Genomic DNA, 121896 nt, shown 5'->3' with positions numbered 1-121896 from the left:
ATCTTCACAACAGACCTATGATGTCGCTATTATTATTTACCTTTTTAAAGGTGAAGAAGTTGATGTCCAGATTGGTTGTGTAACTATCTGAAGAGTGCACTGCTGTATGAGGCAGAGGAGGACTTTATGGCCAGCTCCAGCTAATAGAATCTGTGTCCTCTCCATTGACCTTCTATACTAAACAGTGTTAGAACTGATATTCAAACACATGATTACTCCACACACAAATAAAAACACCCATAATGCCACGTGATTTAAATAATTAAATAGTTGGTATTATTGAGACAGTTGGTTGTAAAAATATGAACATATATATAAGAAATATGACTTTATATATACTTATAAAGAATTATGAACACATGGCCATTGAAAACTCATATAAGCCCTGTTTTGTTTTATTTGCTTGTTTGTTTTTTTAAATAAATCTTTATTGATTTCAGAGAGGAAAGGAGAGGGAAAGAGATAGAAATATCAATGATAAGAGAGAATCATCAATTGGATGCCTCCTTCATGCCCCACACTGAGTATCAAGCCTGAAACCTGGGTATATACCCTGACATGGAATCAAGCCATGACCTTCTGGTTCATAGGTCCACACTCAACCACAGAGCTATGTCAGCCAGGCATAAGCCCTATTTTGTATAAACATGGCCTAACTGCCATTGTAATTGTTACTAGTGACAGTGCCCAGTGTGTAGGGTCTGCTCAGGGCACAGAAGTGTGGAGCCGAAGGTGAGAAAGCCAAGTCAAGACCTGCTTTCCCTTTTGAGAACCAATGTGAGCTGGAGCCAGTGTATTTGGCTCACAAAGGGTCCAATTTCAAACTCTTTTAAATCTTCCTCCTTCTTCCCTCCTCCCCTCCCTAGCTTGAAGAGTGGATCATCTGGAATATGATTTCTCATTCCTTTTTAAAAGAAAGACAAAAATGTAAACTGTGGGCTCCTCACTGCTTATGTCAGAGCAATACATGTGTGCTTTATATAAACTAACCATTTATCTATTAATGTTTGTAAAGAGCTTTGTAGATGCGAAGCATTTGGGACACACTCTCTAGAGAAATGTGGTGCCTTTGGAAAGAGGATCAGAGAAGGGAGAAATCAATGGTGGGAGAAATGCCTTTGTACTCAATGGTGAGAGAATGTGGAGAGAAATCCCCAAGACGAGCACGAGCTGCATGTTCTCCTGTGATGAAGGCTGTGGCAGGAGGAGGGAAACATTGCCAAGGAGACTTGGCAGCCTGGCCTGCACTGTTTGTTTCTATATGCTTTCACTTGTCTGTGTAACAAGAGAGAGAAAATAAAGAGGACATATTTTCGACTGGACATGGCAGCGTGTCCCCACACACTGGCTTCCAGATGGTGTCCCGTGTGTCTCCCAGAGGCAGCAGGGTTCCCTGGACTGGCCAGCCTGAGGGTGAGGGTCTCTCAGGACCTCCCAGGGCATATGTCTACCTGCCACCATGTTGTACAGAAATGCAGGGCTGAGGGAGGGATGGGCTCCCAAAGGCTGGAAATTGTGGTTCTTGGCCACAGGGACATTGAGCCAAAGAAGGGATCCTTTCTCAGAAGAAATCATCATGATTCCTGAAGCAGCTACTCCGCTGGTCAGAGCAATCCATGGACATCCCTGAACAGATTAGGGTGTACTGTCCCTAGACAAAGCTCTGTGGCCACCTCGCACACCAGCATCCCCAAAAGCCTGCTTATTTCCACTTCAGTCTTCAGTTTTATTCCATCACCCGTAGGAGCTGTGTCAGAACTACTATTGTAAGAAACATCCAAAAGTAGAGAGAATTTTTTAGTTTATTAGAGCCAAACTGATGACAATTTTCAGGAAGCAAAATATCAAAGGACTGAGAAAATGTTCTGGAGAATGGTGGTTTTACAGTTTATCATATTTATAAGAATCAAAGGAGGAGGTGTAAGAAGGGTTACATGAGATCCACTGATAGTAGACTAAAAGGGGTGAGAGAAAGCAAAGCAGGAAAACTCTAGGACTGGATGGAAAGTAAAATGAAGAGACACATTTCTTTTACATTGGTGCCTGCAGGATAGTTAACAATGAATAGTCACAGCACATAGAGATGGTACCCAAGAAACAAGATAACTTGAGGGGTTCTGTAGTCTCTGCTCTGGTGTAGTGAGTGTGCCCTGAGGATTCTAGAAAAGGAGATTATTCTGACATTTCAAAGGTGTGTTGTCTTGGATGCACAAAGACAAAAGACAGGCTCCTTTAAGGTAAAGAGTTGCCTTTTTCAAGAAAGCTACAGGCCTAGGATGTGACTACCTGCCATGACTCACTTTTAGTCAGGGATTTTTATGTTCAGACCATCCTATGTGGTTACTTTCAGTCTGAGTTTGCAAGGCCCACCATGCAGGCCTCCCATGAGCCTATTCGGTTTAGTGTGTGGCCCCTTTTGTGTCCATAGTTCCAAGTACTAGAGTTCATCCAAAACCTGGTTGCTGGTGATGGCAGATCAGGTATTGAGCTTGAGTCCATCCCATCTCTTCGCTGCCAGCACCCCAGCTCAGTTCAAGGTCATTTCTCATCTGAAGAGCTGCAGTCGCCCCTTTCATGCTCTCCTCACTTCCACCGATGCTGATACACAGCTGCTGGAGCAAACTTTTGAAATCGCTTACCAGATCAGGTTTTTCCCCTGCCTAAAACCCTTCCCTCCTAGCTCTTACCAGACTTTTAAATTATTCATTTTGTTCATTTGCTTTGTTTTGTCATCTCCTCCACATGCCTGTGAATTCTGTGGGCCCAGTTTCTAGCAAGGTGCTTGGAATCTGTGAGTGCTCCCAAGCATTGGTTGGATGAATAAATAAAAAATGCAGAGTTGTTACCCTTCTCCTTCACATGGTAAGCCTCGCCTCACCTCCCATTTTCCTTGTCCCAGGTTCTGGTTTCTGTTCTTTAGCTGGATCTCCCTGGAGAAATGAGCATGCGTGGCTCCGGATTGAAGCCCTCCAGGGGAGCCTCAATCCGCAGCGTGGTTGTGGAATCAGAGAGCATGTCCCCACCCACTGAGGGACAGCCAGTGCTGCTAGTGCAGCCTTAGGAACTTGCCTTGTGAAACCAATCATGAGACAACAATGCAAAGACCCCAGAGAAGTCAGCTTTATGGCCTGCCAGATAGGATAACAGCCACTCCGCTAAAGAAAATACCATGGTAAAATGTCATGAGAAATTACTATTCACTCTTATCCTTGTGTTTCTGGGAGACCTTAAAGATTTTGTTGTTGGCAGCTATTTTTGTTTTCTTAGTCTGGCGAAATAAGGGCACAAAAGAGGAAAGCCATACTGAATAAGAGAAGGAATATTTGCATATGTGACCAGGAATGGTGCATGTTTTGCCACTGATTTTCTTTTTTCTTTTTTTGAAATAGAGTCAAGTAACTAGCCAAGTATACGTTCAAGGTATCAAAGCCTCTGCCTTCACTACTTATTGATGGAGGCCCAAGTAGCTCATCCTAATTCATCCTGAGGAAACAGGGTGTAGCAACAGAATTTTACCATGATTATTGTGGCTTCTGAAAGCATGATTCCAAACCACAGGAGTATCCGATACTTCTTGGAGGAAGTGGGCTGGTCAGGAAGGTCTGGGGTCTTAGAAATAAATTCTGGTGGCGCCAGTTCTGGTAGAATTTTGTGCGATTATTTGTGTCGTTTTTCAGTCTGCTCACACAGCAGTGGTGTTCTTTTATTCTACCCTTTCTCTCCTGGTCTATTTTCACCCATTCTCATGCCATCTCTGATTGCAACAGTGGGCATTGTTCCCTCCAATTGACTGTGCATCAGGGACATTTTTTTTTAATGTGATTTTCAGAGCTTGCTCCAGAGAACTGAATCAGAATTCCCCAAGCTGGGCTCAAGAATCTGTATTTTTACAAAGCTCACCGATGATTCTGACCAGCAGCCAGGATTGGGAATCACTGGTGTAGTGGAAAGCTCAACCACCTAAGCAACTCAGACAAATTGACTCCTGAACTGTTGGGAAAGCAGAAGAAATGGCATCTACATCTCAGAGCTGCTGCAGCATTCGAGGGAATTTTGCATGCGATCCATCCCTCTGTGTATTTAATAGACCGAGTGAGTTAATATTCTGCTGGTGACCGAGAAGCTTCCCAGAGTCTTTTCTCTGAAATAGTGTTTAGCTTCCTCTTCTGTGTTTAATTCCTTATGAAACTTTATTTCTCCCTTTGTCAGTCACCAAGGATAAGGCCATATGTAGATGAATCACAAGGCCATTATGCCATGTGTTCTAAGAGCCTTCCAAGTTCATTGCTGCAAGAAACGCTCATCGTTTAATGCATATTGTTTCTCGATATCTCTTTCCAAGCTGCCAGTGCAGTTTCCATTTCTGGGAAATTACATAGACATGTCTGGATCCAACTCTTTTATCTTTACGTTTCCAACTGCTCTGTTTTCCTTCTTTCTTCCCATCAAATTCTCATATTTTGACAGTTTTAAGACCAGCTCTTCCTTGATCTTTTCCTTCCTATAATATATTGAATTGAAATGAGCCCATTCTCCTTGGTGTGTCTTCTCTCCAAACACAAAATACTCTGAAGTTCAGATTCTCTTTTTGTGAGTTGGTTGACATCACAAAAGTTTGTGGTTTTATCTATCATAAACAAGAGTGTTTTAAATGAACTCTGTCTCTTTTCTCCCAGGCGTCTCAGAAAGGTTGAAACAATGTGAAATAAATTTTTATTTTAAAAATAAGTTACTAATTGCCCTGGATGCCATGGCTCAGTTGATTGGACACCGTCCTGTGCAGCTAAAGGTGGCTGTTTCTTAATGGGGGCAGGCTGGATCCCCGGTGGGAGTGGGGTGCAGGAGGCAGCCAATGAATGCTTCGCTCTTGCACCAATGTTTCTCTTCCTCTCCCTTCCTCTCTCTCTCAAAAAAAAATCAATACAAAAATTTTAACTTACTTATTAAAAATAGTAATGATAAAATATATAAATTGGTTCAGTAGGAACAATTTTTAAAATGCTTTAACTTAAAAGAAAACACTTGTAGGCATCCAGAGTGAATCAGGAGGAAAACACTCCCACTTCTTGAAAAAGCTGTTTACACTTTTTGGTGTTGACAAAATGTATCCAAAAAAAAGCCCCTTCTCTTATGATGTGAGGCGGGAGGCACACTCCGTGTGAGAGCGTCTGATCATACTTCACTGAGGAATGTGATGGTTTTGCTTGTGTGCCCAGTGGATCTGAGCATATTAACCAATATAGGGTTAGTGGCTGGCAATGTTTTGCATTGAACACATCCATTTGCAAAAACAGAAGAAATACTGCACTCACATTTTCAATCCTCTTTATTAAAAAAATACTGCAATGTGGTTCGAGTTGTGAGTCTATTGAGGACATCTTTGATGCATCAACAGTCAAGGCATATGTAAAAAGTGACTTGGAATAGTTCTCATGGGCTGTTGGCCGGGTGCAGACTAGAATGCCAGGCATCTCTGCGTCTCTTTCTGGCTCTTCCATTGACCCCTTTCACTTTCTAAGTCCATCTGCTTTTACAATAAAAATAAATTCCTCTCTCATACGCCAGCCCCTCTCAGAGTTTTCTGGGGCATGATAAACTAATTGCAAGTAATCTGATTCTTAAAAAATAACTGGTGCCATCTAAACACGATGCATTGTTCCCCACCAGACAGTCTACATAGCAGCATCCTACCAGAAAGCTCCCAAAAGCTGTGGAGGAGAAATTAGCTTAGAATCCAATCCCAAACTCAACAACTACAACAAAAAAGAGCCAAAGTTTAGTGAAAAAGAAAATACCTTCGTCTTCACTGTTTTCATCCAGACCATGTCCCTCTATAGCAAGCATGTCAAACTCACAGCCCGCTGGCCCATGTTAGCCTTTGAGTTTGATATGCTTACTATAGAGGAAAAACAGTTCCCATGTCAGTGCTGATGAGAAAGCTTGAGTTTGATGTACGTCTTTGTTGCAATCACTCACTATCTTTAGAACACACTTTCTTATATTGTCAAACAGGAAGTTTGTTTAAAAAAAAAAAGTCTACAATCCCACTCTCTTTTTTGGAGCTATTATAAAATAGTGAGTGAATGGCTAAACTGAGATCAGAACATTGAGCTCTACTTTTACCCTCGCCAGAGCATTCACCTTACCGGTGCTTTGGCTACTTCTATATTGAAAATATCAATTCCACAATCACATTTTTCGACAAAATGGAGGAGGAAAATATGATGTGGACTCCTTGCACTTCTAAGAATAATTGTTTATGAATGTTGGCTTAAAGAGCATATCTATTAATAATGACAGTTGACCATAGGCACACCAGGTTGTAGAGGGATGGCCAGAAGGAGGTCAGGTCGGCATGCCGCCATAAACCCTCCCAGTCACAGACTTAAATGAGAGCAGCCTAGAAGATGAACTCTTCAGAAGAAAACTCACATTCTAAAAAAAAAAAAAAAAGCAAAAAACAAACAAACAAACAAAAAAAAAAAACAGGCCCTTTTATTACATGGATGACATGGCCCAGCAGCTTTACCCAAGTTTCTGGTATCAAAATTCTGCCTATAATCCATTCTCCATTCCTGAGGCAGCATTCAGAAATAGAAATCTATATTTCTATATTTCTATGTTCAGTTGTGCCCAATGAATATTCAAGCTCCCTCATACTCCACTCCCTTTGCCCACTACACCTAACTGAAGTCCTAAATTCCCTCTGTGTTATAATCCAGCAAAATTCCATCACTACCGCGGCTATGGGGAAAAAATGAGAACCAAGAGGACTCAAACTGAACTTCAGCAGGAGCAACACAATGGATTTCACAGGATTCACGTGAAAGTAAAGATGTGCTCGGTTGAAGATTCTCCCCAGAGAAAGTGTATGAGAAAGAAGTGGGAGAGAAAGACAGCTCTCTCCAAGGGCATGTTTCTTCTGCTACCTGGTTGGCTCAGTCTAATGAAGTCAATGAAGCCATCCAGTATGATGTGAGCTGGTGGTATGATCCAGAGCTAGAGAAGTCTCCTGAGCAAATACCCTTAGTAAATGAAGAGTCATCACCAGACCACACAACAAAGGTATCAAGGAAAAAGTCTAGGAACTGGAAGTTAAATCAAATGAGGAGCGTATTCTTAAATTGAAAGACGGTGTATTTGAACAAAAATGTTATCTTAAACATTGTGCTTCCTGACAATTCAGACAACTGTGAGTTTGAAGATGAGCAGGTGAGGCAGAATGGATATGTGAAGAAGTTAGAGTTCTAAAGAAAGGTTTATCGTGAGGCATGCAGGGCAACCTGGTTGTCAGTGAGCTCTTTGTATCCCGGACTTGTCTGGCCCACCAGCAGTAAGATCAACAACAATGAGTATGCTGAATATGAGAACATCCCTCTTGTTACCCTGTTGATGAGAAAGTAAGACTTTGAAATTATTTATGACCACCCAGGAGGGACTAGAGTCCATGACATGGTCTGAAGAATCATTGGAATGGAATGAAACAAATTACTGAGCTCCAGCTACAAAGAAGAGCTAAATGTTGCACCATCATGATGGGCTAGAACATGTGTTGTCTTGATTTGAAATAATAAAGCTGTTATACCAACAAAGAAGACTTTGGCATGAATTATAAATTGTAAAAGTAAATAAGTTGAACTGCAGGGGGGAGAAAAGATAGTTAACATTGAAGATCTTATCATATCTTAACACCGTGGTAAATACTTTAAATATTGGATATGGTCAACTGGCATACATTATCTATTCCCATCACTCTCTGTGCGCCTTCTTGTATTGAAGAGGCTGGAAAGCTAAAAATTAAATTAGATGACTCTCTGGAAACTGGAAACTAGGATACTGGAAACAAAATAGAACATCAAACAGTGCACTCCCACAAGATTCTGAAGGTGGAAGAGAAAAGAGATTTTTTTTCTGCTGCAGTTTTGCCTATGAAAGGCAGTAGCTGCAGGCACTTAGCATTTCTGTGTCAAATGATGGCTTTGCATCAGTCCTAGCTGTGTGGTGGTAGCAGTGGCACCCACCTCCTGACCTCTGGATCCCAGCTATGAACTGGGTAAGTCTAGCCATGGGTCCCCACCTCCTGCTCCTCCACATCTTCAAATAATTTAATGAGCACCCAACTCCTTGTATTATATCATTTTCATCTAAAAATATCCAGAGCAAAGAACTTGTTTCTTGCACTGTAAACTGTCTAATTCTGACTTCGGCATCAAAGGTTTAATACAAATGCAGTATTGCAAGAAATTTATTCTCACACCAATTAGATGAAGTAGATATTATCTTTCTCATTTGGCAAGTGAAAGAATTAAAATTCAGTGAAATGAAATAACTTGGTCCCATAGCTTGTAAGTAGCACACTCAAGGTCAAATGGAAATCTAATTAGAAAGTTTCTGTGCCTAAATGGTCTCTGTTGAACTGTGATGGTATAGGATCAAATATGTAATAATTGTGCACAAATTGCTTAAAATTCATTTATTTTGCTATAAACGACATGAGGGAAGTCTGTGTCTTGTGCATCTTTGTATAAGACTCCCAGGGCATGGCTCAGACTTTGGCACCTAAAATAGTTCTGTGATAAATTATTACTGAAATAAAAAATGAATAATATTGTGATGAGTCCTAGCAAGGAAAGTGACTCCAGCAGATGAAAATTCATATGTTGGCCTACTTGGGGGTGAGACACAATAGCTTTCAAATTGGTTTTATTAAAATGTTTCTCACTCTGCATGACTTTAATTGTGTCTGCAATAACAAATATATTTTACAAAGCAAGCACAAATAGTTTTCTGTTTCCTGTGAATATATTTTTGGTTTACCAGTATGTTAAGAGAAATAGTTTATTGTTTGGTGAAATTAATTTACTCAAACAATAGAACATTCAGTCTATGAGGATGGCCTTTTGAGTCTGTCTCATCCCATCCTCCAGCAGCTCTTTTCTAAAGGAGTCTTTCTTCACAAATCATAAACCCAAATTCAAGGACACATTTCTTTTCGAATCTTTGCAAATGCCTTGCTTTTGCTTACAGACTCCAGGAGCCAAGGTGTAACATCCATGATTCTCTTGCTAGTTTTCTCCATGGTTTCTTCTGTGGCCATTAGCAATCAAATTTTTTTCACTAACCCTAGCCTGTTTGGTTAGTGGATAAAGCATCAGCCCTTAGGCTGAAATGGTCTGGGTTTGATTCCGATGAAGGGCACGTACCTTGGTTGCAGGTTGGTTCCTGGACTTTGGGCTCGTGCTGAAGGCAATCAATTGATGTGTTACTCTCACAGCCATGTTCCTCTCGTGTGTCTCTCCCCCTCCACTCTCTCTAAAAATCAATGGGAAAATATCCTTGGGTACTTTTAACCAAAAAAAATAAATAAATAATTTTTCCCCCACTAAGTAGTTACGATAATTTTAGTAGCCCCTGCCTTCTCACAGTGCTGGTGGCCACCAAATCTGCACACATTTTCTTTTAATTGCCAAACCCATGTGTATGTAGGAGGAAATTTGATCCATATGTTTCTGATTCATCTACAATGAAGTCACCAAACTGGGGAGAACAGCCTGAAAGTTACAAAGCCTTGGTAGAGTCTCTTTTTCCTTTAGAGGCAGGTTGTGGAGAGCAAGTACCAGAATACTGCTGTGTTCAGGCTGCTGGTAAAAGCCAGTCCCCAGGAGGCTTCAGGGAATGTTACCTTTTCAAGATGTTAGCTTCTTTACATAGATCTGCCTTTTGATGAATCTCATGAATAATGAGCTTGAGCAAGCTTCCCATTGATTGGCCTATGTTTGCCAAGGTCTCTCTGTTCTAATTCCCAGGCTGTTGCCATAGCACTTGATATAGCTAAAGCCTGGCATATGCCGTGTGCCACCCACATACCAACTGGATAGTCCATGGTCAGAGGAGCACTGGCAGATGAAAGCCCGTGGCCTAACCCAATGAGGAGTCTTCCCACTGATCTGCCCTCAGGGTAAGTAGAACCACTGAGTGGCTAGTCTATTTCTCTAATGAATAGGTCATGTGGTGCCATCCTTAGGGTGCAGCAAATTGAAGAATTTGGCTGGAACTCTGTTCCTTGACGCTTCCTGAACTGCCATCGGTTAGGCAGTGCCTCAGGGAAAACAGGAGGAAGAGAGTTTTATTGGCTAGTTTTAAAAGGACCTGGGTATCATACACACAACTTCAAGTCAAACTGTGAACCCTACCGACATAAGAAATAATACCACCCTTTCTTCTTCACACATGGTCTAAGATGATGAGTCTTTCCTGGACTCTTAAAACGTTCCATAATGTTCATTCATTCAGCAAGCAGTTAATTGCCTTTGTCAGACCCTAGGCAAGGTACCAGGATAAAAAGAGAAATGAGACACAGTCCATGGCCTGAAGTAGCATACAACCCAGTAGAGCCAGGGAGACACATAAGTGAGTAAGCTTCGGGTATAGGGTTATCAAGAGAGTTAAGTTCAAGTCCCAATTCTGCCACTTACTAGTTGTGGAGTCTTGGTTAAATCACATAACCTCTCAGCCTCGGTGGCTTTATCTAGTAGGGAGGAGGATTAAATGGACAGGTCTATAGAACCTGTTTTATACACATAGTAACTCTTACTATTATGCCCTGTTCTAGGGACTGTACGGAAGTGTATATGAGGTCCCACAGGAACACAGAAGAGGGTGATAAGAGAATCAGGGATAGCTAATTTGGGGAAAAGAGTGACCTCTGACTGAACTGCATTGCTAGGTGACAGTTGCTGGGAAGAATATCTACCCAGTATGTTGGAGTTCCTTTTCTCCTGGAAATAACCTTAAATACTCCAACATAATGAGCTGGAGATTGTCCATGCACCCAGCACTGAGACCACCTGGCTCTACAAGTAGCTCTCGGGACTCACAGGACCTGGAATGTCTGTGTGCACTGAAATGTCTGCATTTCTCATTTCACCTCCTCTTATTCTTTTTTTTTTTTTTTTTTTGCATAGAATTATTATTCCTGTTATTTTATTTTACTTGTAATGATTTTAGAGAGGAAGGGAGAAGGAGAGAGAGAGATAGAAACATCAATGATGTGAGAGAATCATTGATCAGCTGCCTCCTGTTCAATAGGATCCCCTATCGAGGATTGAGCCCATAACCTAGACACGTGCCCTTGACTGGAATCAAACCTAGAACCCGTCAGTCCCCAGGCTGACACTCTATCCACTGAGCCAAACTGGCTAGGGCTCCTCTTTCTATTCTTTCTCCTTTAGATTATGAACTTGAATAGCCTTTGGCCTGGTCTGCACACTGTCACCAGTGACCTGTCTAAAATATGAACTTGATAATGGTCCTTCCTACATGAAATCCTCTTGGGATTTCCCAGCCTTCAGGATAAAATCCACACACTTTCATGTGGCCCACTCGGCCCTGGCTCTTCTTGACACGGTTTCTGCCTCTTAGTTTTCCAATACGTGTTACCCTCTTGTTAAAACCATCACCAGACTGGGCATTCTCCCTCCTGAGTATGAACATACTTTTTAAGCCTCAGCTTGGTGTGACCTTCTGGCTTCCTTTCCTGACCCACCCACCCTGGGTTAGCTGCTGAGTCCTCACTACACCTGCCCAGATTCTGCCGTGACTCCTGCCTCCCTGTCAGCCTCTCTGCACTGTGGGCTCCTAGGACTCATAAATCATTTGTCTCCCCACCTGGCTCAGTCCTGACTCACTTTGTGAGTGCACCACAGAACCTTAGAGAGAATATTCACTATCCTCCTAATTGTAGGTGCACAAATGCCCTCTGCAGAGGTTTAACTGGGTGCCAGTGAAAGGGCTACTTCAACTGCCACCTCTTCTGTGTGGAGGGGAGAGTGGAAGACCATCTGGAGTGGAGACAAAAATGAGTACTGTTCCTGGCAAAAGGGCCAATGGTTATTCTTGATGATCCAAGTACAGCATGGGAAGGTCCTAGTGTCCTCCCAAAAGGCCTAACTAGAGCTGGTCTGTTTCTGAGTGGTCCTTGGAGGGCAGGGGAGAGGAGAGGAGGGACGTGTTGGAGCAGTTCCACAGGACCTGGGGCTGGGCTATACTCTAGAAAGCAGCTCTAACTGGGAAGTAAGCAAGTTTTAACTTCATAGCCCAATTCTGGAGCCCATGTCAGCTGTTTTGGAGCCTCAGTCTGGCCCCCACTAGGTAAGTGTCCAGGCATTAGACAAGAAATAGCTTCATTGACAAGACTGTGTGGTAGCAAGGAATGCCGAAGGTGGCTGCCCAGGCCCCAGTGGTCCCAGCCCACCCTACCCCCCAATTCAGACTGATGAAGTTCCCTGGGGGCCTTTGATAATTGTTTACAGGGCCCCTAAGTAAGAAGATTCTGGACCACATGCCAGGTTTGTGCTTGAATAATGATTGAAAACGTAAAAATTCATGGCGAGTTCATGTTGATTGCACAGCAGTGAGGAGCCCAGGAGCCCCTTGTGGTTCTATGCTCCAATGGGTAATCTTTTCCCCTTAAGCAGATTTTCACTGACTCTCAGCACTGTCACTGGAAAAGGGCTCCAGGTGAGGTTTAGCTAAGCAGGATGCAGTTCATACTAGTGGGTGTCAGAGGAAGGGCAGGACCTATTTTGTGTTCCCTTGCTTTATTTTTGCAGTGATGAGATAGAGTCTAGAAATGGGAGCTTCCACAGATGTGGAATTAACCAGGCTCTGAACCAGAGCTGCTACAGAATCCAATCCAACCCCACCCCACATCCTAGGCCCCCATCATCTTCATTTCCCATTCCATCTGCCTCCTCAGAAACGTGGGTGTGGGCTTTCTGAGCCCTCACGCACCTGTGCCAAAGCAGGGACACCTTAAGATCACCTGTGAGCCTGTGGCAGGTACAGAAAATTTCAAACAGAAGGAATTTAATATAAAACATTGGTTGCACGTGTGACGAAGGAGGCTATAGGGGCTAGTGAAATAACACAGAGAGGGATAATATGGCAAGAGACACGGCTTCCTTGAGCTGTAGGGACCAGGGAGGAGGCAGCGTGACTGCAGCCTGGTGTCAGGCTCACCTGATAGACAGGAGCCTTAAAGATGCAGCTCCTGGGAATTACCTTGCTTTCTCCCATTCGCTCACCTTCCACTCTGCCCTCTGTGACCTCACACTGAGCCCAGCCAGGAGTCCGCTGATATGGGAGCCTGGGAAGCCCATTCTGCTGTTCAGAGACCGGGGGAGGGCAGGAGCACGTCTGAAAGCAAACAGGACACACACAAACACAGCAACCTCACCTCCTCCTGCTTCACCTTCACCCTTTTCCTCATGGTCACAACATATCGTTCTTTAGCCATTGTCCTTCCTTCTGTCTAATCTTAGAGAAAGAGATATCTTTGGTTTTCCTGAGAGCTGGAACTGGCATGAGATGTAACTGAAATGCCTACAAAACCCAGAACACATAGGGTAGACCCTCGCAACCCCCACATCTCCAGTAAAGGAGCGGGAACTGTCTTTGGAAGCAGGTGGCAAGGGTGCTTCTGACACCAAGCTGTGGGCGGGGGAGACACTGCATGCAGAAACTCCTGGGAAAATGCCTCCTACTATGAAAAAGCTGCCAATACCTTCCTTGATTTTTAAAAAATATATTTTATTGATTTCTTACAGAGAGGAAGAGAGAGGGATAGAAAACTAGAAACATCAATGAGAGAGAAACATCGATCATCTGCCTCCTGCACACCCCCTACTGGGGATGTGCCCGCAACCAAGGTACATGCCCTTGACCAGAATCAACCCTGGGATCTTTCAGTCCACAGGCCGATGCTCTATCCACTGAGCCAAACTGGTTTCAGCCCTTTCTTGATTTTTTATAAGCCCCAATAACAGACTCACATGTTAACTAAATACTGTCAAGCTATTTCTATTAGCCAAGGCCCTGACATAAATGTGCACTTATTAAAATTAAATCAAGGATGATCTTTCTTGGTGAGTTCTTCCTCCCTTTTATAGACAAGGAAATTGAGGCCAATGCTACCAAAGCCTGAAATGGATGTCTGCATTAGAGAGAGGAGCTGTAAAAGGCACAGAAACCATCTCTCCAGTGAACTGATCCCTGCCAGCCATCCACTGAATTGCTTTTCGGACCTGGGAGAGCTCGGCTGGAAGGAAAGCGCACACATCTTCACAATCAGGCTGCACAGGCTCCAGCACCAGAGGGGAGCTGGCCAGCGTACTCAGTGCCCCTGGAGACAATCAAGACCAAGATGGTATGATAGGCTGCCCGAGGGTCTCAGCAGTGTCAGACTGGGTTGCTGATGCACCCCTAGAGCCCAGCCCTGTGCCGGGCACATGACAAAAACCCATTATTTATGTAATAAACAAAATAAGTCAAAATCAGAAGATCTTAATCATTAGATACTGACTGTGCCACTTTCAGCTTTCCGTGGAAACTCTGAGTCTCAGTCCCACCATCTGTAAAATGGGGATAATAGTGCAACCCCATTTGCTTCTCAGTATTATTGTTAAGATCGGAAAAATTCATTTTCGTGAGTTTAGTTTGTCCTAGTAAGCAAAGACATTGTTTTTATAATGCTTTAAATTAAAAAAAAGAAGTCTTATGCCAATGCTTGCACACAACACACATTTATTAAGATGCAGACAAGTGAGATGTGCCTGGCCCTCCTCCGAGTACAACCTTCTTTATTGGTGTGACAATGCCCACGAGCTGGGTGAGCGACATCATCAAAACCAAATGCCAGCCTTTTACAGACTTAGCCCAAACAATGTAGCCAAAGCACCATTCCAAAGGGCAAGAAATCTGACATTCCATTCACAGTCCTGCTATCCATTGTTATTGACATACACACTTGCATTTTAATGCTCATTTCAAATTCTCACTTAAAAAAAAAAAAAAAAGCTTGTATTTGAACTTAGCAGAAAGCGGAGCTATCAGTGAAGGACAATGCAATAGCAAGGTAAAGCTGCTTTTCATCCACACTGGACTAAATTATAAGCATTTCGCCATTCACAGGGGCTCTAATAACATGTGCACATAAGCAATACCAAGGTCGGATGGCTGGTGTGGGTGTCCACCCAGCATCTTCACTTTACTCTGGGTCCTTATCCTCCTCTGAAAAATGGGGGACCGACTTCTTTGCAACAACGTTGTCCAGTCTCTGTCCTTGTAGATATGGGTTGACACTCTGAAAAAAAACAAAAGAAAAAATATATATATATGGCTTGATATTATACCTGAACATCGATACAGACACCTCACAAAATAGGTGAATGAGAGCATCTCTGGTCTATTGGGTTAACGATAAGGTAACAAACAATTACTCCAGTGAACTAACCAACATCTCAGTGGGAGGAGAAACACTGTCTGACAGATGTGTCTAATTGTGTCTTTCACACAGCTATAAAGCTCTTATTGGATGCATTAGGCCCCCCTCCTTTTCTTGGCACAAAGATTTGGAATTAACCAGCGAATAGGCTCTCACTATTAACTTAGATACACAAGCCCATTGTGAAAGAGAATTGTTATTCTATGGCCTTAATAGGGGGAGAGAGAATCTGAAATGCATTAAGTTATTTTACAAGACGAAGGTTCTAAAGATCACCAAGCAGGGCCAAGGTAAAATTCAATTTGCAGACTAGTAACAGGTCATCCTATAATGTTGACTCTTCCATACCAGCATTCTCCTAAAGAGGATCCAGCAGGGACTCTGTAATCATTTTCTCCTTCCCTCAGTCAAATGGAAAAGCTGAAGAAAAAAAGGAGGAAGTCATGCGGAAGGCTCCATTATTTTTGACTCAAGACTCCATGGTCTGAAATCTCTTTTATCTGTTGGTATTCTGAATGAGTCAAGGTTTTTCCATTCCTTCTCTAATACATATTTTTTTGAGGTTTGGATTTGAATTAGTAATTGCAGCTTTACAACATAGCTTTTAGTAAGTAGAAAAATTTTTTAAAAGTTTTAAAATATTGGTTATTCAAGTCACCTTCCAATAACTGAACAAAAATACAGGAAAGAAGCTGTAGTTGCTAATGATCTGCAATCCCAATGCATACAAAGTCCCTAGGGATGAATGGGCAGAGCTCACAAGTTAGCTGTGACTTTTGAAAGGTGAGCAGACATTCTCCAAAGAGAAAGACTGGGACTGAGCTTAGTATTTGTAAATGTCCTTCCATATTCCAATAGGTAATGAAGCATGCAAGTCCCACTCACCCTGAAAAAATGCATCAAAAACCAGCTGATAATTTAAAAATATGTAATGTCCTCAGAGATCTGAAAAGTGACATGTCACAAAAGATGCTAGGAAGGCATCTTTAAAATATTTAAAATGACATCTTTTCTATAACAAGAAGATTGTCGACTAGAATGGGTTAGCCTATCCCAAGGAATTATATCAGGATCTTTGGTAGGTGGAGCAAATGTGAACTGAAAAAGCATATTCGTATCATAAATCTCTTGAGTGATTTTTAGTAATAATATTTATTCTGAAAATTCTATTACCTTAAAAAAGGATAGTAGGTTTATGTGTTTAATCAACAGTGGAATACAAGGTTGATAGCTCTTTATTAGTAAATAAAACAAATAGTAAACTTCAAATATTAACAAGACTAGAGGACTGGTGCATGAAAACTCATGCACTGGAGGGGGGCATCCCTTAGCCCGGCCTGCTCCCTTTCACAGTCCGGATGCCCAAAGGGGCAGGAGGTGACCTGGTGATCAGGGGAAGGCGATGCCCCATCACATCTCTGCTGCTGCCACTGCCAGCAACACAAGCCTCAGTCGGTCCTGGTTACCTGAGCCTTGGGTGGCCCTAAGTGGCTAGGCAGCTGCCATCCGAGGCTTGCCTGCACCTTGGGCTGGCTCTGGGCAGCTGGGGGGCTGAGGAACTCTAGAAGCAGGCGTACAGAGCAGCCGGGCCCACCTGAGAGTGGGCCTGGCCTTGCTGCATGCCTGCCACTCCAGCGGGGCTAAGGGCACTGGGCACCACCATCTTGTGGCTGTGGGCGCCTCCATCTTTGAGGGTGGGGCAATCAAGTAGCATATACCCTCCTTATTGGCTGTGGATGCTGCCATCTTTGAGGACGGGGGAGTCATTTAGCATATCCCCTCTTTACTAGATGGGATACATCTTCAGAGTTTAAAATTTTGCTAAATTATTTAAAGGTGAATTAACCCTTTATTCATGAAGCAAGTAGGAATTCAATTGAAAATTAGCAAATATGGAACCTTTCATAAAACCACCTGGGGCTCCATTGTAACTTTGGGGAGAATCCTCTCGGGGAGGGAGTTTTATGGGAGATAGTCCTTCAGACCAGACCCAGAACATGGCAAAGATTGGAGGGAAGGGGGAGTAAGTTAATGAAGAAGTAAAAGGAGCAATCAGTTGAACTTTGCTGATGAATGCTTAACTATAAGCATTGAATCCTAAACTTAAGAGTAATAATAATAATAATAATAATGACGCTTCGTTTTAATTATCCTCTGGAGAACTTAAGACACTTATGGCTTTATCTTCAGCTTTGGTGGAAGACCAGGCAGGATACAAAGTGAGCATTATTCAGTTACACAATTGAGAACCATTGGGATTGAATCCCTACTTTCCTGTCCTCTGGAAACCCACAGCAAATACTGAGCTTCATTGGAGAAAGACTTAGTTTTTCCCAAAAGGAAACCCCTAAATTCTATGGATTCATGCACTTGAGGTGGTAAAGTCTTCAGTCAAGATGGGAACACCATCTGAGGCATGATGACAGGGGAGGCAAGTTCTATTTTCCAACAGTCCTGAGAGGTTTAGGGTTTATGGCATGAGCTTGGGTCTTTATAGATGCCTGAGAATAGAAAGAACTTGATACCTCTGGGTCACAGTAACCCATATTTTCACAAATTCTAAGCCTTTCCTACGAGGAGGAAGTTGAGGCCAAAACAAAACCTTTATAATACGTGTCCTAGCCAGAATTCTGATTTTGATAATCCTGGTCTCATCGCTGAACCTAAATCGTGACCCACAGTCATTATTCAAGTCAGGGCAGAATTTGGGCCCATGATTCGTCTTATTTAGAAATGTCCTTGCTGTGCCATGGAGAGATATTCAAGCTATTTTGCTGGTAAATTATGTGTTTTCTGAGCTGGAATAGAATTTCTTGAGGATCTCTCAAGCACACATAACACCCTTCAGACCCTTCCTGCCACCATCTGCCACTGGACACTGTAATTATCTGAGAAAAACCCGTAACAACTCTTCACTCTCCCAAAGATCTGTTTCCAGACATCAAAACTGAATCTAGCATAGAAAATTGGCCATGGGATTTCTGTGCTTTGTCAGATGGCATAGAGTTTGGAAATCTCTGTTGCAGGGTCCTGAGAATGAATGCTGAGTTAAGAACCCCATTTTCCCACCCCCTAAGCACTCTGCCTGGACTCGGCAAAACTCTCACTCAGCATAGCCGTCATGACCACTGTCCAGAGTCCCAAATTCCACCAGAACCCCAGCACTTACTATTCTAAATAATCAGCCAGTGGCCTTGGGTGCATGGTTTGCTTTGTGTATTTTAATAAAGTTGGTTACTCTCTGGTAGCACTTTGCTATGTTTAATACTAGGATTTTAACTTTTTCTCCTGCTGATCAGAGAATGGTGGCAGGTGGCTGGGCATTTCTGTGTAGGAAGGTTCCAGTGGATTAGCTGAGTGGACAATGATCACTGATTAAATCACGGTGCCATCAAATGCGTGAGAAGCCCAAAGCAAATTCAACCACTTTACACAAGGCAACACCGCAGTGGCTCGGTATGGCGCAAAGTCCCACCCTGGCAGGCCTGGGTGGTTGGTAGAATCAGAGGTCAGAAAACCAATATAATCAATCTGGGTGGTGTTTACATCAATCTAGATAGGCCAAGAGAAAAGGTATATAGGAAGAATGAGATTTGTTCTTCCCCCCTTTTGTCCCCACATTCCTTCAGCATTGCTGCTGGAGCATGCCTTTCATCACTTCCTTGTCCCTGTCTGGTGTGCTTATGAAATTGATGCAGGTATGTGAACCATCTCCCAGTGGCCTACAGACCCTCTGAGGAAAGACACATCCTCACGTACACCCAGGCAAGAGATGCAATACAAGTTGCCTGTCAATAATGGAGGTGATAGAATCACCACAAAACAGGGCTGTGCACTAAAAGCCATGTACGAATGCTTGAGAAAGTCACCCCAGAAACCAAGACGGGCTTTGTGGGTGTGGCCTGGTCACAGGGACCACTGCTCTGCCCTCCCAGGACTGCTCCATCCCAACAACTGAAAGTTACAGCTTGGTTGTGCATCTCTGGATAAAGGTCTCTGCAATGCCCGGAGGCGCCTCCCTGTCATCAACATCCCATAATCGGGAAAATACAGCACTCTGACACCCAATGCCCCACTCAGAGAGCTCCGGCCATCCCAGCCACCACCAGCCCTCTGTGCATTACCCTCCGCTTTCGTCTCTGTCCTGCCTTCATCTTCTCAAAGAGGATCTTGTTCTAGAGTGGGAAGAAGAGACAACAAATACATGGGTCAGATTTGGTGAGCCTCTGTTTGAGAAGCAATACTTGGTGTGTCCTCTGGATATTTGCATATCATCTTTTGGAAACAAAACTAGATGAAAAAACAAAAAAAAACAAATGAAAGGAATGTCGCATCAGAAAGCTAGACCATGAGGGGGACGCTGGTGGTTGTGTGGCTCTGGATAAAGGTCTCTGCAACGCCCCGAGGCACCTCCCTGTCATCAACATCCCATAAACGGGGAAAATACGGCACTCTGACACCCAAGAGTGTTGGAAACCCATCTCCTCGCTGTGAACAGCCTTTGTTCAAAACAAACAATGTTGTGTCACTTTCCTTTGGGGCCTAACTCCCTTTTTATGAGCTGTACACATAAACTGTTCTCTAGAGCGGTGCCCGCCCACGGATAACAATCCTAGGTAAATAAATGGAACTCTGACTTCGGCAGCCTTCCTTCCCGTGGCTTCAGTCTGCGCACCCAGTCAAGACGATCGGAAAACCATTTGGTCTATAACAATTTTAATAGAGTGAGCCTTTTAAAAACTGCCAAAAAAACTTCTTGGCAGAAGGAAAGTTATGTTGCGGGGGGGGGGGGGGGAGGCGCGAGGGAGGGGAGCGGGATCCGTTACCACAGTTTGTATAAGTGTTTCCACATATTGCTGTATTTCAAACACACAGGGGCTGAAATGAGCTCTAGAATATCGGACACGTGCTCAGCAGATTTCCCTTCTGTCGGGATCACAAAAGACAGACACTTAACCTGGAGGCACAAGGGGAGGAGGGAAGCTGGGGGGTTTACTTGTGGGTTGTTGTGTTTTTTTTGTGTGTGTGTGGTTTTTTTTTTTAAATCAGAAGGGAACTAAAGTATAAAAAAGGTGATTCATCCTACTCTAAATAAAATACCGATATTGATTTTTTTTTTTTAAAGGAGATGACAGAGTTTTGGTAAGGAACAAGTTTATACAGCACTTGTATCCTCTGAACTGTCTGGATAGAAAGAATTTTTTTATGGCGGATTTGGAAATGAAAGTGACACATGCCAAGAATGAGCTTTGTAATTTTCATGTTCATTAAAATCTACCTCATCCGCAATTTACAATGCGTATTTCTTGCCCAACCTCAACTATGCAGGGAGGCCGCACCAGGGAAGGAGGGACCCCTCGCTGCCAAAGGCCATCCTGGCCATGGCCTCCATCTCACGCTCCCTTGGGGACTGAGGAGTTAATCTCAGATGCAGTCTTGCCGTTTGCAACAGCATGGATGGACCTAGAGGGGATTGTGCTGAAGGAAATAAATCAGGCAAAGAAAGACTAATACCATATAATTTCACACATATGTGGAATATGAAGAAAAAAAATCAACAAATCATAAGCAAACTCATAGAGGCAAACAGCTCATTGGTGGTGACCAGAGAGAAAGCAGGGGGTGGAGGGAGGGCAAACAGGTAAAAGGGGTCAGGGGGTAAAATGTATGGTGATGGATGCAAATTAGACTCTTGGTAGTGAGCACACTATAGTGTATACAATATTATTATAATGTCATACACCTGAAACTTATATCATGTTATAAACCAATGTCACCTCAACTTAAAATATACATATACATACACATACATATATACATATACATATACATATAACAAATGTATATATGGAGGAAGGTGGAACATAGTCATTTACTGGCGGAATGAGTAATATCGCTGTAAGGCTGTTGACCAGTGTTGCCTTTCTGGGATGTAACAATTCCTGATGCAGAGAGAATATCCTGGGAGTTTGTGCCCGAGCTGGGGAAGGGGGGTGGGGAAAAGGGGTGAGGATAGGAGCTTCTTCATGTACACTTTCGTGTTCAACTGCCTGAGCAAAGGAGAGACTGTGCAGGGACCTGAGAGCTGGTGCCATCATATAAGCTGGCCCATCAGTGTGGAGGAGCTCCTCAGGGCCATGAGAGCCTTCCTTCAAAAGGAAGTGCAAAAGGCTGGCAAGTCTTCCTCTCAAAGATGGCCCCTGTGTTTCCCTAAGGACCAGGGTTAGGGTTAGCAGGATGGTGCTGTCCCACCTCTGCATGAACGTGCTGGGGCGCTGCGATCAGCCCTGCTTTGTGTGGATTCAAGGGCAAGGACCGGGAGGTGTCGTGTGGGTAGCAGAAGTCTAAGAAGAAACCAGCCCCCTTGCCTGACACCCATTCCTTGCTGGTGGGTGGGGAGGGGCAAGTGGTGAGCCTGCTTCCCATGTGAGTAGCAGGTTCGAGTTCATAAAGAGGGCTTTCCATGGTGCCATCAAGATTTTGGATAACTGCCCAGATGTTGGTTTCAAATTCCATTCCTAAATGGAACCAGGGAGGCTTCTTGAAGGAATGTCTGTTTCCAGGGCTAGGGCAGGGAAAGCACAAGGATGAATGGATCTGGAATATCTAATTGGGCCAGAAAGTTAGGAAATGCTCAAAAAATAAAAACAAAAAAAATGATGGGACATGTCAAAAAAAAAAAAAAAAAAAACCAGCATACAAAGACTCGCACTGGCTAACTGTACACCAAAGTAAATAATGGGCATCAAATATTTAATATTGATATTAAATATACACAATTTTAAGTAAATAAACAAATCAAGGAAAACTCTTGCTTAGAGTTGAATGCCAACCAATAAATGCATAAAAATAATAGAGTAAGAAAATCGCCATTAAAATTACCATAGTTATCACTGATTTTGGTGAGAGTCATTAATGGGTACTACAATTGTTGGTTAAAAGTTTAATGGAGACAGAATATTCACACAACCTCAAAGTATCCTTCCACAGGCTAATTATTAATTTCAAAAGGGAAACTGGTGATTTTACACTGAAGAAAGCTGGCAGACACTACTTTAACCAGGTTAGCACCAATTCTGAAACCAATGGGTGTCACGTATTACTTGGCACAAAACACTAAAATACAAAGGCATAACTCCAGTCTGATCACATGGGAAATGCAACGAACACCAACTGAAGAACATTCGATTCTTCAGACATTGCTGAGATTATGAAAGGCAGAGAGGGTCCTTGCCTCTCATTTCTCCCTCGGCTCACATTCTGGCCATGATCAGCTGCTTCCGTGTAAGGAAGAGCCTCTAGTTGTCCTTGCTGCTGATGAAAAGATGTGATAAGCACTTGGAAAGGAAAAATATTTGCTTTCAAGACAACTTTTTCCTGAGTAACACTTTGGGATTAATGTGTGAAGGAGGGGAGTGACTGGCATTTAGAGCAGCCTGCCTTTGGTCATAGCTACTCAATGTTGTGGGTACACTCACTGTCTGAAAGGCAACCAGTAGATAGGACTTGATAGGATCATGCACAAGACACATTCTGAGTGGTGAGCCATGGAAAAGGTAAGGGACTTATCCAATTTTAAAAGAACTCCTGGAGTCAGTTTGGTTCAAATCCCAGCTCTGCCAATCATCAGCTCTGTGGTATTAGGCAGCCTATTCCAATGCCCTAAGTCTGTATTTTCTCATCTGTAAAATGAGAGTAATAGGAATGAGCAGCTTTGAATGATATAATTCAGTAAAATATTTAATATAGTGTTTGATATATAATATGTGCTCAATAAATATTACTATCTATTTGTGTATTACAAAAGACAATTACCATTCATCTTTGTATTCCAATCACCTAACACATGCCTGGAAGGCATATGATGTACATTCCATAAATGTGTCTTGATGTATTAACAAAGATAAAAATGCAGGAAACAAGACAGACACTGATATTTATATGTGAATCGCTGCTAAAGACCCAGCTCGGCTCCAGCTAATGTCAAAAACAGAGAAACAGTATTAGCAAACAAGGAATCAGGGTCTTGCATGCAGTTTCATGTAAAAGATAATTATTTTGTTAACTTGAAGGATTGTCGACACGCTTGAGGCCATCATTCTATATATACACTAGGAAGCTTGTAACCCCAGTTTAGCAGAGCAAGGCATACTCAATTCACACTTTCATTTACTGCTAGGTGGTAATGAGAAATTAAATGAAGAAAACTTAAGTTTAAACAAACACATAATTATAGCTGATAAAAGATTTGTAAACATTGCTCCATGGTCACTGATCGGTAATAGTACTTCCCTTTTTATTTAGTACTAACTTGTTGGCTTGAGCTCTGATGTAGAGACTAGGAATGACTGAGAAAACAAATTGGTATTTAGAGAAGGATGCAAAGGGGATGAAGGATGGTGGTTGGCCTCTCACTGGAGTGAGAGTGAGTAGTACTTGGTGAGAGAGCAAGGAAAGTTGAGCAAGAGAGAAGTTTCCATTTAAGAAGAGGCAAGGAAAGTTGGCAAGAGAGAAGTTTCCATTTCTCCCGCTTCCCCAGTTGGGGTCTCTGCCCTCAGTCAGACTTCTCTCAGTTTCCCCCTTGCTTCCTTTTTCTTTTCCAGCCTGCCAGTTATGCAGGCTACCTTCTCACCTTACTCCTCAATGCCGCCTCTTTTAGCAACTTTGACTTCCTCAATGAGTATTATACAATTGGCCACGAGTCCTCAGTCCTAGATCTTCCTCTACCCTTATCTTCTACCTTTCCACCATGGCAGAACTAGAGCATGTTACTGAATGAGATAATTCAGTAAAATATTTAACATAGTGTCTGGACGATGCTAGGTTGTGTTCATTTTATTTTCATGCAGTTCTTCTCAACCAGAAGACTATCAGCTTTATGAAGACCAATACCATGTCTTGATGACTATTGCATATTGAGCACCCAGCACAGTGCTTGGAATGAAGCAGATGTAATATCTTCCACTTAATCTTTGTTAAACCTGCCCTGGCTTCTGTCTGGCAATACTTTTTCCCATTTCTTGTAATCCTCTGTGATCTTCTACTCTCTCCCTCCCTCTCTGCTCCCTTCTTTCCTTCCCACCTCCCTCTCTAGTTCCTCCTTTCTTTTTAAGATTCCCTCAGAGGGAAAGTTTATACCATCCACTTCATATAAGCCTGACCTACCTCATCTTTCCTCCTCATGCTATACTTACGCCACATACCAATGTTAGTCAGGTCCCCGGCCTCCTTAGAAATGTCTTCGAGCCTCATCATGTTGGTGACTTTCACTTGAATTCACAATGATCACAGCCACTGCTTCAGAGCTGGAATTACTTCCTTTATTTCCTAGCTTTAAACCCTTCTGCCACCAGAATAAGTTCCTTCAGAGAAGCTTTTCATGAGTCCAGTCTCCTATTTAAGAACCTATAGATGTTTGCCCATGTAATTCAACATATTCAAACTCTCCTAGTAGGCTTCAGTGTGGCTCCCCATGCCAAGTCTCCCTAACAGAACTGCTTATGAAAAAGAAGAGAAATAAAATGATGCATATTACAAGAAGCAAGATCAACTTAGGAGGTATTGCTGATGTGTTGTTTTAAGACAGGGAATGTGTGCACCTGAAGGTTGCCTGTTGAATCAACTCAGTGCAGTGTTAAAGCAAGATGATGAAAACGGTTAATGAGCAAGGACATCTTCTTCTAAAACAGTGTAAAAGGAAGGGAGCGTGTTTAGTCCTGAGACTACAAAATTCCTGGTAAAGTCGAAGCAAGGTCAGCTGCCAGTAATGAGCTGAGAAGGGATTGATAGCTTTAGAAGGGCTTAGGAAGTTAGGAATATTTGCCTATTCACTCCTTCCACAGATGTATTGACTACCGACTGATATGTGAACTAACACTCCCTGGTATTTTTCCACCTTTCTCACGTGGCTTCAGCATCCGACTCCATCGGCCCAACCTCAGGGACACAGATACATCCCCACTCAACTGGGACCTCATTTGGCCCATTGTTCCGGCCTGCCTTCACCATCTTGAATCCCAACTGTCACCCAGTGCAAGCCCTTCCAACCTGGTGTCATCCTTTGAGAATCTGACGATCACACCTTCTATATTTTTTTTAATTAGAAACATTTATTAAAATGTGGACATGCAGGGTGCCACATGAAATCTCTTTCCCTGTTAACGTGGACCCTTTAACAAGCTCCCTTTCGGGGACGTCCTCTTGTCTGGGCTATGTCTCCCCACTGCTCCCAATAGGACTTCGTGAAAGATCTCATCCAATACTTTGCTGAAGTCCAAGTGCACCACACTCACTTCATTTCCCTCATCGAGCTGGCAAGTAAGTGAATAATGCTGGCAAGTAGAATACAATTAGTTTGACAAAACTTGTTTTTAGCAAACCTGTGCCAAATGGTCATGCTTTCTCTTTCCAAGTGCTTATAAACAATTTCCTTAACTGGCAATTATAGATCCTTGCCTGGTATTGACAGCAAGCTCACGGCTGCAGTTTTTTTCTTTCCTTGACTCAGAATTACATACATCTGTTTCTAAGCTTCTGGCATCATTTTTCCTTAGTTCTGCAGAGATCATTACTCTACTCTAGAGATAAAATTTGCAAATTTTCTCAGTATCCTTTTTAAAAAATAATCATACATTTCCCTTCAGAGCTGCATGAAATCCTGGTGACACTTCCGGATGTATTAGGAGGCAGACTGTGGGGTAGACCGCAGTGGAAGCTTCTGCTGCCTATAGCTAATAAGATGGGTTCAGGCAATCAAATCTTCAGATTGGCTGGGATATTGTGGCCTAGAGTGTGGTTTAGACTAGAACTACTTAAAGTCCCTCTCAACCAGAGATTTCTGAAAAATCAGCCACTGAACAATTTTTCTTCTCTCTCCCCACCCATATTGCTCATCTCTGCCATCAGTACCTTCAGAGCAGCAGAGTATAAAACCCACGAGTAACTAAGATTGGACTTACCCACTTGCCCAAGCCTGGGAAGTCATGTTCAGGATCATACAGGTGCTGGTTCAACTGGAATTCTTGACTGAACTCTGCTGTGTCGGGGGTGTGTTCTAGACATCCATCATCTGCTGCAAACAGCAAAGGGCTTGAGGAATGGCCAAGGCATTTAACATTATTCCAAAAGAGTTCATTTATTAAAAACAACCAGACACCCAAAGGTCAGACTGTATTCACATCAGTCACTCAAAGTCACTTTTCCTCTGGGATTTGTTCATCCCAAATGCTCGTACCTGTGGCTGAGACTGTTTGGCTGCCCACCAAAGCCACTTTCCCTTTCCCCTCTGCACACAGCCAATTTTCCAGCCGTGCTTTGCAACAGGGCGGTGCTGTGGACCTGAGTTTGGGCCAATGGGACGTGGGCAGAAATGATATATTGCATTTCCAGGCCTAGCCCATACAAACCTCCTATATAACCCCACTCCCTGTTCCATGCCCGAATCGTTGTTCTGCTTTATACATGTAGGCAATCAGGGCAACTATGTAGAATTTAATGGACAAACTGAACTAACAAGCAAAATAGACACAGACTCATAGATAGAGAGCAGGCAGACAGCTCGGGTGGGGGGCAGATGTTGGGGGGGGGGGGGGATTGAGCAAAAAAGAGAAAAAGAGAGAAAGAACTCATGGACATGAACCACAGTGTGGTGACTGCGGTGGGAAGAGGGGTGGGTGGAGATGGAAGGGGTATAGGTAGAATAAATGGTGATGGAAAAACAAAAATGAAAGATGACAGTCTTGTTGCTGAACCTCTCACCCCACCACACCCTCCCCACCACATCCTCACCACCTCTGGCAGGACTTCACAGGAGTGAGGAATAAACTCCTATTGTATTAAGACACTATCTGCTTTATCTTTTATAACAGCAAGTATTTCCTTAACTAATACACTTCCCTTCCACATGACTCACTCTGTTTTCCCTTGGGTGAGCTCTTTAGCAACACTTCCAGCTCTTGGAGAACATACATGACACAAGAACAACAATCACTAGACAGTACCTGTGGTTGTGTGTTATGGGGGTAATGGGGTAAATTTTGAAGTCAGACTGAGCAGAGCTTGGGGTTCAAATCCTGGCTCATTAAGTGACAGATAGGTTTAGTTCCTTAGAAAAGTTAACTTAGTCTCTCTAAGTCCATTTACTCATCTGTGAGATGGGAGTAATCAAATACGTACCTTACAGGCTGCTGTGAGAAATAGAGATGATGGTACACAGAGCATTTGGCATATACTAGGTTTGGTCTTTGTTTTAATTCCTTCCCCACCACCTCCCTTTAAATGACGGTTTATACTATGACTGCTCTTTGAAATAAAGCATGTCTTCCATTCCAACCCAAGAAAGGTTATCCCTCTTTGCTGCTGCTATTACCTATATCCTGTCATTACTAGAAACCATGCTTTGAAAATAAGTCATTTCATTTTTCTGTCTGTAATCTGCTACAGACAATGGTTTAAATAGGGGACAGGGGATAGATTGTGAATTTTGTGTAGGGCTAGGACAGTAGTAAGCAAACTCATTAGTCAACAGAGGCAAATAGCAACAGTACAACAATTGAAATTTCTTTTGAGAGCCAAATTTTTTAAACTTAAACTTCTTCTAATGTTACTTCTTCAAAATCGACTCACCCAGGCCGTGGTATTTTGTGGAAGAGCCACACTCAAGGGGCTAAAGAGCCGCATGTGGCTCACGAGCCGCAGTTTGCAAACCATGGGGCTGGGGGAAGAAAGAATCCCTTTGCACAGGGATAATGAACCAGCAAAGGCAATGGTGGTCTAGTCCCCTGAGACTGCTCTGACACCTTCCGGCAGCATTAGGCTCCAGTCTCTCAGCTCTTAGCAGCATCAGCTCTGGTGGAAGCCAAGCACCTGAACAAATCCCTAATGTGGCTCTATTGTGGCTCACCACTTTTCATGGAACTGTTCATCTAATTTCTTCATCTAGAGCAATTAACACACAGGGAAGGGAGAGCAAACGAAGAGAATTCTGGCCATCTGCATAAGGCAGCTTTGCAACCTGTTCATAATTGTTCCGCCAGCACCTCGGAGGGCCCAGACTGAGAGAAAAGATGAAGCCCTCTCCTGGGAACCAGATGTGTCTTGGGCCTGATAATGTGCCCTGGAATTCACCTCCTGTCCCTGAGGACGGGCTCTCTGGGTCCCGCTGCTCTGACCAAGGTGAGGGGGCTTGCTTCAGAGGAGAGCATGGCACCGGAGGGGAAGACAGTTTGATTCTTGGGTTGCTCAATGGTGTGGTGTCAGGATCTCAGTGAGGCATATCTCAAGCAACTTCCTACAAATAATGACCACATCTACAAGTGATTTCCCTTTTAGAATGCAAATTGTGGTACAAAAAAGACTGAGTAACAGAAAGATAACAAAGGAAATGGCAGGAAAATTGTGACAAGAAAGGGTCTGGGAGTTGGGTTTTTATTCAACTCTATCAGCCCACCTAATTGCTATTCTCAGAGCTCCTATGTGCTTCATTGCATAAGTCTGTATTTTTCTTTTGTCAGGATAACCTACATTGCATGTTTGTTTGTTTGTTTGTTTTAATATATTTTATTGATTTTTTACAGAGAGGAAGAGAGAGTGAGAGTGAGAAACATCAATGAGAGAGAATCATCGACCAGCTGCCTCTTGCACACCCCCACTGGGGATGTGCCCGCAACCAAGGTACATGCCTTTGACCGGAATCAAGCCGGGACCTTTCAGTCGGCAGGCCAATGCTCTATCCACTGAGCCAAACCGGTTTCAGCTACATTGCATGTTTTTTAAAGGTACTGACTATGTCTTCATTTTCATACTGAAGAGCCTGAGGCCCTGGGAAGAAATAAGACCGCTGTAGTGGACACTAGAACTTAGATCTCTTGGCTCTAAGTCCGCTTCTCTTTCCATCCTCTTAAAACAGCAGTTTTAAAACTTAGTATGCACCAGAATCACATAGAAGGCGGGTTAAAACACAGATCCCTGGGTCCTACCCCGGAGTTTCTGATCCAATAGGTCTGGGGTAAGACTTAAAATTTTCATTCCTTGCAGACTGGTGCAGCCACTATGGAAAGCAGTATGGAGTTTCCTCAAAAAATTAAATATGGAACTGCCATTTGACCCAGTGATCCCACTTCTAGGAATATATCCTAAGAAACCCAAAGCACCAATCAGAAAGAATGTATGTACCTCTATGTTCATAGCAGCACAATTTACTATAGCTATGATCTGGAAACAGCCTAAATGCACATCAGCAGATGAGTGGATAGAAAAGCTGTGGTACATCTATACCACATTATACTATGAGCAGTAAAAAAGAAGTATTTCTTAAACTTTGAGACAGCATGGAGGGACATTAGTCAACGGAGCCAAATATCAACAGTACAACGATTAAAATTTCTTTTGAGAGCCAAATTTTTTAAACTTAGACTTCTTCTAACACCACTTCTTCAAAACAGACTCGCTCAGGCTGTGGTATTTTGTGGAAGAGCCACACTCAAGGGGCCAAAGAGCCGCATATGGCTCGAGAGCCACAGTTTGCTGACCACGGTGCTAAGCGAAATAAGTCAGTCAGAGAAAGACAAGTATCACATGATTGCACTCATATGTGGAATCTAAGTAACATAATAAACTGGTGAATGGAGAGGATCCAGAGACATGAAAGCATGGAACAGAATGCGGAATCTCTGAGAGAAGGTGGGGGAGGGTGGTGGGTGGGAGGTAATCAACCGAAGACCTGGTATGCATATATGCATGGCCCATGGACACAGACAATAGAGTGGTGAAGGCCTAAGTCAGGGGGCAGGGGAGGGTTGAAGGGGGTCAATGGGAGAAAAAGGGGGACATATGTAATACTTTCAACAATAAAGAATTATTTTTTTTTTAAGTTTGCATTCCTAATAAGTTTCCAGGTAATGCGGATGCTACAGGTCATGGAACCACACCTGAAGAACCACTGCACTGTCCACTTAACCAAATCCCTATGGGGACTATTGGTCTTCAAACTCTAAACGGCTCTTTCTTCCTGCCCTCCAAAGCCCAACAAGCAAGTAAAATGCAGCAGGAGCCAGCATCCCCACTTCTGGGCCACATCCAACTGCTTTGGTTGCTCCATCCCAGGATGGAGGCTCCGTGACCATGAAAAACAGAGACCTCACCCTAAATGAAAAGAGGAGTATCTTTCAGAGACAGAGTCTTCCAGACAAAACATGCATTGTGTTAAAGAAAAGCGAAGGGGCCAGTGCTACACACTTTTCCAACAAGGCAATTTGTCATGGTGGTTGAGTGCAGGGTACTGAATCAGGTAGGCCTGGGTTTGAGTCTTGGCTCAGCTACTTGCTATATAGATAGTGTTAGGCATGTTACTCTCTAAGCTTCAGTTTCTGTGCATATAAAATAAGGATAATAGGTACCAACTACTCTTATTAGGCTTGGAGAAAAAGACTACTTTGGGGCTAAAAGTTCACCCAAGCCCAAGGAAACGAGGTGCATTACTTACTAGTGGCCAAGCTCACTACAATCAGGATGTCACTTAATGATCCTTACTCTGTGCGAGGCGCTATGCCAAGTGCTTCACATGAATAATTTCATTTAATTCACACAATAACCCCCATTTTGCAAATGAGGAAACTAAAGTGCAACGTGGTTAATTAACTTTTTCAAGGTCACAGATTTTGACCTTGGGTTTGAATTTGGGTAGTCCAAGCCTAGAGCCACTGTTTTAACCATCCAAGTAAGCTGCTCAAAGCCCAGCATAAGTGTAGCTCGTTCACGAGTCACTTTTTTTTTTTAATAAATCTTTATTGTTCATATTATTACAAATGTTCCTCTTTCCACCCCCCCCCCCCCATTGCTCTCCTCCACCAGGTTCCCACCCCACCCTCTGCCCTTTCCCCATCCCCCATTGTCCTCATCCATAGGTGCACAGTTTATGTTCAGTTTCTTCCCACATCCCCCTCTCCCCTTTTCCCCAAGAATCGTCAGTTCACTCCCCTTCCATACCTCTGATTCTATTATATTCAACAGTTAATATTGTTCATCAGTTTTTTTAAATTTTCTTGGTTTTTAGATTCACTTGTTGATAGTTACGTATTTGTTGTTCATAATTTTTATCTTTATTTACTTTCTCTTCCGAAAGAACCCCCTTCAGCAATTCATATAATTCTGGTTTGGTGATAATGAACTCCTTTAGCTTTTTTTTATTAGTGAAGCTCTTTATATGGCCTTCGATTCTGAGTGATAGCTTTGCTAGATAGATTATTTTTGGTTATAGGTTCTTACTATTCATCACCTTGAATATTTCTTGCCATTCCCATCTGGCCTGCATGGTTTCTGTTGAGAAATCAGCTGACAATTGTAAGGTGCTCCTTTATAGGTAACTACCTGCTTTTCTCTTGCTGCCTTTAATATTCTCTCTTTGTCTTTTGCTCTTGGAATTTTAATTATGATGTGTCTTGGTGTGGTCTTCTTTGTATTCCTTTTGTTTGGAGTTCTGTGCACTTCTTTGACTTGTAAGTCTAATTCTTTCACCAGGTGGGGGAAGTTTTCTGTCACTATTTCTTTCAGTATGTTTTCGATATCTTGCTCTCTCTCATCTTGTGGGACCCCCATAATTCTGATGTTGGTTCGCTTGAAGTTGTCCCAGAGGTTTCTTACATTATCTTCAATTTTCTGGATTCTCTTGCCTTCTTGCTTCTGTGGAGGAGTGTCTTCTGGCTCTTTTTGTTCCAAATCTTTGACTTGATTCTTGCGATCGTCCATTCTGTTTTTAGGACTCTGTATAATATTTTTTATTTCAGACAATGTAATCTTTGTTTCTTGTTGATCCCTTATTATTTCTAGTTGATCCCTTTTCATATCCTCATAGGCCTCGTTTATTTTATCAGCCTTTTCTAGGAGATTCTTGAACAACCTTATAAGTGTAGTCTTGAACTCTATATCCAGTCACTTTTTGTCCTCCATTTCTTTGGTTTGTGATCTATTTCATTGTCTCGGCATTTTCGCAGCTTCCCTGATGGGGCGGAGTTCCAGGGTGGAGCCTACAGGCTTGGCTTCCATCAGCCACGCCCTATGCGGCTCCTGAGTCTCAGTATTCCTTAGGGTCCTTCAGTACTCCCTGCAAGCACCTCTGAGAGAAAGGTATCCTCAATTTTCACCTGCTACGAAACAGTCTAGGCTCTCCCCCAATGAGCCCAAAACTGGAGTTCAGTTCAGTTGGAATTGGGGTTGGAAGTGGCATTCAGAGCAGTCCAGAGCTTTTGTCTCCTTCCCGCCAGGGCAATCCCGTGGCACAGCCAACCATCCCTTCTCTGCGCACAATGTGCGTGCCTCCGGGACCTCCTTTCACCGCTCCCCCGGGGTTCTGCCTTACAGCCCAGCTCCCTCTGTTTGAGCCTGGGTCCCCAGGGTCTGTCCTAGAACGAGGGTTCAGAGCAGTTAGAACTGGGGCCCAGCACAGTCAGGAGCCCCTGTCTCCTTTCCACCAGGGCAATCTGGCAGCAGAGTCAACAGTCCGTCCTCTGTGCACAATGTGCGTGCCTCTGGGGGCTCTGCCTTTCGCTGCTCCCCTGGGATTCTGCCTCACAGCCCCGGGTCCCTCTGTTTAAGCCTGGGTCCCCAGGGTCTGGCCTAGAACTGGGGTTCAGCGCTGTCGGGTCTGGGGTTCAGCACAGTCGGAGCTTTTATCTCCTTCCAGCTAGGGAACGCCAGCCAGGCACTCAGCCGCCTCTCCTCTCCAGCTCTGTCCTCTCCACGCCCGCTGCGTGTCTCTGTACCTTAGGCTTTTACAGCTCCTCTGCTCTTCCTTCTGGTTTTTTCCTTGCTTCTCATTGTAGAATTTCCAGTCACTCGACTTTCCTGTAGTTCTGGGTAATGTCCATTTTATATTTTAGTTGTATTTTATTGAAATTGTTGTGTGTGGCTGCGGCTGGGTGTTTACCTGTGCAGCCATCTTGGATTCTCCTCCACCCATTCACGAGTCATTCTCTTTGGTGTCAGGAAATAGGAGCGTGGGAAGAACATACAAGTAGCAAGGAAATTTTCAATTTTCTTCCTTAACCAACTTCTTATCTTACTAGACCCCCTCCCCTCATTCCACCTCCTGGACACTAAGGAAACATTTCAGGATGGATTCTAACTAATTGAGATGTAGTTGGAATGTTGATTGTCAAGAGAAGTCAGGAAAACAAATGGCATGGGCAATCCACGAACCAAGTAGCCAGTTCCAAAGACACTAAACATGGGCAGCCATTATGCATCATAGAAGGGAGGTGGGGCCGAAACTGGTTTGGCTCAGTGGATAGAGCGTCGGCCTGCAGACTGAAAGGTCCCATGTTCGATTCTGGTCTCTATCCCTCTTCCTTCCTCTCTTTAGAAAATCAATAAAATATATTTAGAAAAAGAAGGAGGAGGAGAAGAAGGAGGAGGAGGAGGAGGAGGAGAGGGAGGGGGTGAGACATATGTGGGGAGGGGTTTGGGATGGGAATGGGGGGATGAGGACAATTATGTGATACCATAATCAATAAAATAAAAAATAAAAATAAAAAATAGCCTCAGTTTCCATTTCCAAAGAGGGAGAGACAGAATGTAAAGCCCTGGCAAGGAAGTCCTATGCGGGGGTATCTGAATACCTGAACTCATCAAGAAACGTATTCTAGAATAAAATTTCCCTTCCAATACACTTACAAGTGCATGAGGGCTCATTTGGACTAGAAACACCATCTCTCACAATATTTGTAGCTGATCTTAGAATTTTTTAAAAAATATATATATTTTATTGATTTTTTACAGAGAGGAAGAGAGAGGGATAGAGAGTTAGAAACATCGATGAGAGAGAATCATTGATCAGCTGCCTCTTGCACACCCCCTACTGGGGATGTGCCCACAACCAAGGTACATGCCCCTGACCAGAATAGAACCTGGGACCTTTCAGTCCGCAGGCTGACGCTCTATCCACTTAGCCAAACCGGTTTTGGCTGATCTTAGAATTTTTTATTTCCTCCCAAGGCCACTGCCATACGTGGGAAGCAAAGGACATGTCGATTACCTGTTTTTCCAACGGGACAAGGGTTTGGAGGGTCAGGGTAGCCCTGATCCTCACTGAAGTCCTTGGGAATGTTGTCACCAGTCAACTCGGCCACGATGTTTGGGATGTTGCCAAAAGGACCCAAGTGCTGCAGACCTTCATGAGCTCCACCTGCCAGGGAACCAGAAGCAGTTCGTTTCAGTGCAGTTACATTCGTTTAACGAATATTGAATCAGGCATGTCATCCATGCAATGCTCCACGCTCTGTGCTGGGGAGAGAAAAAGAACCAAGCAATTCCTGCCTTTGGTAAAAATTTTAAAATTTAGTTGTAGAAACAGACACATATATACAATAGTATATATGTATATATTATACATATATCTTTTCTACACAAAGTGCACTGTATACGTTCTAGAATAGAAATGTCAACACAGCATCATGGAAGCATAGAAAAGGGGGAGTTTCATTTTACTGATGTGAGAGGGAGGGCTTCTTGGGCCAACTGGGACATGAGCAGCACTGACTCAGGTGGGTAGGGCTTTGGAAGCAGAGTGTGGAGCTTCTGGCCTGGGTGAGGGAAGGTGGGGAAAGGAAAAAGTGAGAACAGGCTGAATGACAACCCATAACCACAAAGGGTAGGTAAAGAAAAAAGTCACTGCCATTCTAGATCAGCCACTTCACATTCAGTGTTACTTTAATCATTTCTTCTCTGCATAGCTTTGTATACATAAATGTTTATTCACTTTTTACTTAATATTAAAACACAAGAGTCTTCCGTGTGGCTGCACAGTCTCTGTGAATGGCTGTGTAGCTTTCTAGCCAGTGGCTCGACCACAGCATATCAATCATTCCCCTACATGGGACATTTAGTGCTTCTCAATTTACTCTTAGGAATCATTTTTTCCATGTTTTGGATTAATCTTCCTCAGTATTGATTTCCGTAAGTCAAAATACAAGGTCAAAGGCTATAAAGAATTTGATGGCTCCTTATGTTATACTAGAGGCCCAGTGCACCACATTCGTGCATTAGGGGGGGAGGGTGGGGAGGAGTCCCTCAGCCTAGCCTGCACCCTCTTGCAGTCCAGGACCCCAGGGAGTGGGCTTAAGCCAGCAGACGGACATCCCCCTGAGGGGTACTTAGCCCTGCCGTGGATACGGTCCCACCACTGCCACTGTGCTCCCCAGCTGTGAGCTTCTGGCTGAGCAGTACTCCCTCTGTGGGAGCACACTGACCACCAGGGGAAAGCTCCTGCATTGAGCAACTGCCCTCTGGTGGTCAGTGCACATTATAGTGACCGGTCTTTCCACCATTCAGTCAATTTGCACATTAGCCTTTTATTATATAGGATTGCCAAACTGCTCTCCCAAAAAAGAGCTACACATGTTTAGAGACCTTGAAGATCTCTTTTGTATTTCCCTTTTCAGGTAAGGTTTTTATTATAATGATTCTGAAGGTAATAGTGGGTTAACAAATTCTTTTTATTTGAGAAGAATATTGATTTGCATGCACTGGTTTCAACCCGAGCAATATCAAATAAATGGGAAATAAGTCTTGTAAAAAGAAAAAAAAAGGAGGTTCAATTTATAAAGTATCTGCAACAAAATATGAGACTATCACTTCTACAGCATCTTTATCAGCACTGGGTTTTATACAAATAATTTTTATGTCTTCTTTGCTAATTTAAAAGGCTCTGAGGGGGAAAAAAAGTACTATTTATTTGTAATGTCATTGATTACTGGGTTAGTCAAATATCTTTCCATGTGCTTATTACTAGTTTTCATTTCTTTTTTATGAGTTGTCTGTTCATGCCCTTGGAACTTCAGTATTTCTCATATAAATGCGTATGATCATTTTATATAATAAAGATATCAGGATGTCACATTTTCTGCAAAGATTTTCCCATATCATCTGACTTTGAATTCTGGACATTATGGTGATATTTTCTTAATGTAAGTTTTTAATATTTATAGAGTCAGATTTGTTGCTGTTATTCCCCTTTGTGATTTCTTGCCATCCTTCTAAACTTACAAAATCCTATCCTTTCAGAACTACTACCCTGTTTCCCCGAAAATAAGACAGTGTCTTATATTAATTTTTGCTCCCAAAGATGAGCTATATCTTATTTTCAGGGGATGTCTTATTTTTCCATGAAGAAGAATACGGTACACATTTATTGTTAAATGAAAATAAAGGAAATTTATTACCTGTATACGGTACGGTAGTACAGTAGTTGTCAATACAAACCAGACAAACTGTGAATCCTACAGTATCAAGAATTTACTCATTTATTCAATGACAATCATGTCATCATCTTCTGGAACATCATCATAACAATACAATTCCTGGATTTCCTGGTGAGTTTCTTGTGACTCCATTTCTTTCAGAATCAGTGGACCAAATCTCTCATGTTTAGCAATAGCACTGTCTTTAAATGAGTACTTCTTGTCAAGGTAGCCTGCTCACAGTGTATTTGCAATGCAACTGTCAGTGATTTTCTCCCATGAATTCTTCACCCAAGTCACAACTTCTTGCAGTTTAGGTTTAACAAAGTTTCCACGCTGATTTCTCTCTATTCTATTTTCAATGTAGTCATTAATTTTCATGCACAAATTGTCTTTGAATGGCTTGTTTATTGCAATATCAAGAGTCTGGAGATAGGCTGTCATTCCTGCGGGAATCATTATCTGATCTATTTTTCTTTTGTGAAGAAATGTCTTCATGTCTTTAGCGCGGTGAGCGCTGGCTGCATCCCAGCCTAGCAGACCTCTTCGGCTCCCTTGCATAACAAGCGGCAGCATTAAATCAACCCACTTCCTTATAACTGCCTGTGTGGCCCAGGCTTTTTCAGTTTCAAGAATAAAAACGCCCAAAACACGTTCAATCTTTTCCTTCTTGCCCTTAGAAATGATTACAGGTGGGATTTTAGTGCCATCCAGACGAATTGCCAAAATACAGGAAGCATGTGCACTTTCGTAAGCAGTGGAGGGAATGTACACTAAGAAGGCACCCCGCTATTCAATTGTTGTTTGAGATGATTGGCCCATAACCACTGCAGTTTCATCCATAGCAATCTTGTTGGAAAGATTGTATTTAGAGAAGTCAGCATCATCAATAAAGGACTTGAATGCAAGTGCTCGTTTAATAACTTGAGTATCTTCCAACCTAAACAATGTTATAGATCTTCTTAAAGACAGTTAACTTTGCTGAAGAAAATTATCCAGCCAGTGTTGTGATGCTTTGAAGTCTTCAGGGCTATGTCAAACTATGGTGTCATTGCAAGGGCATATTCTTGAATCTGAGCCCTTTTCACAACCAAAGCCTTTGCTCTCCTGTCAACAACCCATTCACAGATCAGGTCTTCCAGCTTGGAAAATAATGGTTGCCGACCTGATCCACACTTGCGCTTTTTAGCATTTCTCTTGTCCACTTGTTCAATGAGGTTACCATACTCTGCTCGCCATTTTCGGACCAATCAGATACTCAACATCTTCTCTTTGCAGAAAGCAGTAAGATTTTGGCCCCAAGAGTCTTCCACAATTCCGTTCTTGTACTCCACTGAGTAGCTTTTTCTTTTTGTGCTCATTTCTAGGGGTAAAAAAAAGGAATTGGAGTATCAAGGTGGGGGGAGGGAAATCGCTTAAAATGACACAGGGGAGGTCAGAGGGGGGAATCAAAATGGCATAGGAGAATCAGAGGGGGGATTACCATTTTAGTAACCCCTTTTGATCCTCCTGTGTCATTGTGATTGCCCCCTCTGATCCTCCTGTGTCATTTTAAGTGATCCCCTTCCCCCCAGCCCTGTGCCACTGAACACCTTCACCAGACACCCCCCCCCCCTACCTCTTTATCAGACATTTACCCCCTGGGGCCTGCCTGGGGACTGTCACTGGGCTTGCTGGGGCCTGGATCTGGGCTGGAGCAGGGTCTGCCACTGACTGAGAACCTTCAGTCATCATGAGGGCGGCCGCGAGCATCAGGTAGTGTCACCAGAAACAGACCAGCACTCACCACCTTCGCCACGTCCAGTCCGCTCTAATCCTCCTGTTCTTCTACATGCATCTGCGAAAGTCTCCTCATCTCTCCCGCCCCACACTCACTGCTCACTCCGACCTCCGCTCCGTCTCCACACAGTAGTGACATCAGGACTCCGCATAATGTCACTGGTTGCTAGACACCAGTCGGGGCAGCCGAAGCGACCAGTTTAGGTTAAATTAATTTTGATTCTGAGACAGAGCCTGGGCGGGGGGGGGCTTATTTTGTGGGGGATGCCTTATATTTCACTCAGAAGGAAACCTGTAAGTAGGTTTTATTTTCGGAGGATGTTTTATTTTCGGGGAAACATGGTACCAACATTTGGATATTTCTTTTAGCTTTTCTATTTATAAAGTTAATTATTTTGTCCACATACTCTTATTTTAGTGCATGTTAAATACCTAACCAATTATCCCACCAGAATTTAATTCTGTCCTTCCCCACTTAGTTCAACAAATACTTACATGCCCCATACATAGCAAAATCTGCTCTGAGCACCAATCACAGCTGTAAATAAACACAATATACATTGTGTAACATGCTTTACTTGTAAGTACAAATTTTTTTCTTATACCCTTAATCCTATCCAATAAAGAGGGAATATGATAATTGACCATCCTACCCTCACAAAGATGGCAGCACACACAGTCAATAGGAGGGAATATGCTAATTGAATGCCACGCCCTCAAAGATGGCAGCACCCTCAGCCACAAGATAGCAGAGCCCAGTCTCCTCAACCCAGCCAGGGTGGCAGGCACTCGGCACAGCCTGGCCCACCCGCAGGCGGGTCTGGCTGCTCCGCAAGCCTGCCTCCAGAGTCTGCCAGTCCCCTCAGCCCCTCAGCCACCCAGGGCCACCCAAGGTGCAAGTAACTTGGGCTGACAGAGGCTTGCACTGCTGGCAGTGGCAGCAGCAGAGGTGTGATTGGGGGCATTGCATTCCCCTGATCGCCAGGTCACCTCCCACCCCTGAGGGCTCCCGGACTGTGAGGTGGGCAGGCTGGGCTGAGGGACTCCCCCTTCCAGTACATGAATTTTCATGCACTGGTCTTCTAGTATACTATAAGGCACAGGAACCTTACTCTTCCAGCATAAGAGCAGGCCATTTCTTGGAATAAATTTCTATTTATTAACTTTAGTGGGGCACAGAGGCCCCACACTCCCAACCTCCTTATTGCATCATCACCTTTTACATAGACCTGTACACAAAGGGCCAAATAAAAATCAAAAGGGGTGCCTGAAAGTAGAACACAAATCAGGCTACAATAGCTCCACTTGGCCTCTATGAGAAGGATGGTCTTGCCAATCTGTCATATTATTTAATTTCAGCAGCTGGATGAGGCTCCCTCATCCAGATGAGCCCGAGCACTGCCCAGCTATGCCTTTTGACACTTGCTTTTCTTTCTTCCTTTCTTTCTTTCTTCCTTTCTTCCTTCTTTCCTTTCCTCTTTCTTTTTCCTTTTTTGGCTGAACCAGCTACACTTTATTTATTTACTTTTTAATATTTTCATTGATTTCAGAGAGAAAGAGAGAAGGAGAGAGAGACAGAAACGTCAATGATGAGAGAAAGAATCAATGATAAGAGAGAATCGTTTGCCTCCTGCATACCCACTACTGGGGATCAAGTCCGCAACCCTGGCCTGTGCCCTTGACAGGAATCGAACCTGGGACCCGTTAGTCCCCAGCCTGGTGCTCTGTCCAGTGAGCAAACAAGCTAGGGCCAACTCCACTTCAGATTGACATATGTTTTTCTTCAGAAAGGTTAATGATTTAATAGGATAATGGCTAGATCTTAGTGTCCTGTAAATTTTATTGTCTCTCTGAAGTGACTTTGTGACACTGTCTTAATTTATTATGTTTTATTAAAGTTCATCCTTAAAAAGATAATCTTACCTCCTTTAATTACAAATTTCTTTAGCCCCCAAATATAGACAGCATCATGTGGGGTTTACATTTGCATTGTATTATATCTCATTTCTTTGAGATGAGAGAGAGTAGCCTGCAGATTTTCTGCATTTAAAAAAAAAGTATTTTAGTAAATTTTTCATGTTAATATTTAAAATATGATGGATTTTTACAGAGTCCATAAAAGTCTAACTATATTCAATTATTCAATTATATTCTTTTACATCCTTACTTACATTTTATCAATTTAAATTATCATAATCTGATGATTGTATGTCAAAACCTACCAATAGCTACCAATAAGTATCTACCAGTCTATACTTATCTACCAATAAGTGTCTGTCAATCTCTTTTATTTCATACTTTTTTCACTTTAGCATTTTGACATTATGTTAGTCAACCTGGTCCAGAGTATAAATTTTCATTTATGTTGTCACTAATTGACAGTTAAGTAAAAAATGACAACTCATATTGTGTTTCATATTTCTTCTATTAGCATTGCACTCTCAGTGTTCGGTAAATCTTTGATGGTCCTTTTATTTTTCACCTTTCTGTTGGTTTGTCAGATTCATACTGCGATGGCTGCCTTCAGAGATAGTTTGTTGACTCGTAGTTATTATCCCACATTAACCCAAGACCTGCAAAAGGTTGGACAGACAGATCAGTACACCTGGTATTGATTTACTTGAAGCCTTGTACAATCTTGGCAATACAGCCACCACTGTGCTTGCCATCGGGCAGGCTCCCCGGAGTGTCAATACATGTCTCAGCTTTTGAAAGCACCCTAGCCTTAAGTGCCAGGAATTATCCAACTTGGCTCAAAGGAGAATGCGTGTCTTAATGCCCCATTAGTAATTAATGAAGGAAGCAAACACAGTTTCCTTTATGGAAGGCCTGCCAAGGCTCTGTTTACCTCGGTGCACCAGTGCCATTAACATGAATGCAGCACTTGTTAGGAGGCAACAGATGTTTAGCACCAGGTAAATACACTATAACACAGGCTCTTTAAAAACTACAGTTTATGACATCGAATCAAGAAGCCCTCTCTGAGGTAGGAACTATGGCAGACATGTAGAAGCAACAGATGCTATCTATCCTTCACTCTCTGGGACCATGAATTTTATAGACAAGGAAAGCATACAGAAAATAATTTGGTAATTATAATGAGTTGATAAGTTCATTATCAATTATATATCACAAAATTATATAGTTGAGAAAGGCCAGTTGGCTGATTCATTATATTGTTTAGATTTGCTGATCCATTACATCTGTAGCCAAGTCAACCAAAATGTTATGATGCTATGGATGGCATTCATTCTGTTTGCCCCAGTCTCAACCAAACACATATCTTTAAATAATTACTTTTTCTGTTAGTCTAAAGTCAGCCGTCGGAAAACTCATTAGTCAACAGAGCCAAATATCAACAGTACAATGATTGAAATTTCTTTAGAGAGCCAAAATTTTTAAACTTAAACTTCTTCTAACACCACTTCTTCAAAATAGACTCACTCAGTCCGTGGTATTTTATGGAAGAGCCACACTCAAGGGGCCAAAGAGCCGCATGTGACTCGAGAGCCGCGGTTTGCCGACTACTGGTATAGACTATAAATGATGTAGAAACTCAGGAAACAATGATCCTGTCAGGGAACCCATGAAGAGGTGACACGAATTAAATAGGGACAGACAGGATCCATGCTTACAGGAGGCAAAGGAAAAACCACACTGAGGGCCCAGAGGTGGGTATGGGCATGAAACATCTGAACCTCAGTGCCAAGCACTGCTGGGGACAGAAGGAGCTGCACAGGAGGGGATAAGGCCAAGGCCAAGCCTAAGAGTATGAATTTATATAGTGATAAACCTCAACCAAAGCTCTCTGGGCAAGAGAGCGATGTGTAGAACATTAATTTAGCAATAAGTTAGTTTAAAGTTCTAATTCCCATCTAGGGGTGCACATCAGAATCACTTGCAGAGTTTTGTTTTGTTTTTAAACCCCTATAAACCTGCTCAAAACCAATGTATCCAAGTGTTCTTCTGAAGACCACTTATGCAAAGGGATGTTGGAGAAAAGTTAGGAAAACCTGCCGTAAGGCTATTGCTGAAACTCGGGGACAAAGAGACAAGGACTGGGGTTAGGGTGGTCACAACATGAGCAGAAATATCTGAGATTTCAAACTGTACAAGGGAGAAATGAGTTAAGAGTCCCTGAGGTCTCAAGGTTTAGAGACACTGATTTGGGGAAATAATGCCATCGGTAAAGATAGGATCTTTCACTACATCTTTAAAATTATGTCAGAGTTAGTTAATTCTACCCTGTGATGATGCATTATCTGTTTCCATCACAGCCATGGCACCCCACAAATGTCTCCAGAATAAACAGAAAATATTTAATTCTTGCCAAATAAGTTTTAAGCCCAGTTTTGTTTATATAAATTTGCTTCATTTAATAAAATTGGTACCAGGCAGCTGTTTATTTCTAAGCTCTAGATATCAAATTATTGGTGGGTTTTCTTTGCATTGCTTTGGCGATAAAGTGTAAATCAGCTCTCATATTCAGAGGCAATGCAGGGCAGGGAGGAGAAAGAAAGGGAAGGAGACCAGAGTTGGTCTGATGTGGGTCAGGGCTCTTAAATCTCCTTCTTGGCCTGCACTGGGACACTTCCTAGAAATCTACTGAGTCTCTTTTCCACATCTTGGAAAACAGCTTTCAGCCCTTTTCTAAGTTGCCATGCCGGCTTTGTGCCTAGATTCTTGCTCCTCTGCATGGTGATCCAGGTGGATGGTTGAAATTGGTTTCAGTTGGCTATCTGGTCAACCTCTGTTCCACATATTCCCACTCATGGACTTTTTAGATCTCCACCTGGCAGCTCCCAGCAAGACTCATATGGACTACTAACTGGGGTTCAGTACTTCCAATACTACCTTGTTCAGAAAGGGGCACTGCCTTTTTAATTAAAAATTCCTTTCAGTTTCAAACCCATTTTCCTACCTTAGTGACTCTGAAGATCAGTTGCCAGTATATAATAAATGCAAATAGGAAACTGAATACATACTGATGCCCCAAATTTTACCATTTTGTTGTATTGGTTGGGTTTTTAACTGTTTGGTCATAGAATAAATCTCTGATATAACACCTCATCTTGTCATTTGACCCCCCTTAAATGTACAGCATAAAAAACAAAATCTGAGTGAACTGAGATTTCCAATTAAAGTAATATCTCTTGGGTATAAAAGGAAGAGATCAACCAAACGACTTATATGCACACATATGAGCCTAACCAGTGGTCAAGGACAATAGGGGGGTGGAGGCCTGAGTGAGGGGGGGGGGCCTGAATGGGGAGGGTAAGGGATTGAAATGGGAGGTTGAGGACAAATATGTGATACCTTAATCAATAAAAAAAAAAATTAATAATAATAAAAAATAAAGTAATATCTCTTATTTCTTCATTGGAGAAGATGATTTTTCTTTTTTTTTAAAGTATATTTTATTGATTTTGTACAGAGAGGAACAGAGGGATAGAGAGTTAGAAACATCGATGAGAGAGAGTCATCGATCAGCTGCCTCTTGCACACCCCCTACTGGGGATGTGCCCGCAACCAAGGTACATGCCCTTGACCGGAATCGAACCCGGGACCCTTCAGTCCCCAAGCCGATGCTCTATCCATTGAGCCAAACCGGTTTCGGCGAGAAGATGATTTTTCATAAAGTATCCAGATCACTGACACATCCTTTGAAACATCAATATTCATTTATTTAACCACATTAAAGGACATTTTTCACTATGAATTTTAGGCAAATAAGCAGTGGCTTTGGAATGTGACCTTTCCTCTTCTTAATAGTGCAGTAGCAGTGTGTTCTCACAGAGCATTGAACTGTATTCAGTGGCACAACGACATTAAATAGTCCAGGCTGCTATGGCTTTCAAAGTTCACTGTCTCTTCCTCCCTTATAAGTTATTAATGCTAACCATTCCAAGTCCTTTGCATAGTGAAGTACAGTCCATAAATGAATAAACTGAGAGTGGGCTTAGGCCCTGCAAATCAAGTCTTCTAATTTACTTTACCACACACATGAATCACAATGCAGATTCTGAGTGAACAGCTGAGGGGTGGGGCTTGAGAATTTGTATTTTTAACAAGCACCCAGGTGATGCTAATGCTGTTCATTCACAAACTACTTTCAGTAGCAAAGGGCAGGAAAACAAGAGAGCCAGACTTCCTCATATTATATATAAGACTAGAGGCCTTGTGCAAGAAATTCGTGCATGGGGAGGGGAGTGTCCCTCAGCCCAGCCTGCACCATCTCCAATCTGGGACCCCTCAAGGGATGTCCGACTGCCCATTTAGGCCTGATCCCACTGGATCTAAACAGTCAGTCAGACATCCCTTTCTCAATCCAGGACTGCTGGCTCCCAACCATTCGCCTGCCTGCCAGCCTGATCACCTCCTAACCACTCCCCTGCCAGCCTGATCAATGCCTAACTGCTCCCCTGATGGCCCAATTGCCCCTACCTGCCCTCCCCTGCCAGCCTGGTCACCTCTAACTGCCCTCCTCTGACAGCCTGGTCACCCCCCAATTGCCCTCCCCTGCAGTCCTGGTTGCCCCCAACTGCCCTCCCCTGCAGGCCTGTTTGCCCCTAACTGTCCTCACCTAAAGGCCTGGTCCCTCCCAATTGCCCTTCCCTGCTGGCCATCTTGTGGTGGCCATCTTGTCTCTACATGGAGGTGGCCATCTTTGACCAGATGGGGGTGGCCATCTTGTGTGTTGGAGTGATAGTCAATTTGCATATTACCTCTTTATTAGATAGGATTAAATTAGCTCTGAGAGAGACCTTGCAGTGACCATCTTGGTTCATAGAGTCTGTGACATCCAGTGTGGCTGCTGAGAGGCTTTTTAAATCCACCTTACACCTGTTAGAATGCCCATTTCAACAAGAAAAATAATAATAATAATTATATATATGTTGGAGAGGTTGTGGGGGAAAAGAAAACCTTATTCACTGTTATTGGGAATGAAAACTGGTATAGCCACTGTGGAAAACAGAATGGAAATTCCTCAAAAAATTAAGAATAGAATTACCATATGACCCAGCAACCCCTCTTCTGTGTATCTACCCCCAAAATATGAAAACATTTATTGGAAATTATACTTGCACCCCTATGTTCATTACAGCTTTATTCATGGTGGCCAAGATATGGAAACAACCAAAGTGTTCTTCACCAGAGGATTGTACAAAGAAGATATGATTGCCAAAATTGGTTTGGCTCATTGGTAGAGCATCGGTCTGTGGACTGAAAGGTCCCAGGTTTGATTCTGGTCAGGGGCATGTACGTTGGTTGCGGGCACATCCCCGGTAGGGGGTGTGCAAGAGGCAGTTGGTCGATGTTCCTCTCTCATCGACGTTTCTAGTTCTCTATCTCTCTCCCTTCCTCTCTTTAAAAAATCAATAAAATATATTTAAAAAAGAAGATATGATACATATACACAATGGAATATTACATAGTCCCAAAAAAGGAAGAAATAGCACCATTTGCAACAACATGGATGGACCTTGAGAATATCATGCTAAGCGAAATAAGCCAGACAGAAAAAGTAAGGAACCATATTTCATGCACATGTGGGATATAAAACTGGAAGCAACAAATGAACAAGATGAACAAAAACTCATTAACACATGGCCAGGACCGGTTTGGCTCAATGGATAGAGCGTCGGCTTGGGGACTGAAGGCTCCCGGGTTCAATTCCGGTCAAGGGCATGTACCTTGGTTGCGGGCATATCCCCAGTAGGGGGTGTGCAAGAGGCAGCTGATCAATGACTCTCTCTCATTGATGTTTCTAACTCTCTATCTCTCTCCCTTCCTCTCTGTATAAAATTAATAAAAAATATATTTAAAAATAAATAAATAAAAACTCATTAACACAGACAAACAGTGTAGTGGTTACCAGAGGGAAGAGGGGTGGAGAGGAAGCAGGAATGGATAAACGGGGTCACATATATGGTGACAGAAAGATTTGACTTTTTGGTAAACACAAAGCAATATACAGGTAATGTATCATATAATTGTACACTTGAAATAATATATAATTTTATTAACTAATATCATCCCAATTAAGTAAATGAATAAATAGCTGATGCAAAAGGAAAAAAAAAAATACCACTGAGGTGTCAGATAAGGAAACTGTAGCCAAGTCAAAGTTCTTTTGTTTAAGGTTTACTCTAATTAAAGAGGCACGTCATCATTTCACAAGAAAAGGCTCCCACTACAAGCACCTTGTCTCATTCAAACCAATTCCGTGGGACCTGGAGGTAAACAGCTCCCTCAGGAAGCCAATCTTTCACAGCACAAATGCTGTTATTTACAATAATGCAAGAGCCCCTCCTGGCTGGGGCTGGTGGAGACGGTTTTGATAGAAAGTTGGTCAGAAAGGAAGATAAGACAATAAATGGTGCCCACACCACTTCCCTCCTTTTTTTAATATGGTTTCCAAAGTTTCAAAGTACTTTTATAGCCTTATTAAAAATGTTTTAATGAGGTCAATAGGACAAGAATTACCACTCACAGTTGTAAGTGGAAATGAGTGCTGGGATTGAGTTACTCGCCTAAAGCCACTCAGGAACCTAGTGAGACTGGGGATTCCAGCGCTGTTTTCCTCCACGGTGGTACCCAGAGAGCCCATGGGTGGTGTGAAGCCCATCCTCAGCCCTCCAATGGGTGTCCACCTTCCAGTGATTAAATCGGCTCTAGCTCTGGAGCGATCGTTGGTAGAATGACCTGTCAGAGACGGGCTCCTCATATTTTCTAGTTCACTCAGGACCTAGAATGTCTGTGACCTGGGGGTGGGCCAGCACCCACCCTAGCCAGGCACTAATGGGATGGACATGACAGGAAGATGGGGAGCCAGCCATGGTTCTCGCTGCTGTTGTTCCTTTGTGACTGAGTGCCAGCCTCATGCCAGAAGGTTTTGAGCAGCGATTTTCAACCTTTTTCATCTCACGGCACACATAGACTAATTACTACAATTCTGCAGCACACCAAAAAACAGATTCTATTGTTTGCCCATCTGATTAGATAAATAGGTATAATTTAGACTCATTCTAAATTATACCTATCACGCCGAACAGCTATTGTTGTGTTGGCTGTCTGTCATTTATTTGACAATCTAAGGGAAAAGAGGTCAACACCCCCCACTAAATAGTCAGGTATTGCATGTTTTAAAAATTATTGCATCTCTCCAGCTGAAAATGGCCGGTTTCAAGCATCCAGACACAGCCCCTGCCCTGCACAGTCTGGTAACACCCTGAGCAGCTCGCAGCCAGCAGTCTCATCCATACCCCAGCCCTGCCCGTGGCCCTGCTGGAGCTGCCCAACTGGGCATCAGGGGCTGGGCAATAAAGGAGAATTGTGATGGGGCCGCCTGGTGCCAAGGAGCCAGGCACCCACCTCATAAAAAGGAGCTCCGTGAGGAGAGTCTGGCAGGGAGTGGGCACGCTCTCCTGAATACCAGCCATTCAGCTGAAGGGAAAGGATCCAGCAGTTACCACAAACAGCAGATGCTAAAAATACACTGTGGTCTCTGCCTTCATTCCTCCGGCACGCCTCGATACATCATTTATAAAGCAGTGACCTGTTTTCCTTTTGTTAACGTCTGGGAGACTGAAGCAGTCGGGTTATGCTAACGGTGCTGCCCCCTTTGGTTTGTCCCCCGAGACTCCTGACAGTGAGAGCCGAAGGCACAAAGGAGAGAGCACCTGAGGAAGCAAGGAAAGAAAGTGTGTGTGGGGGCGGGGGGGGAAGGGTAGAGGGGAGACAGTAGTGGGCAGACGAGGAGTCTGAAGTCTGGTGCGGAGGCTGCAGAGTGGGAATGGGAAGGACTGGGCAGGACGTGGTCAGTGTGCGGCACGTGGGTGGGCGTGAGGGGACAATGAGTCCCAGGAAGTCCAGAGGGCCTCACTGGAGCAGGTCTGGCTGGCCCCGAAAGTTTTGTATTTTTCCACGACTTGAGGTAAACACATACACTTCCACAGAAAGTGGCTCTCTCCTCAAAGGTCGGAGGACCCATCTGTCGCCTTCTGCACAGTCCGTGCCTTGGGTTTCTCCTTCCCAGGACAGATCTCTGCCCCTTGCTAGTGAGCCTTTACTGAGAGACATGACCAACTGAAGTGTGGGATTTTCACATCGTAAATGTCTAATACCCTTCCTTCAACCCAAGTACTTTAAATGAGCTAAAAAGAAGAAACAGAAAGAATGAGTAGTTTCTGTACGTGCCCATCTTCAAAATCAACTCTGTAGATTAAGATTTTTTTTTTTTTTTTTTTTGCTTTGAAAACTTCTAGTAAGAAATATGAGAGTCCCAAAATCCAGAGTTATGGAAAGCAACTAACTTTCCATTTACTGAGGACCCACAGACAACAGATAACCGTTTATACCCAGACCCCTCTTACAGCTGCCTGGTGTTAGGGACCTTAGTTCAAGTCCACACTCTGCCATACACCGGATAGCATCCCAATCCCTTTGGAGCTCAATTCCCTTCATTATAACTTGGAGATAGTCTGCCTGTGAAAGGATCAAGTGAGATTATATGTACAATGCTCAGCTCAGCTCCTGGAAGGTATATCGTAAGAACTCCACAAACGTTTGCTGCTTTTATTATCCAATCCACATCGCCTCACAGCACAATGGACAGAGCCCAAAGGAGCGATCCCACGTATTCTTCATTCTGTGCGCCGGTCCTGTGATTGGGGCAGTGAGCCACCGGGGCTCAAGCTAGCTGAGCTTTGCATGAGCAGTAGTATCTCCTCAACACAAAATAACTGAATTAATCACTGTACTCATTCTACCCATGTTTTTCAGGGCAAGCATCTCCCATCCTCACCAGGGGGCATAACCTCTCTCTCAGGGCTCTGCCATCCACTTACGCAGGGGTCTTCAAACTACGGCCCGCGGGCCACATGCGGCCCGCAGAGGAGTCTGATCCGGCCCGCCAGGTTTTTTGGGCAGTGAGCGCAGCCGAGGTGTTACAGTAGGAATTAGTAGTTCATATAGTCCGGCCCTCCAGCTCTCTGAGGGACCGTGATCTGGCCACTTTAAAAAGTTTGAGGACCCCTGACAGGGTCTAAACACACCCACGTCAACACATATCTGATGGAGGTGCCAGCTCAGCGGAAGAGACCCCGGGAGCACTAAAGGGACAGAAGAATGGGTCCTAGGATGAGAAAATGAGCATAAGGTGGCTTACAATTAGAGATGATGTTGTGGCCTCAACTCTCCTCCATGGTAACAGAATTGGGTTGATGCTGTTTAGAAGGGTGACTTGTGTTGCAATATCCACATTCTCCAAACCCATGACAAGTGACACCAAAGCACACAGCATTTGGTAGTTGAGAAAAACAAAGGAATGATTCTATCTGTGCTGAATTGGCTTATGCACAGAGAAGGGGGCCGGTAGGGACTCCTAATGCGGAGTTCAGCCTGGTCCCGCACAGGGACATCCCCAGGCCCGCATCCCCAGCAGGCAAATGGCACCGCGGGCCCCATCCTATACGTGCAGGAGAGGTCTGAGCTGAGTTGAGCCTGCTGGCAGGGAAGCAAAATAAAACTCATTGTTCAGATATTTTGTCTTGAAAGTCATTTGTTTTCATTACTTCTCTTTCTTCTGCTTCCCCCTCATACCAGGATCTGAAAAACTCAGGGTCCTTGGGGAGCAAAGGCAACATTATCATCATCGGCAAGGAGGCACGCAAACGACGAAGGCAGAGACAGCGCGGAGTGCGCTGAGTTTGTAGCCTGCCCATCTACATATGGTCCCAATTTAGGATCACAAGCAGAGTTGTTTATTTTAGAAAAGCTTTTTAGTTCACTTTTAAGGTATTTTGCTTAGGCATCGCTTGCTTTTCCAAAAGAAGAAAACGTGTATTTTTCACCCCAAAATGGTGTTTGTTTTGGCTGTTTACTCATTTGCAAAAGTTCAAATTTTATCCTGTGAATTTAACTGATGTTCCTGCAGCCACCGCAAGCCCAGCCCCTCCCAACACATACACACGAACCCCCAGATTACAATAAAATTCGTTGATTTGAAAATGAGGCATTTTGGGGATGGCTGCGAGTTTCATAGGTTTTGGAAAAGCTATCTTAATAGCTAACTTGCACTGGCACTTTCAGCCCCTTTGTGTAACTTTATTGGATGCCTGAAATGAAGCTTCTATTGGGCAATTTATTATGAAGGCCATGTCCATTTTTGTATTGAGGTTAAGGACCACTTGGGTTCCTTTAAAAATTTTATTCTATGGTTCTTGATGAAACTATGACTAAAATGGGAGTCAGAAGGAATTATCTATTGCTGTTGAAAAAAAATAATGGGACATAGAACAAAATTTTGGTGGGGGCTGAGATTAGGCGAGGACATGGACAAAATGGTGAAAAAGTCCAGTCATAAACTCAAGCCCTCTGTCCCCTTGCTCAGTTATGGAAAGGCCCCAGCTATAGCCTCCATTCTGAATCTTCACTCGGGGACGGTGTCCTCTGTCCGGAGCCTGCGCCCACTTCTCTGTTCTCACAGACGCGGCCAGTCCAGCCGGTCTTTCCTTTGGGTGAGGTTCTCTCCTAACAGGGTAGGGAGGACTAACATGTGTACGCTGCTCCCGTATACTGCCTTTATTGGCCTTTTAGAGAATCTATGGCATGATGATTTCATTTTGTTTTTAAATTACAGATTGCATTCAGTATTATTTTGTATGCGTTTATGGTTAGAAGATCCTACTGCACGGAGTGTGGAATGCTTCTTTTAACTTAACGTAGTGACTTCACCACCAGGAAGTCGAGGCCCCCTCGTGCACCCGCTAAGGAGAGGAGCAGGATATGCCAACTTCTCTGGTCAGGAGGAGGGGCCGTGGCATTGAGGCTCCTGTAGGCAGGCAGAGACCAAGGGCAATGGGACATCAGAGCCCAAACCAGAGCCAAGTAAGTGGATTAGTGAACAAGAGTCCAAGGAGACAGCTTCTGTCACAGGAGAAAATAATACAGGAGACCCACAGGCGCCTAGGAAACTGGGATGAAATGAAGGGGTGAGCAGAGAGATGACTTGGACACCAAGCATGATAATGGTGGAGGTCTCTGCCAGACTCAAGGCCCTTTGGTGGTTTCTGTTAAGGCTGAACTCTCCCAGCCAAGCTGGGTTTGCCAGGGGAAGGAGGTCACAGGTGGCACAGGCTGCAGAGGAGGAGGTGTACCTAAGGGCAGCAGAGGCCCTGGTGGGCCCATTCTGGACAGTGGAGGAGGGAGGTGGCAGGGCCTGGCAGAGCAGTGCCAGCCCAGAGCCCCCGTCTATCAGCTGGCTTGGTGTCTTCTTCTATCTCAGGTTCTTCCCTGGCAGGGGAGAAGCACCCTGGCCCGTACTGGGGTACGTGGCTCCGGAATGCAATGATTCCACCTGGCAGTCCCCTCCAACCTTCTGTAAATTAAGACCAGGGGACTGGATGTGGGTCAGGGATGGCTTTCTGGGCCATTCTCACGTGGCCTTCAAATTCCTGCCTGCATCAATTATCGGTCCCCTACTTCTCCTTTCTCCATCCAAAGCTGCTGTAAATGAGGACATCTTTTATTAATAACTAACATAAGCATTTGTTTTGGACAAACAGTGATCTTATAGCACATTCTTTTCTGTCTCTGAGTTACTAGCAATTATTAGCTTTCTTCTTCTTTTTTGAATTCCAGACTCAGGAGGGGAGGGCAGGTGGTGTCTGGGGTGAGGGGTTTGCTCAGACTAATTCCTCTGCAAATTTCTGGTTTGGTTTTCTGGCCTGTAGCTTCCCCATCCCACACAAATATTCCCAACTTCTTCCTGCTGTACCCATGTAATTGCTGCCTGGGATTTCTTTTTAATGGCTTAAACCTCCCCAGCCAACATTTCAACTAGAACTAATGAGAAATAATGGTGGCCTGAGTAAATTTCACAGCCTCTCTGTGAAATATACAAATATAATGTAAGTACTGCATAGAGCATATAGTCAATAATCCTATATAATAAAAGCCTAATATGCAAATCGACCAAACTGTGGACTGATCAGTGGAATGACCAGTCGCTATGACATGCACTGACCACCAGGAAGCATATGCTCAACACAGGAGCTGCCCCCACCCACAGGCTCCAGGCTAGCTAAGGCAGGTGCCAGCTGGGGGGCCACCCCCAACTGCCCCACCTGTCACCCCACAGATCACCCTGATCACCAGCCAGGCATAGGGACCCTACCCATGCACAAATTTCATGCATTAGGCCTCTAGTGTTGTAATAACTATATATGGTGGCAGATAGGTACTAGACTTCTTGGGGAGATAGAATCACTTTATTATAAGTTATATGAATGTCTAACCACTATGTTGTACACCTGAAACTACTGCAGTTGAATGCCAACTGTAATTGAAAATCACTTAAAAAAATTTTTAAAGCAATAAATAACCAAATAAGAGAGAAAGAAATATAATGCAAGCCACACAGGTAAATTTGTGTTTTGTTTTTAATTACAGTTAACACAGAATATTATATCATTTTCAAGTGTACACCCCATTAATTAGATATTATATAAAGTACTCAGTGATCTCTCCAATAAATCTTGTACCCATCTGACATCTAATATATAGTTATTAGAATATTACTGACTATATTCCTTATGCTGTACTTTACATCCCATGACTATTCTGTAAAAACCAATTTGTACCTCTTAATCCCTTTACCTTTTTCACCCAACCCCCAACTCCCCTCCTATCTGGCAATCTTCAAAATGTTCTAAGAACTTGTTTCTGTTCTGTTTGTTCATTTATTTTGTGTTTTTTAAATTCAATTGTTGATAGATATGTATTTAGTGCCATTTTATTGCTCATATATTTAATCTGGTTTCTTCTTTGTTCTTCTTTCTTCTTCTTCTTCCTCCCCTCCTTCTTCTTCTTCTTCTTCTTCTTCTTCTTCTTCTTCTTCTTCTTCTTCTTCTTCAAGAACACCCTTTAACATTTTATATAATACTGGCTTGGTGGTAATGAACTCCTTAGCTTCAATTCTAAATGATAGCTTTATTGAATAGAGTAATCTTGGTTGTAGATCTGTGCTTTTCATCACTTTTAATATTTCTTGCCACTCCCTTCTGGCCTGCAAAGTTTCTATTGAGAAATCAGCTGACAGTTTTATAGGAGCTCCCTGGTAGGTAACTAACTGCTTTTAAGATTCTCTCTTTGTCTTCAACCTTTTGCATTTAATTATGATGTATCTTGGTGTTGGCCTTTTTTAAAAAATATATATTTTATTGATTTTTTACAGAGAGGAAGAGAGAGGGACAGAGAGCTAGAAACATTGATGAGAGAGAATCATCGATCAGCTGCCTCTTGCACACCCCCTACTGGGGATGTGCCCGCAACCAAGGTACATGCCCTTGACCGGAATTGAACCTGGGACCTTTCAGTCTGCAGACTGATGCTCTATCCACTGAGCCAAACTGGTTTCAGTGGTGTGGGCCTTTTTGAATTCATCTTGTTTGAGACTTTCTGTGCTTCCTGGACTTGTATCTCTATTTCTTTCACTAAACAAGGGAAGTTTCCCATCATTATTTTTCAAATAGGTTTTCAATTTATTGCTCTCTCTCTCTTCTCCTTCAGGCACCTCCATAATATTGGTATGCTTAAAGTTATCCCAGAGGCTTCTTAAACTATCCTTATTTTTTTTTTTAATTCTTTTTGTTGTTTTGATTATCTTTTGTTTACTACTTATAGTCCAAATCACTGTTTTGATTCTAGGTTGTTGATTTCCTATAAATTATTATTTTTGTTGTTGTTGTTGTTGTTGTTGTTGTTAATCCTTACCCAAGGATGTTTTTTCATTGCTTTTCCATAGAATGGGAGGGAAGAAGGAGGAGAGAAGCATCAATGTGAGAGAACACATCAATTGGTTGCCCCTCATATTTGTCCTGACTGGAGCCAGGGATCGAACATGCAATAGACAGGTACCTGTCCTTGGCTAGGAATCAAACCTGTGACCCTTCGGTGCATGGGCTGGCTCTCTAACCACTGAGCAGCACTTGCCAGGGCAATGCAAATTCTTCTTTATTGCAGTTGGTGTATCCTTAATTTCTGTCTGGTTCTTTTTATGGTTTTCATGTTCGTTTGAATGCTGTTGAAGTTCTCTCTAAGTTCATCTACTCTTCTTCTAAGTTCATTGAGCTTCCTTATAACCAGTGTTTTGAATTCTGCATCTAGTAGATTGTCTCCATTTTGTTTGGGGGGTTTTTCTGGAGTTTTGTTCTGTTCTTTCATTTGGGATGTTTCTCTGACTCCTCCTTTTGGCCACCTCCCTGTGTTTGTTTCTATGGATGAGGTAGAACTGCCCTGTCTCCCCAGCTTGACAGAGTGGCCTAGTGCAGTATGTGTCCTGAGAGGGCCAGTCACCTATGCTGGGCACTCCTGGTGGGCTGGTACACGCTCCTGTTGTAGCTGAGCCTTCATTGCTGCTCAACTTCAACAATGGGTGGGTTTTATCCCCCAGCCCCCTGGCAGCCCAGAGGCTGCAACCTCGGCGGAGGATCAGCTGTGCCGGGCCACTCCACAGAGCAGGACTTCCCTCAGCAAGCAGGGCTCTGGTGCCCGCTGCGTCTGCTCCTTGAGCCACACAGGTAATTTTAAATTGTCTCGTAATTTAAAAAATAAAAAGAGGCCGGGACCGGTTTGGCTCAGTGTATAGAGCGTCGGCCTGCGGACTGAAAGGTCCCGGGTTCGATTCCGGTCAAGGGCATGTACCTTGGTTGCAGGCACATCCCTGGTGGGGGGTGTGCAAGAGGCAGCTGGTCGATGTTTCTCTCTCATCGACGTTTCTAACTCTCTGTCCCTCTCAATTCCTCTCTGTGCAAAATCAATAAAATATATTTTGAAAATAAAATAAATTAAAAAGAAGTGAGTGAAATTAAAGAATTTATATTAAAAAGTGAATGATGAGATACCTTACATTCTTTTTTTTTTTTCTCTCGTTTGTATTGACTTCTAAACCTGATGTGTAGTTTACAGTTAGAGCCCATCGGGCACATTTCAGGTGTTCAGCAGTGGCTGGCCTCCCCATGGGACAGTTCAAGCACACGGAGAAGGCTTGGCTCGGTGGGCGGGAGTGCAGGCTCTGCCATCTGGGCGCTGGCATCCTCGCTGTATGACGTCCTCTATAAAACGAAGGTATGAGTAATGCCAATCTTAAGGGGTTGGTATGAGGACAGATAAAATAACACGGTCCTTGGAAGGCTTTCTGCGTGGAGTCTGGCAAACAGTAAGTGGCAGTCAGTTTACAATGCACACGCTTCCCACGAATGCGATCCTGGACAAGTTGTCTGGCCTCTTTGACGATTGGTTTCCTTCTCTGGAAGACGGGGTGATAATAATACCTCCTTGAGAAGATTGACTGGTACAAACGTAGCACTTAATACATGTTCATTTTCCCCCCCTTGGATTCAGGTGTCAACAGACAGAGAAATAGCCAAAGGGCCCGCAGAGCGGGCACAGAGGTAAATGGCCCTGGATAGCTGGCAAACAGGGTGGTCACGAGGTAACGATAATGCAGGCCAGCCTCCAGATGGCTCCAACCCACGGCGGGCAGCGTGGGGAGTGCCCACGGGGTGTGTTTCTCAGGTAGTTCTTTTACTAAAGCTGTACAACAGCAAGCAGGTCCACTGTTTTACAGGCGGATGGAGGATGTATCTGAATCTTCTATGACATATCCCAATGTACGCCTAATTCAGCAGACAGCAATCAGTATGTTAAAGCTACGGCAATGGCTGCACTCCCTTGGTATTATGTAGAAGAAAAACAAATAAACTACTTCTTCATTATACAATTCAACTTCTCTAATGGTAATGTAATGGCCTTGACTGCTTTCCTACTTAGAGGTTCTGTTTTTTCATATTTAATGGCTTATAAAGGTTTTGAGAAGGAAAACTTAAAAACGTTAATTAAAACCACATCCTAAAATATCTTTCAGCTCCTCTGCATGTTTGTTTATTTTTTCTTACGGTTGATTTGTTAAGAGCCTTGGAATTACCCAGGAAGAGCTTGTGAGGATGTTTGAAATCCGTGATTCAAGCAGGGAGGGACACGCGAGTGAGGGGATTGCTCATGACATCCCAGCTGCCCCCACTGCCTGCTCGGGCCCTTCCCGCTGCGCTTCCCGGAAATGCTGCAAGCCTCACGGAGGGCTTTCCTGCCCCTTCGCGCCACAGCGCTCCAGGAGGCCGGGCCCCAAAGCCAGTACAGCTGCCATGGAAAACAGCACGCATCTAGTGGGCTCTGACATGTGGAGCGAATAGGTATTTGTATGTTTGCAATGTGTGTTTTTAGATAAACAGAATTGGGTATTTAAATTAGTGTATTTGTGACTTTAACGACATTAATATTTACCTTCAAATGAAAACTCTCAAAATTCAAAACAACAAAGACAAATCAAAAAACAACATGCATTTAGGCTTACATGGAGGGTTCATCCATGTCTCCCACCAAGGGGAAGCGAAGTTTTGATAAGACACAAAACACTGCTAGCCTTTACCTCCAGGGACTTACCCCCTCATAGCTCTGTCTCCTCGCTTCTCAGGAATTCAGTACAATGGCATGTAACAATACAAAATAAGACAAAGCAAACAGCAAAGACCCTTTGCTAAACTACGCAAATCACTACCTCATGTTATCTTCTAAAAAGTGACAGAAACCTGGCTTTTTTGTTGTTGTTGTTGTTGCTGTTAAATTACAGGAGTTAATGCTAATGTGATTGTTTAAATGAAGAGAGTTAAGATGTTGTCTTACCAAAATGGAAATAAAATTAACTTCTTGACTCTATGCATAGAAATGATACATGTCATTCTAATGATTTCAGTAGTATTAGGCATATTTTGGAGGAAAAGTGTTCCTGATGAATAAATGTACTTTTAATTCATTTCAAAGCAGTGATTTCAAATGACTTGGGGAAGGTAGGAGGGGCATAACCGCAAAAACATTACTTAAACCTTGACTTTTTTCATCCAGAAACCCCAAAAGGTGTAACTCATTTGATGTCCATTCCCCATTTGAAAGAGGGACCAAAATCGCCTTTCAGCTTTCGGCTCGGAGGAGGCTCAGGTGCAACTTTCTTCGGTCGTCCCAAATCCGGGTTCACCCGACACCAGCTGCCTCCGCCATGCCGCCCAAGTTCGACCCCAACGAGATCAAAGTCATATACCTGAGGTGCACCGGAGGGGAAGGGGGTGCCACGTCTGCCCTGGCCCCCAAGATCGGCCCCCTGGGCCTGTCCCCAAAAAACATTGGTGATGACATTGCCAAAGCAACCGGTGATTAGAAGGGTACAGTGAAACTGACCATTCAGAACAGACAGGCCCAGATTGAAGTAGTGCCTTCTGCCTCTTGCCCTGATCATCAAAGCCCTCAAAGAACCTCCAAGAGACAGGAAGAAGCAAGAAAACATTAAGCACAGTGGAAATATCATATTCGATGAGATTGTCAGCATTGCCCGACAGATGCTGCACCGATTGTTAGCTAGGGAACTCTCTGGAACCGTAAAAGAGATCCTGGGGACTGCCCAGTCTGAGGGCTGCAATGTTGATGGCCACCACCCTCATGACATCATAGATGATATCAACAGTGGTGCAGTGGAATGTCCTGCTAGTTAAGAACTTCAAAGAAAAAGGACTCAATTAAAGATCATTTTGACAAGCAAAAAAAAAAAAACCCAAAAAAAACACACACACAGAGGCTGGGCTCCCTTAGGCACTGCTGGCCCAGCCCAGAGTGGGAGGGTGACTGGTATCAGTGTCCATTGTCACGCCCTTGATTAGACCACTGCTTCCTTACCTGTCCAAATCCCACCCCATGTTCTGTACGTGGAGCAGATACTCGAAACATATTTGTCAACAGAATGACATGGCAGTGCAACTGGAGATGACTAAATGATTCGTGGCAGGACACATGGTATTTGTACAAATAACAGAATCTAGCGGAACATGCATGACTAGGCCTTTTGGGATTACTATTCCCAGGGGTAAACTTACAGTACAGTGGATGATGCTTAAGATTCAAGGCCCCTCATTTGCATAGACTGCTTCCGAGACCCTGGACCTAATTTTGTATTTGTGATTTTGTATGATTCTTCTTAAAAAGGGTTTCCAAGTGGCCTAAGCTTTGGGCCTTACAAAGCCTGGATCTGCTCTGGGCTGTTCCGAAAAGCCACCTATGCATGAAATCTTGGGTTTTTCTTCCGTCATTATGTTAACTCCTATTAGGCCTCCACCTCCTAACTTCTAAGAATGAAAGGTGATTGGATATGAGTCCTCGGGTCCCACCTGGAAGAGACGTTGAAAGGTGAGGCACAGAGGGGAAGAGGAGGCAAATGGTCTGAGCCTGGCCCTGGCCTGACTGCACACCAACAGCTGGTCTGTGACTTCCGTGAGGAACTTCCCCTCTGGGCCCACAGTCCTCTCTCCTGGGAAATGAGGCAGGCAGGCAGGCAAGAAGCTCTCCACGGTGCCCTCTTGTCTGTAATTCCAACGCCCTCATTTGTGCAGCCGGTCACCTCTCACACCCGCTCTTGCGAGGTGCTCACAGCAGTCCTGGGGAGTACTCAGTAGAATACTCTGGCAGGCATCAGACTTCTAACGCTGAGTTCTTCCCGCTGTACCACATGCAGAGGTTTGCCAGGCAAACAGTAAACAAGCCTGCTGCCACTGCTTCGATGGCTTTCAAATATGTGCCTTTGTCATCTGAGTCACAGGGCCCAGATGCAGCAGGTCCATGAGGCAGAGCTCCTCCCCCATGAGCGAGCGGCCCTGGGTTTGAAGCCTCAGCTGACAGAACCGTCTCCAGGGGAAGGCCTGGCGCTTCACCTGCCTCCATCCAAAACCAGGTTTCCTTTCTCCATAACTTGGCAGCCCACTGCTGACAGCTCGACAATGATCAGAAATCCCGGGGGCTGGGACAAAGCTCCAGAACTACAAAAGTTAACTTCCTGGAGACTGGGGGTTAGGAATCTTTAATTCTGACAGCTTCCCAGGTCATTCTGATTATCTATCAGGTCGGGTAATCGCTGTCCTAAGAAGCCTGAAAATTCAACAGAGCTTGAAACAATCTATCCAACTGCCCTGATGCGTCTTGCCTGGGGCAAATAACTACTGAATCCAGCCCCATCAAAAACCATCTATTGAAGGATTCCATGTATATGAAATGTCCAGAGCAGGCAAATCCCCTGATTAATGGTGTCAGGGTCTGGGGAAAAGGAATTGGGGGTAGCATGAGGGGATAAAGATTAGGGGGTTGTGATGGCTAAGGGGAATGGGGTTTCTTTTGGGAGTGATACAAAATGTTCTCAAATTTGCTGTAGTGATACAAATATAATAAAAAACATTGTAGACTTTAAGTGTTTAATATGTAAATTATATTTTAATAGAACTATTATATACTTTTTTTTAACCAGCCCTAACCTTCCTTCCGCCTCCTCCCTCCACACACACCATGTCAACGTGTGAACATTGGTAGGTCAGTTACAAATGCCCAGCTAGTAAATGTCCTACATGTGTGGTGGCTCTCAGCCCCTTTTCACCTCACTCACCTTTTGATCACCAATACCCTTCCTTCCCCAGCCCTCCAAGACCAGAGAAACCAATTCACCCTGGGCTGGTGGCACCACCTGGTGGCCATCCTGAGAGATTCATTACGAGATATTTCTGCACTACCTCCTCTCACCATTGGTGGACCTCAAACACCAGCCATTCTCCCCTCCTATCCTTTTCCAACTTCAGGGGTCAATTAATTCTAGTTTAGTAATTCTCCAGTTTATATACAAGCATTTCCTTCCATCTCTTTCCCCTAGCTCTTTCCCAAGGTCTCCCTCTACTGCTTATAAGTCTGTGCTGTGAAAAGGAGAAATAGCAAATCATAAAGTGGGTGGACACGATAAGAGCTACTAAAAGGACAATCCATCTCATTATTTCAGAGAAGCAGAACAGCAACAGGTAGATAACAGATGGAAAGATGGCCAGTTTGTTGATAATCAAATTAAAACAATGAAATGCCATTTTATATATTTATATATATATATATATATATATATATATATATATATATATATATATATATATATTTTATTTTTTATTTTTTTTTGCCTGTAAAATAAAGCCATTTCTTAAAAGGTGAAACTCATAGTTGGCAGGCGAGACAAGATTCTTATGAACAGATGGAGAGAGAGCAGCCCCGTTAGCCCAGCATTTACAGGGAGTTCTGTGACAGTGTGTAGGAAACGGAGCCTAGAAATCCACATGGAACTTGATCCACTTTCCCCCTCTTCCCTTCCCCCCTCCCCCGGCCATATATACCCTAGGGAACTTGTCGGGAGGCTACATAAAGATTTCTGTGCATGAAATAAGCCAGAGAAAGATAAAATCACATGATCTCACTCATTTGTGGAATATAATGAACAACATAAACTGATGAACAAAAACAGATCCAGAGAAGCATAGATCAGACCATCAAACCTCAGAGAAAAGGTAGGGGAGGGTGGGGGTAAGGGGGAGAGATCAACCAAAGGACTTGTATGCGTGCATATAAGCCCAACCAATGGGCACAGACAACAGGGGGGTGAGGGCATGAGTAGAGATACCTTAATCAGTAAAGAAATTTAAAAAAAAAAGATTTCTGTGCAAATATGCTCATCGAAGCAATGTTTATGATGGAGACAAATTGGAAAATTATCCCTAAATGTCCAATATTTGGGAAATGTTTAACTAAACCGTGGCATAAACAGATAATTGGATATAATGCAGTTACTAAAAACAACAGTGATTTTCTATGATATATGGGAAAGCTCTTGATATATCAGCAAGTATAAAAATCCAGATAAAAATATTTATTATGATTTTTAAAAGGTACACCTATCATAGAAAAAAACACTGGAAGAAACACACCAAATGTCAAAAGTGGATATTTCTAGGGGGTGCAATTATAAACATTTTAGTTTCCCAAATAATCCACATGGTGTTTATAATTTTACTAGAGGCCCGGTGCACAAAATTTATGCATAGGTAGGGTCTCTAGGCCTGGCCGGCAATCAAGGCCGATCAGTTTCCTTGCCTCTCAGCCTCCCTGCCTCCTCCTTTCCTGGCTCCCTCAGCAACCCCCTCAGCTGGTTACCTGAGCGATTGAACTCCCAATCTCCTGAACTCTCAAGGAGACACTTTGCATATTATCCCTTTATATATATATAGATAATGAGGAAAAAAATACTATACATAGAAGTAATCCATACCACCTGTAGTCTTTTTATATGTACTCCACATTTCCTTCCAAATGTGCAGTGACAGGAAAAATAAAGCATGCAGAACAGCTGTTTTCCACAGGGGGGCGATGTGGCCACACAGAGAACATCTGACAGCATTCGGAGACATTTCTGGTTATTCTCCTGGCACTGAGTGGGCAGAGGCCAGGGGTGAGCCTCCAGACAGAGAGTTTTTCAGCTCCGTGTCTAGAGTGCTGAGAGAAACCCCACTCTACTGTATAGTCACACACACGATCCAAATCTAGACCCTATCTCCCCAACTGGGCCTCAACTTCCCCTTGTAAAAGGGAACCACCCCATAGCATTTCTGAGGACAAAATAATAATGTATATGTGCCTGGCACATAGTCTTTACAAAATAAATATCCGTTCCCTTCCCCTAGAGCCACATTTAAAGGAAGAACACTACTATTCATTCTTGGGGAGGAGAGGGGGAGATACCCTGTTTCCCCGAAAATAAGACAGTGTCTTATATTAATTTTTTTCTCCCAAAGTTGTGCTAGGTCTTATTTTCAGGGGATGTCTTATCTTAATATGCGCTAGGTCTTATTTTCGGAGGATGTCTTATTTTCGGGGAAACACGGTATTATAAAACAGTGCTTTCTAATCTCTTCATTACATCTTACTCACTTCAAATATAATCTTGGAGTCAAGTAAGCTTTGATGTGCTCTCCCCAGGTTCTAGAACATTAATCTTCAGGTTGATAGGATGAAAAATGAATCGGGGTCTACAATAGTGACAGCCCAGCACTCAAGGAAGGCAAATACTCCAAGTACTGGGCTAACGGAGGCGACAAGCTGATCTGCCCCGACACTGACACTGCCCACCTGGGTCCACCCTGAGAATGAAAAGCTGGGGGGGCGGGGGGGCAGATAGGGGACAGAGAACCAGAGGAGGTGAGCATAGGTGTCCTGCGTGCGTCTCTCACCAGCGGCCAAAGCCACACAGGAATGACTTGGCGCTCATCCATCCAGTTGTGTTTCCCGCACTTTTCCCTCCACTGTTTATAAATCTGCTCACAGAAAATAATAACGGTCTAGAGAGAGCAGAACTCTAGACCCAGCCTGCCCTCATTCCCAATGGCTTCCACATCAGAACAGTGGGCCCCACTTGGAGCAGGGGGGGAGGACAGGAGGGGGGAGAAAGGTGGGGGAGAGAGTAGCGGGTGAGGGAGGGAGGGCAGGCTGCACTCGGAGAGGGCTGCTGCATGAGGAATGGTCATTACACTCCACTCCGGTCACAGGCCTGGATCTCCCGAGCTGACCACGCCCTGTAGCAGCGGCATCTTGCCTGTCCATAGCCCAGACCCACAGGCACCAAAACTGCCCATAAAGAGCTAGAGGCGCTGACCAGGCTCCAGGGTGCTGGAGACAGACCTAGTTAAATGAGAACAAACAGCCAAAACCTCCCTTCACTGACAGTGCAGGGCTGAGGGGAGGCGGGGGGAATCCTGTCCATGTTAGTGCAGGCATCACCGCCGGCCAGAAGCCTCCGTTCAGAGACGTTTCCAGGCGGTAGCACCTGCGTGGCTGCCATAGTTTTGCACACTCCATTGACCGAGGACTACCCAGAGTCTGGACAAGCTGAACAAGGACTCCCTCCCATAATTTGCTTAAGGATTTAAAAGAAAAAGAAGAAGGAAAGAAAGAAAAAGACAGGAGAAAGACCCACTGGTTCAGTTCAGCCGATGAGCGCCTTTGGTAGCTTTTGGCAAAAGACATGCTCCCGGCAGGCCCACAGAGCCTGGTGCTGGGGGGGAAACGTGCCAGGGGCCTGTTGGCTCAGGCCTGAGGGGCTGTTGGCCCAGCAGGATGGCATCAGGAAGGCGCCCGGCCTCTGCAGGGCAGAAGGTCAGGGGCACTACCTGCCACCTCCGGGGGGACATGGCCTGCCAGGAGTGCCCGCGGGAAGGGCCGTCGCCATGGGCAAACGGACCCTGGAGAAGCCCCACGCTGCCCTGTTCAGTCCAAATGCAGCGCCTCTGTCCACACAAGTGTAGTCTACTGAGCTTGGGAGCCGATCTGACCCGCCGGGAGCTCACAACCAAACGTGTGCCGATGAACCCCAGGTCATGTCTGACATCGTTAACGCTAGTGCCGGTGCCAAATGTGCGCGTGCATGGCTGACACAGAGAGGACTGTCACAGGCACCCTGCCTCTGCCTGTGCTGGGGGCCGATGCCCTCCCGTCTCCTCAGGAACTTCTTCCACTCTCTCAACTGCTCCTCATCCACCTCTTCAACTCTCCCTCCACCCTGGTTCTTGCCAATGAGCACTTAGACAAGTTTAACTCTCTCAAAGCAAAACCTAAACAAAACCCTCTTCATCTCTATGTCATCCTCTCCTCCTCTATCCCAGCCCCCAGCCCCCAGCCCCCAGCCTCCCAAAAGTGTTATTATCTTCTCCTCCTGACCTGGAAGACTCGGGTAACAGACTTTTAGACCTTGTTTTCTCTGTCTCCTGACATGTGACCTCTGACCCCACTGCCCCACAGGGCTTTTAGTTCCATCCAAGCACCCCAGTACCTCCTGTGTGGCTACACCCAGGGAGCACGTCACCCCCAGTGGTTCCTATGTCACGTGACCTCTCTGCTGATTGGACGATGGTGACCACTGCCCCCTCCTGAAACCGCTGTCCCCCTGTTTTCTTTGCACTTCACCTCTCCGGTTCTCCTTTATTCCCAGTCTTTCTTTCCAGCCCCATGCACCGACTCTTGCAGGCCTTTTTCTTGGGTGCTCTGCTCCCCTTCCTGGTACTCAGCAGGGTCGCCTCATCCACCCCTATAGTCTCAGCCACCACCAGCATGGGGATGACCCCGAACCTCTCCCTCCTCCCGGGCACCCAGGGGATCAGTGCTCTCTGGATCCCCACACCTGAGGGCCCAGGACCTTACACACAACACAAAGCAAGTCATCATTTCATCTCCCTATTCTGCCTCCTCCCAGAAAAACAACCCAGACCTCCTGCTGTCCCTTTTCAGTTTCTTATCACCATCTGTGCAACTTCCCAAGAAAGAAAACTGGAAATCATCCAGGGACTTGGCTTTAAGGATTTGAGTTCAGGGTGGGCTTAACAGAACCCCAAAGGACACGGGCAAACTGGAGGCCCTGGCCCACACAAAGACAGCCCTCTCACCCACTGCTCTCTCCTTGGTTCCCCAGGATGAGGGACAGATTTTAGTCAGAATACCTGGAACAAGAGTCAGCCCCACTCCTTCCTCCCAACTGCAGGGAGAGGACAGCCAGAGACAAATTGAAATCTCTCCAACCTCTGATCTTCAAAAGGGAGGCACTGTTGCTCCCCAGTGGCAAACAGCAGGCACTGCAGCTCCTTTACCAAAGCCAAAGGTCAGCTAAGTAGAGACTTCTTAGCATCCACTCCTTTATCTTACCAAGGACTCTTTCTCCACTTGTATGTATTAAGGAAACAATCTCAGTTCTCCTTGTTTTGAAATAAAATAATTAAGTCCCAAAAATCAGTATTATAAAAAAATAATTTTGTTATTTTTATGTTTGGCAATACAGTGTTTCCTCAGTCCCCATGGGGAATTGGGAGGCTCAAACTCAGTGGTTGCTCAAGTCCCTTACATAAAATGTAGTATTTGCATGTAATCAGCACGCATATACTTAAAATCACCTCTGGATTACTTATAATACCTAATACAATGTAAATGCTATGCAAATAGTTAATGTTCTGTATTGTTTAGGGCAAGCATGTCAAACTCGCAGCCCGCGGGCCGCATGCTTCATTTATTTGGCCTGTGTTAGCCTTTGAGTTTGACATGCTGGGGTTAGGGAATAATGACAAAAAAAAGGTCTGTCCATGTCCAGTTAAGACACAACCTTCATAGGCCTAACTACATAGCACACATTGGCAACAACGTAACATTTTTGAGAAAATATTTTTAATCCTTGGGTTAGTTGAATCTGTGGATGTGGAACCCATGGATACAGATTTAAAATTATTTGAAACCAATATTCATAAATTTCAGTCTCAGCGTCTGGTGTTTCCTCAGTTGTAGATGTCAGGTGGCCTAGAATGGTGACGAAAATGAGCCAGTGGCACTAAAGAAAGAACTTCTTGTGCCTGAGGCTGCTAACACTCTGAAGAAAAGCACATTTCAGACTGGATTCATTAAAGACCAACTGCAGTGTCAGCTGGCAGAGCCAGTTCTGCCTCCCAGAGTCTCCATCTCATAGCAAATGCTCTCTGAATCAATCCCGGGGGCAGGAGCAGCTTTCCTAGTTTCTGGGATAATAACTGAACCACCATTAGCTGTGCCATAGGGACCATGAGCAGCTGTGCGAAAAAGAGTGCAAGGGAGCTCATCTGAACTGTATGGCTAACCGGAGGAGTCACCAAACCAGTGTCAGGGGAAAGCCACTAAAGACTTAAAATGTACTGCCCGGCTGGTGTGGCTCAGTGGTTCAGCGTTGGCCTGGAGGTCCAGGTTCGATTCCGGGTGAGGGCACATGCCCAGGTTGCAGGCTTGCTCCCCAGTGGAGGGATATAAGAAGAGCTGATCGATGATTCTCTCTCATCATAGATGTTTCTATCTATCTATCTCTCTCTCCCTTCCTCTCTGAAATCAATAAAAAAAAAATGTTTTTTTTAAAAGGATTGAACATGTATTGTTGATAACTTCCAAAGTGAGTGGTGGCAGGCCCACAATTCAGTTACTAACAGCACCTATTTATTGCTGTGGGAGAGGGGGCTGGAAGCCCCACTTCATAGATGAAAAAAGTAAAGCTCAGAAAAGTTGCCAAGATCACCCAAAGCCAGTAAATAGTACGGCCAACACTCAACCCCAGATCTCTGCTCTTAAAGCACAATTTTTTCCTCAATAAAACACCACAATGCTCCTTGTTTGTCTTTGTGTTTTTGCATTACATTTAAAAAATGCTCCTTACCAAGCCATGTGTAAGGTGCCTATGGAGAAATAAAAAATAACCCCTAGTCCTCTCTGGATGTTTTTGGTAAATGCTTCCTCTTCAGAACTCAGCAAGCAAATAACCAGGAGGCTGGCAACCAGGTGGCAGGATATATACTTTGGGTCTAGTTGGCCCCCTGCTGGTTTAGTTCCAGAACTGCAAATAGTCCTTCCTGTTCCCTGGCAGTTGTATGAAGGGCATAAACCCTGTGCCATGCTGATGGGTCACAAAGTCAGCAAGCAAATATCACAGAGCTCTTGGCAAAAAACAGAATAAAAATGGAATAAACAGATCCAGATATCAAACAGTATTTACATACTTATTGCCTCTAGATATATTTATTTTTCTCTGATATCACATATTCAGCTTATTGAATACTGCAGGGATTCCAAATGAGTCACCCCATGATACGCCTCTGTGGTCTGCAGATTATCTAGAGCTAACAGTCAGCAAGAGAAAGGGGACCTCAGTCCCACAACAGCAAGAAACTGAATCCTGCCAACAATCTCAAAGAGCTTGGACAAGGACATGAGCCCCAGCCCAGACTGCAGCTCTGGTCAATGCCTTCACTTCAGCCTCCAGGACGCTGAACAGAGGCCGCCCAGCAAACCCATGTCGACTTCTGACCAGTGGAAACCACAAGATAATACATGGCTATTGTGATCAGGTGGTAATTTGTAGCAGTAACAGAACACCAAAACACCAGCCAGTATTCATCCCTTGCACAGACGCTGTTATGGGAAACCTAACATGGCTAGGACCTCACGTTACCCCAAGGTTAATAGTAGAAACAGAACAATTCATTTTGAATTGTCCTAACCCATATTCTTTCAAATCTCCATGCCTTTTCACTTGCCATTCCTGGGTGAACTCCTATTCAAACTTCAAAGCCCACGTCAAATGTTGCTTCTTCAAAGAAGCATTTCCTTACAGGCAACCCAATCCACTTCCAAGCAGAATGAACTACTATTCTCTGCTTCCAAGGCAGCAGCTTATCCATAAACCTACAAAACACTTGCCACAATGTATTGTGAAACCTGCCCCCCTCCCAGCCCCCAACAGTGAATATTTAGGGCAGCACTGCCCCAGTCTCCTGCCCAGTGCCTGGCATATAGTGGCTGCTAAATAGTTGGCTATCCAGGGAAGAAAATGAGGCTCACGATCCACACAGGCTTTTGACGCCAAGGAGCCGCTGTTTTTTCCACATAGATGATCAGGCCTCAGGTATTAATAGAAACCCAGAAAGCCTTCTCCATGACAACGGCTGGGTGACTAACCTAGCACTTACTGCACAAAAAGGGCAGATATTTACTGTCTCCAAAGAGCTGGTCAGAAATGGAGAGGGGCGCTTAAAGCACCAGATGGCATGAAGCCTTTTCTGATTCAAGCCCTTTGCTAGGTTGCTATGCTTGTTGATTCACATCATCCATGCTCATCCATTTCACAGTTTAAATGTCAGCCAAAAGAGACAAGAACTCCACAGAGCTAGTTTTACTCAATGGCTTCAAACGATGGGTAACAAGCCAGAAGCAAGAACTGTATGTTAACATTATCCACAGCACTCACAGGACTCCATGGCAGAAAGCATTTTTAGGAGATTAAAAGTTCAGGTAAAATTATGTATCATAATCCACAGGGAGCAGCATTTGCTGAGTGTGTGTATTGAGAAAGCTTGGGGAAGTCATTTGCATTGTTCCTAGGACCCACTCCCTGCAGTTAACCTACTGCACTACCCACGCTACTGCGTTAGGGCTCCAGCTCAGCAGAGATCATTCCGATTCGGGGAGGATACAAAGCAGGCATGGAGATGAGGGGCCTCTCCTGAGAGCTGGATTCTGATTTTCTCCGTAAATAAGTCACTCAACAACAAAGTGCTGCTTTTCAATAAAAAGTATTACAACCACTTTGCCAGACAGAGAATTTCTGGGAAGAAATGGTCTTGCCACATGAAAACAAGTAAACATTTTGTTATATTTTTAAACATTTTTGAACAGTTTCTGACATAAACTCTTAACTCTTAACATCAGTGCCTCTTTTGGCTCTTTTGGGCTTATATGATGTCATCCCTAAGAACCAAATTGGAGCCTGCAGGTCCTATACTTGAAAATCCTATCTAATAAAAGAGTAATATGCAGATTGACCATCACTCCAACACACAAGATCAAGATAGCTGCTCCCATGTGGTCAAAGATCCTACCCCCATGTGGACACAAGATGGCCACCACAAGATGGCCAGCAGGGGAGGGCAGTTGAGAGGAACCAGGCCTGGAAGGGAGGGCAGTTGAAGGTGATCAACACTGGAGGGGAGGACAGTTAGGGGTGACCAGGCCGGCAGAGGAGGGAAGTTGGGGGCAAATAGGCTGGCAGGGGAACAGTTAGACATCAATCAGGCTGGCATGGGAGTGGTTAGGGGGTAATCAGGCTGGCAGGAAGAAGTGGTTAGGGGAAATCAAGAAAGCAGGCAGGCAAGCAGTTGGGAGCCAGCAGTCCTGGATTGTGAGAGGGATGTCCAACCCCTAGAGAGATCCCAGATTGGAGCCCAGCTTGCACCACCCCATCCCCCCCCACACACACACACATGCATGAATTTCGTGCACTGGGCCTCTAGTCTTTTATAAGCAGTCAGCTGGGAACACAACTTCCCAAAGATCAATCAGTACGGGGAAGGCCTGAGCTGAGTGCCAGTGTTTCTGTGGAGCTGACACAGGACCTATATTTTCATGTGGATGTATACATGTACATAGGGTAAGAAGAACAGGAAAACGGAGAGAGGAAGCAGAGTTTCTCCATATGTACTAATGGCAACTTCAGAGTGGCGGAGCACAGTACATACCTTCGATGCTCTGTGGGCCCACGAGATTCATGGCCTGGTGAGCTGGATACTCCACCCGCGGCCTGGCGATGCCCAGCTGCTCCATAACACCATGGAGCAGCCTCTGCATGTCTGTTTCTGAGACCCGGTCGGGGCTCCTTGGGCTATAGGCAGATGTTGAAGTCCACCCAAATGTCAACCAAAACATCAGGCCAGGCAGCATGGTGGAGACCATCCCGGAGACCATTTTTAACCTGCAGAAATCAGATCAAACAGTATCCATCGGCCAATTGGCAACTATGATGATGCAATCATGCGAAGTACTAATTTGAGGACCACCTAGAGAGGGGAAATTCTAGGAGTCTGCTTTTGCCTTAAATGTCCACTCCAGCTGGGACATCTGCTGTGGGAAGGTGTTAAACAAACCAAATAGTTCGAGGGGCCGGTTCCTCCTGACGAGCCTCCTTGGGAAGATCAGGCAGGAAGGGCAGTTCTCAGTCATCTTTTACCCTCCTTGCAGCTTCCTGCAAGCTGGGCAGCACCCCTAACCCTGCCCCCCTCTTCCTCTTACTAAAACAAACAACAAAAATTAACTTGTTCCAATTTTGAGAAAGGGAGAGGGACATCTTGAGTCTGGGGTGGGGAGGGGGGGGGAGGTGAGGGAGTCTCAGAAAGAAGGTAGGAGACACGGATGGTAAAGAATCACAGGAAGGCTAGATGGTGGAAGGAGCACTTTAGCTTAGCAGACATCCAATACATTGAGATCCTGAGAGGGAATAAAAACACAGGCTGCTCAGGTCTGCCCTGCAATCGGGAAGGAGAGATGAGGCAAGCTTGCTCTGTCACATGCAAAATCGGGTGATTTGGGGCAAAATCCTCAGTCTTCTTCTCTGCAAAAAGGGGATGAGAAAAGCATCTGGCTTATAGGATTGTTGTGAGCAGAAGTGTGGGAATACCTGTAAGGAGGACTGGAACCATGCTGGGCACAGAACCCCTACATTGCTGTATTATGTTGGCAATATTACCTCATGGTTCTGGGCTTAGAATCTAGGCAAGGGAGTGATGCCAGGGAAGACGGGCAGGTGAGAGAGGGGAAAACTAATCTGCGGAGTTGCTGTCCTAAATGTCAGTAGAGCCTGAGGCCTGCAGAACAAGGGGACACACATTCACGCAGCTTCCCTCTGCAGCTGCTGACATGCAATCCCTTTCTTTTTACATTCTCTATGCATTTCCCCCTGAAACGGAAACATTCATAACCCTTATCTTTTTCTGTATATAAAAAGAAATGCCTTTTCTAGCCACCTCTGGACACAAAACCTGTTCCCCAAAGAGCAAAACCTGCCATTCTGGCAGAAAGGCCAGAGGCAGATGCCAGCTGCCCAGCCACCTCCATCTTTCCCTCCTCAGCACCGAATGCAGGATGCTTTGTTTCATTTACACGCCAGCCAGCACAATTCTGGTGTGACGAACTACACAGCCCCCTCCTTTGGTACCCCTTCCCTCCTGTCTGTAGCCGAACCTCCTAACCCCGCACCCATCCTTTGTCTGCCCCCAGACCCCCTCCGGCTCAAAGATTTCAGGACGCCCTTCCCGACTGCCCACCCCGAACCCTCTGGTCGGTGCGGGGGGGCTGGGAGGTCCATCCCCAGCGCAGGACTCACCCTGGGGCAGAGCAGCCTGCGCGGTCCGGGCCTTGCTGGGGGTCGGCAGGGAGCGGCGGTCTGAGGCTCGGGTGCGTCACACCTCTCTCCGCATCGTGGCTCCGCCCCGGCCCGCCCCCGGCAGGTGGCGGCCGCCCCGCAGGCTCCCCAGAATGAGCCAGATGCTGGGCCTCCCACCCGGAGCCACACAACGGTCCATCCGAGCACCCCACAAGCAGGGCTCCTAGGTCCTCTCCATAGACCCTTATGGAAGTAACCCACCGTTTCTCATGCCATTATCTCAACAATGTGACAGGTCTCCACTGTGTACTTTGCCCCAACAGCACATCCTTAATTCTGCCACCTTCTGGCATTTTGTATGTTTAAGCCTTTCAGCTTTAAGAAGAAAGGGGACAATTGTAGGGGAAACACATGTGAAGAGTCTTAAGAACTTTTAATGATGGCAACCACAGGGTAGGGTATATCTTCAGGGTAAGGTGCTTTCAGGAGTCCTTTCTTTGGGAAACAGGCTATTAAATAGAAAATGCTAGCAACGTCTGTTAAAGTACTACACTGCAAACACGGGGAAACCTCTAGAAATATGAGTTTTGAGTGTTATTTTTCAACTTACACATAAATTTCCTTGAAGAGATACCAAATTCCCAGCACATTGCTGAAAGGTATCCAGGTAAACACAGACTTTTAAGCTTTTACAGAGCAACCTTGAACATTTGAATTTTGTCAAAATGCAAAAATTAAAATGTAAAACTACACAATAAATATTGTAATTTTTTTTCAAGACTGGGAATGACGAACATACCTGGGTTCTGAGAAAGTTTAACTGAGTAACTTGTTGAGTGTAGAATCCAGATTTCTTTACCCTAGCTCAAACCCATGATCACCCACAGCAACTGCATGAGATGCTGAGGGGGACACAAAAATCACTGAAACACATGGCCTTTTGGTTTGAAGCCAAGCCTCCGTCCTAGGCTTTTCTTCCATGGACAGTCCTTTCTAGCCTTTTGTTCCAAGGTATACTCAATCAAAAATACAAATATAGTTTATTAGTTCTAGGTTCAAAGGCCAAGCTGGGGGTTTAATATTTATTATTCATCCATACGGTTTTTTCAATTCTGAACTTTACTTTGAAATCGTTCAGTTATCTTTATTTTGTGCTTGGAAAAATGGAGTTATTACAATTTACTGCTTTTGTGATTAATGGAAATTTGATTGCAATACACCAAAGTGTGCATGCTGCATAAAATCTGAAATTTTAAAAACACTACACACACACACACACACACACACACACACACACACACACACGTGTGTGTGTGTGTGTGTTATATATAAATGAAATCTCCTAGGCCTGATGATTATCAAATTCCTATATTAAAATCTGGCTGGTGTTAAGTGGTTAGAGCAGGGGTCTTCAAACTACGGCCCGCGGGCCACATGCAGCCCCCAGGGGAGTCTGATCCTGCCCGCCAGGTTTTTTGGGCAGTGAGCGCAGCCGAGGTGTTACAGTAGGAATTAGTAGTTCATATAGTCCGGCCCTCCAGCTCTCTGAGGGACCGTGATCTGGCCCCCACTTTAAAAAGTTTGAGGACCCCTGGGTTAGAGCATCAGTTGGGATGTATGCAGGTGGCTACCAATTGATGTCTCTCACTAATGTTTATCTCTCACCCTATCTTTCCCTCTCTACCTCTCTCTAAAAATCAATGGAAAAAATATCCTTGGGTGAGGATAAAAAAAAAATCAAATTCTTAGTGATTATGTATCCAGGCAACCTAATTTAGTTCTATGTAACTGTACTGTTTGCTGCTCATAATCAAATTAATATTAGATCTTTACTTGTAAGAACAATGAAAATTATCTTTGAAGTTAATGTACATTGGTTCTGGGACAATTTGCATATTAGCCATTTATTATATAGGATATACATTCAGTGGCTAGATTATTATGCATTCAGAGATCATAATAATCTGGCCACTCAATGTAGATTTGCTTAACAATTATGCACTGAGATCATTTGACTTTTATCATTTGATCAAATATCCCATGACATTGGGAATATTATTTTGTGTGTGAGGTGGGGTAGGGGACAAAAAAAGAAAACCCCAGAGATTAAATCAAGTCTAAAACTCAAATTTCCTGACTGTTTATCTCCAATTACCTACCATACCTCCAAACTACTCTCTTTCAGCTAACAAACATGGGAGTGACATGTGGGTAGGTTTTTTTTTTTTTTTCTTATTGTTTTTAAAACCTCTCATTATTGATTCATCTCTCAGAAAAACCACTAATTCAGATGATTTCTACAGTTAATTTCCTATGCCTTTTTACCTAATTAATCGTCCAATGCAACAATTTCATCCCCATGAATATACTAGGTAAAAGGACATTAATGCATTTTTAAGTTTAAAAATTTCTTAGAACCAGACAATATATATCTCAGGGATTATGAATATTTTCTATCTCCACTACTAGGTAAATACCATAAACACTGAAATGCACACTCAATAAACACTACAAACCTGTTATGATGTCAGATAAACACCGTGTTTATATGTACAGATTTTTAGTCTTCAAATAAGTCAAATACTTACTAGTTCTGAGAAAGGGTTGAGTCCCAGATAATGAAAAGACAGGAAATAGCTTTGAAAGAAGAGATGTACTGCTATCACATAGAACTCGGTGAAGCATACATCATTCAAAGGCCTCATACACACACACTGTGAACCTGGTTGCTGAGTAGATGTGCAATGCTGTTCTATTCTGCCTCAACATCTGAATGTGGCATTCTAACAACTGACCTACAAAACTACCTCTAGTGGTCGATTCTGTCTGCATATTTCTTCCTCTAAAATTCACAGAATGTCCTCTATTGTTAATATTCCTTGCCTTAAATATTTGTAACTTCTAATTTAAGTGGCCAGACTGTTATGAACTCTGAATGCATAAAAATCTGGCCACTCAGTGTGTGTGTGTGTGTGTGTGTATATATAGTATATATTAGAGGCCTGGTTCATGAATTCGTGCATGGTGGGGTCCAGCCAGCCTGGCCTGGGGGAGGGGACATGGGCAGTTGGCCGGCCTGCCTGCTGGTTGAACTCTTGGTCAAGGGGACAATTTGCATATTAGCCTTTTATTATATAGAATATACATTCAGTGGCCAGATTATTATGCATTCAGAGATCATAATAATCTGGCCACTCAGTGTAGATTTGCTTAACGATTTAGGTCACATTCTAAAAGGTACTTTAAATTTCACTAGAATCTTAGGCAAGTCATTTTTCAGGAAGTTATCTTTAATATCTATGCTAAATAAATAACATTTACACACAAGACAAACCACCATGGGCTTTTGTATGAATTCAAAGTATAAGACTCCAAGATAGTGAGCACACAGTGCAATATACAGGTTTTGTAACATAGAAATCCACACCTGAAACCTTGTATGTTCATGTTGACCAATGTCACCTCAATAAATTAAAAAACCATACAAAAGAATCCAAGGTAAATGTGGAGGTTCATCAAGTATTTCAAAGTCTAGAATCAACCACCTGCACATAAGAAATCACCTTGATTAAAATTTTCAAGCTTATTTATTCCTCAATTTTAAAGTCTGCATTGGACAAAACAGATATAAATGTATTTGGGGAAGTTATCTTTAAAAATATAGTATGGCTTAAAAGTCATCAATTATTCCTGTAGCAACACACTATATAAGCACCCTTAGCATTGCTCTACTTTCGCCACCATTCTTAAGTGAATGCCCTGTATACATCTACAGGCAATAGAAACCTAATTACTTTGCCCCAAATAGGAATAAAGAATTAACATGCTATTGAAACAAGTTAATCTCTAGGGATTTGGGTAAAGACAATAAACATTAATGTAATTCAAGAAATAAGATTTGCAAGTCTTATCTATTCCCTTTATATCCTAAACATTTCTTGTAGAAACCTTATGAGATTTAGGAGGAATAACAGGAAATAGACACAACTTATCCTATTCTTCCCATCAGTTAAGACAAAAAATTCATGCAATTTTCAAAAATTAATTTCTTATAAAGCCAGTCAACAATCTTTTAAAAAGTGTAACCTGTTTTAAAACATCACAATAAAATTAGTCTTAAATATTGCCATAATTAAGGAAAACAAAGTAGTCATTTTAGAAGCACAAGAATCAAAGTTGCTTGTGCAATGAAATTAAAAATCTATCATGTAACCATCATTGAGCTACATATTAACAAGCACATCACCAACTATTTTATTTATATTAATGACAAGTATAACATTTACCAATTAAAAGTCTACAGGTTTACTTGTTGGTAGTAATTGAGCTTTTCCAATAGGGTTTTTGGGAGAACCTTTATACCAGACCCTTTCTCTTTCTGATGGCTTCCTAAGGATCCTGCTATTTATCCCAGATGATAAGCCTGTGTTATTATTTACAACAGACCTTAATATATCATGATTTGTCAGATCCTCCAAGGGACCCTTTATCTGGCCATCAGATATCACTTTTTGTTTACAAACTCTGGTTGACCCAACTGAAGCATTCATGGAGTCTGGGTGCCTCTTCATCTGTGAGAAAGATTTAGAAGTTAATCCCATGCTTGATCTTGTAACTGCATCAACATTTGACTGTTTGCATGAAACAGACTTCGGTTCCTTAGGACCTGATTGGGTATGTGGAACTGAGGAATCTTTTGACGTACTTTCTATACAAGAGGGAAGAGCACTGTCACAGCTCACTGATTTAACCAGAGGAGAAGCAGTATCACCAAGATGTGCCAATTTGTGCCTCACAGGTTGTCTGTCATACTCCAACAAAGAATTGATTCTTCTGACAGACTGACGAACAGGGGTGCGCTGAAACTTGAGAGGTGATTTAACTTTTGTCCTATTTGATTCATTTAAAGAAAGCTTATTAAACCATTGTATGTGGTCTGAAACCTTTCCGTGCTCGGATACTTGTAAATGTTCAGATAACCTTGTATCACACTTTTCCACCAGTGACTGCTGTGTGACCATTCTCACACGCCTAGGTTTTGATAAACTGGTTGTAACACATGTAATCTGCTCTGAGGAAGAGGTGTTAGTTGCATCCTCCCTAGAAGCTGTGCATTTCAACAAGTTCTCTTCAATCATATTCTCCTCCTTTAATTTAGTATTTAGTTTATCCCTTGGGGACTGTTGTGTTTTTACCTGTTCATCACTGGGCAATTCTTGCTTGTTTAAGTCATCATTTGGCAAATCTGAATGAATGACTTCATCATGTTCCATCTTCATATGAGTTGAATAACTTTTTATAGTTGCTTTTCTATCTAATTTTTGAGTTTGATGTACTGAGAAGTCTCTTTCTGAAAAATTATTTTCACTTTTACCAGTTTGGTGTTCATTTGATTCTATCACAGTCAAATCATTACTTTCAAATAGATTTTCCGCTGGGCTATATGATATAGAAGATGTTTCATTTACTTCTACTTTCCCCACATTAGTAATTGATGACTGCTTGTGATTTATCAATGCATGAAGCTTACTTCCAGATTCCGAAAATGCTTTCTGAATTTTCACCAAAGTCTCTGTACTCAAGTTATTTTCATCCCCACTAAGAGAGCTTCTGGTTAGGTTGTCATTATGCTTATTATGTATATTAGAAGGGGTGAGTTCATATGAATTAATAGATGACTTTTCTACCATTTCAAACTCCAAACAAGAGTTTTCCACCTCAAGATTCCCTTCTCTTGGAGAAGTTTCTTCTGCTTCTATTTCTCGAAAACTTGAATTACTAGGCCCCGTCCAAGACATTCGGTAACTTGTTCCATTTAGTTGCTCTGGAGTTAATAAGTGTTCCTCAGACTTACTGATCTTTTTTGAACCTAAAATAAAACAGTTCAGGAATTTTAATCATTTATATTTGACCTAATTTTTACATTATTATCTGAGTACATAGTGAATAAAGGTACTAAGCATTTAATTATAATAAATTAAAGATTTGTGTGAAAGGACTTTTAAATGTCAAACTTTCATATTTATAAAGCATCCTCCACTTGTTCACAGAAAATACATCGACAATTCGAATTTTTTTATTTAAGATGAATTTTAAGTTTTCAGAATATATTTTATCATTAAAAAAGCAATTAAAGGTCATGTGTAAATTTTATCTCAATTAAGCTGAAAAACTTTTATTTTAAAAAACAACTGAAGTAGTACAGCCAGCATGGCTCAGTGGTTGAGCACTGACCTATGAACCAGGAGGTCACAGTTCAATTCCCTGTAAAGGGATATGCCCATGTTGTGGGCTCAATCCCCAGAAGAGGGCATGCAGGAGGCAGCCAACCAATGATTCTCATCATTGATGTTTCTCTCTCTCACCTCCTCTCTGAAATCAATAAAAATATATTTAAAAAACAACAACTAAAGTAGGTTTTTTGAGTAAAACTCTAACAATATCATATCAATGTACCTTTACCTTTCTTGGTTAATCTTTCGTCATTATCTGGGCTAAAAAGCAGACCTGTTTTTACAGATTCAATCCTACTTTCTAAACTTTGCTGATTTGCAAGTCGTCGACCAACAAGTTCATGTCTATTGACACCAGAACACCCATTCTGTACAGAAAAGAAAAATTAAAACATTTTGCTTAAAAAGTAAACAAGTTAATTTTCAAAATATTAAGACAAAGTAAATTTTTTATGATTATCAAAATTCTCTATAGTTAATTACCGTATTTTTCGGACCATAAGACGCACTTTTTTTCCCCCAGAAGTGGGGGGAAAAAGTCCCTGCGTCTTATGGTCCAAATATAGCCTACACATATACTTTAAAAAAAAAGTTTTTTTACTTGCCCGGCTCTGTGTGGTCTCTGTGTGCTTGCCCGGCTCTAAAATGGTTCTAAATGCTGCTGTTTACTTTACAGGGTTGATTACATGTGTTTATGACTGTGATGTTGGGTTTTAATGCACATAAAATATTTTAGGACACTATTTGTTTCAGAATCTTTTTTTCTTCATTTCCCTTCTCTAAAAACTGGTGCATCTTATGGTCCGGTGTGTCTTATGGTCCGAAAAATACGGTAAAAATAATATAATTGAGAAACAATTTTGTACTAAATACAAATATATATGCATGTATGATGATAAAAACTAAGCATTTGACTCGGCTCTTAGTTATTTTATGATGCAAGTAAAAAAATGCCTCCTATCTTCATTGATGAGTCTATGTTAGGGTCTATTCACAAAAGTGAAAGGAAAAAGAAAAACAAACAAAAAAAACCTAAGGCCAAAATCTTACCTCCATGGAATTTATATTCTAGGTAGAGAAATTTAGACTAGAAAAAAGTAATCAGTTAATTATATTGTACTAGAGGCCTGGTGCATGAAAATTCATGCACTGTAGGGGGGTGTCCCTCAGCCTAGCCTGCCCTCTCACAGTCCGGGAGCCCTCAGGGGTGGGAAGCAACCGGGTGAACAGATTAGGGGAATGCAACGCCCCCAGCATACCTCTGCTGCTGCCACTGCCGGCAGCACAAGCCTTGGACGGCCCTGGTTACCTGAGCCTCAGGTGGTCCTGGGTGGTTGGGGGCATGCAGGGACTGGGAGACTCTGGAGGCAGATGCGAGGAGAGGCTAGACCCGCCTGAGGGCAGGCCTGGCCATGTTGTGTGCCTGCCACCCTGGCAGGGCTGAGGGGACTAGGCACCACCATCTTTGAGGGTATGACAGTCAATTAACATATTCCCTTATTGGCTGTGGGCACCATCATCTCTGTGAGAGTGTGATGGTCAGTTAGCATATTCCCTCTTTATTAGATAGGATAATATATAATACAAAAGATGAAAAGTGTTATGGAAAAAAGTAAAGTAGGGTACGAAGTATATGAAATGGTAAAAAATGGGGGTATAACTTCCAACACAGTGATCATAAGAAGATGATCTGTGAGTAAAAAAAAAAAATGAGGGCAAGAGTCATGAATACATAAGGGGTAAAAACATTCCAGGGAGAGGAAAATGCCAGTGCAGTCTCTAAGGCTAAGCCACATCTGGCATATTTGGCCTACAGCAAGTAGGCAAGAGTGGATGAAGCTGAGTAGGCAGGAGGAGGACTCAGAGGCAGCTGGGAGCAGGTTGTGTGCAGGGTTGCAGTTGATCGAAGAACTTAAGTTATTTTTGTTTGTGTGTGTGTGTGTGTGTGTGTGTGTGTGTGTGTGTGTGTGTTTTTCCCCAGAGTGAAATGAGGAATCACTGGAGGGTTCTGAACAAAAAAATGACATTACTTAACTTCAGTTTTAAAAGGATAATTTGACTAGTGTTCAGCAGCAAGGGAGAAGCAAGTTGACCTACTAGTGAAGACTTATTGCAATAATACAAATTCAATATGACAGGACTTAAAAGTTAAAAATGTAGTACTGGTGAAACTGGTCTCAATATACTCGGAATGCAATAGTTAGATAGGATTCCTAATAGTGAAGGCAGGGTGTGTGAGGGAAAGTGAGGAGTCAAGAATGCCTGCATGGCTTGGCCTAAGTGACTGAGTTGCCATAACTGGATGGTGAAGACTACAGGTAGAAGTGTGGTTGGGAAAGGCTAGGAATGGAGAAATAGAGGCAGTGAAGAAATGCATCTCAGACCTCCATTTGGGAAAGGTTACACTTGAGATGTCTACTGGATAGACATCCAACTAGGGAGGTCAAATAGGCAGATGTTAAGAAACAGACAAATAGTTCAGGAGAGCCCTCTGGGCTGGAGATATAAACTTCAAAGTCTCAAGTAAATATATGATGTTTAAAATGATCACCTTTGAGTGAGAAGAGAAAGAAATGAGAAGTCCAAGGATGAAGCTTTGGGAACTCCAATGTAAAGGAATTAGAACAGTAACCAGCAAAAAAAGGAAGAAACTCATGAGAGTAGTGTCCTTGAAGCAAGAAAAGAAAGTATGTTGGCTAGGAGCAAGTGATCAGCCAGGTCAAATGTTGCTGGTGGATCAAGTCAAACAAGGGCTGATCTTCGTCTAGTGGCTTGAGTGAGGATGAATTCATGGGTGACCATGAGGACATTTGCTGTGAGTACTGAGGATGAAAGCCTCACTAGAATCGGAAAAGGAGGGACCAGAGATTGGCAAATGTAAGAATTTGGTATAAAGAACAGTAGGGAATGGGAAAGTAGCTAGAGGAGAGGCAGGATTGAGAGGGTCTTTCAGCATCAAATCTACAGCTTCATGCTAAGATAAACATCAATGAAATGGTGATAGACACTCACTGCATCTTTGCTACTTTTCCCCAGACTAAATTTCAAACGAAGAGATCTTCGAACTTTTTCTTTACGACTGATTTTAGGAGAGAAGCAGCCTGCTTTTCCTGATTCCACTCTAAAAAGAATAAAATTTAAAATATCAGTTTATAGCATAAAAAATAGAGAAACTTTTGCAAAATGAAATTTGAGGATGTCCAGAGCAAATCATATTTCTAAAATCAGTTAAGTTTTAATATAGCATATATGAACATATTGTATATGCATACAAAAAAGATTTTTCCATCTATCACAATAGTCACTTAAAGATCAGAATTATCAGAATAAACTAGCTTTTTAAATTAACCAGAAATTTAAAAATTATACATATCAACTTGAAGGAGGATTTCAAGCAAGTACATGATTCAAATTAGGAAGCTTTCTCTGGAGAATATATAAAGGGCATCTGATTAATAAGGCAGAAAAATTTTTTTAAATTACAATTCTTGATATGATGAAAATATTTTATTAGCTATATACATCAAATATTTAGCCAATAAAAGCAAAATATCTTAGATAAATTACCTGCAAATTTTTTTGCTTGCAATCCTTTTACTTCGTCGTGGTACATCTGTACTGATCAAATGATTTCTACCAATGGCTACAGGAGAGAGTGAACTCTGAGATGACACTTCTGGGCTTGTATCAAAGTGAACTATAAAAATAATCACATGTAATATATTATACACACTTATTTTCTTTTTCAAAATATAAACTGCTAATAGAGATTAGACTTAAAGCCACAAGAAAAATCATTATCATTTCTGCTTAAAAATTTTAGGGTCCAAATAACCCAACTAAAAAAAGAATCAAATTTTCTACTTTTTAGATGACAATGAAAGGTCAGATTAAGCATTGCTTTCACATTGGCATTTTAAACTTATTTAAGAATACAAAGGAGTGGCACTGTTGCAGATTGGAGAAAGAGAAGCTTTCAAGGCGACAGTCTGTCTCACCACTTACTAATGACTTGAGTCTTTGAAAATGGATTTCTATAGCAAATATAAGTATTATTGTAATATAAAATGTCCAGCAAAGTACCTGATACGTAATATTAAATACTATTTCTAAAAATAAACTATTGAAAAGCAATTTAGAGTTTGAGTATCCAGTATGCACCTGCTAGCCAACTGTTGTCTGTCTGACTTGAATATAACTTGTCTAATATTTTCAGCAAAAAAATAATCTATAGCACATGCCTAACCACTTGTCTACTGTCATGTTCCATGCTAAAAATTGGTGTTTACAACAGCTCATTTTGATCAAGTTATTTTAACACCATGTCATGACACTGACTATAAAAGAAATGCGGAAAAAAGTAAAAAAAAAATTATAAACAAAAGCTCCATATACATTGGCTTACATTTGAATTATGTCTAAGATATACTCCATAAGCGTAAACCTTCTTGTCATTTGTTTTAATAAAAATCCACATGGGCCCCAGAAACATCCAACTGTATTTCAGTTATAGAAATAGGAAATAATATAACTATTACAGTGACCTTGGGGTCCGTGTACTTGGCTAAATAAAATTTTGGAGGTCAGTATAATGTATCCAATATGACACAGGTAGGTTTATCCTAGGGCAGCCAGAATACATGGCATAATGCAAAGTTATCACATATGTAAGAAAGAAATTGTATATAGGTACTCATGGACTTTAGATTAATACTGTTTCCTTTATACATTAAAAAAGAAGCATTTTGCAAATGAAATTTATTAAATTTAAAAAGTAGGATAGGAGCCGAAACCGGTTTGGCTCAGTGGTAGACTGAAAGGCCCCAGGTTCAATTCCGGTTAAGGCCATGTACATTGGTTGCGGGCACATCCCCGGTAGTGGGTGTGCAGCTGGTCGATGTTTCTCTCTCATCGACGTTTCTAGCTCTCTATCTCTCTCCCTTCCTCCTCTCTGTAAAAATATCAATAAAAAAAAAAAGTTAAAAAAAATTAAAAAGTAGGATAGGAGCAAAAAAAAAAGGTGTGCCCTAGCCAGTTTGGGTTAGTGGTTGAAGTGTCAGCTCACAAACTGAAGGATCCTGGGTTTGATTCTGGTCAAGGGCATGCACCTCAGTTGCAGGCTCTAGGCCTGGTTGGGGTGTGTACAGGAGGGAACCAATCAATGTGTATCTCTAACGTTAATGTTTCTCTTTCTCTGTCTCTCTCCTTCCCTTCCACTCTCTCTAAAAATCAATGGAAAAATATCCTCAGGTGAGGACTAACAATAACAACAAATAGGATTACTGTTGTTTAACTTAATGTTTTATTTTTTTAAAAATCACTCATCAAACAGGTTCATGCTAATGTTACAATAACACAAGAATGTTTAACTTTGTTTGGGGGAAGTTTAGAGAAAAGGATTCAGCAGATCATCCTTGGGGGACAATGTATAATAATGCTAATAAACAAAAGCAAATAGGACCACACTTCACATGTGCCTTTTGGAAAAAGTTCTCCAAAATGGAAAAGCTATAGAGGGCCGCCTGAGAAGGCACATGGACATTCTTTAAATTGTTAGCTGAGCCCAAGGCACTGGCAGAGTACTTTTGTCCAGGTGTCAGCAGGGGCGGGTCTAGATATGTAAATCCAGTAATGCTAGGGCCTAGTTAAGGATGCAAATAAGCTCCTTTGACCCTATAAAATAAACCTGCAGCTTGGCTCAGTGCTCACTGCCTCTCTATCAGAGAGGATGGCGCCCACCGAGCACCCAGCTTGATGAATCTATTTCTGCCTCTTGTCTTTTTTTAATTTCTTAATCCCCAGCTCCTCCACTCAGGAACCTGTCGTTTTCCTTGATGGACATGGAAAACAGAGAAACCGCCCCCCCCCCCCCCCCTGCAGAAAAGCCTTTACATTTTAAAAACTAAAACAAAGTTACCTGAAATAAACTGAAGTCTTCAACTTCTGAATACTGAAAAAGCTATAGAGATAGCCTCAGGATTTTTATTATTATATATTAATGAACCAAGAGAACCCGTTAAGGACCATAGAGAACAAATTGCTATTGTTTTCAATTTTTAATAAAACAAGGAAAATATAAACTTTAAAAATAACAAACAAAAGAGAGGCCTTTGAGAGGATCTAATAACCCCGCTAATGAATTCAAAATGGAACTCTTTTTTTTTTTTTTTCAAAATGGAACTCTTAACATTGTCAGAAACCAATAAAAATCTAAAAGAGGTAGAGATTACTCACATTTTGACTAAATGTGAAACAAATATGAGATGGAAGACCCCAGACTTAGTTATGGTTTCATTTCATTTGGGTTGACCATAGGTTATTTTGAGCCAACTGTATTGTTACACATGCTAAAGAAGCCTACTCAACCAAAGACCACACTAATAAAAGTCTGGCATTCAAATCAGAATGATTAAATTATATTATTCCCTGGGGGCTCTGGTTGGCCACATTAGGAACTTATAGTTCATTTGGAAGAAAATGGCCGGGATGGTAAGGGATCTGGAAGTCATGCTGCAAGAAACAGTATATAAAAACTTTTTAAAGCTTTTAAAGCATAAAACATTAAAAATATTACAACCACTCCCCTTCCCCCCCCAATGCAACTCATGATAGTTATTCCAAAGGTATACCCTACCCCACTCTGGATTCAGAGATGATCAAACTTTGAACAACCTCAACTCAACAGAAGATAGCAATATAGCTATAGCTATAGATCCAAAGTAGAATTCAGAATGTCCAATCACATAAAATCTGAGCATCGATGCTATCCACAGAAGCCAGACTCTCCCTCCCAGCTATTTCTCATAATTTTCAATGGGCATGGCCATAAAACACATACATGTCAATTATACAAATCAGTCTATTTTAAAATTTAGGGGACTTTATAAAAATTCAGGTTTAATAAAATATAAAGCTGTGGCTCCTCAAGGGCAATATTAACATGAAATAGCACTTTACCCAGAACAAGCACTCATGTTAATATTTACAACCCAATTATATAAATCACATTAGTTACCTGATACTGGTGTAGAACTGGTACTGAAGAGATTACTTGGCAACAACTCAAAATTAAAATTGTGCTTGATGGACTTCCTTTTCTTACTTGAGCAACCATGAGAAGAATCTACTGGCAGTTTGCGCTTAGCATTTGGTGTAAGAATCACTGGAGATTCAGACAGCTGAACTGAAAAACACACACAATTTATTGTTCCTCCCACAATGTTGATAAAATAAAAAAGTTTTATAAATTTATTCTTATAAAACTATTACTTAGGCCGAAGCCGGTTTGGCTCAGTAGTAGAGCGTCGGTCTGTGGACTGAAAGGTCCCAGGTTCGATTCCGGTCAAGGACATGTGCATTGGTTGCGGGCACATCCCCAGTAGGGGGTGTGCAAGAGGCAGCTGGTCAATGTTTCTCTCTCATCGACCTTTCTAGCTCTCTAGCTCTCTCCTTTCCTCTCTGTAAAAAATCAATAAAATATATTAAAAAAAAAACAAAAACAAAAAACAAAAAAAACTATTACTTAGGACTAAACATCAAATACATGCTATAAAACTAAATTAATACCATTAATTCCATAAAATAAAAATAGGCAAGCTATAGTAACTTGAGCAAAATATACTAAAAGATGCATAATCCACATTAAAGAATATTAACATAGGGAAATACATTATAAACAAGGAGTTAAAATAAAAATTGTTCTAAATATTATTTTTGCTTTTCATTATCACTGAGTATTAACCAGTTAATTTGTTCAATTTTGAAAATAAAAAAAATATTATATTGTCTGTGATTGGGCTATGTAATTATTTAATTACAGCCACAAGCAAACCAAGATTAAAAAAAAAAAAAAAAAAGGAGAGGGTTACATATACTAGTAAACTTCTGGTTCTAAAACAAAAATAAAATTGAGTTATTTTTACATATTCAATAACATATAACTTACAAGCAACAGAAAAGCATGATTAGATTAAAGATAAAGTAGACTAAAATAAATTCTTATCTATAATTTTGGGTTAATTATATCAATGTAATTAGCAAGTCACAGCACAGTCTTATAGTACAGTATCTCCACTAAAAATAATATTGGATTTGATTAAACCAAAATAACTCAGAAATTTTCATTAAGTACATATAACACTTACCGATTCTTTCTTGTTGAGGTGTAACAGAGGGTGTTCTGTTATATTTAAGTTTATTTAGTGCTCCACTGACAAAATCTAAAAAGGCAAGGTATATAATCACATAATCAATTATAACATTTGCCGAACTTTCACCAATAATTCATATTGATATTTGTGGTTTTCTAGCATCTACATTTGTATCAATATATGCTTTTAAGGTCACTTAAGGTTATTATTTCAAAATAGGAAAACACCTAAACGATATATTTTTATTCCCTTTCACTTATACTCTGATCTCTTTTTCAAAAAAATAAGAAATGTACAATACTACATGAAATTTGAAACAAATGCTTATGATGCACAGAGAGTATGGAAGAGGAAAGCATTACTAGTTGAGAAAGAGAGGATGAAGTGGCAATTAGAGGAGAAAGCTTTGCAGGGTAAGTAAAGCCTGGCCTGTGTTCTGAAGGATTAGTAAGTGTTGATTTGAGGCAAGGTGATCAGCATATGCAAAGGCATGTAAGTAAACACAAGATTTATATATACTAGAAACTAGCAGATCTTTTGAAAAATATTTTATTGATTTCTTTTAGAGAGAAAGGAAGGCATAAGGATAGAGATACACTGATGAGAGAGCAACATCAAAGATTGGCTGTTTCCTGCAGGCTGCCAACTAGGGATTGGAGCCTGCAATCTAGGCATGTGCCCTGACTGGAAATGGAACTGATGACCTCTTGGTTCAACACAACCACAGCTACAATGGCTGGGTGAAACAAGTACGTAGTTTGGTATTGCTAGAGCAAACAGTGAACAGTAGATAAGGTAAGAGATAAGCCTTTTTTTTTTTTTTTTTTTTTTTAGTAGTATCTTGTGGCTTGTTTTTAATTCTTCTCACAGTCTGGGAGCCCTTGAGAAATGTCTGACTGACAGATTAGGCCTGCTCCCAGCAGACATCCTTAGCGCTGCCACAGAGGCAGAAGGGGATCCCGCCACTAGCACTGCGCTTTCCAGCTGGGAGCCAACCTCTGGCTGAGCGGAGCTCCCCGTGGGAGCACACTGACTCCAGGAGGCAGCTTCTGCACTGAGCATTTGCCTCCTGGTGGTCAGTGCACATCATAGTAATCGGTTGTTCTGCTACTAGGTCTATTTGCATATTTGCCTTTAATTATATACTAGAGGCCCTATGCACAAAATTCGTGCAAAAGTAGGCCTCCCAGTTTGTTGTACTTTGTTATAATGGCCCTAGGAAGCTGATGCAGAAGGCATAAGAAATCTATACAGGAAGCAAAGAATAGAAGGCAATATATAAACCAATAGTTAAAAAAGAAATGGGGTAGTTAATAACAATTGGTTCCGATACTCAAAAGATAAGAAATTTTCCATGATAACTGGAGGAGATACGGCCACAGACTTTTTCATCAAGACAGAAATAAGGCCCTGGCCAGTGTTGCTCAGTGCTTAGAGCATCAACCTGCACATGGAAGGGTGGCAGGTTTGATTCTCATCAGGGCATGTACCTAGGTTTCTGGTTCAATTCCTGGCCTGTCAGGATGCATCTGGGAGTCAAACTATTGATATTGTCCCTCTCATATCGCTCCCTCTCTCCTTACCCCTCCATCCCTCCTTTCTCCTCTCTAGCAATGGAAAAAAATATCCTCAGGTGAGGATTTAAAAAATTTTAAAAATTACCTAAAAAGTATTATAATTAATTTCACTACAATGGATCGCTGGATTTTTTTGTCTTTTCCTTGGTAATATTCCCACATCATTTAGTTCATATTCCTAACTAATTCATACCACTTTTAAATTATTATCTCATACCTGGATTATTGCCCCTCATTTCTGACTATTCTCCCTACCTCCAAGTCTCAATTCTTCAAACCAGATAACTTTCTAAAATATTTTTAATCATGTTATGACTTCAATGGTTCTCTAAACTCAGCTCAATGTTCTAATTATTTAGCCTGATATTGAGCTCACCATAATCCTTAGGATGAACACTTCAAGTTGGTCTTTGTACAGACATTGATTACTTCTTTCTTACAGAAATATTTTCATAGTATTATTCTCATCTAGAGTAAGATACAAGTATTCTGGTCCTCCACCCAATCCCCCTTACATTCTACCTTTTCTTCAAGAAGGCTCACTTTGAAGAGCCCTGTTCATTACAATCCTGAGAACTTTTCTCATTTGAACACGTTTTGTTTGTGCTGAAGATCTAGCACTTAATATTAGTTATATTGTCATTTTTACTTTTCACATGTATATGTCATGCCTTCCTACCAACTATACTGTAAGCACCAAAATGGCATACACCTTAGCTTCTGCTTCATGTTCAAGCAAATTTCAGATAAAGCAAATTGCTGTACCTCCCTAAAACAAACTGTCACTGCTCCTTACCGCCTACACTTTGTCTTCGCTTTCTCTTACAGTCACCAGGAGTTTCATAGTGACTTCCTTCAAAGCCTTCCAGTGATGGAGTAGCACAGAGACCATCAATACCCAACATAGGCGGTATCTTTTCCATGATAAAATCTGGAACATGTCCTAAAGGAAAATGTTCACAATTAAGATCTTGCCTATATGCCCCCCCTTACCTCGAAATGTTTCAATAGTATACACCAACTTTCTAAGAGTTGTCTTCATAGTTCACTTGAAGAAGCTGGGATCTCCCTCACTTAAACAAATCCCATCACTTAATAATGCAACTATATCTTACCAATATCTGATGCATAATCAATAAAAGTCTGTACTACTGCAGCCTGCAATCGGAGCTTTTTTTCTGTGTTGGCAGACATTTTTTCCTGTCCTTCATTTGTCTGAAGAAGGTTTGGTGCAAATATCACTGCAAGGTTGCTGCTATCCATCTTATTCTCACTGGACCTTAAATGAAAAAAGGTTTTAAGAGATGGCACCGAAGATAAAGATAAAAAGTTAAAATAAAGTATTAAAAGTATATTTTGAAGACCTCTTACTTTTCCAGTCCAACACAAGTCATAATATAGTTACCCTTCATCTACCCATCGACATGATTAGCTTGAATAAAGACAGAACCAGAAATACACAGCTTCTGTGTGCTTAGATACACATCATCAAAATCATGCAAACACAGAACCCACTTTGTTTTTCCACACAAATTGAACATGTTTGATTTTCAAACACAGTAAATCTGAAGTATTAGAAGGCGGGAAGTATTTCTAGAACAAGCAGGCTCATTGACAGCAAAGAGAAGAGAAATTTGAAGAGCAAAACACAAATATTGTAAAAACACAGTAATTTGAAACCATTCAGTGGAAAAAGAATCCTACAACTACCAATAAGCTGTTCAGGCATTCATAATGATCACTACAAGGCAGAGAAGACATAGTAAATCATTTGGTATATTGTTTCTTAAATTATACAGGATTTCTTATAGTAAAGAAATACATAATATTAGTGGCCTGGTGCACAAAATTCGTGCACAAGGGGCGGGGATTGGAGGGGGGTGGTGTCACCTCACCATGGCCTGAGCCCCCAGGGGGATGTTGTCTGACTGCCAGTTTAGGCCCTGGGCATCAGGCCTAAACCGGCGGTTGGACATCCCCCTCACAATCCAAGACACTGCATGCACAGTGACCATACTTTCATACAGGTGAAAGGCATCTTGCTGTTGTATGGGTAGCTACATTTTTTTGCTGATAAGAAAAAGTAATACATAATACGATCCTTCTGAGGCAGTAGTAGCATTTTCCCCATCTTATGGGTGGAACAACTGAAGCAGAGAGAAGTTAAGCAATTGGCTTTGTCACATAGTTACAGTGTCAGAATCAGAGCAGAACCCAAAGTGTGCAAGCCAGAGTCCATGCATGTCATTGCTGCATCATCCTGTTTTTTCAGTGTTAGAGTAGCCTTGCCAGGTTTTAATTTTTAAATCTAAGATACTGTTCCCAATATATAGGATAGGATCCCTAGGCCTGGCTGGCAATCAGGGCCAATCTGTGGGGCAACTGGCAGGCGGGGCAATGGGGGGGGGGCCCCCTGCTGGCACCTGCCTTGCTTGGCACTACCTGCTCACCGGCCCTGACCCACCAATCACCTCTCTCCCTCTCTCTCTGTCTCTCTCATCCTGCATTGGTGTCTGCCCCCTGGTTGTCAAGTGCGCATCATAGCAACCAGTCTTCTGCTGTTTGGTCAATTTGCATATAAGGGTTTTATTATATAGAATTTTTAAGAAAAGTTTCCACTCCAAATGAAATTTTATTATCTGTAAGAGTAAATCCAGCTAGTTGAGTAATTAAACTCTCATTTCCCAAGACTTTTAATTACTACTTACCTAAGAGAAACATTCCTGAGGAAATTAAAGAAGTATCTTAATATATCAATGGTGTGGTCAGGCATAAGACAGGAGAGTAACAATGTAGCTTTGTTCTTCTCTTCTGTTCCTAACTGTTGAGCTTTGAAAAGTGCTTCATGTAAATCAGCTGGGAGTATAGGCTCTGGCAGTTCCCTAAAAAACTGCTTAAGAAGTCCTGCAATGTCACAGGGAAGTGCAGAAGACAGGCCACTTTCACCATGGTCCAGTTTATTCTGGAACAGATAAAATAATCTTGAGTTTTGGGGGCTTATGAGTATATTGCAAATAAACTATCCTTTCTTATACTTTAAGAGCTTCCTTTAATAAATTTCTTTTAACTCTTACTTTAATATATCTCCTTTTAAGAAGGTTAAAAATAATAAAATTTAATTTTTTTTCAATTATAGAAACTAAGACCATGAATTTGAAACTACTTTTTCAAAGCATTTTATAATCAGCTTAATTGTGATTTCACAATGTATATGTAAATCAAAACATCAAGTTGTATATCTTAAATGTACTGGTGAATTATACTTCAATAAAACAGGGTGGGGGGTGGAGGGGAGCATCATAGAAATGATTTAATTTTTGGAAAAAAGTTCTGGCTGAAACCAGTTTTTGGCTCAGTGGATAGAGCACTGGCCTGCGAACTGAAGGGTCCCAGGTTCGATTCTGGTCAAGGGCATGTACCTTGGTTGTGGGCACATTCCCAGTAGAGGGTATGCAAGAGGCAGCTGATCGATGATTCTCTCTCACTGATGTTTCTAGCTCTCTATCCCTCTCTCTTTCTCTCTGTAAAAAAAAATCAATAAAATATATATATTTTTTAAAAGTTCGTCTGCCATGAAAAAAGCTATTTTCAAATTCAAGTTCTGTCAATAATTCATGTAATACTTCTAAATAGTTCAACTGCAAAACCACACCAAAAATATGGTACAAAAAAAAATGACAGTTCAAGAATATACTTACCTTTAACGCTTTTAGACGAATAACAGATCCTGATTTCCTAAAAAGCCCTTCTGTATGAATATGCTCTTCTAGAGATGTGCAAGCATCAACAAGAAAACTGAAACAGAAAAACCTTTTCAGGTGGCCAGAACACATCTTTCTAAGTCCCATTATTCTGCCAAAGTACAGGAGCAGACCAGGCACTACACCTCTTTCAGAAGCTCTGAGGCTACAAATCCCTTTAATCTGTGATAAAAGGTTACTTGCTTCCTAAATTCTTCTCTAGGAACCACCATTTTACCCATGGACAACTTCAATAAACCCACTTAATCCTACATCCTTCTCAATCCTCTGTTTCTCTGCTTTCATTCAGAGCACAGGAATTTTCTTTCTTTCTTTCTTTCTTTTTTTAAATATATTTTATTGATTTTTTACAGAGAGGAAGAGAGAGATATAGAGAGCTAGAAACGTCGATGAGAGAGAAACATCGACCAGCCGCCTCCTGCACACCCCCTACCGGGGATGTGCCTGCAACCAAGGTACATGCCCTTGACTGGAATCGAACCTGGGACCTTTCAGTCCGCAGACCGATGCTCTACCACTGAGCCAAACCGGTTTCGGCAGGAATTTTCTTTTGCACTGCCTCTACTCTACCTTCTTTCATATCCCAGTATCTCCTCCACCCTCTCCAATCAGACTCTTAGTGCCATTACACCAAAAAAAAAAAAAAAAAAAAAAAAAAAAGCACTCTCAGAGTCACCGATGGCCTCTGCTTTGCCAAATCCACGGTAAATTCATTGTCTTCATCTGGTTTGTCCTACCAGCTTAACACACTTGACCACTCCCAGCTCATTTTAAAAAGACCTTTTCACTCTTTTGGTTTTCCTACTGACTCCCTGACTGCTTCTTCCAAACTCCTTTTCTGTCAGACCTCTACATGCTAGGATGACCCAGGGCTCTAAGGCCTTCTTTTCTTCATTCTCTCCCCAGGTGTGATCTTGCACAGCAAACACAGCTTAAAATATCTATAATCTACTTACTACGTATGCCCCAAAATAAGGCAAGGATTTTTCCTCAATCCAACAATATCTCTCAGAAAATCAAATACACCCCAGTCCTTACAATCTTTTTCATATTTAAAGGTGTGTGCTCAACTTTTATACTGAACAATTTCTAACAACTAATGTTAGTTTTAGATGCTTAGCTAACAGCTGGTACCAATAAATTAGAATGGATATCAGCTGTAAAGCTACTGATAAAAGTTGCATTGGTGCACAGTGCCTAAACATTGCAGAGGGTAATTAACAGAGTAGTTTGTTGTTTTTAGCACACAAAAGAAATTATGACTAAGATGTAGTCATTATTACTGGGAATATGACTTTGCAGTTCAAAATGTTGAAAATCCATATAAACAAACCTTTTGCAGGTTATTTAAAAAGCAAAATACTAAGTGATATCTTAATGAAGATTATGAATCTACACCTACAATCTCAGGGAAAATGATTCTAAGGTAGCAAGGTGTTCAATAAGTGCTTTTGGATGATGCATCAATTAAAAATCTAGGTTACTGGACTAGATTACTGGACTAGTAGGCAGAATGAACCATACTTTGGACAGAGAGAAAAATAATTAGAAAGAGTTAAAACAGTTTATTTAAATGCATTTAAAATAAATTTCTTAAGATGTAAACTTACCTAGTAATTTCTGATGCAGTTAGTCCAAAAGATTATTTATAAATAGTAAGCAACATAAAAAATATTCTTTTACCCAACTTTTCTAAAACAAAAATATCAATACTTTAGCTGAATTGGTAATTTAGTATATTACTGAATATAATTAGGATTGTGCCAAAAGAATTGGTATAGATCTGAAATCTCTAATTTAATAGAACAAAAATAATTTGCTGCCGGGACCGGTTTGGCTCAATGGATAGAGCATCGGCTTGGGGACTGAAAGGTCCCAGGTTCGATTCTGGTCAAGGGCATGTACCTTGGTTGCGGGCATATCCCCAGTAGGGGGTGTGCAAGAGGCAGCTGATCGATGACTCTCTCTCATTGATGTTTCTAACTCTCTATCTCTCTCCCTTCCTCTCTGTATAAAATCAATAAAATATATATATAAATATTTTAAAATAAAAAAATAATTTGCTCTCTGACATTTACTCATTACTAAACCTTAAAATCCAATCCTGGGAGTAAGTAAAATTAACATTAAAATATGTAAAAGTTTAGGTAAAATTTTTTTACATTACTATTGAGAAATGAAATCATCTGTTAATTTAAAATGTATAAGTCAATCAACTATTTATTTTTAAACATTCAAATATCACTTTGAAATAGTTATTCATTTCAAACTTTGCTTACCTTGGAATGTGTCCATATTCTGGTACAACAGAATGGGGCAATGCATTAAAAGGTACTCCAAATATTTTACCCTAAAATGACAAATTTAGTTACTCTAACACAAATATTAAGCATAATGTAGATTTTCTTAAACATTAGGGCAAATTAAAAACCTCAGCAAATAGCCGAAACCGGTTTGGCTCAGTGGTAGAGCGTCGGTCTGCGGACTGAGGGGTCCCAGATTCGATTCCGGTCAGGGGCATGTACGTTGGTTGCGGGCACATCCCCTGTAGGGGGTGTGCAAGAGGCAGCTGGTCGATGTTTCTGTCACTGACGTTTCTAGCTCTCTATCTCTCCCTTCCTCTCTGTAAAAAATCAATAAAATATATTATAAAAACAAACAAACAAACAAAAAACCTCAGCAAATAAATAAAGATAGTAGAGCCAGCTGGTGGCTCAGTGGTTAGGTATCAATCTATGAACCAGGAGGTCAGTTTGATTCCCAGTTGGGCACAAGCCCTAATTGCCAGCTCAGTCCTTGGTAGGGGGAGTGCAAGAGGCTTTGTTGAGGTTTCCTCTCTCTCCGCCCACCTCTCTGAAGTTGATAAAAAAATATATATATATATATATATTTTTTTTTTTTTTTTTTAAAAAGCAAAAGTAAACTATAGATCAGTCAAGACAAATTCAGCAATTCTTTCAAGTACATTTTGTTAAAAAAGTAACTACCTTATGCTAGGTGCTAAGAGTACAATGATGGCAAAGATAAAGTCAGTGCCCTCAAGCAATGAGGTAAATTCCATTGGTTTCTAAAGCCACAATGGAAAAATCAACCCAGTTCGTGCTTAGTCATGAAATTCTTAAATAGATTTGTATCAAAACACTAAGGTTTCCCCTCTAAATACTACCTGTTCCTCCCTGGCTGGTTTGGCTCAGTGGATAGAATTTAGGCCTGTGGACTAAAGCGTCCCGGTTTTGATTCTGGTCAAGGACCTGGTTGTGGACTTAGATCCTCAGTAGGAGGCAGCAGATCAATGATTCTCTTTTTGATATTTCTATCTCTCTCTCCCTCTTCCTTCCTCTCTGAAGTCAATAAAAATGTATTTAAAAAAAATACATGTTCCTTCAGTGACCTTAAAAATACTGACCTTATACCTTCCTTCTGGCAACCTTATAAACACTAATTTGAATAGGAGGCTAAGTCGATTGATAATGGTAATTCCTGTCATTCATTGGGTACTTGCTAAAATTCCATCAGAAGTGGTTATTTTCAGACCTGATTACCTTTTACACACTCTGTGGAAAAGTGCTATTCAAACTACTTTCTGAGCTACCCAAAAATAGGGATTCTGCAAACATTTAATTGAAATTTCATTTAACTACTTTAAAAACCATTTTAAACATTCACAGCATTCAAATGTATTACTCACATTCAAAATTTAACACTGAAAATCCCAAAAGTAAAATTGTAAATGTCGGTTAACTTGCATGTTTGTACACACCTTGCCACTATCTTCATGCACGCATTCAAACCTCTTAAAAATATGTCACTGAATAAGAAAGTTGTAGCTTCTCATTGGACTTAAAATTAAAGCCTGTATATGTGTCTACATATACAAATTAAATAAATGGGTATACCTAATCTCACAAATGTTAATTTAAATAAAACTGCTCTCCAAGAATGCTCTTGAAGCACTTATATTTTAAGAGCATCTTATTTAACCTTGTATTTACAATGAGAAACCATTCAGCATTGTTCATGATTCAACAGACTCACAAAATTTCACTTTTTCAAACACGTGGCTCCATTTAATTGAGGAATACAGAAAAGACAGTCCTATATAATAAAGAGCTAATATGCAAATGATCATCAGGCCTTTGTGCCGGGAGACCTGAGGCCTGGACCCCTGCCCTACTGGGCTTGACAGGGGTGGGGCCAGCCAGGTCTGGGTCTCCAGGGGGTGGGCAGTAACTTGACCTTGAGTCCCCTGGTGTGCCCCAGACTCTGATAGGAGGGAAATTTTCATATACATTTTACTCATTTTCTTTCATCTCTGACACTTCTATTATAAAGGGCAAACAGCAATATTAAAATATTTCCCCTAATTATTTTAATGCATGAATTTCATGCACCAGGCCACTAGTTTAGAAGGGAGAGGGAGAGAGTTGGAAACACTGATGAGAGGAACATCAATCAGCTACCTCTGCACACCTTCTACTGGGGATGTGCCTGAAACCAAGGTAAATGCCCTTGACCGGAATTGAACCTGGGACCTTTCAGTCCGTAGGCCAGCGCTCTATCCACTGATCCAAACTGGTTAGGTCAGGACTGCCAGATTTTAAATACTGGCTGTCCCATTTATCAAGTGACCTTGATCAAATTAACATTCCCTATGCCTCAGTATCCCCACATAGGTCCTAAATCTGATGCAGAGTAAGCATTTAAAGAATATTTGCTGCTGTTACCATTACCATTTCAAAGAGAGCTACTTAAAAAAAAAAAAAAAAAAAAAAGTTAACACAGGTAACACCCTGTCTGGATAAGTCAAAATTCTTTTGATACTGTGCAACCAAACAAAATATCCCCACCACCACCACCACATTATTCTCAATAATTAGGCTTCACAAGTAACTGTTAAAATGTAACCTCATAAAATAAAGAGCATGCTTTTTTAAATTGTATGTATTGGAATATCACTTATAATACCATCTTAAAAGATTTCTAGTTCTTTTTTTAAAAAAACTCAAAACTATTATTAGCCAACCAACACCAAATAAGAAATAGTTTTCAATTACTATCTTGTGAGACCCTACTCATATTAACACTACAATCTTCTATATTTCCTCATTAGAATATTTTATTAGTGTTTCAAGTGTGACACTCAGGATATAGACCATTTATTATCGTTAACAACTATAAGAGGGGTGGAGGAGGGTAGGGGACGACGAGGACAAGGCACCTGGAAATATTTTTAATTGTTACAACTAGGAGATGCTACTGGCATCTTGTGGGTAGAAGTCAGAGATGCTGCTAAACATCCTACTATGCATCATCTACCTCAAAATGTCAAGCTGCTGGGACCGAAAAATCCTGCAACTTTCTCTCAGTGACCAAAAACCCCTGTAAAGAATAAGAAGCGTCCTTCTCTTAAATTTCAGCCTTTGGCTACTTGGGTCGAATTGGACACAGTTAAGCACCCTCTCTTTTGGATCCACACAGAATGAACAGCTTTGGCATGACCTGGTAGTGACAGTCAAGGTGAGCTCCCCGCCGCCTCCCCTCCGCGGAATCTCCCCCAGAACTCACCACTACGGCCGTGGCCGCCGGGTCCCGTCTGCTGCGCTCGCACTGCCCACGGCCACCTTTGACCTTGATGCCGTAGACAGCCCGCAGCTGCTGCAGCAAGGCCAACCTCACCAGCCTCGGATCCCACATCCCGGAGGCGCCGCCCGCTCTCCGAGGCCGGATCCGAGTCCTGAACCCCGTTCGCCAACAAGCCTTCCAAGTCCGGCTTCCGCCCCGGTGTGCGCTCCTCCTCGCTGCTGCTCCGCGGCCCCCGGCACCGCTCCGGCCCCGGCCGCCAGCCACCTCCACGGCTCCCCCGGCTCCTCGTCCACGTCCACCAACCGTCTTCCCCTAAGGATGCGATCTCGCCACGCCTCACCTTCCCTTCACTTACGCCAGCCTTCTTTCTGGTCACACGACCCTCTCAGCTCCTAACAAAGACCTGCCTTCTTCCTCCCCGATCCTTTCGGTTCCCGGGACCAACGCCCGTTAGCACCTTTTCACCACTTCCGGCCACCTCCGAAGCTCCCCCTTCCCTCCCGCCCCGGCTTTGCCCACGCCTCTCCCCCAGCTGTAAAGACGACTTCTGGCCCCTTCTGCCCCGGCAGGGTCAGTGGCGTGTCGGTCTCTGTCCCCGCCCCAGACCGCCGGGCCAGCCGGCTGCTCAGGCGTCTCTTCCAGTCCCGGTCCCCGCCCGGGCTGGTCTCCAGCGTCACCTCGTCTCACAGGCTGCCCTGCCCTCCCCCATGAGCCCGCCCGCGGCCCTCGGCCTGCATATCCCCGTGCGCTCGCGGCAACCAGAAAGCCGCCCTCATGCCGCCGCCCCGACGCCTCCGCGGACGCCCCGAGCCACTGTGGTCCCACCGCAGTCCGCCGCAGCTCAAATGGCAGCGCCAAACAGCGCTCCGCATTCTGATTGGCCCGCTCCGGTTTTCAAAATCAGGACCTCGGAGGGTGGCCAGGTGCTGCCTGTCTAGCGAGGTGCGGGCAAAGGGTAAACTACCAAAGGGGGTGCGGAAAAAACATTGTTAAAGTAGGTAAAGAAATATGAGTTCCACTACCTCCTTCATAGCCATATTTTAGAGGAAAATACTTTATAAAGACTACTTGAATAGATTTGGCCGGCTCCTACGACAATATATTTGGGGAAATGTAATAGACACCTTATCTTTTTTTTTTTTAACTTGGGTAAGGTGGAAGGCCCCCCAACAGAGAAATCGCTTCTACGGAACCCGAGTTGGGACAAGTGCAGTCAGGATTCACAAACGCTGAGTTTAGTAAACCTTAACCCGGGGCGTTTGGTGGAAATTTCGGCTACGGAAACTGGCCCAGTTGGGAGGGCTGATGGTCACGCTCAAATTCTTAGCGCACCGGTAGTTAAATGTAGCGAAGAAAGCCTGTCAAGAGAGAATAGAGTGCAGGAGGGATGCGAGATCCGCGGGAGGAGGCAGCCGCAGGAGCTGCGTTGGGTGGGATAGGAACGTGGGGACTGGGGGGACCCCGGCGTCAGCACCGCTGGAACCTCGGTTGTGCTGCTGACCACCAGGACTGGGCAAGTCCTTGTCCCCCGCTCCCCCGCCCCCTCCGCTCCTCGCCGCTTTCCATTCTGAGACATCACATCGGCAGCGATCCCATCAGGATGCTCTGAGATGAAATTATTTCAGCCGCCTTGGACGTGATCTGTTTGCACGCCTCGCCTTTCCTCCTCTAGGTCTGAGTCCCTTGAAAAGGCTGGAGCCAGGTTCATGTTTACTTCCCACAAAATGTAGCCCAGAACTTGGAATTAGGTTCTCGTTGAATGCCTTTTGAATGAAGGAAGGATTTCAATTAACAAGGGCTTTCAGCTACCACGCTTATACAGTAGGATAAACAAACAAAACACCTTGAGAATGAAAATTAAAAGACTCTGCCCTGGCCGGTTTGGCTTGGTGGATAGAGCATTGGCCCGCGGACTGAAGGGTCCGTAGTTCGATACAGGTCAAGGGCACAATGCCGGGGTTGCAGGCTCAACCCCCAGTGGGGGGCATGCAGGAGGCAGCCAATCAATGATTCTCTCTCATCATTGATGTTTCTCTCTCTTCCTCTTCCTTGCTCTCTGAAATAAATAAAAATATGTTTAAAAAAAAAAAAAGACTCCAAGTATGGGAAGAAGGCAAGCAGGGGAGAACCTGTATACCAACCTGGCTATGTGCACAGACTCCAGATCCCTAGGTCTGTGCAGTGTGAAAAAGCAGATACCTCATCAAATAAACATGTGGATTTAAACCAGTTCCTTTGTCTCGGGTTCTCCAGGGGCCTCTCATATACCATTATGCATTAGGACTTTCCAATAAAAGGAGGGAATTGGGCTGCATGTCCTAGTGTTTGATTGCTGAATTATTTTCTGTCTCATTATTTCAGAGCACTAGGTTGGTGTTTGAGGAATAAGCTTTGGTGCTGGATGCACCATATTCACCATCCTAAACCACTGAGAACACCCTTCAGGACTGCTCTTCTCATATGTATTGGGCTTTCCCATCTCTGCACTCACACTGAAGTTTAGCCAAACATTTCTGTGGTCCCTCTGATCTAAGAAATTTGGGCATAGTTGTAGATTACATATTTGTATGTGTGTGTGTGTTTTCATTAAAAGAAGGAGAAAATACAGTGGATATGAGAAAAGTAATAGTTTGAAATCATCAAAGGCCTTTCAAGGGTGGAGAATCCATCAGTCTAAAGCATCACTGGCAATTCTTGCTTGACCCTTGAAATAAACAGACAAGGATAGGGAGGTTTATGCCACTCTCCAGAGTAAGGCAGGGGTAGTGTGTTGTTTGGGTTCTCCAAGAAGTAGACACCCAGACAAGATTAGATGTGCAAGAGATTAGGAAGAAAGGAAGAGAGAGAAGGAGGGAGGGAGGGAGAGAGGGAGATTGGATAGAAATAACCTCAACTACAGCACAGTTCTAAGAAATATTGGCCAGGCTGATGGGAAGCTCCTCAGCTACTGTCACATGTTGGAAGAGTCTTGTATCCCACAGGAATGGGCCAACATTAGTACCCCTCAGTCATTGGCTGGTGCAAATGCCTTGGTGGATCCAGAGGGCCAGCATCTGGGACTCACAGTCAGTTATTCTCCTTGCAGCAGGAAATCTGAGTGGTAAATTTTTATGGACACTAGGGGGAATGAAGTCAGATGACCATGGTTTGAATTCCAGCTCTATTACTTAATTATGGGAAAGTTATCTAACATAATGCCTCATCTGTAAAATGGAAATTATTAAAAGAGTTATGAGAATAACACGACTTGTGTGAAATTCTGAGCATTTTGCTAAGAACACTGAAGATTTCAAAATGTTAACTATTCTTATTATCACAGCTACTTGTAACTGGTACAAAGTCAAAAGTCTCAGCCTAAAGGGAATTCTGACAGCTGGATAAAATGCTGAAAAGTGAAAGAAAATATTTATTGGTGTGCCATACTGTGTGTGCAGAACTCTGTTCTTAGATCTTACTTTTTTTAAAATATACTTTTATTGATTTCAGAGAGGAAGGGGAAGGGAGAAAGAGAGAAAAACATCAATGATGAGAGTCATTGATTGGCTGTATCCTGCAAGCCCCACACTGCGGACCCAGCCTGCAACCCAGGCATGTGCCCTTGACCAGAATCGAACCTGGGACCCTTCAGTCTGCAGGCTGATGCTCTATCCACTGAACCACACCAGCATGTTCTAGGATCTTTCTAATGTGATCCTTTCTCTCTGCTCCTCAGAACTAAGTTATTTTCTCCTGAATTTCACTTCCAAACATTTAATATAAGGGAAAGGACAGCATCCCCATTTCCTTGCTAGAGTGACATGGCTGGTATGGGGACCCCCTCCCCGCCTCCAACCTTGAAGAGTTTAGTGTGTTTATTTATTCTGTGTGCCTTCTACAGACATCAGTGATGCTGTAAACAAAGGAGAGTCCCAGGCTCAGTAGAGGAAATTACAGAATATTGAAACGGTCATGGCAGTAAAGTATATCACTATAATCCACAGAATATATGAAGCATTAAAACACCAGTGCCTTCTGCCCTGCAGGTGCTGGACCTGCTGGCACCTGTGATGCCAGGGCGCAGAGGAAGTGGCTATTTCTACGCTCGGTACTCAGAACAGTGGCACTAAGAATGGTTTGTAGCCTGACATGCCAAAAAACAAAATAAAACCAAGCAAAACAAAAACACCCGTGCCTTGATTTCTGATGAGAATTTACGGGGATGAGAAAAATAAAGTACATCAGTGCATTTTTATGGTCAAAATTAAAAGTGGGATAGATCCACTTAACCCCTGCCAGCAATCTTAATTTCATTGAATTACCTTCTGTGTTCATGGAATTCTGTGTCTGTGGAACTCAATGTGATGGGGAGCAGTTACTGTGTTGGAACCTTCCCTGGAAACAAAAGGAGAAGTAGGTGTGTGATAACAGACCCAGCTGGTAAGCCATCTTCACACATATGAGACCAGGCTAATAGGTAACTGAGAGTTAATGGTTTCTCAAGGATGTAGGGCACCTGACCTCCTGGGTCTGTGATGTTGACTGGCTCAAATGCATGACCTGTCTCTGTCCTTCCATGGGCCATGCAGCAGGGACAGCTCTACACTGATTCTCTTCCTCTGCACCACACCAAGCAGAAATGGTTTTTCACTAAAGACAGTGGCTTCGCAGCCCAAGAAAAGAGTTATCAGAGAGAAACATGAAGCTATGTGGATATCTCACATCCAGACGACGGTCCTTGATACCTACAGGAATTCTGAGTGAAGCAGCTATGGGGCCTGATTTTAGCACTCTTTTTAGGCAATACTCCCTTTGAAAATTTACCTAGGAAAGAACTTATCCATCTGTACAAACTCACAACTAAAATTGCTAGTGGTGTTACTGTCTAACCTTCTGCAGAACTTAAATTATTCTGCTATCTGAGCAGCTCCATCAAGGGAAGAGGCAGAGGGAACTAGTATTTATTGTATACAATATGCCTGGCATTAAGCCCTACAGCCTCTCTATGAAATGGTATTATCCCCATTTTACAGGTGAGAAAACTGAGGCTTAAAAGGGTTAAGAAAACTGTACACAGTCCTAAGCTGTTAAATAGCAGGGCAGAGATTCCAATTTGGATCGGCCTGGCTGCAGAATTCATGCTCATTGTAAATAACAACACTAATTCCAACACCACTCTTGTGGGGGACACCGGTGACCTTGAAAGCAGCCTTCATTCAAAGCCACCACTTTTTTATTTGAGTGGTTAGATTGAAAACCTTTCTGTCTAACAACGTCTTTCTCACTAATCTCTAGTTTTCTATTAGGGGCTGGTTGCTTTGGCTTTAGTTCTGATTTTCTTTTATTTAGTTTTAAACATTTTTTATTGTTGATAGTATTATAGATATCTCCCAGTTCTCCCCGCCCTTTTCCCTCCTCCTCCCAGCCCCTACCCACCCACCCCCAGGTCTAATTTTCTGTTAAAATGTAAATTATCCTGAGTAATGAGACACTGTGAATAACTGTTTCAGGAACTTTATTTTCTTAAGGGAGACCTTGTCAGCATTAGACAGGGGTCACTTGGGGAGCAGAGTGGTTTATAGAGAAAATGGAAGGCGGGAAAAAAAAGGAACAGTGGGAAGTGCCAAGTTAGTGCATTTATTTCAGAATTTAAATGAGGCTGAACACAGTGATCCCTTTTGCTCATTTTAAGGAAAAATAAGTTTTATGTTTTGGAATGTACACAGCTATACCATGATATTGATGTGAGAAATAAATGAGACATATGTACATGAGAATGCTTTGTGATGTAACTAGATTAATACAAACAAGGTTAATTGAATATTTAAGAAAAAAATATTTTAGTATAATAAAATCTATTTCACGGTTATTTCCAGAAACTAGGAAAAAAGAAACTTCACACTTGCCAAACAAGGCCTCCCCTCCCCCCAACTGCCCTTCCCTGCAGGTCCGGTAGGTGCAGTACTATTTCATTTTGTAAATGAGTTCAGTTTTTATGGCCAAATTCACTCTATTCCTTGTGGCTCCATCCTTCTGACCATGCCTAAGATATAAGTCAGGCAAAAAATAGCTGGACATTAGGAACAAATTATATAGACCAAAGAATTGTTGTAGAAAATCATGTTTAGTATTTCAAACTGAAAAAATTACATTTGAGAAAAAGATTGAATACATTTTTTTCTGATTTTCAACATGTTTTTCTCATAGGGGTTTAAAAACACAATCGTTTCTATCAACTTGACTTCTAAAAAAAAGAGAGAGAATTATCTTAGAGGTTACCAGCAGAGGGGAGTAGAAGAACACAAAACATCTTCCAGTTTAGGAAAAATTTCATGAATAAACAGAACAGCAAAGTCTTTAAATCCATGCATTATTATTATTATTATTATTAGCCAGTGGATCCATGTGAACACTTAAAATTTTATGAACAGATCAATCTGTCATTGAAGCAAACAAACAAACAAAAAATCTTTAGGTCACAAACACATTGACTTTTGATCAGAAGTTACAGGAGATGAGAAGAAGCAGCTAACTCAGTGCATTTTTACAGCTAGGTTTGGCAAGTGTGAAGTTTTTATTTTCCTAGTTTCTGGAAATAACCGTGAAATAGATTTTATTATACTAAAATATTTTTTTCTTAAATTTTCATGGCTATTTTTGAATATTCATTTAGAATGAAATTCCAGTGAAATTCACTTTTAAAAAATAGATGTTTAGTAACTTTAAAGAGAGATACCAGGAATCGAACCAGAATCAAATCGTCAGTCTTTCAATTTATGGAACCCTGCTGCAACTAGTTGAGTCACATGGCTGGGCAGATTGTGTGGTTTCTTAAGGGTGGTTATGCCTTCGAGGGATATTACTTCTGGCATCTCAAAGGTGTATTACCCTTAAAGCACAAGAACAATGGACAGGGCTTGCTTAAAAACCTTTTCCTAAAGAAGTTTTATGTCTGGGACAGGTGTGGCTATCCACCATGACCTACCCAGCTAAGAATTTATGACTTATTACTGCACCCTCTTTTTGTTCACATTTAGATGAAGAGGTTATTTGGGGACATAATCTAATGCCAACTTAAAATGTACCAGAAGTACACACACCCACACACACACACACACACCTTTGAGAATCCGTTTATTTACCTCGTGATGGATGCTAGTTAATGTGCCAAAACCTTTCTCTAGATCTTGAAGGAAGGTGACTTTTCAGATTAGAATGTATGACTCCTCACCTAGAGGGAATATATTAAAGCAATTGTGGTCAACAACCTGAGATATATTGAGTAATTCCTACAGTAGGCATTAAATTCACAAAGATATTGAAGAAGAAGCCATTGCTTTGAGAAAGAATAATCTAGTCTACGGCCATACCACCCTGAACGCGCCCGATCTCGTCTGATCTCGGAAGCTAAGCAGGGTCGGGCCTGGTTAGTACTTGGATGGAAGAAAGAACAATCTAGTTGAAGAGGCAATTGAGAGCGTATTTTGCAATAAGATATCTCATAGGACAGGAAGACCTATCACCAACAGATGAGCATTCCAATATCTACCCAAAGTAATATTCACCAAGTTTCTCCTTCACATTCATTCAATTCATAGTTTACATAGAGCAAAGTTTAAAAAGATACACTGGGGCATATTAAAACACTGGAGGCCCAGAGCACGAAATTCGTGCATGAGGAGGGGGCATGTCCCTCAGCCCAGCCTCTCCAATCTGGGACCCCTCAAGGGATGTTTGACCGCCCTCTCACAATCCAGGACTGCTGGATCCCAACTGCTCGCCTGCCTGCCTTCCTGATAGTTCCTAACCACTTCTGCCTGCCAGCCTAACCCCCTAACCACTCCCCTGCCTGCCTGATTGATGTCTAACTGCTCCCCTGCCAGCCCAATTGCCCCTAACTGCCCTCCCCTGCCAGCCTTGTCAGCCCTAATTGCCCTTCCCTGCCAACCCAATCACTCCTAACTGCCCTCCCCTTCTAGCTTCATTGCCCCTAACTGCTCTCCCTTTCTGGTTTGGTCCCTCCCCCCCAACTGCCCTCCCCTGCAGGCCTGGGTCCCCCCAAACTGTTCTCCCCTGCAGGCCTGGGGCCTCCCCGCCCCCCCAACTGCCCTTCCCTGCAGGTCCGGTCGCCCCTAACTTTCCTCCCCTGCTGGCCATATCTTGTGTTCACATGGGGGCGGCCATATTTGACCACATGGGGGCAGCCATCTTGTGTGTTGGAGTGACAATTTGCACATAACTCTTTTTTTAAAAATATATTTTATTGATTTTTTTTTTTTTTTTTTTTTTTTTTTTTACAGAAATGAAGGGAGAGAGAGTTAGAAACATTGATGAGAGAGAAACATCGATCAGCTGCCTCCTGCACACCCCCCACTAGGGATATGCCTGCAACCAAGGCACATGCCCTTGACCAGAATCAAACCTGGGACCTTTCAGTCCACAGGCTGACGCTCTATCCACTGAGCCAAACCGGTTTCGGCTGCATATTACTCTTTTATTAGATAGGATTTTAAGAGTTTATATGAGTAAAAATGGATTCCAATTGGGTAGTGTCAAAGCAGAAGTGACTAGGAACACTCCAGACAGGAGCTGGGGAGACTTTTACAGGGGGGAGGGGAGGAGAGGAAGGCGGAAGCAAAGCAAGGAAATTATTGATTGGCCACAGTTGAAAGACTAGTTGGCCATTTGTGATTAGTTGTCCTTAGATTTTGATTTCATAATCTTGAGGCATTTACAAGGTTAAATTTTGGTTGACTTACCTGGCTGCCACGGCATTAGAGCCACCTCAGTCTAATGGTGTCTGTGCTTAATTACATTAACAGAGGAAACCAGAGGTGTGTGCTCTTATGAGAAAGTTCTAATTTGGTAGATGCGAGAAGGAAAATGTCAGCTTTAGATTTCATTGCATGAAAATTCACTCATCAATTTCATCTTCATTGGCTTTTTATACAGATCCAGGAGTAGTACTATCCTCTTGGCTTTAATGAATAGACTGTATGCATTGCTACTTACTTGGCTTAGTGGCTTTGAAAGTCTTCTATTTATATTGATATTTTCCAGTCCCAAAAGTTTAGGTCTTGATAGAAGGACTTGCTATCTTATCTATTGACCCAGCGGGGTTCTAGATGAGTCCTCAATTGATAAGAGGATGGATTTATTATTGGCCTTAGTTAGAGCCAATTAAGGAATTTTGGGAGTATTGGAGAAGGCCTGATGAGAGCTTCAAAGATAAAGTAAAAATAAGAGCACTAAAAGGGGAGTAACAAAGCAATTTGATAAAGTTAATTTGTATTGTGGATTTATTATTGGCCTTAGTTAGAGCCAATTAAGGAATTTTAGGATTATTGGAGAAGGTCTGATGAGAGCTTCAAAGATAAAGTAAAAATAAGAGCACTAAAAGGGGAGTAACAAAGCAATTTGATAAAGTTAATTTGTGTTGTGTAACCCACAAAATGGAAGCCACTCTAATGGCATGGCCCACATACAAATCTAAACCCAAGTCGGTCTGCACTTTTGGGAAACACCTGTCAATCACAATCCTATAACTCAGCTTTAGCTGCTTACCTTACCCTAGAAAATAGGACCTGCTAACCTGATAAAGAAATCCCCAGCCTCCTGGTCAGTCATGCCATATTTTTACAGTTGCCTCTTTAAATGCTCTCTAAAACTCGCTCTTGCTTCAAGTCCATCAGGAAGAGGGCTCTATTGCTTGTGAGGCACTGCACTCCTCCAGTCCATGGATTGCTTTTTCTGGAATAAAGGACATCAAATTCATCTCTAAATTACTTCAGTCTTGTCATTTGGCATGTTAAATACTAGAGAGTGCCTGGTTAGTTTAAAAAATGGGAGTTTAAGTAGTAAAGTTCACTGAGTCTTCCAGAGGTTAAGGGATGCCCTACTAGAAAATGTAGGAAAAGGAAAAGAGATTGTCCTGAATCTGAACCACACTGTTTCACAGGTTTGGAGATAAATGAGTTCGGTATGTAAGATTCCCAGACCACAGTGGGTACTCAAGCAGAACTAGATCTATTTTCATTCCCCCAATCACTATAATTTATCTTAGTCATACTATCTACCTAATAAAAGAGTAACATGCAAATTAATCATCACTCCGCTATAACCACAAGCCATGCCCACCAGCCAATCAGAATGAATATGCAAATAAATCCCAACCAAGATGGCTACAGCCACAGAGTGCAGGAGAGAGGCTTGGGTTTCCCAGGCAAGCTTTCCAAATACCCTGGCCAGCCCAGGCCTCCACTCAAGGATACAAAGTTTCAATTATAGAAGGTAAACAAATTCAAACAGAAATGGTGGCAGCCATGGAGCTGGAAAGAGGGAGAGGTTAGGGTTGCCTCCGGTGATGGAGGGGTGATGGAGGAAGCCAAGCCTTCCACACACCCTGGCTTGCCTAGGCCTCCACTCCAGGCTATAAAGTTTCAATTATAGAAGATACATAAACCCCAACAGAAATGGCTGCTGCCATGGAGCAAGCAGAAGGCTTGGCTCTGCTCCAGGCTACAAAGTTTCAATTGTAGAAGATAGATATATCCCAGATACTAGGGCCTCCGCTTGGGTTGTGGGGGGGGGGGGGGAGCATGGTCAGCCTTCAAACCACCATGGGCCCCTCGCCCAGGCAGCCCCATGCCCCAAGGGGACCCCCACCACATGCTCCCATGTGGATACAAGATGGCCACCACAAGATGGCCAGTAGGGGAAGGCAGTTGGGGGGTGGGACCAGGCCTGCAAGGGAGGGCAATTGGGGGCAAGCAAGCCTGCAGGGGAGGGCAGTTAGGGGTGACCAGGCCAGCAGAAGAGGGAAGTTGGGGGCAAACAGGCTGGCAGGGGAGCAGTTAGATATCAATTAGGCTGGCAGGCAGAAGTGATTAGGGGCAATCAGGAAGGCAGGCAGGTGAGCAGTTGGGATCCAACAGTCCTGGATTGTGAGAGGGATATCCGACTGCCCTAAATGGGGAGTGGGACATCCCTCAAAGGGTCCCAGATTGGAGATGGTGAAGGCTGGGCTGAGGGACATCCCAACCCCGTGCCCAAATTTCGTGCACCGAGCCTCTAATTCTAAAATAATATAAAAAGACCTGCCCAGCATGGCTCAGTGACCTATGAACCAGGAGATCATGGTTTGATTCCTGGTCTGGGCACAGTCCCAGGTTGTGGGCTCAATCTCCAGTGTAGGGTGCGCAGGAGGCTGCCAATCAATGATTCTCTCTCATCATTGATGTTGCTATCTCTCTCCCTCTCCCTTCCTCTCCAAATTCAATAAAAATATTTAAGAAAATAGCCAGGACCGGTTTGGCTCAGTGGATAGAGCTTCTGCCTGTGGACTGAAGGGTCCCAGGTTCGATTCCAGTCAAGGGCATGTACTTTGGTTGCGGGCACATCCCCAGTGGGGGGTGTGCAGGAGGCAGCTGGTCGATGTTTCTTTCTCATCAACGTTTCTAACTCTCTGTCCCTCTCAGTTACTCTCTGTGTAAAATCAATAAAATATATTTTAAAAAAATATTTAAGAAAATAAATAAATAAATAGCTAAGAGAGGAGTAGAAATTTAGGTCATAGAACTTTTATTTCTCTGAAATCAATAAAAATATATATTTAAAATATAGTAAAAGTAGTTGGTAAGCAATAAATGTTGTAAATCTCAAGAGTGTTACATAAAACATAGAATCATCAAGAACTTTAATAATAAATATCAGCATAAATAATAAATATCCTATTTCTCTATTACCTTCAAATACTCTTTGTTCAAGAAAACAGTTCCTTGAAACTCATAAAAAAATGTTCATACTTAAATCCTATTTATAACTCTCTGTGGCAAACCTTTTCTATTTTTCTCTAACAACAAATATGATGCAACTGTATAATGGATAGAAGTGTTTTTAAATGAAACCACTTTAACAACTCTTAAGAATTTCCCCAGTTTCTGTTTTGGAATGGACATAGATACTATTTTTGCATCATGGACTAAATGACTTAACAAATTTCAGTGTTAAGGAAACAAATATCCTTTGTGTTTTATGGCAAACTTTCCATTTTATAAAGACTGCCAAGTTTATGAGGGAAAGTGAGAGGGCAAAATGAAGTATGGGATTACATTTGCACTTAAAAGTAAGGTTATTTCTGGTGTCAGACCATTTTGGTTGATTATGTTAGTGACACGGTTGCCTAACAACCCTGTCATCAATGAACCTAGGATTTCTGTTTTGCCGGAAAATCCTAAAGAGCAATACCTAGGAGAATCCTGCTATTGTTTTTGGATCATTCAAACTTGATTTTTTACAAAAGATTTAATTGTAGTTTGGCTAAGAGGTGCTAGGCTGGAGTGGCTTAGTGGCTGAATGTCCACCTATGAACCAGGAAGTCACAGTTTCCTTTCCTGGTCAGGGCACAGGCTAGGGTTGTGTGGGCTTGATTCCCAGTGTGGGGCATACAGGAGGCAGCTGATCAATGATTCTCTCTCATCATTGATGTTTCTATCTCTCTCTCACTTTCCCTTCCTCTCCAAATTCAATAAAAATATTTAAGAAAATAAATAAATAAATAAATAAATAAATAAATAAATAAATAAATAAATGGCTAAGAGAGGAGTAGAAATTTAGGTCATAGGACTTTTATTTCTCCTACTATTTTAAGAGTGAACAAAGATTCTGACTGTATTCCATCTTTGCTGAGACTTGCTGCAAAGTGAAAGAAGGAATGACTCCACATACATAAAAGAGAGAGATGTGGGCTCTGGAACACCTGTTCTTACCTCTACTGCCCGATGCTAATGTCTCCACCTGCACTTTTGAGCCGATCTAGCTTTTCACTTCAAGGTCATGTTTCATTAATTTCCCCTCATTTTCATGGTCTTCCATTTCCAATTTATCATTCTCCACTGGCTTCTCTCTCCCAGTATAAAAAGTTCTGGAGATCCATTGCACAATAATGTGAAATATATTTAACACTACTTAAGTGCATACTTAAAAATGGTTAATATGGTAAATTTTATGCTATACTTTTTGCCAAAAAAAAAATCAGTAAGAGCACAATAGATAATGCATTTGAAATAGAATAGATGCTGCTTGGAGACTAAGAGCTTGATAGGAAGACTAAACATTCATGGCTTCTGATTTTGTGTTTCGTATCAGCTTGAATGTCTTCATAGAATGTCTTTCATTGTGAAAATTCCATAATACAAGTAATATATTAGAATATTAGAATATAATATCAAAATATGACAGTGTGAAATATATATATTGGGTCGGCAACTAAGTAATTGCGGGTTTTACACATATATGGCTTCAGTTGAATTTTTAGGTTTGCAGACGTAGTACAAATGTAAAACACATTTTGTATTTGATAGTTGGCTATTCAGCTGTTAATCAGTAAAAAAAGTTTTTTGATCAGTTTTGTAGTTTTTGTTTGGCGTTCGTTGAAAAATGGAAAATCAAAAGGAACATTTTCGTCATATTTTGCTTTTTTATTTCCGCAAGGGAAAAACGCATCACAAGCTCATAAAAAGTTATGTGTTGTTTATGGTGACGAAGCCTTAAAAGAACGGCAGTGTCAAAATTGGTTTGCCAAATTTCGTTCTGGTGATTTTTCACTCAAAGATGAAAAACGCTCTGGTCGTCCAGTTGAAGTTGATGACGCCCTAATCAAAGCAATAATCAATTCGGACTGTCACAGTACAACACGTGAGATTGCAGAGAAGCTTCATGTATCACATACATGCATTGAAAATCACTTAAAACAACTTGGCTATGTTCAAAAACTCGATACATGGGTTCCTCACGAACTGAAAGAATCACAGTTAACGCAACGCATTAGCAGCTGCGATTTGCTAAAGAAACGTAATGAAAATGATCCATTTTTAAAACGACTGATAACTGGCGATGAAAAATGGGTTGTTTACAACAATATCAAGCGGAAAAGATCGTGGAGCAGGCCAGGTGAACCAACTCAAACAACATCAAAAGCTGATATTCATCAAAAGAAGGTTTTGTTATCAGTTTGGTGGGATTACAAAGGAATTGTCTACTTTGAACTCTTACCACCCAACCAAACGATCAATTCTGATGTCTACATTGAACAACTAACGAAATTAAACAATGCAGTTGAAGAAAAGTGGCCCGAATTGACAAATCGAAAAGGTGTTGTATTCCATCATGACAATGCAAGGCCACACACATCTTTGGTCACTCGGCAAAAATTAATGGAGCTTGGTTGGGATGTTTTGCCACATCCACCATATAGTCCTGACCTTGCACCATCTGATTACTTTTTGTTTCGATCTTTACAAAACTCCTTGAATGGTAAAAATTTCAATAATGATGATGATGTCAAATCGTACCTGATTCAGTTTTTTGCTAATAAAAAACAGAAGTTTTTTGAACGTGGGATTATGATGCTGCCTGAAAGATGGCAAAAGGTCATTGATCAAAATGGGCAATACATTAAAGAATAAAGTTATTTAGTTCCATGAAAAAATTGTCTTTGATTTTCTTTAAAAAATCCGCAACTACTTAGCTGCCGACCCAATATAATGCAAAGTGTCCCCTTGGGAGTTCGGCTGTGAGACCTGGAGTTCAATCACTCACTATATTGTGCGCTGACCACAGGGAGCGGCTCGGAACCAAGGAAGGCCCCAGCTGGCAGCCAGAAAGCCCTGATGGGATCTGATTGCCCGCCAGGCCTAGAGACCTACTGGTGCATGAATCATGCACCAGGCCTCTAGTATGAATTACTAGTATAATATAATATGAATAACAAAAAATTCCATTTCCCTTTTTGATAAAGTTCACCATCTCTATCTGCTATGTTTCAAGTACACATAGAAATAAAGTTCAATATGAACAGATCTAGGAATAGTCCTCTTGGAGCTTACAGTCCAAATACTATGATCCCAATGCACACAGTTATCGAGAAAACTTACAGAGAGTTGTCCAAAGGGCACACATGAAAATGTACACACACACACACGTGTCTGAGCACATACACACACACTCACAGACACACACACACCCCACTTGCTGAAGCTCATGAAACATTCATGAGTCAGATTTTTGAATAATTAAATAATGTTGAGAAAAATCATTAAATAATTCCATAAAAGGCATCCATGAGAAAAAAATGTCTCTAAAGAAGAAAGTGGAGCTGGAACTTCAAAATGTCTGTACTGATCTTCATTGACTTAGCCATCACTCCTCAACCGACAAGCAAACCTCAGTTTGAGCTGATTCTCTGGTCTTTTACAATATGTTAAGCAGCAGGAAACATCTGAAACATTCCCATTAGGGTTTCAGAATTTCCTTTTCTGAACCTACACATTTTCATCGGTCCCATGGAAAACATAAACACCAGGGGTGAAATGGAATTCAGGATTCCTAAATAACCTCCTACTCTAAGAGAGCTCATTTTCCATCATTGAACCTCTGGGGTTAATACAATAATAATAAAAAAAAAAGCCTGTTCGCCACTGAAATTGAGCAATTGATTCAAACTGGTGAAACTGACAAGGAAAGCACCCGTGACAATTGCCACGTGCCTGGGGTGCAATCGACAATCCCTGATGCTATACTACTTCCTTCTATATCGACAGCTGGGGGACTGAGCACAACCCCAGGCCAGCCTCCTCATCCCTTCCAAAGCGGCAGCAAGTGCATCTCTGCCAGTCTGAGTCCTGCCATTTCTGAGCTGCCTGGGAGCTATAGGAAAAGATCATTAACTCAAACTGTGTTAACCTGAAATGCTGAAAATAAAAATAGCATCTAGGAGGCTACTTCCCGAGATTCCAGTTATTTCATATAAAGATTTTATTTTTCCTTGAGCTACTGTTGTTTGTTGGCCATCTTCCTCATTACAGCTGCTCTTTTACTATTCCCGATTTATTGAGCTGTAATTGACATACGACAGTGTGTAAGTTTAAGGTGTGCAGCATAATGATTTGATGCATATATTACATGTATATATTGCAAAAAGATGACCACACTAAGGTTATTAACACATCCATCACCTCACAGAATTATAATTTTTTTTTTTTTTTTTTTGGTGGTGAGAATATTTAGGATCTACTCTCTTTAAAGTTTCTCCTTTACATTTTTATTTGTATCTTAAGTTCTGCCTGGGAAAAGGGGGGATAGCTTCCTCCTCTCTATGCAGAGGTGAGAAGTTGAAGGAAGCAGGTCCATTACACTGAGTTTCTTCCCTAGGCCCGAGTATATTTATGCAGATGAACCAAGTACCAGTGAACTCGTTTTAAAAGTAGGCTTAATGGGAGAAATCACAAAAGCTAAAATCCTTTAGAAACGCTTTGAGGAAATATGGAGGAAGGGAGGTCAGATGTGAGATGCAACACAATGCACTTATACTTGGGGACCGAGGAAGGTTTCTAGGTTGATGGTGTGTGTGTTTGTGTGTGGTACAAAGGCCTACAATAATGCACTAAGTCTTGCTTTTGATTTGTTTGCTTGCTCATGTGTTTTTATATGAGCTTTCCATAGAGTCACTGACACATGGCTCCTTTTCTCCTTCAGCACATCATCCTGGAAAACTGTTGCTTGGTTTTTGGATCTAAGCTAGGAGAGATTTCCTGGAGAGAGGCATGTTACCCCAACTTCCCTATAAAGATGACCAAAAAGCTTGTCATATAAACCAGGACACATTTCAGAGTCACTAAAATGAATTAATACACAGTGATTGATCTACAATAGGTGAAAATCAGAATGTACAGTCAATAGTTCAACGCTAGGCACCTGGGTAATGGCAGTAAACCAGGTCCAGTTCCTCAGAGGGTTGATGGGGTTGTTATTTCCCTCCAAATACCCTGGAAATATGGGGGAGGGAGCTGTGAGATCACTGGGCCATTTTATTTGTATTACACACTTTAATCTCATGAAATTATTATTATTTTTGTTCAAATACTTGTTAACAATTGTCTATTGTTATCTGTATTTATTTGCTAGAGTTGCCTTTAGGAAATACCACAGACTGTGTGGCTTAAAGAGCAGAAATTAATTTTCTCACGGTTCTGGAGGCTCAAGGTCCAAGATTACATTATAGGTAGGATGAGTCTTTTGAGGCCTCTCTCCTTGGTTTGCAGACGTCCACCTCTTCTCTGCTTCCTCAGTTGGTCAGTTCTCTGTGCATGTGCATCCCCAGTGTCTCTTTGTGTGACCTAATCTTCTTTTCTTATGAGGACACCAGGCAGATTGGATTAGGGCCCACCTAATGGCCTCTTCTTAACTTAATCACCTTTTAAAAAGCCTAATCTCCAAATACAGTCACGTTCTTCCAGACCAGGGTCTGGGGCTTCAATGTGTAAATTTTGAGGCTAACAATTCAGTTCACAATACTGTCTCTTCTCAGTTTAGCTCTCTACCCTGTGAGGACACAGCAAGAAGACTGCCATTTATGAACCAAGAAAGGGCCTCATCAGACCCTGGATCTGCAGGCACCTTGATCTTGGACTTCCCAGTCTCCAGACTAAGAAATAAATGTTTGCTGTTTAAACCAGCCAGCTTATGGTGTTTTTGTTAAAGTCACTTGAACAGACTGAGACAAGATTTGATCATTTTGCAAACTGAAAATATGTAGATTCGCTGAGAAAATTTGGATGAGTTCTAATAGTGCTGTGCCAACCATCCATTGGTGGTGATACCATCAGAACTGAGCCAGGTGCTGAGATATTATAAAATGTGAACTGGGGGAGACAAAACTCACCTCACAGCACTTCAGTCAAGTTTCTTGGATGTCAAGTGCCTATTGAAGTGAGAAAGTCTGTCTGTTTCATTAGAGTGAGGGAGCCCCCTGGAAGCAACCCAGGCTGGTGGTGCCCAGATGCTAGTCAGTGTATCAGCACTCATTAGCCTCAGGGGGTGGCAGCAGGGAAGCTCCCAGTGGCATTTTCTTCTCTCTATGAGAGAGATAGAGTGTGTGTGTGTGTGTGTTAACACAGAAAAGTGATCTACAGAGGCCAGAAATTTGAAAACGATTGCAAAACATATTATTTAGCTTTGATTATTTGTAGCATTTATGGGCTGTACATAATTTAATCTAGGGATATAGCCATGAAGTCATCAGAGCTGGAGGAACTTTGGTGGGTTTCAAATTCATCTTTCTATCTTCAAGGACTGCCAAGCCAATACTGTTGAGGAGGGGGAACACGGATGTTGAGTTATTTAGGCTTCAATGGCCAAGTGTGATTGATTGGTGGGTCTGATGTGTGTTTTCCAACAACACCAAGCAGTTCCCCAAATCCTCTGGAGACTGAGTGTCCTATAGTTCAACTCAATTCTGACACTCCCTGGAGATGGCCGCAGATCCCACAGGTGGAAGGTTCAATCCCATAAGACTGCCCCCACTTCAGATGCATGCGCAAGGCCAGGTTGTTACATGTGCTTCTGAATGATTGGCTATAAATCAGAGGTTCCCACAACTCTTCCTTGAGTTTGATTAATTTGCTATACCAGCTGATGGAACTCAGAGAAACAGTTACTTATTTTTATCAGTTTATTATAAAGGATAGCATAAAAGGTACAGATGAAGAGCCAGATGAAGGGGTATATAGGATGGGTCTGGAAGAACCCCAAGTGTAGGAGCTTCTGTAAGTGGTGTCCTGCCTTACCAGTACATGGGTGTGTCCACCAACATGCGAGCTCAACCTCTCCTGTTCAAGAGCTTTTATAGAGCTTAAACTGTAGCCATCTCCCTTCCCTCCCTAGAGGTACCTGAATGTTTACAATGTTCTTGTGAGTTTCACCTTGTTGTGGCAGCACTTGCTGCACCTCCCACAGCCCATTAGCTACCTAGGAAGGAAGTAGGGAGGGCTATAAGGTTAAGCTTAATTAATCTAAAAGGGCTCTGCCCTCCAAGCTGGGACTTGTTTGTGGTCCTGCTATAGGTCAATCTGAGGCTTGACCCAATAGCTGTTCCCTACAATTGAGCCTGCAACCTGGGCAGGTGCCCTGACCAGGAATTGAACTGTGACCTCCTGGTTCATAGGTCAATGCTCAGTCACTGAACCATGCCCGCCAGCTGGGCAATCACTTGGTCTTTCTTGTGACCAGCTTCATCCCGAGGCAACTAAGAGGCCCCACCCTAAGTCACCTCATTAGCATAAATTCTGGTGGGCACAAAGGAGCTCCTTATGAAGGACATAAAGACATTTCTATCATTCAAGAAATTTCAAAGGAGCTTTGTGACAAGAACCATTGAAAAAAGACCAAGTATATTTCTTATTATACCACAGTGGGAGAGGAAGAGCATAGTTGTTGTTTATTATTATTATTATTAAATTGTGTTTTAAGACAAAATAAAACACAAAAACCTTCATTCAAATAGGGTTGTAGAGTCATTTGAAATTTGTGTCAGGGCTGAAAAGAATGTCCACAATAATCACTTGGTAGGAGAGGTGGATATGAATGATACAGAAATAAGGTCTGTAGAAAGGGGATGACCTGGAAATCTCATTTTAAGCTGAAAAGGAGCAGATTCAGTCAGCAAGCTAGAATCAGGCCCTAACAAGTGTCTCCCAAACTGGAATGAAACAGACAAAGAAAATGAGCAGAGTGTGAATCCAGTGAGTCTGAACAAATTGGCTAAGGTTGGTATCTGAGGATCGGGGAACTCAAGGAGGTGGGCAAAGAGCAATTCCCAAACCTCAGCACAATAGGGCAAGTTCTGCAGGACCAGATTCATAGTTGTCTGAGTGCTGATCAAGCTAGCTGCCTTTTCCTCAAGTCCCATGGTTTGCCCAGTATGGTAGACAATACATTTGTGACTTGGCTTACATCCACTCCTCCAGCCTCATCTCCCAGCTTGCCCTCTCTGCTTTTAGCAGAATGGAACTTCTGGTTCCTCAGTGCCTCTCTACTGCTGAAGGGCTGTTTATTCTCCTTTAAGGTCCTCACCCTTCTTACTCACCTGCAACGCTCCTCCCTCAAGAGTTACTTCCTGAGTGAAGCCTTCACACATACTGTGTTCACCACAAAGTAAGGATCCTTTCCTCAGCACTAGCAATGCAGGTTTACATGCCTCTGCTGTTATATATAATAGATCATACGGTTTTAAACAGTAATTCCCTTATAATTTCAATAAGAAGTTGTACAACATTAGAACACTTAAAATGGTGTGAATTCCAAAGAGGTTACAGCCACTGCTTAATCCAACCCTCACCCCACCTTCACTCATTGGCCCTCCAACTGTAATAGCTTTAGGACCCAAAGCCAATGTTAGTTCAAAATCGGCTATAGGAGGGTGGGAGGAAGTCAAAGTTATTGACAACTTCTGATTTAATCAGAAAGATTTGTTTTCCCTTCCCTTGGTTCAAGTAAAGAGAGAAAGCTCACTGACGTGCATAAGCAAATCAACAAGAAATGCCGTGATTTCTTTTTTCCTATTAGAGACTTGCCTCTGATATACTTCTCTTCATCTTAGTTCTTTACTCCCTGAAGCTTTGCTGTTTCCAACAAGACACCAAGTATCTCCTTAGCAACTATCTCAAATACAATCAGATTTTTCTCTTTTCTAATGAAGGTTACTTTGTTGCTTTCTTTAAAAAAGAAGCATTTCTTTTATAGTTACAAACCCAAGCTCAATAGAGCATGATTTTTAAAAGCAAGCAAAAGTAAAATGTAGCTTTATAACACAAGGCCCTCCAAGTGGAGGTCTGTTTATACCACTAGGTATAACTAGCCTATGGATGAAGTCACCTATGAAATGGTCAAACAGCAGACTATGAGAAAGAATACAAACCAGAGAAAAGAAGAAGTTTCTGTAATTGGTCCTGAAATTATCTGGAAATTTAAGCCTTAACATACATGAGGAATTTTAGTGTTTTTACTGGAAAGAACATGAAGATATCACATCCTCTTATTCTGTTTGGGGTCGCCCTGAATGTAAGCCCTTACTAAGGACTGATGTTATACCTTAAAGGGTAGAACATGGTTTTGTAGCTGTGGTATTGAAGAGGGGCTGGGTATTCCATCTTCCAGTTCACTACCACACATTATCTATGGTGCTTGGATAATTGAGCAAATAATGCCCTTGATAACCATTCTCTCTTTAACTCCAGGCAAGGTCATTAATTAAGGCCAGAAGGGGATTGTTTAATGGCTGTTAATGAACCGCAATTGAAGGAATTGCTTTGGGGAGCATTCTTAGAGCCTATAAAAGTGCAAGAACAAGAGTAGCTTAGGTATCTAATGTTCCTTGTCCTTCCTGTCATTGTTCAGTCATGGATGGGCACATTCAATGTGAAACAACTGGGGAATTGCTATGCCATTGCCCTGTCTGATTATGCTTCTATAACTTTAAGTGGCTATTTATTTTCAACACCATGATAATTTCTAGAGAAGCTTTTCTAGGACACACACTTAATGTGTAGCTTACACCACAATATAATGATCCAGACAATTAACTGATTGCCCAGCATTTATTCAATGCTGTCTGAGGTAGTCTGAGAATCATCACACACACATACTGAAAAAGGATGCGTGATACTCGCTGCCTTAAAGGAGGCATAGCCTCAATGGAACCACATAATGGGCCGAAGAAATAAGTGAACACCAGTGTGTCCTGATAGTATATAATGAAGGGCTAAAGAAATTTAGAGAATGAATCAGTTATGTGAGCAAAGCAGGTTTCAAAGGAGAGATGGGACTTAAGCTGGGCCCATAGAGAATCAGAACAGGCAGAGAGGAGCAGGAGCAGTGTGGAGAATGACAGGGTGAGTATGGCCTGTAAGAGAACAGCAAGCATCCTGCCACCCTAGAAAAGAATTTTATGCCAAAGTCTACAGATTATCCTTCTTTCTTCTTCCTTTTACCATTCTCCTCCTTTTGAAGTTTAAAGAGGCAATTTGAGATAACCAAGTTCCCCTACATACACACTCCAACACACACACACACACACACACACACACACACACACACACCAGGAGATAGGCTGAGTGGCTCACACAGGTCTGACATGGTGACAGAGCACAGAACTAGTGTCAGACAAGAAATTAAATGGCATAAGTGTAAGTCTGGGGTGCAAAGCCTTTCTTACTGGGGCACGATGTTAGCTCAATAGTGTGAAGATAGATTATAAAAGGTCTGAATTTCAGACAGAGGAGTTCAGGCAGATGATGCAACAGAGGAGGAGCTCCTGCAGGGAAGTACATCTTGAAGAAGTGTTGGGAGTAACTATCTGCTAATGTCTACAACTTTAATTAACAGATGACTCAGTGTCAGGCTCTGCTAAGGAGCTCTCATGTACATTTTCACCTAAAGCTCACAACAACTCTCTATTTGCTAATAAAATTCATTCCCATTTACAGATGAAGAGACAGATTTAGAAAAATTAGTTACCTTGCCTAAGGCAAGTAAAAGTGAGAGAAGAAGTTCTAAAACCCAGCTTCCTAAGGGTCATGCTTTATTGCTTCTCGTATAAATCTAGCTTGTTGTCTTTATACCTTTTTACTTAGGAACCCCTAAAATAATGGTTCCAAACTTGCAGTGATTTTGCCCATTAGGGTTATGGCATTATTGGGAGATACTTTTGGTTGACCCAACTTGGGGGCGAGGGAGGGAAATGCTGCTGGCATTTATGGGAAGAGGCCAGGAAGGCTGCTAATAAGCGTCCTTCCATACATAGGGCAGCCCCTCAGCAAAGATGTGTCCAGCTCCAAAAGCCAATGGTGCCAACGCTGAGAAGCCTGGCCCTAAAAGGGTTCAGAAAAATACAACTCCTTCACACATATTTATGCTTCTATAACTTTAATATAAAAAATGTTGCATTTTAAGTTTAAACAGTGGCAAAGGATGTAATGTTTGGTATATCAGTAATACCAACATTTAAAAATAAAACAGTCATAGCTCTCTTTTAAATGTACCCAATGATATTTACATACCCTATCAAATTGATATCTAACATCATTCTTTTAAGGGATATACAAATTATGTTTCTATTCCCATGGACTATTATATAGACTATTATAGTTTATGCTTGCAAATCTCATTAATTACACAACCATTTTCTCTGCAACAAAAGAAATGTATAAATTAAAAAAATTTTTTTTAAACATTTCCTGTGAATATAAGGCTCTAAGTCTGTGACTCCCGAACTATTTACTCGGTTGGTGAGAGGCTTTTCAGTGGATCACAGGGAACCGCCAGATATGGTAAAATTTCAAGGTAAACACAGTATGAAGTGCCAGTTCGGAAGTAGTTCACAGCTTCAACAGTTGATCAATACTACATGCCTTTGATGATGTTATATTTTTGCAAGGCTGGCTTTTTGGCCGATGCTGTACTTTAAAAGCATGTCTGGCCCTGACAAGGGGTTAGAGGGTAGGCCCATGCACCAAAGGGTCTCAGGTTCTATTCCTGGCTTGTGGTTCACTCCCCTATCCCTGGTCGGGTGCTTGCAGGAGGTAATCAGTAGATTTGTCTCACATTGATGTTTCTCTCTCTCTCTTACTCTCTCCCTTCCACTCTCTGAAAAGCAATGGAAAAAATATGCTCAGGTGAGGATTAACAAAAAGCAAGTCAGTACACATGTCAGTGTGGAACATGAAATGAGGGTGGGGTGCCCAAGGTTTAAGGAATCGGGTGCACACATCTCCTTAGTAAGTCATTCTGGTTACTTAAGAATGAAATAAAGATATGTTTGTTTTTGTTTTCTTTCACTTTATGTATTTTATCTTGGGCTACTCGGTTGTTAGGATAGAAATACTTATTAAATTGTTTGAACCAAAGCAATTAATAAATGGAACCAAAAATTATTTCTTTTGGTCTGAGGATATAGTGGAAATATTATTAGCTCACTAAGGATGGTGTGAAACTAGAAAGGCTGGGAATTCTGGTGTAAGTGTTAAAACACAGTCTTCTGGGTTGAGATGTTGTCATAATGACCTTTAGTATGTAATGCATCAAAACAACAGAGTTATATTATAAGTTTTGATGATTATAAAAATAAAAAGTGAAAAGTTTTGGAAATGTATCTCCAATGAATGGGTTGTTTACCTCTCTCTCCCCCGAGTTGGATGAAAAGCATTATGTATCCATAGATAAATATTAAAAAGGAATGTAAAATTATTTCCATTTTAGTAGATGTAAGCACCAAATAATCGTGTTCATACAGGCACCAATCGAGCTTTGTGATAGGCATGTCACTCGGCTCCTCAATCCTGAATTATAGGCCTAAAGTCAGCCAGTGCTCGAGCATCAACAGTTCCTTCTAAGGATTCATCAGCTCTATTGGGTGGTGTTTGGTGTTTTGAAAGCAAAGAATTACAAACTTTTGATTTCCTAAACAATATGGCATCCTCTCATTAGAATTCACTTTCTCAGTTCCGGAATTTTAAATTGTTCCTTGTTTGGGGCCCTAGAGGCTGGGGTCCTAGATGCAGCCTGGGACAATGCATCTTCTCAATGTTCGGGAAGGGTGACAGGTGCCCTTTCCTGTTGTAAATTGGAAGAAGGGCTCTTGTGGAAGGGGGGTGGGACAGAGAGCTTGCCGGTCAAAACTGGTAAGTTCGTAAGAAGATCCATTGTAGGAAAGTACACATGGAAGGTGAGGAATCGGTCTTCTTAAAACTGACCGCATCCATGTAACGCTTAGGAAGCCTCTGCATATGCCTAGCACCACTGGTTCCCCAGCATGAAGGCCACTGTGGGCCCCAGGGAAAAGAAGCTTTACTCCAGGGCATGGACATACCGTGGCAGCCTCAACCACGTGGGCGGTGGGGCTAACAGGCAAAGCATTTGGGGACCATCCACCCCTTTCCTTTTCCTTCTCCTTTTTCTTTTCTTTTTTTAAAATATATTTTTATTGATTTTTTTACAGAGAGGAAGAGAGAGAGATAGAGAGTTAGAAACATCGGTGAGAGAGAAACATTGATCAGCTGCCTCTTGCACACCCCCTACTGGGGATGTGCCCCCAACCAAGGTACATGCCCTTGACAGGAATTGAACCTGGGACCTTTCAGTCCACAGGCCAATGCTCTATGCACTGAGCCCAACCGGTTTTGGCTTCCTTTTCCTTTTCTGAGTGGCAGCTGAAGTCAGACTCCTGGGTTTAAGTCCCAGTTTTCCCATGTATTAGTTTTCTAAATTTGCCCAAATTACTTAATTTTGTGCCTCGGTTTACTAGTGCATAAAATGTGAATTATAATAGTATTTATCTCAGAGGATGGATGTGAGAGCTAAATGAATTCAATAAAAGTGCCTGGCATATGACAAGTACTCAGTTAATGTAAACTAGTACAGAGATTCAACTGTGCCCCTTCGGGAGGAGTCCTGCCCTCCATCCTGGGAACCCTCACAGAACAAGTGTGAGGTCTAAGAAACAAGCCTTTGTGGCCAATTCTTAAGGAGAAAGTTCCAATTTCTGTACCTGAAGCCTACGGGGCACAGAGATTAAGAAAATAGACTCACAATAGACTCAGAGGAAAGGAGCCAGGAAACCAGCCAATTGAGTTTTCTTCTATTCCCGACAAAAGGAGCCTTCATGAGTTTCTTGGAATGTGGAGCCAAATTGCTGATCTGTAACAAACATTGGGCATTTGCTTGTGTTGAATGCACTTCAAATAGAACCGGGAAGTCTACACTGGGCTACTCAATTAAGAGGACAAGATTGGAGCTAAAGCTGTAGGTTAATATTCCTTCTCCTTTGTTCTCCAG

At 42.3% G+C, this 121896-nt stretch overlaps 2 protein-coding genes and 1 pseudogene across 5 annotated transcripts; 1 reads left to right on the top strand and 2 right to left on the bottom strand.

The window, feature by feature from the left end:
• Positions 1 to 14566: 14566 nt before the first annotated feature.
• On the bottom strand, positions 14567 to 71252 carry SCG5 (secretogranin V). Of its 2 annotated transcripts, none has more exons than XM_084895493.1 (6): positions 70952 to 71252; positions 69312 to 69544; positions 34311 to 34460; positions 26242 to 26354; positions 19408 to 19458; positions 14567 to 15142 (listed from the first exon to the last, which is right to left on the bottom strand). In XM_084895493.1, the coding sequence occupies exons 2-6, from the start codon at positions 69535 to 69537 to the stop codon at positions 15047 to 15049; spliced, it is 636 nt and encodes a 211-aa protein (XP_084751619.1). In that variant the 5' UTR covers positions 69538 to 69544; positions 70952 to 71252; the 3' UTR covers positions 14567 to 15046. The 2 variants fall into 2 exon arrangements, with proteins under 2 accessions (XP_084751619.1, XP_084751618.1); XM_084895492.1 differs by having other exon boundaries at positions 26242 to 26351; positions 70952 to 71094.
• Positions 57260 to 57927, top strand: LOC311629565 (large ribosomal subunit protein uL11-like; annotated as a pseudogene). Its single transcript has one exon. The product of its transcript is annotated as a large ribosomal subunit protein uL11-like (transcript).
• Positions 71253 to 74229: 2977 nt separating the features above from the next.
• Positions 74230 to 96567, bottom strand: LOC311628318 (rho GTPase-activating protein 11A-like). Of its 2 annotated transcripts, none has more exons than XM_084895475.1 (12): positions 96238 to 96567; positions 92952 to 93022; positions 90610 to 90706; positions 89620 to 89873; positions 88027 to 88190; positions 87708 to 87854; positions 85329 to 85403; positions 84200 to 84367; positions 80752 to 80881; positions 80197 to 80305; positions 77414 to 77552; positions 74230 to 76820 (listed from the first exon to the last, which is right to left on the bottom strand). In XM_084895475.1, exons 1-12 carry the CDS (start codon positions 96364 to 96366, stop codon positions 75241 to 75243), a joined length of 3063 nt encoding a protein of 1020 aa, XP_084751601.1. In that variant the 5' UTR covers positions 96367 to 96567; the 3' UTR covers positions 74230 to 75240. The 2 variants fall into 2 exon arrangements, with proteins under 2 accessions (XP_084751601.1, XP_084751600.1); XM_084895474.1 differs by having other exon boundaries at positions 74528 to 76820; positions 77408 to 77552.
• Between the last annotated feature and the right edge of the window lie 25329 nt (positions 96568 to 121896).

Source organism: Pipistrellus hanaki (assembly GCF_964339955.1).
Source record: "Pipistrellus hanaki genome assembly, chromosome: 1".
Classification (NCBI taxonomy): Eukaryota; Metazoa; Chordata; class Mammalia; order Chiroptera; family Vespertilionidae; genus Pipistrellus; species Pipistrellus hanaki.
Note: the sequence above shows the minus strand (reverse complement) of the source record. Positions and strands in the feature narration are given on the sequence as shown.

Bases quoted from the DNA above. Each gene is read 5' to 3' on its own strand.
- SCG5 (XM_084895493.1), bottom strand. From the start codon at position 69,537: ATGGTCTCCGGGATGGTCTCCACCATGCTGCCTGGCCTGATGTTTTGG. The intron at 26,355-34,310 runs GTAATCGACATG...TGCTGTTTGCAG, and splicing joins TTGTCCCGTTGGAAAAACAG to CAGATGATGGATGTCTAGAA. The intron at 19,459-26,241 runs GTAAGTCCAATC...TTCCCACTCTAG, and splicing joins TCCCAGGCTTGGGCAAGTGG to AACAAGATCCTCTTTGAGAA.
- LOC311628318 (XM_084895474.1), bottom strand. From the start codon at position 96,366: ATGTGGGATCCGAGGCTGGTGAGGTTGGCCTTGCTGCAGCAGCTGCGG. The intron at 90,707-92,951 runs GTAAGCAAAGTT...TTTCTGTTTCAG, and splicing joins GAATATGGACACATTCCAAG to TTTTCTTGTTGATGCTTGCA. The intron at 89,874-90,609 runs GTAAGTATATTC...TATCTGTTCCAG, and splicing joins TTCGTCTAAAAGCGTTAAAG to AATAAACTGGACCATGGTGA.